This window comes from Rhipicephalus microplus, chromosome 3, assembly GCF_043290135.1.
Source record: "Rhipicephalus microplus isolate Deutch F79 chromosome 3, USDA_Rmic, whole genome shotgun sequence".
Lineage (NCBI taxonomy): Eukaryota > Metazoa > Arthropoda > Arachnida > Ixodida > Ixodidae > Rhipicephalus > Rhipicephalus microplus.
The window spans coordinates 164,705,407-164,849,585 of record NC_134702.1 but is presented as its reverse complement, the minus strand read 5'-3'; the positions used below and the strand labels follow the sequence as shown (position 1 = coordinate 164,849,585).

Below are 144,179 nucleotides of genomic sequence, written 5' to 3'. Positions count from 1 at the left end.
CGAGCAGCGTTACTTTTTTTTTGGATGCGAAGCAGCTTTTCGCATCACGTGTGTAACGTCGTGCGTATGTGCGTCCGTACGAACGTGCCGAAACGCGTTCCTTTCGCCGCAGTTGTTGAAGGGGTGCCAAGTAGGTCAAGCCGCAGATGGACTACGACGTCACGCTCTGCTCACATGCTCCCTCACTCACAGCACGCTTTCCGCAATATCAGGAACTGCCAGCTCTTCCACCTGTTTTTAGGCTCTGCGCCGTGCTCCCTATCAGGCTGCGGAAATTAGACGCCTTCTTCTTCTTGTAACCTCTACCACCACTGCCCGCTTGCAAAACACTTCTCTCTCGCTTCACCCTCTCCACCACCCGCAATGCTTGACCACACTTCAAGTGAAAACACTCTTTTGGCTCAATTAGCTGCGATGAAACACGAAACCCAAGCCGCCTCCCGTGACAATAAATGCCCAGTGAAATGAAGACATTGGTATACGCATTATATAGTGCACCATCATATTCTGTCTAGCCTGCCTCATGAAAGGTTTCAATTCGCTCAGTCTTGAGAAGCATGTATTCTTCATGAATCAAACCACAGAGCCAAAAATTATTTCTGCCTGGGCTGAAGAGACAGCGGCTGCATCTCGCGGCGTCTTCTTAAACGAGCTAGCATTCAATCTTAATCATGGCTGCAAACCACCAGCTTATCAGAATTTGGCAGTGGAACTGTAGTGGATTCTAGCTCAAGAAGAATGTCCTGCAGAAGTTGATCCGTGTCCGTGAAGAAAAACGGCATGTCATTTTTCTACGAGAAACACTCACAGACTCAGCCTTACTACCGACGTAGAAGTTTTACACCGTTCATAATAAAAAACAAAGTGGCATCAGCACATTTGTACCCAGAAAAAACTCTTGTATATTTAACAGCATTTACAATCAATTAACGAAAGTAGAGTACTCCATAATAGAAATCATGCCCGGTAATCTCATCAAAGAAAGCAGTTTCTTACTCGTTATCTATAGCCCGCCTTCATATCTCAGGCAGATATTTGCAGCGATTATCGCCAAGGTGGCTAGTAAAGCAAGAAATCGCGCTATATCTATAGACGGGGACTTTAATGCCCTGCGTTGGGCGTGGGGATACCCGAGGAATACCCAAAAAGCCAGCGACCTATGGCCTATTACAGCCAACCATAACTTCTCTTTAATCCCTGAACCAGTTTCCCAGATCGAATCAGCAATTGCTTTAGAGACTCTATTTTGAATCTTACATTTGCCGAAAAACATCGATTCAATGACTTTGTCAAACTTATTGACGGATCTTGGCCACGATCAACACGTCTTATTACTAGCATGTTTATGGAAACGAAAAGACTAGGAAGTTTTACTGTTATGGACTGCGACCAGTTTTAAACACTCCGAAAAAAGCGTGGGCAGTCTCGGCACCCACCTTCTGAATTGGGGCGATGATCTGAACAACTGAAAAAGGATGTCATGGCAGTCACGCAGTCAGTGCAAACCGACCTTCGAGTCGGCAGGATGGACGACTGGTTGGTGCATCTTCACAAATAAAGAAGGTTTATATGTCACTTCAAAATCAGCAAAACGTTACGAGGCGGAAGAAAATTATGCCGCATATGACTTCTATGTGATGATTATCACGTTTGGCCATGTCATTTACCTTCGTAAATTCACGTCACCTGACACCAAACTTGGTATATGTGGAGCTAGCGAAACGGCCGCAAGCGAGCTATGAGCGTAGCATGTAGTCATGTTTTACATGACGCGCATGTCATGATTATTAAGTTTGGATGTGTCATTAGCATTCACCATCCATTCATGTCACGTGACACCAAACTCGGTATATGGGTAACTAGCGAAACGGCTGCAAGCATGCTATGAACGTAGGATGTAGTCATGTTTTAAAAGCCACGCATACCATGACCATTATTTTTGGACGTGTCCTTCACCTTCATCGTCTGTTCACGTCACGCAATACAAAACTTGGTATATGTGGAGCTAGCGAAAGGATGGTGAGCGCACGTAGCGTTGATGCGTGCGCTCACCGCCGGGCGCAGCGACGCTACGGTAGCAAACTTTGAGCTGATGCTAGGTGCGACCAGCGTCAGTTGGCGAGGCCCGGCGGCATCCGGCGTGAAATGCATTCCGCTGCATTTAACGCCGAAGACCTTACCCAGACAGCACCAAGTCTGCCTGCCAGTCACATACCTTTGCCATCTATTCACATCCCGCAATACCAAATTTTGTGCATGTGAAGCTAGCGAAATGGCCGCGAGCGCAATATGAGTGTGGCATGTAAGCATGTAACACAACACGCATCTAATGATTATCACGTTTGCACCAGTCACATACCTTCGCCATGCATTCATGTCCCGTAACACCAAATTTGATATATATGGAGTAAGCGAAATTACTGCGAGTGTACCATGTGCGTAGCGCGTAGCCATTTTTATGACTTACATGACATGCGTATCATAAATTTGACGTAAGGGTGCGTCACTAGTGTTCGCCGTGCAGTGATGTCATACCATGGCAATATCGCAACATGTCATGTGAACGAAACCACCGCAAGGGCAGCAAAACCATAAAATGTAAATCATGACATTCATCAAATACATGTCATAGTAGTCATGTTATTACTAGTAATTACGCTCGCCATATAGTCATGTTATGCCATACCAAATTCGGTATTGATACCAATAATGAAGTGACCAGGAGAGCTTAAAGTCGTAGGCGGCTAGATAGATAGATAGGTAGATAGACAGACAGATAGATAGATAGATAGATAGATAGATAGATAGATAGATAGATAGATAGATAGATAGATAGATAGATAGATAGATAGATAGATAGATAGATAGATACCTTCAAAGTCGCAAAAGTTCGCTAAGAAATGCTTTGCATTTAAAAGTCACTCCTTGACCGCTGGAAATAGCCGATGTTCAATTTCAAGCTCCGAAAAAAGACTGCGTAACTGAATAGGGCCATCAAAGAACATTGTCAATTAAGCGCTATCTAAGCAGCAATAGTATGAAGTATGTAACTCTGTGGATGGTCAAGTGAGAGACGGAGGAAAATGAAATTTGCTCAACACCTCCTAAATGATACTTCTTACAAGTCTAATCAAAAGAACGCGATAGAAAAAAGTCCTTCATGAAGCGAAGCGGTAGGAACCCATGGGCCTCATCGCAGACAGTTTGGAAAACAGATATCTACAGGTTGTTATCATACGTCTGACAGGCAATCCTAAACACAAGGGCGAGCTCAACCTAACACTAGCGAAAAATTCAGCACCAGTGAAGACAGGGCCGTATTGCACAACCTAAATGGTCGGTCTACCTCTGGTTTGGACGGAACTTTTGACAGGTCTTTTAGGAACCTCGATGACGAGTCCGTAGAGCACATCACTGAAGAAATAAATCGAGTCTTGAAGCAGGGTCAGGCTACAGAGACCTGGAAATCTGCATTAGTCGTACTCATTCCAAACCCAGGAAAACCCTCGGGACTCACAAACCTTCAGCCCATCCCTACGACGCCATGCGTGGGATGGGTTGCAGGGCACGTTATTCACAAAAATATTTCAGACCATTGGGAGAGGGGGAGTTTATTTTTTTAAAACATGGTTGGCTTCCCTCCGGCTTTGTCGACATAGGATGCGATGGAGCTCATTAGGCGTGAAATAATCGACGATCCAACCAGAGACGTCCAGGCTATTCTGGGTTCGGATTTACCTTCGACAACATATCTCACGCACACATTCTGATTGCCATATCGGAGCTCAACTTGGGCACAGGTTTTCAGGGTTAAATAAGCTATCTTTTTTCAAGGGGCGGAAAGCGGTACATCGGAGACCTAACAACAGAGGCTTTGGATCTTGATCCTAGAGGCACACCGCAGAGAGCAGTTGTTCCACCGCTGATATATAACATGGCACTTAGAAGTCCCTTAAAAAATCAAAAAGCTTTTCCGAGAAATCTTTCATCATATCTGGAAAATACGGGACTAAAATGCTCCCATGGAAAGTTCGAGTTACTCCTTTAGAGACCGATCAGATGAGGACGCGAGCCCGGGGGAGAGAAGCCACTCGCAGAAGTCGACATATGGCTAACCACACGTGATGGAAACCTCATTTGCAAAGTCGAGTCCATACGCATGTTGGGCATGCTTATTGAATTCAATGAATTTAATGGGCTTACGCTAGATAGGAGTATCAAGAAAATGGAAACAGTCATCAGACTTATTAGTGGGCTGTTTAATAGACGTGGAGGCATGAAAGAACAACACTTGGTTCCTATTTTCTATGTCTTCCTCATAAGCCAAATCTGGTATGTACCAGCCATACGAACTGGCTCAACTTCTAATAAAAAAGGCCTAAGAGCCCCGTTCTAAAAAATTCAGCATATCTCAGAAAATTGACGTTATGCGAAGCATGCGATGGAAAAGTGACCAAGTTGCAATTTTTTTGAGCCACGCGTCATGAAATGGTGCTAATTACATCTACAAATGTTGCACGCACAGATATTTGACGAAGCATTGCAGATGTTTAAATAACCAGTTGTTTGCACTTGCACAACGATGTCCACTGGAACATGCGTATTAGCAACACCAGAAGCTGATATGAAGCGCTGATTCTCGCGAAGATGCTGGCTCTGGAATTTGCTACAGAAATTAACTTCAATGCTTGACATCCAACTACAATTGACAATAACCCGACATGATGGCAGTATTAAAGGAGTATATATGTGATGTTTATAAAAATTTGAAGGCAGCACAGCAACCACTACTAACGTTTCGCGAAGATTAGCGTCTATTTGAAAATAAGTTCCAAAAATTAGCGTTGCTCTATGGTAGAATACATGCTGAATGATTAGGTTCAATTCCTGCTGGGACCCTGAAACTTATGATTTCATTCGTCGGGGAAGGCCCGGCCGTCTAAACCTGCTGGTTTCTTTTAACAAAGTTTATTCCTCCTCTTTCTCGGGGGAGGGGGGGTCAACACTGCCTAAATATGGTTTTTCTTAACACTGACATTTATTCTATGCTTTCGTTGGATCTACGCTTACCTATATCAGATATTGCCTACTAAAGCTCTCACATAGAAATTGCCCATGTGTGTTCTCGTCGTTCCTGGGTAGATACTGTCGATCATCTGTGGGACAAACCCGCATACCAGTGGCACATACCCGCCCGTTCGTATGTGCCACTGTCTGGCGGGAATTGTTCGACGACGTACGCGACGGGATTTTGAGAGTATTCATGTCCTGACCATCGCGTCATATTCGTCAAATCATCTTACCCTCCCATGCTGATTTTGGTTCCCAAGTTAAAAGGGTTACTACGAGAGCACCCGAATGTAAGCGGCTACATAGATAGATAGATAGATAGATAGATAGATAGATAGATAGATAGATAGATAGATAGATAGATAGATAGATAGATAGATAGATAGATAGATGCGCTCAAGGTCACCGAAGTTCACCAAAAAATGCTTCGCATTAAAAAAAAGCATCAAAAGTGTTCTCAGTATTTCCATAAATGCTAGCACAGATCGCCTCTGTCAATTAGGTGCACACAATACGCTGTACGAAATCGTTGAAGCACAGGAACTCACGCAGCTGGCTCGACTATCCTGCTCTTTGGCAGGGAGAGGAATCTGAGACATTCTGGGCATCACTTTAGTGTTCACACTGGACAGAAGGCATCGAATCCCCAAGGAGCAGAGAGAAAATGTTTTCGTTGCACCAATCGCTCGCAATACGTACTCGCTGAACAATGAGAGAAGGCGTAGAGTGAGAGCGAATGCGATCCTGACGAAGATTAAGGATAATACACAATCTGTCTTCTTCGTAGATACGGCACAATGTGCACGTCGATGACAATATGCCGTGCTCGCAATAGATAACTGTCACAAACAACTGCAATATTCGTCTCGCCCGCGCGCTGCATCGTCCAAAGAAAAGCGCCTTTGTATTGGGAAGATGTCATCCGGCGACTAACGAACCAGCATGGTGCCGCCACATCTTCCCTACATCTGTGCCGAAAGGGGCGCACATGTGTTTCAGGAAAAAGGAATGACCTCCAGGGGGTACGGGTGCACGCGCACGCCCCGAAAAAATTTTGACTGTTTTGGAATCGGCAATTGACGTGCAACCAGCGAGAAGCGCGGTCGTCGGTGTCGCGAGGCTCGCGTAGGGGACGAGCATGGAGTGGCCCGCGTAACGGATTGAGACGGCTGCATTAGCGGGCACCCGCGTCGTCTACTAAATTGTCGAGATCTTCGGCGGCACCCGTCAACTCCCCTACGTGTAACAAGAGCTGGCCTGGTCCATATAAAGCTTTTATTGTGGTTTTTTTAAATGTTATTTATTATAGCCAGCTTTTAAATACTTGTGTTGTGCTCGCTGCGTCACATTTAGAAATTCAGAAACGCGAGCATGATATATCTTATGTAAATTTTCTTTGTATTTCCTTTAAGTTCATCCAGTTGTTATTTTATCAACATTCCGCGTAGTTGTGTTTTGTTTGCACCTGCTGTACTGTTTTATAGCATAGTTTTTTCTGTAAATGTTCTTTTTTATCGCCTGTTTGTGTTTTTCATCTGTTATTTTTGTAACCTTGCTATTGCCTCTGTTTTATTCAAATGCTTGTTTTTATTTAATCAAATGTCCGTGTCTGTTCTATAATTACGTCAGTCAGGCCCATAAATCACCACATTTGCAACCCCACATGGGTCGACCGATCTGCAAATTAATTTGAGATGTACCACTTCGAGGCCTTTCAGGGTTTGCAGGCTGAAGTGTAAAGTCGAAGCTTGCGAGTCTGCCGCCCGTCGATGCAAGATGAGTGGGGCCTCACCCGAAATGTGTGACAATAACCGAGGTCAAATTTTCTCATCGGCTTTCTTGTCTGGGACCACCACTTTTAAAGCGGGGCAACTTGCTATTGTGTTGGAACTCTTAGATGACAAGAAGACAAAAGTCTACTCAGATTCTACATCGGCAGTAACAACATTTGCCTCGGGCTTTTTAGTGAAAGAGGCACATGACATTCTTAAGAATAAAACCATCACTACGCACACGATCACTTGGTTCCCGACACACCTAGGTTAGAGTTTGGACTTGCTCACCAACCTGAACGACATCGCCCACTCCCAAGCGGGCGTACTAACTCTCCCCCGTGGGAGGAGAAACCTTGTTGCAGTGCAGGGTTCAAGGCTTCCGAGACATTTCTATCACAATAAAAAATTGGGAAAGCACTTCTATGTGGAAAGAAGAGTATTTCCTTCCCCCACGAAAATGCTCACGATACCACAGGCAATGCCCCTTAGGATGCTACAAACTAATTCTTACCCCAATCTCACTTTCACGCACTGTTTATTCCCAAGTGACTTCAACTAGCAGGGCTCTCGCTTCGAGGAAACATGCGATTTAGAGCCCATGCTTTGGCTGTGCCCCTCGTTAGGTCAGGGTAAGGACCTTACAGAGCAGGAAAAGAAATAGACTCTCAAGAGCTTGGAATATCAGCATCAACGTTGCGCTATCAAGAGAGCCTGCGATGTGGTAGCTAGGCTAGGTCTAATTGTCTCCACGTGAGAGCGACGCACGGTGTCGCCCTTAGAGGTGGCACTTCTCCGGATATTTAAATAAAATTCTTCATATTGTACCGTATCTGCAACCTTTCTATTCTAAATTTATTCTTGTACTGAAACTTCATACTGTTTTATAAAGCTACTCAATTCTTGGTGAATACGCCACAATTGGTGTGCGCCACAGCTAATAAAAGAACAAAATTAATAACTTGTTGGTTGCGAACTGATGTATTTCTTGGAGAGGAAGCTGTGTTCCGAAGCGGCACCGTATAATGCGGACTCAGAAGACGAGCGGGAGCACTATTTATGTCGTTCAGTAGTACAGGCTGATCGCAGCGATGGTTGATAAGTTTGATAAAACAGCCAATTGAGACTGCTCGTGACACCACTGCACGACGGTTTTTCGTTTCTTTGAGCCATGTACAGTTTTCGCAGTAAAAACCTACATAATAAACTTTCAATACGTTCAGAATAAGCCAAAAAAATGGCAGCATATCCATGGAGTGAATGATGGAGAGTGGGGCGAATCATCCATCCGTCCATTCGTTCTTGCTTCCGTCCATCCATGCGTGCGTCTGTGTGGCCGCCCGTGCGTCAATCCACCCGTCCTTGCGTGCGTCTGTTCGTGCGTACGCATGTCCATCTGTGCGTCCGTCCCTGCGTTCGTCCATACATCCGCCCCTGTGTCCGTCCATGCGGCCACCCGTCCATGTAGCCATCCGTGCCTGCGTCCATGCATCTGTCTGTGTGTCCGTTCGTCCATCTAGTCAACACTCCAAGTACCACCATCTGGCATCTTCTCATCATATAGTCCGCATATAGAAGCACCGCCATTCAGCGGACATTCCAAAGACTAAACGAGAGGTGGCACACGCACACTTTCTTACGGCTTGCGCTTCGTGTCTACTTCCCACCTTTAACCACCTGGAGTTCGTGGTATATAATAGTTCAGTATATTCATGGCACTGCGGCCCAACGCTCGCTAAACCTTTCTAAAACCAAGGAGATTAGCCCAGCGGGTATAACGTAGCAACCCTTTCTTGTCAGATAGTGCTAAAGGTATACATGCCAATAGCTGCTAAGGGGGAATGAGAGACAGGAGAATTCGGCTTTTAGTTAACGCGCACGTACGAATTTTTTATTGTTCAACAACGTACAGAAGAAATCTCCCACTGACACCACCTTGGAGGTCAAAATGTAAGACTGGTTACACAATAATACTATGACTAAGAGGGACGAACGGGTGCCTCTATAAGGAGCTTCACCCCCTAAAAGGTGACAACTGTATGAGGACCTCACATGCAGGTGAATGCAGCTTCTATGGAAGTTTTGGTTGACTGCACAAATAAAATGAAAAAAAAAACAAAGAATACTTGCAAGAACATACGTAGAGGTAATAGGAAACTTATTTCTAAACCAATTACGATTCAACAGCAGTTGAATTCAAAAAGCGACCTATAAGATTGTTGAAATAACATCATTAGAACGCTCTGAAAACTAAACAGCAGAGTACTTTATAAGGCAAAGAAGGAATGTTTTCAAATGCTTTTTAAAAAAGTTTATTGTAATATCTTAAGGTAAATGCTGACCAAGCTTCAAATAGAAATTCTTCAAAAATTGCAATATGCTTGCTTTTATTTCGACGTTCTGAGCTTTATTCATTGTTTTTTTATTATGATCGCAATCAATATTATATATATGCAAAGTATATCAGTTATTTATTTTATACTTTGTGTATATGCGAACGCACCACGCCAAAAGAATGCGATAGCGGCTTGCAATAAAATAGAACATAAGCGCGTTCTCTGCACATGTACTCGCCCTACATCGCTAGGTTTATCTTTTATTCCCATACTTCCTTTCATATACGACTTGTTAAAGCCAGCTGAGGTTCAGCAGGAAACCGAGGCTAACAGATTTTTTGCTGTCGCCGGAAATCGCGAGCCCTTTAAAAGAGCACTCACTAGAACAGTCACTGTCGGGTCGGCTTTGTTTGTTCTAGGTTCGTCGTTGCAAAGCAACTCTTTACCGCTCCATTCGCCATGCCCATCACCCTGTACAGCATCGTCGGCAGCCCACCTTGTGCCTTCGTCCGTACCCTGGCCAAGAAGCTCGGCGTAGAGCTCCAGCTCAAGAACCTCGATTTCTTAAAAAAGGAGCACCTCACAGCAGAATACCTTAAGGTTGGCAAGATGGTACCATCCTGTGGTAATTCAGAACAAACTACGTTGGTTATAGCCCCACATGTGCCTCTGGGGCTGAATTAACAAAACGTTTCTTTCTAAAGTGTGCTTATTGATTGACGCTTTGCTAGTGATATCACCGCGCGACGATTGGTTGGAACGTTTTGTCGTGAAGTTCTTTAGAGTGAAGTATTTGATGTAGACGGAACCTGCTCTTTAGTACGCTTGAATGAAGTGCAGTGCATAAGCACGTTATAAGCATCAGTATTTTGTTTTGAAAGATCATCTTACAGCGTAATGTGCTATGTCAGCATTTGCGTGTTATCGCAGTGCCGGACGTTCGGTATTCTAGGGCAAGCCTTTTAATTATAGCCATAAAACTTTGAAATATCTTTCTACACACAGAATACTAACGCTATTCAATTTCTCTCTAGAAAACTGCTGTGTTAATACTTTATTTCCAAAAAAGTTGATTATTGTCAAGCTGTATTTAAATCTCGTCCGCCTGGCGAGTACTGTGCTTACGGTGAAAGGCCGCCTTTCCGAATGTTGTATGATAGATGGCGGCCATGGAGATCTCGTTTTGGTGCACGCACAATACTATGCCTGTGTACTATGCAATTGTGACGCATGTGTGTTATTCAATATAAAACAGTCAATAGTGGCAATTTTCAGATCCTCCTAAATAGCTTGCGGAATAATTTTAACGTGGTTTGGGCGCGTAAAACAGGATATATTTAAAACCATACATTCTCGTTTTTTTTTTCAAACATCTAAGAGGTTTATCTCGCAATCGATTTTATTTTTTTCCTTTGAGGACACAATACACAAAAATTTCAGACGCACTATCAATGCCAGACACTGCGTACAAATGCTTGCTATGCGTATTCACGCTTAATTTGTATTAAAAAAAGTGGAGCTAGCCAACTTCCACGTTTAATTTCTAACGAGATAAAAGAGCGTTCACTGAGAATTATAGCGTTATGTTAATAAATAACAGGTCATATCCCTATTAAACCGTACGCTCACGCCTTGCATTGTAATGAGATTCTGGGTATTTTCTTCTTGACGATGATTGAATAATTGATGCGTTGGGTTTACCGTCCCGAAACCACCATGTGATTATGAGAGATGCCATAGTGGAGGACTCCGGGAAGGGTACTTTCTTTCAATTTGAAACTTACCCTGTACTTATCTTCTATAATACACTATTACCTGTTGTCCTAAAGAAAGAGGGAAAAATAACTTTCTTGGATGCAGTTATTTTGGGAACAGGTCCCCACCTAAATGGCAGGCAGAAGCTATTGTGTTTAAAAACCTATTGATAAAGATTGACCTGTAAAAATGACTGAATTAACCAGTACCAGTTGCAGTTTTGCTCGACATATTTCGGCTGAAATCTAACGCTAGAATAAAAAGTCCGACCGCAGAATGCGCTTCAGCTTACAACTCTATACATTTGAAAGTGTTGGCGCCCTTCATACAATTAGACCAACGATGCTTGTTTTAACAGATAAACCCGTTTCACAAGGTGCCTACGCTGGATGATTCAGGCTTTGTTGTTTACGAAAGGTAAGTATTCGTTCGAATACTTTTTCATTAGGACGGAAAACGTGCACAAATTGTAACTACCTAAGAGTTTTGAATTGCAGTGCATCAGAAGTATATTAAGAAAAATTTGAATAGTAGAGGCGGGTTTGAAAGGTATCCTAAACATCTGAAGTTCTTGTGCAGTTTAGTGGTCAGTGTTTCGGTTAGTGTTTGTTTTAATGCTGCAGCATCATGATGCGCCCTTTGGAAAGGCTCTTGGCTAAAGATAACGTACAGTGTGGCTAATGGAAATACGCTTGTATATTTTATTTCACGTGATTGTACCTTAAGTCAGGGAACGAGTCGCTTTTACCATTATGCGCATTTTTAAATCACTTTCATGATTTTCTATTCGGTATATTGAATAGTATCTTGATATCTGCACATGCGACGAGAGAAAAACAGATAAGATTGTTCGCCGAAAATAAAGCGCATTTATATTTATCAAGACGCCAATAAGGAAGCAGTGCAATAACTAACGTTAGAGAGAGAGCATGCACAGCACTTTCTAACCAGAAAGTTTTAAAACTCCGTCTGGTTAGTCTGTCAGGTATGACGACAGCACAAGTTGATATTGCAAGCTATGAGATTTATTCTAGTCAGATGTTAGAGAAAGGTCACGTACCTGACACGTGGGGAGCAGATGTACTTCACCGTGTTTATCTACCGGTTTACCTAAATGCAACGTTATTTTTGTATCTCAAGCATTAGTGGTTTTGTGGGCGATGAATCAGAAATTATACTGGTGTATATGCGCGATGTTTTATCGAAAGCTGACGGCTTATTCTCCCCCCTCCCCTCCCCTATTTACAATGTCACTGCTTAGACTGCAAATTTTGAGAGAGGAGAAACAGGAGGGAAGGGAAAGGCAGGCATGTTAACCAGTCTGGAACGACCGGTATGCTTCTCTACACTGGAGATAGGTATGAGGGAGTTTCAAAGATGCAAAGAAAGAGAGAGAGAGAGAGAGAGAGAGAGAGAGAGAGAGAGAGAGAGAGAGAGAGAGGAGGGCACGCCCACGCGTTGGGCTCACAACTTCCGATGACTTCAAGCATGCTGTTGCACACTAACTGATCAAAGTCCAAAAACACGCGGTTTTAGTCTACTGGCCTTCCACTGAATGATGGATGCTTCCTTGACTTCTCAGAAATGATGGCGATCTTTAGCCATAATTATACTTGAGCGATTCAAGTACTGCGCTTAAGGCGTCCAGTACTTTGAGAGCAATTCGAGCAGACGTTGTCCCCATGTCCAACAAAATCTCTCGGACGGCATCCATGAAAGAACGAAGCATAGATTTATGACTTTGCCATCTCTCTTATGTGTGTCATCAGTGGTTGGTGAAGACCTCTGAGAGGGCATTGTCTTCTGATGTTTTATGGTTGGCGAACGACTTCAAAGAACAGGCCATTCCTCTGTGGAGATATTTCTCTCCACAGTCTTCTTTGATTTTGTCGGTTCAGTTGCGGCTCGACCTGATGGTGCAGCAGTAGAGGTGGCGCTGTTGTTTGAAGATTACGCAGTGTTTGAGATTGAATGAGGTGGTACTTATTTATCTCTTTTTCTCTCTGATCCACTAGCACTGCCATAGCTTACTACTTGCTGCGTAAGTACGCCCCCAAGTCTGAACTGTATCCAGAATGTGTGAAGCACCGCACTCGCATCGACCAGGTTCTCGCCGCTGTTACGGCAACAATCCAACCACACAAGATGGCCTTTTTTGTGAGTACCCGTTTTGCTGCGCCCTTCTTGATCTTTGTCCATAGTTGGTCCTTTCTTTATTAACATTTTTATTCAAAAAGTTTTCGCGCTGTAGTTTTCGCGCTTAACAATTGGTGCCTTCGTTATTTTCTCGTTTCTGACACCTTGCTATCACAGTGAATGTTTTGTAACAGAGGAAATGCAGGACCACTTTTACTATGTACAAATAATGGACACTTCTTCATTGAGAAAAAATGCGAATGCTTTTCGATAGAAAATATAAAAATGTGCCAATGATAATGTGGTAGGTTCATTAAAAATAAATAAATCAGGGCGGCATACATTGTTAATTTGATCGAAAGAAATTCTGTTCAGTTGGGCGCGCGAAAACAGCGATCTTTTAAATGCTGTGATTTTAGCTAAGTGTAAAGCAGTTGGGTATGACATGAAACATGGCGAGGAATTAATAATGTAACGTCCTTGACTTCGTTTTGTGTAGCAGGGAAGAGATACAGTATCTAGAAGAAGCAGCTAAAAGAAGACTACAACAAAGAGATGAGACAGCGTGTGACAGTGCTTAACACCCTTGAAACCAGGCAGTTGTTTTGGTCAAATAACTAAAAATATTGCGCCCTTCTATCTATAATCAACAGCTATGCTCCCACTGATTTCTATTTCTTTTCTTGCTCGCGCTTAGAACGCCACTTCATGTCGTTTGGTAACCTGTCTTAAGCTGATTTTATTGTAAACATCTCTACTGTAGTGTTCATTGATAATTTCGTTGTGTGCCTATGCTCATTTTGAAGTGTATAAGCTCGCCTCCTGCGTTCATGCAAACATTTGGCTAATAGATGTGTGAGGCTGCACTCATAACGATGATTTAGGGACATCTGTCCGTAGCACCACCTCTCGATGGCCAAAGCGGTGGCCTGCCGTAACGTATTGGAAAACAGGCAAAGTGTATTATCTGATGAAAAAAAAAGGTGTTATCACAAACGACTTCCAGTTCTATACAGCAATGACTTATTGGAACAGCTTGACAAAGTTAGTGTCACACTTGGGAAGCCACGTACTCTACAGTGCAATACTGTAGTTTCATCCAAATGTACCATTGGGTTTAGCTACTTATAATCCGAAGCCATGTATGGTAACTAGCTTTTGTTGAGACAGACACACAGACAGACAAGGGACTTGTTTAGGTCCTGATAAGGCAAGCCAGTATAGAGGGCCTCTGGCTTGCTCTCGGCTAATCTCATGCCGGAGCCGGGAGGTCATGCCTCTTTGCTCTCTCACGATCCCTCTGAACGACCTTAAATTGGTCTTTCAGTTTGCAACCCGCGATGGCCTTCTACCAGTACCGTGATATAATTTTTGTCACGTACTTCCTATTCAGTTATGGCACGCAGTTATGGCAGTTATTCCTCCTGAGAGATGACACCATGTTCAAATGTCTCCAATTTCTGGGAATGTGGGAAGGTTTTCACTTCAACACTTTCCAATTTGTTGTAAGATGGGCAGAGTAAAGTGAAATTGAAATTATTTGCAGCGACCCCTTATGAATGAGAAGAGAAAGCCAACCAGCGAGGAAGTGGCTTCGTTTGAAGAAAATGTGCTCAAGGGATTCGAGAACCTCATTGGCGACGGGAAGTTCACTGTGGGCGACCAGTTCACACTGGCTGACATCTGCCTGTTTTCAAGCATGGTTGGAATATTCGAGGTAATCAAGATTTGACGCTTGCTTGTGTGCTCAATGAATGGCCCGGAGTAGGTGCCTAATTACTATGGCGTTACTTAAGTGAGCTTAATATTAGGTAATGTACACTCTATTTCGGCGGTAATTAAAAAATTGAGTGGTGAAACCAACTTACCTACTTTAAAGGGGCCTTGAAACACTTTTTCAAGTAATCATGTAATGAATACATTGAAAGAGCCTATTGCGTCACGAATTCAACTCCACAAAATTTTAAGAATCCGTCCAGTGCGAGTGGAGTTACAAAGGTATGTCGCATGCGGAAATTGTATTCTCTCTTCTCTTATCCCAATGAAAGCGCTAGAAGCTAAGCAGGAAGGGATGGCAGGGCCACAGAAAAATGTCAGGCACGCATCGTGATCTTGAGCAGTTTTTTTTTTCTGATTGGGATCGCGCACGCGCGCGTGGAGAAGTAGCGGCCTCTCGTGGTGATCTCTGTAACGAGCGAGCACGCCATGTTCAAGTCAGCCAATGGCAGAGAGATGGTCTTGCTACGCGTAATTTTTGGGTATGTAGCTTGATTTGTCGAAAGAAGAGAAATCAAGTTTTAGCGGACTATGATAATTTATTGTGAATATCAGGCCACGTGCTGTGCTATAATATATGGCTCGCGTGTTGTCGGGAGCCTCTACTACCAATTGGCAGCGTTTCCTGACCATGCGCAAGAAGTGTTCAAGGGCCCTTTTAATTTGGTTTTGCATCAGGGATTGAAACATGCTCCAAATTATTCCGTTACCCTGAAAAACGTCGAACATTATCATAATGCCGTTATCTTGGCACAGGAACTCACATCATTTTTAGGGGCGGAGCTTCTTAACGCGTGGGTCAGTTTCCATCTGTATGTATGCATGTATGTAGTAACCACCTCACAGCATATTCACGGAGTGAATAATGGTGAGTGGGGTGGAGCTTCGGAAGGTTTTATCGGCAAAGCGTGAATCATCTGCTGGCCGCGTCAGTCTGTCGTCTGTCTGTCAGACGCACAGACGACCGGACGGACGGAAGCTCAGATGTACGCAAGGGCGTATGTACAGACGGACGAACAAACAGATGGACGGACGTATTGATGCACGTAAGGACGAGCTTTGTGTAGATACAGGTTTGGGGGGGGGGGGAGACACGACATCAGAATTTAGTAATTAACACTTCGAGCTTTTTTCACTGGCTTCAGTGGGGTCACCATCGAAACTTGCAGTGATGTCTGAGTTCTTTTACTTCGTCGTTGTCTTGTGTGCGCTGTTCAATCAAGATGAACGCATAGCAACTCTTTCAAGCTTCCATTATTATGCACGAACATACACTGACATCAATGCAGTTCGTTTGTTTAAAAGAAGTCGCATTTCTGGTCTAGGGAATGGAAGTCTGGGGATATCAATCAGCACAATCTACGTACTTACAAACATGGAAGAAAAAATAGTGATCATAGATCTCAGCATGGTATTGCTACTTAAAATAACCATCACTTATAATTAACAATACCATAAAAATCATCCCTAAAAATTTTAGCTCTCACCTAATATTATTCATGAATCTAGTACGTATGATCCGCCCGACTCTCGACCGATCCCCCTGGGTGGGTAGGTGGCAATATTCTAATAAGCATCACCATCATCATTATCATCATCTATTCTCTTCTCTCCTCTAATGCGCTGCCATCATAACATTTGTGGCTTTCTTTACACAGCTGCATTACCGTAGTAGTGCCCATGTGTTATTGTGCAGGTAAAATATTTTGGCACACTGCATTTTAGGTGGTAAAAACTATATACCATGGGTCCCGAGATGCCCGCCAACAGCGGTAAGTGGTAGACATAAATAGCTTGCCGTTTCAATGTTGGAGGTATTCTTCGGCGGCTCAGTGGTTAACGCGTCACGTTCACGACGCGGAGGTCACACATTTTATTCCGCGCGCCAGGGTCTGTTTTTCTGGTATTTTTTTTCTAGCGTTTTCATATATATAAATACGTATGCATATACGGTGCATGACATCGACGCCCACGTCAACGTCGGCGGCGAAATCCAGCCGAGAGTGCCCATATAATTGAGATTGCAATAAAATTATGTTGGACTCAAAAAGCTCTCCTCCGTGTGATTACATGATCAGGCGTCCTGCATCTATTTGCAGTAGAATCGTATAGATCACTCTTCGGGCTCTAGGTGTTATAAAAATGATATACGTAGACTTGCACAGTTACATCAGCGGTCACATGGTCTTGAGCGGAATCTCTGCTCATGCTTCTTTTGATCAGAAAATGATAGCGACACAGTGCCTTCAAGAATAACGATATTCTGCTAGCCTGCTTAGGTAATGGTGGACGCGTTAAGCCTTCCTGTTGTTTCACCGTTCGATATGAATAGTTTTGTACCACAAACAAACGTTTCGTGCATTCTTCGATAAAACTGTTCCAAGATGTCCCTGATATAACCATTGGCACTTGCCCTAACTATGTATTTCCGTAAAAACTATTCTCCGTAGAATTCGCTAAGACTCGCCGATGTTCAGAAGAAATGCATGCGTAAAGTGTTTCTTTAAAGCTAGTTGAAGCCTTATCATCAGCAGATCTACTCTTTGATGTAACAAATCCGTGGACATGAGGCCATAGCGGCCCGGCAAACGTTTCATAGGGGCATGGCCTGCATATGAGTGCCTTCGTTCAAAAATATTTGATAGTTTGTTAATACATCGTCTGCACAGACATCACTGCTATCTAAAATCTAATTCGCGAGGCATCGCTTGAGGATATCATGCGTTGAAACAAATACGTGAAATAAGAGTTCGTATTTCGGTATCAGATTTCAGTCGTTCTGGGGATAAATATTGATGTGTTTCTCAAACCCTGAGCCAAAACCTCCTTTCTAGATGACGCATGTATGAGGTATGCGTAAGACCTTTTTACATAAAACGACGTAAGCCGGCATATTGCTTCACCTCACACTTTTTTCCCGTTACATTTTGCGCACGCTGTGTGCACAAATCACTCATGCACTAATTCACCGCTATCATTGAGCACTGCCACAGAGCGAAGGCTCTAAAAAATTAAACTGGCTCTTGTAATAATGAAAGAGCATGCGTGACAAAGACTTCACAAACTTCATTAGCATGGCAGTAAAATTGAGGGGCGTGTAGGCGGATTATTTTCGCGGCGGGGGAGAACTAGGAGAGTGCCTTGGGGTGCTCGTCTATTTCGCCCTGCGCCAGCAGAAGTGGGCAAATGCCACAGCGCATTGCCAAAGAAATTCTGAGGAGGGAGGGGGTATGGCTGGTATGCCACCCTCTGCTACCTACACATGGATAATGCAAACTTTAAGTATACAAGTGTGGAGTATCGGGTGATGTAACTAGTATACATCACAGCACGTGGAGAATTTCGCCATCGATAACTGCCCTGCTAGCTGGCTGTCTGGAAGCCAGGCAAGTAGGCAAATGATTTGTGAATAAACTACATTCGCTGACTTATTCTGTATAATTTAAAACATTTGTTTTAAGCTGCATGAAGGATAAACGTAGTTCAAATGGAGATGCATTGCCGGACAAATAGGCCGCTACTTTAGCGACACTGCATATTTAGCAAACATCTATCGAAAGCCCAATTTGTTTAATGAAAGCGTCGAAGTTACACATGTTTAGAAGGTACAGGGGAGGGGGGGGGGGCTTGCTTGGCATTCAACTTATTATCTACCAGATTTAGTACCAAATATTTGGTAAGATATTTAATGACTAGGCACATTTTAAGATTCAATTTCTGCAAAATAGGCATCACTTGACTGCTTACCGTGTTCAATCACAAAACTAAGAAATAATGAAATAAGAGACATAGGAACTCACAGGGTCTCTTATTGATTCGCTTCAGACGACACATAGGCAAAAGCCTTCTTTAATTTTTCACTTCTTGTAAATGTTGTGTGTTTGGCCTCACGGTACAGTGGCAGTTTTCATGAAAAGTAACAAGCGAGCGCACCACCTGCGCGATCCTACACCTCATTGCAGCGCGTTAAAGCGACAACTAGATCAACTGTAGCCTCCTTTCGTGCCTTATTGTGGCGAGCAAAACAAAAATTCTTTCTCGATGTGGAACTAGTGGCAGGATTGCAACGCCCTCTCTCTTAGAGGCCATTGCGCAAGAGACCTCCCAGGCTTCTTGCATATAATTAATTTTGACTGCACCAAACAAGAAAGTGTAACTTCGTTCCTAAAACTGTCATCTTATTTCAGATGGGGTTCATCGACAAGGCCAAGTATTCGAAGTTGTGCAGTTACTACGAGCGTGTTTTGCCCGAAATTACTGGTTACGATGACATCTATAAGCCAGTCCTCGCTGCCATGCAAGAGCACTGGCTTAAGGCGAAGTGAGCCACTATGCTTGAAAACCATGAGATTGCATTTTTTAGAAAGCCCACTTCAATAAAATTGATTGATGATTTGATTATTATGTTGGTTTTAACGTCCCCAAACCACAATATGATTATGAGAGATGCCGTAGTGGAGGAGTCCGGAAATTTCGACCACCAGGGGTTCCTTAACGCGCACCTAAATCTGAGCACACGGGCCGACAACATTTCCGCCTCCATTGGAAGTGCAGCCGCCGCAGCCGAGATTTGATCCCGCGACCTACGGGTCAGCAGCCGAGTACCTTAGCCACTACACCACCATGGTGGGGCACTGCAATAAAATATGAAACATGTTGTGCTTAGAAAGCAAATGGAAGTAGGATTAAGAATGATTATTTCTCGGCAAAAGTGCAGTTGAGTTGTATGTAAGGTGCTGTAAAGCTGTTGCTTGAGCTGGTTGATACATTCCTGATCACAAATTGCAGGAGGGTGCAAATAATTAAATGAAAATATGCACAAAGGGAAGTACGCAAGATGGGCGTGAACTTCAAGTGTAATCCTGAAGACCAAAGCAGTTCAATATGAATAATGGCCAGTCTGACATGCGTCTAATAAAAAATTATGCCCTGCCAAATGGCTACGGTGCAATCGACAAACAATAAATATTGATGATAGTGATATGCAGAATAGCAGTGCTGGTTGTCATTGTAAATCTTCTTACCGCTATTGTCCATTTTTGGTTGCGTAGTGTAAGTGCTGTACTCTTTTGATACGGTATGTTTTTACGGGCGCTACCGAAATAACGCTAAGTAGGTTCTACTATGGGTTAGGGAGGCTATCAGTCTATGATATGTAACTCGCAAATTCATCTCAATTCTCTCAAAGGCCGTGATTTTTTACGAAGTTGGAGCACGCGTCGTCGAGATCAATGTTGAACAACGTTGGTGGTGGTTTCAAAACTACCGCTTGGCGGACTATTAAAAAAAGTGAACAAAGCGGTAGCTGTAGTGCTTGGTTTACCTCCTTGATGGCGCCAGTTGTTCGAGCTTATACCAAGAGTTGGAGATTTGAATTTGAAATTGTCGACGGTTGCCGGGCTATCGATGACTATAGCAGTAAAATGTCGGAGCTTGATTAAGCTGTGCAAGAAACGTCAGCATGCCTATTAACATAGAAGCCAGTAACTATCTTTTTAAAAGGCAGAAAACATGATAGGACACTGTAGGAGATGGTGAATTTGACGGGAAAATGAATTCTTGCTCACGCGCGAAAAATGAACTCAGAAAAAAGAGGAAGAGAGAAGATACGAAGAATATTGCTTCATGCTATTGTGTCGATTGCTGGGTGTGCATGACTTAAGCATTTACATTAGCAGTCGCATCGCTTTCTAGCAGCAAGGCACAACTGCTCCTTACTAAACTGAATTTCTCTGCACAAGTGATCTTGAATCTGCGTTATTTCACATGATGCATATTAGAAGATGCTGGTCGTCATAATGACTCCCCTAAAATCTCGCCATTTTAAGTTGGATATCTTAAATGTAAACGTATGCGTGCACTTGTGAAGCGTGTACACCAAACCTATCCAGAAGAGAACAAAAAGGGAATAAACAAATAAAAAATATTCAGTTCATTACAATTCTATAAGTTTCAGTCGAAAGTACATGCCACGTCCATCCGTATGTGTCGTCGACTGTTCGGCACTGCCGCACAGGGCAGCCTATGTGAATACGCGTGCGCTTATCGCACTTCACCAAGATTTGTCGCTGAGTTGCACGGCTCGGATCGAGCATTTCACGTCTACTGCTTGAAGCAGCTCAAAAAAAAAGGATTCGATATGGGAGGAATTTTTTTGAATACGAAATATGTGGATAAGCCTTGTTGTTGACCTTTATAAAAGAACAAGCCCACTGCACCCAAAAGAAGTACCTGAGTCGCTTTCAACTAGTGCACACCGACGTAGGATGAACAGAACCATTCGTGTCTGTCAAAAATTTGGTTCTTGGGCTAGACCATGATAGTAGAGCGGAGTTCCCCAACACGAACATCTCGAAATTACCGAATTGCAAACTTTTCTTCGGGCGTTCGAAGTCTGCGTTCAGGGTGCAACGTCATTGTCAGCCGTGCCACATTAGGCGCAAGGCAGAAATTGTGAGTGCCGACTGAAGAACGCCTCCTACGTGGAGGCGTTCTTAAGACAGTCTTCCTTCAATGCCTCTCTCACGTACTGCGTACACTAAGGCTAAAGAAACTGTCATATGCGAAAATCTGGCTCGAGTGCGCAGACAGACGAACATTTTCTGAGAATACCTCTTTCCAGGAACAATACTACCTCGATCAAAAGCATGGATGAGTACAAATTTAAGCTTTAAATCAACTCTCTGTCTATTTATCTATTTCTTTTTTTGGGAACACGCGAGAACATACTTAAGACCTACAAACCATGACATTGGCAAGTTTGTCTCCATACGTGCTCACTCATATATATGATTGTGAGCTAACGTCAGCTTGACCACTTTGGTAGGTTTGTAACTTCAATTTCACAAAAACAATGCAACTAGTTTTACAGATTAAGTTCGGACATGCACTGGGCTTTAATTTGCGTTACGGCAGTGCAAAGGGAAACGAATCCTCTCTCCGGCAGCGTTAACACTACTAAACGGATACAAGAAATATACCGGAAACAAATTCATAGAAAAAGTATGAAAAAAGTATGAGGCGCTAACAACATAAAGTTACCTAAGAAACGCACAAGATAAAAAAAACAGAATTGAAACTGATATATCAATGAATCCTTGTCTTTTTAAGCAAAAATTTGTCTTACACGTTCTACAAGAAGCAATCAGTGGCTGTCGCGAACCACGCGCGGAACAGGGAAACTATCAGTAACAGTTATCATACACGTCATTGTCGTGGTAGTTAGCCTCAGTACGCCCAGTGTTGCGCAAATACCTCTCCCGTGTACGCTTGTCAACCCTTTCCCGGGTTTGCTACCGCCACGTTATACCCTAAAGCTTGTTAATCTCATCGGCCCGGCTAACTTTACAACTCTCCTTTTCAAGCATTGTGCTTCGCTTGGAATGCTGCCTGTTACCCATAATGATTAGTCGTTCTCTTGCCCACGTGATACGACGTGCCGGCCCCATGTCCACTTGTTCTACTTGATCTCACCTTTTACGTACTTAACATTTATTTATAACCTGACCCACTGTGTTTTTCGTGCTCCTAAGGTTTTGATTGATATGTGGGGTTTAACGTCCCAAAACCACTATATGATTATGAGAGACGCCGTAGTGGAGGGCTCCGGAAATTTAGACCACCTGGGGTTCTTTAACGTGCACCCAAATCTGAGCACACGGGCCTACAACATTTCCGCCTCCATCGGAAATGCAGCCGCCGCAGCCGGGATTCGAACCCGCGCCCTGCGGGTCAGCAGCCGAGTACCTTAGCCACTAGACCACCGCGGCGGGGCTCGTGCTCCTAAGGTAACACTTATCAATTCCCTTCAATTTGGTCGCTGCGCCTTTGTATATTTAATTTGAACCTTGTTCGCAAGCCTCCCTGTCCACTAAGATGCAGATTTTATATGTTCTTTTCGTTTGTAAGATAGCGATAAACTACCAATAATGGTACGACACCGCCAATCGGCAATGAACAAACTACATCCCAAGAACGCAGCTTTTTGTTTAGCAACCGATAAATGATGACGAAAATTTGTAGGTGCAAATTCTGCACTATTAGATGAGGCCGGATATCCTGAGGCGCGAGTGAAAACGATGTAAAGGGAAAAAAACTTTGTCGAATTATAGAATTTCACAAATACATCTGATTCTTTTGGCGCGGATGCCAGGGCACAGAGGTACGATGCGCCATGAGCATGCGGATACACTCACAGTAGTATCACATGATGGTCTCATTATTTCTATATTGCCAACGTTGGCGTTTTTTTTCTGCGGCTTGATATGAAAATTTTGTTAGGTCAGGAAGAGGAGGAGGAATAAAAGAAACATTATAGTGAGAATCCGGCCGCCTGAGTAGTGTGGATCCAATGTCAAAGTGTCAGCAAGGAGCACTGGGCTTTTTGGCAGCGTCTGTGACTCGTCAGATTGCCCAGAATAGTTCCTCTGGGTCAGAGCTGAACATCACGGTCTTCTACTTACCACTATTATTTGCGCGATCCCGTTTTACCAACATTTGACAAACCCACAGGATCTGAGACAAGTCTGTCTTTTTCCTACATAATTTGCACCTATTGGTATACCGACCTGGCTAATAGTGGCTATAGGCCACTGGGTTCGGGTACGTGTTTGCGTGAAGGAGGCGCCAGGTCAGCACTTGTTGCTTGCTAAGGGTGTGCTGCACAGGAGGATACTGGGCCCTTTCCAATTGATAATGGTTTGTGATTTCCTTGAGTGCTACCAGCTATCTTTTGCCCTACCTAGTGGAGGCGTCTCACTGGCTTGGTGTGTAGCCACTGACAGCCTAGTGGAGGTGTCTCAAGCTACGGTGTGAGCAACGCCGTTTTTAAGAAGAAAGTACAGGTAGTGGTGGTGGTGGTGGTGGTGGTGGTGGTGTTACAAAGGCCTTGACCTAAAAGACCAGCAATTGCTCCACCTGAGCATCTCTTAAATGAGGGGGCAGTCACCAAATGTCACTCAGTCCAGTGTCTCGCAGCAAAGTAATCAAGATACGTTGCAAGCTCTTCCTCGTCACCGTGGGTCCTTCAGGAAAAATTACATCTTCCAATAAGCCGTGCTTGTGACAATCTTTTTGCAAGCTGCTATCAACCCTGTTCTTTCTGTCAAACTGCGGGCACAGCCAAATAAAATGTTCGATGGCACCAATGTCTCCGCAAACAGCACAAAACGGGAAGCACCTCGCCCAGTCTTGAATGACCAAGCCAGCGTGTATGCGGAGTTGGTTCTTATCCGATAAAGCAGCGTTGCTTGTTCTCTCGAAAGTCCATTGATTACGTACGCATGATTGATGCGGAAACTTGGGGATCTCACTGAAGTGAATGCATATAACATTCTTTTTGTTGTGGTAATCTTTAGGACCTCTTACTTTTGTAACGCAAGTACGCGCTTCGCGTGCAAGGGCATCAGCTTTATCATTGTCTTCAATTTCAATGTGGGATAGTATCCATTGAAATTGTACACTGAAGTTCTTGCCGATCAGGTGTTTAGTGAGCGCCAGAGATGGCGTTGTAAATTGTTCTCGAGTTATCCCTCAATGCCGTCTCTGTAACGCCGACTGTGAATCAGTCAGCACTACCACATCTTGTGCAGAACGCGTTTGCAATTTTCGCAAAGCCACATTGATTGCTCCCAAACAATCACCACTTTTTGTGGTCTCCGAATTTCACCAATATTCTGTCAGTTTCCGGCGAGATTCGCGCTCTTGTGAAACTTCCCTCTGCGGCCTTGGAGTCACGGATTACACTTTTAGCTTGCGTATAAGCTAAGGCCTATGCAACAACCAATTCTTCCGCAGCTTCCAAGTTTTCGGTTCGAATCGAGCTGTTAGTCTTAAGGCCACCGGCGTTTCTCAGGGCCGCAGTAGCTATGCCACACAAGTGCGCGTACTTTACATCGTCTATGTACACAAAGTCTGTTGAATTTGGTAATATATTTTAATTGTTCTCAGGCGTTCTAACATTCTTTGTTAGAAAAAATGCCAAGCGATTATCTGGGCCAGTACAAAATGCGGCCTTATCTGTACGGCCGCCCTTTCGATGTTGATACCGACAACCACGCTCTCTGCTGGTTATAATGCTTCAAAGATCCCTCAGGACGCTTGGCACGAAGGGCTTTGCGGCTCCAAGAGTACGACATCCGCGTCATTTATCGCTCAGGCCAGAAGCACGCCGATGCCGACGCTCTTTGGCGTTCGCCTGTTTCTACTGATATTGCGATTGTCTTCATCCAGGACAACTTCCTTCCACTATCAGAACCCATCAACATGGCTGGCGGACTTCCTTCCACTATCAGAACCCATCAACATGGCTGGCGGAGCAGCCATGTTGATGGGTTCTGATAGTGGAAGGAAGTTGTCCTGGATGAAGACAATCGCAATATCAGTAGAAACAGGCGAACGCCAAAGAGCGTCAGCGTCGGCGTGCTTCTGGCCTGAGCGATAAACAGCGCAAAGATTTGTGGATTGCGTCTCTGATGGATTACCTATCTGAAACACTCGCCCACCCGCCATCTCGAGCGCTACACCGAAAAGCCTCTCACTTCGCCAACCGTGATGGAATACTTTATCGCCGCAACTACCCTCCTGACGGTCGCAAATGGCTACTCGTCATACACAGGCATCTCCGCGCCAGCATGTGTGCTGCTTTCCATGCCGATCCGCAGTGTGCGCACACCAGTTTGTTTAACACCTACGCCAGGCTACGTTTTTGGTTTTATTGGCGCGGCATGTACACATTCGTTCAAAAGTACATTCGATCTTGCCCAGAGTGCCAACGCTGCAAGCACGATCCTAGCCGTCCTACTGCACCAATGCAGCCGTTACCGTGCCCAGTGCGACCATTCGACCGGGTTGGAATAGCCCTTTGTGGTTCTCTACCATATACATCAGCTGGGAATCGCTGGTTTATTTTAGCGATCGACCATCTCACGAGATATGCAGAAATGGCCGCTCTACCAGCCGCGACGGCACGTGACGTTGCGTCTTTCCTGCTGCAACGTTTTGTTCTGCATCACGGAGCTCCACGTGAACCTTTGAGCGACCGAGGCCGCGTCTTTCTCGCGGATGTTGTTCGAGAACTTCTTCCAGAATGCCATGTGATTCACCGCTGTACTACCGCATATCGCCCACAAACAAATGGCTTGACCGAGCGTTTCAACCGTACTCTTGGCGACATGCTTTCTATGTATGTCGCCTCCGACCACACCAACTGGGATCTTATCCTTCCTTACGTAACGTACGCTTACAACACGGCACCTCAAGCGACGACAGGCTTTTCTCCATTCTTTTTACTTTATGGTCGAGAACCATCATCTCCAATTGACATCATTTTCCTCTACCGATCCGACTTATCCGAAGGCACACCAGTTTCCGAAACCGCGCGGTATGCGGAAGAATGTCGGCAATTAGCTCGCACCCTTACAACACAAAAACAAGGCTTACAAAAATTTTGTCACGACGATGGACGGTCCAACTACCAATTTTTGCCCAACTCTCTTGTTTGGCTGTGGGTGCACCCAGTGGTGCTCCTGGTACCTCTACAAAGTTTGTCAGCAGGTACCATGGATCTTATCGCGTCATAGAACAAACTTTCGCTGTTAACTACCTCATCGAACCCCTCACGGCCACTGTGGACCTGCGTCGCCGAGGCCACGAAATCATACATGTGGATCGCCTCAAACCATATCACGAACCACTTGTCCTCACGACATCTTAGAACACTTACTTGGCCCCATCTTCAGCGAGGGGGAAATATGTAATGATGAATGTAGTGGGTCATGCAAATCTCGGCAAACACATTGTCAGTGCTAAGCACGAGACGCTCGGCCCAGACTGTCGCTGATTTCGCTAGCTAGGCCTACGCTTCTACCTGGCCTCGGATAACAGTTTCGACTGTCTCCGTTCTTTATTATTTTTGCTATATTCGGGGGCGCATGTTTTTCCGCCGTGGCGGTACAAAAAGATTTACTTATTTCACCTTGTATATTTGTCTTAACGCCGTGTTGTGCTGCGTAATTTATGCCGAGTTTACCAAGTATCCCAGGCAGCACAGAACGTTGGCCTAATGTTGGGAATAGAATGGCAGTTCCTGACCAAAGAATGACCCAGTTGTAACAACATGCCGCCAATAATGGCTGTGCCAGCCGAATAGAACACTGATGTTGGGCCAGAATTGACAACGTTCTACGAATAATGGCTTTGCCAGTCTCATAGAATGGTGATGTTGGATCAGGTTCAGAACCTCCCACCAATATCGTCTGTGCCAGTGTATTAGCATGGTCACATTGGAGAGAGTTGTACAAGCAGTAGCCAATATGGGCGGAGCCATGCAATTGCAATTAGGCCAATATTATCGGCCCGTCAATCGAATGGTATTGCCAGCGTCGGCTAAAGGGTCAACCTTGTCATTGGTCCGGTAGGAGCCAATTTCTGTGTCTGATGCTTTTTGGCACTGTTCTCGTCCCCATTCGCTTCGCCCTTGAGACTCACCACAAGCCTTTGGTCAAACTGCTTGTAACCGCGGACTTCGACCTCATGCTGCCCAGGATGCACCATTTTTGCGTGTGCCGTCTTCAGTACCAGTTCTACGTCAAAAACGTGCCTGTGAAACAGTTGACTACAGCTGATGCGCTTTTGCTGGACCTGGTTTCTCACCTCCTTGAGACTCCACTCGTTGATAAGGTCGAGCTGTTTGTCCACGAAGCGCTCCGCGATGTACCTTCTAGATTTGCAATCCTACTAAACGACTTTCCTGCTCACCAGGTGGCAGATTGGGAGTGCGCTCAGCTCAGGACTTACAGCGAGCAAGAATGCTTTCGGAGGCACATAATACCTGTCAACATAGGCCAGTTTTGGGCTCGTCGTGCAGCGGTCGCAATCAACGAAGGCCTCCTTCTCTGAGGCTGAAGCTTACTGGTGCTCACTTCTCTACGCAAGCACGTCCTGTCCCTCATTCAGAATTTTTATCTCGGAGTTGACCACGGCCACGCCATCAGGCAGGGCGCTGTTTGCTGGCCAACCACGGGAACCAAGATCGAAACCATGGTGTAAAGCTTTTGTGTCTCCTTAATTTGCACCCGTTGGCGTATGTGCACTATTCTCTTCTAATAATTGTCTACAGGTGTAACACCCATCTAGGGCGAGTATCCACGGTAAGTGCTCAACAGGGGCAATGCGTTTCACTTGGCGCGTGCCAAACAACATAAAATCAGTTTATTATTGTATTAGCAGTGAATACAAGATTCGTCAAAAGATTAATGAATACTTACTCGAAGGTTTTATGGGTGAAATGGCAAAAACAGCCACGCAGCAAAACATTTTCACGCAAATTCACGGTTTTACAAGTCAATGAACCAGTATACCTTAAGTAATAAAATTTAACAAGTAGTCAACGTTAGCCAGCTCAGCAAAAACAATCGCACGTATTGGCAGTTTGTCACGGAAGCAGACACAAGATAACAGCCCGACACCTTCCTGCCGGCCACGCAGTAGCAGATGTACGGCGAGTGATTGAATGAAAGCGGTGACACGCGATCCCATCCGCTATCTGGGCAGGTCAAGAGTAGAGTAGGTCGTGGTCCAGAGCACACACAAAACACAATCTTAGCAGTGTACAGAGCCAATATTTCATGGTCAAGTGAAATCATAGTCTAACAATCGAGGATCTCACAGTCAACATCACAAGCAATCAGCTATGAACTCCAAATTCAATCTACTAAAACAGTAATTTTTGCGATTAGGCTACTTAATTATATCACATTTTGAAGTACTTCAGGTTTCGCTGAGCATGACCACTGAAAACTGAAAAAAATTGCAAAATAGGTCCTCTAAGCACGGTGCCTTAATTCTTACGAAGCTCGTGTTAAGGTGAATGCATACGATAGAAGGAGTGCCAACTGCTGCTACAATCTCGTTTACATCACTAGTAGAGTAGATTTCTATTTCATTTTCACCAAGTAGGCATTTCAGTGAACTGTACTATTTACAGTTGTTCAAGGTCATCTCTATCCCTCATGCGAACTGCAACAGAACTCTCGGATTTTCGAACCACAATCTTGCCTTTGATGTACCAAACGAACCTATAGCTATTTCGCTTTGCTATTGGGTCATTTCATGCGAAACGTCCCAGCCATTTGGGTCATCATCTCAAATGTATTTTAAAAATTGTTCGAATTTACTACATCGAAAACAGTGAAACATCAGAATATTTCTAAGAGAAAAAAATTTTTGGTCACGTTGCTGCCTTTCGAACGCCCCGTGAAGTCGTTTGGGTGTTCTTTGTGCAAAAATTCAAATAAAAAATACCGCTTTTTTTGCTATGCTGAATTTGGTAAAGTGTTTTTTTGTAAAACATTTGAAGCTCAGTAATATTAATGCAAATTTTCCGGTACATAGTCCTCGAATAATTTAGCCAAAACGTGGTATGTTTGCTTTTTTTTATTACAGTACTGCACCTTGTATGAATATTTGAGGTGTAAAGGTGTGAACTTGCTAAACCTCACGAGAAAAAATAAATGAATTTCGCAAAATTGTCATTTTTGTCAATGTTGAGAAGCAATTCGCACCATGTGGTGGTCCAACTAAATATCACCCTAATACTCAAATCAAAAGCACATAAGCAGTTTTTTTAATATCGCAAATCTTAATACATTCTCGTTGTAAGCAAGAACATAATTTTCGAACATTCCGACTGATGCTAATGGGAAAGTTCAAGGAGGCTGCTGTCGTGTGACCGATTGTGAAGTTAGGCGCTAATGGGGAAGTTAAAATTTCTTTTCGTCTGTAACACAAAAAAACTGTAACGATAATATATACAATATGAAAACAACTGCTTATGTGCCTTTGTTTTAGGTATAAAGGTGATATTTATTTGTAACACCACATTGTGAAAATTGTGTCTCAATATGCACAAAAGGATGATTTTGCAAAGTTTGTGATTTTTTCTAATAATGTTTAGCAACTTGAGAGCTTTAAAAATATTTTTTTCCTAAATAGACCTTCTGTGAAATAAGTAATTATAACTCAGATACTCATACAAAGTACAGTAATGAAATGAAAAAATGCAAACATGACACATTTTGGCTGAATTCGTGGGAGCATATGCGCCAGAAAATTGCACTAATGTTACTGAGCTTCAACTACCTTAAACGAAAACGTTTACTTAATACGTAGATCAAATTTGGTATAGAAAGAAGAAGCGGTACTTTCAAGATAATTTTTCAACCAACAACACCCAAACCACATTATCGAAAGTTCAGAAGGCGGCTACGTGGCCAAAAAAGTTTTTATCTCGGAAACAATCTAGCAGTTCTCCGTTTTCAATGTAGCATATGTGTACATTTTTTTATTACACTTGAGATGGTCCCCGAAATGGCGGGGACGTTTGTCCTGGTTGACCCTGGGTTACCTCCGCAGTGCTTACAAGCTTCCTGCTCTGTCATGTCAAGTTTTCCTAATGGAAAATTTGAGTTTTGCATTGTGCGAGTTATTTAAATAATTCCGCCAACAACTCTGGTCTTTTCAGGGTGGTATGACTAGCCCTTGTACTTATTATTGCTAAGGTGGGACATTCAACCATCTTCCAGTCAACTCAAGGCTGCAGTCCGCGAACACTTGTGCCCGATAGTTTTTGCCATGGTAGGGGTCGACTGCAGAGCCTCGAGCACGTTGACAGGCTCAATCATCTCGAAGTCTGGCTCGTAGGCCAATGCACTCAGTAACTCATCCAGTCGTTCATAAAGCTTCCACTGCTTCAGCGGGACTTCTCTTCCATGCATGATATCCCATACTGTGACCCCGTGGAAATGAGCGTAGTCTACGACAGCTTTGGTGTAGGTGGCAATGATATTTTGGAAGCTCTCAATTATGAATGCTCGCAGGAAAGAACAGAAAATGCAGTCAGTGTGGACGCAATCTTTGACGACGTCATACACGCATAACCTTACCATTTCATGTGAGATGAGGGCGTTTTACCATGGCCTAATTGGAACGATGAAGTTTCCAAAGTTTTTTTTTCTTTTTATTAATGCTAGGAGCTTCTCAACTACCGACGTCACAGAGTGATTTGCCAGGTTCCATAAAGCACCTTCATTTGTTTCGTCATCTGGCTATTCACCTGTGATTCACAAGCGCACGCGATCATTGAAAGTGACTCGCAGATGAATTCACATTAGATATTCACTGGTGTTCAAACACATCTAGTTCATCTAGAGGCTATGACGTTGATACCTTCATTTGGAAGTAAAAAATACCTCCATGATATAGAGTCTCTTTGGTCCCTGCATCACCATGTTTATCTTAGTCATATTGCTACCTTCTGCTTCGAACTTGGGGCCCATCTGGTTTCCACTTGTGAAGATTTTAAATGTCGTATATAGTCCTGCTTATTGTTCTTGGGGCAGCGAAACCCATGGAAGGCTTGTAGCGCATCCAACCACGCTCTACGTTGAACACCCGCATGATGAGTTGGAGGAAAGGTTGGTCTCCGGATTCTGTCAACCTACGAAAAATTACCACACTTATGATTAGACGGTGGACTTTTAGCAACTAAAAAATCTCATTTAAGGCGCCGAAAATTGGCAGGCAAAACGTCGTTTTGGGCCTCCAAACCAATAAATGTAGGCACAAGGAAATTTTCGTGCTTCATATTTCTGAAGAAACACGTGCGTGGTTTATGTCTACTACAGCAACGCAAAAAAATGGTCTATGATGCCACAAATACACGAATGGTTTGACATACACATGCAATTGTTTATAGTCAAAGACGGCACACACTGTACACTGCTTTTAAACACAGTCTCCCTATTGCACTCTATATGCTGGGACGTGAGCCCGCAAAGAGTTGCACAAATATTGTCTTTTCGTATCCTGCCATTCTCCTTTTATCCTCTCGCGTCATGTCTGTGCTGTAGCGCAAAGTGGCAGGTGCGTCTCATTTCACTGCTACTAGCTGTTGCTTTTCAGAAGTTTGTTGAACCAGGGGACTAGTTCGTACTCTATAGACTTCTAAAAGGTCAATTTTGTGCATTGTTGCGACTGCGGGAATTCGCTCAAGAATAGAGCCATTCAAGTGTCAAGTTCAAAACAAGAAGACGAGTGAGAGGTTACATTAGGAGCGTTTATTTACAGTTATTTACGTTATCAAGAGAGCGTGATACTGCATTTAATATGGTATTTTGTTTTGGAGCGTCTACTTATGGCGTTTTATAGCCTGCGTATTCGCAAGATTCTCTGCAGGAAAATAATAATATCAAATGCAGTACAATAAAGTAGTAACCTACGTCTCCAGCCCCAAAACGGGAAACCAAAACGCACCCTTTTTTCCAACCCCGGCAAAAATAAATAGGCACGCCCAGTTCCTCCCATGGGGAGGGTGAATGGCAACTCGAGACAAAATGCTGTTTTACGCCACGACTTGGCACAGAGAAATAATGTGGTGCCCATGTGGAGTGTTGTCGCAAAATGCGGCTGCGGTGCCTCGCAGTCCACGAAGTCTAGCAAACGTCCCTGAATACGGATTTCATATGCTCGGCTCTTTTTCCGGTGTACCTTAATCAACAAAGCACCGCAGAGCTCACCAGCTTTGTCTAAGGAGCACAGACTGCAAATAGACCTTTCAAAGCCGTCAGACGGTCGTGTGTGTTTAAAGATGTTTTCACGAGAACAGCCGGCAGTGGCATACCAACCTTTTCGTGAATGGGGGGGGGGGGGCAAACCTACCTCACTCATCCAGAGGTATAATATATATATATATATATATATATATATATATATATATATATATATATATATATATATATATATAAGAAGTTTATACTCAAGTGCTCGTTTTTTCGTGTTTGTCACAATACAATGGGATCTAAGAGACGATGTCAAGAAAAGTATAGACGAAGTTATCAGACCCAATTGCAATGCAACTGTCAAGAAAGAAAAGTGGCTGAAAAGATAACTTCTGTGAGCAGGAAGCAAACCTGCGACATTCGAATAAAGTGTTCGATGCTCTAGACATGAGGTACAGTATACCATGGCAGCTATCCCCCATCCCACTTTATTAGGTATATACGTGAATAGAAACGAGGGAGTGTCAGTCAGCACAACCAGTAGCCGTAGGGGCGAGTGTGGTACACTCTTTATGGGCATTTTTGACGCCACATAGCACGTGAACTTATTAACAGCTGGCAGCTGACCAATAGCCCTTCGTATACATCCTAAAGGCACAAAGTCTGCCAGTACGAGACCCTCGGTAATGAATAAGGAAAGAAGTGAATACTTAAGAGCTCGTTTTTCCGCGTCTGACACGATATTATTGAGATATCACAGACAATAATGCCAAATAAAGTATAGGAAAAGGTATTAGACCGAATTTTAAGGTAAATGTCAAGAAATAAATGTGTGTGAAAAAAAAACTTCCCATGGGCAGAAACCGAACCTGCGACCTTTGAATAACGTGTTCGATTCTCTACCACTGAGCTACCACGGCTGCTATCCCCACCCACTTTATTAGGTATATATGTGAAATTAAACGTGGGTGTGTGAGTCAGTGCCACCAGTTTTCATGGCGACGGGTGTGGCACACTCTTTATGGGCCACTTTGGCGTATGTTTATATATCAGGAGAACTGCATTAACGCGCTCGAACTTTGATATGAATTTGCATACGCAGAGGTGACACGACTCGCTTTATTAGATATCACGAAGTTCAAGCACACTTTAAATGAAGAAAGGCGTTTTCAGCCCCATTTCAACGTCCCAAACAATTTGACACATGCACTCATCGGCTCGCTACAGTTCCGACAGAGCAGTGGTGACGATATATTGTTTTTTAGAAGGAATTATGTTTTGAGAAGCAGCGAATGCTTTGATCGGTCTTTAAAAAGTTTGCTTGTTCCCATTCGTAACTTCATCAACAAGTCACACCAGAATAAAAGCAGGGGTAAGTCATGTAATACTATAGGGCCCTTGTTCACCACTTGCCTGCTCTGCAATACTACAGCGCAAGACGCAAAAACATCGCATAGGTGACCCGCACTGCATAGAGCCAATAAGAAAAATCATCACATGCAGAGGAAATATTGGCGAAATTTTACTTTGTTGCAACATTCCCTCGTAAAATTTTCATTTTCTCGTAATTACATAAGTGAGTGATTACTGCTGTGATGGGAAACTTCACCGTACTTGTTGAGTTCCCCAGCGTAAAGCAAGGGTGACCACTATCAAAAGGGGAGGTGGGGACAGCCCCCTTCCCAACTTTACTCAATGGGGGGCTAGCGCTCCCTCTGCCCCCCTCCCCCCCCCGGCTGATACGCCTATGAGAGCCACCTACCCTCAAGAATACGCAGTACGACTGTTGTTTTGTCACAGCATCTGCACACCTAGAGGAGCGTTGCAAAGCTGAAACAAATCAAGGTGTACATCTAACACTTCCAAGTGGCGCTTAGACACGGACGCCGGTATCAACACGTAATATAACGAACGATGGACACAAACTGCGCTTGAAAGTGCAATATGAGGTTCGAAATTTTTCATATATGCACCGATTTAAGAAAATGTATAGCAGTTTATACGCACATATAAAAATTTAAGTGCGAACGCCTTAAAATAGGCATTTATTGGCACTAATAAGCACTATAAAAGTCTACGCTAACCTTCAATTCCTGCTCTATTTAAAAGTGGTACAATAGGAACGCAAGGAAGAAAATACGCATTTCTGTAAATTCGGTCTCTACTTGTCAACTAGTTTTCTTTACTGAAAGAACGAACAAACTCCAATGTTTTGGCAAGAAGAAGTGGTAGTTCAACTTTAGCACACTGAAATCAAAGCGAAATTTTTGCGCACCCTAGGCAAATACATCCATCTATCCATCCGTCTGTCCGTTTGTCCGTCCAACCATTCACCTGGCGAGCTATCTAGCTAGATGCTGAAGCCAGTGGCTCTTATTGGCGTGTTGTTAGCTTGATAGCACCACGCGTGTTAATTTTTAAATGCTTCGTTTGAAGGCAGAGTACTGTGAGAAATATTCGGCACACATCACGTCTCAGCGTTCAAGAAGCTCTTTGCTTTTTGGAGATCATTTCGCTAATACTGCGTGCATGACGCGAACAATTATCATCATTCCAGAGCTGCTTGACCACCAGTGATAAAGCTGGTGGCCAAGCTAGTGGTGATAAAGAGGAGGAAATGGACACGGGCCGAACATGTAGCTCGTATACAGGATAACCGCTGGTCATTAAGAGTAACTAACTGGATTCCCAGAGAAGGGAAGCGGGTTAGGGGGAGACAGAAGGTTAGGTGGGCAGATGAAATTATGAAGTTTGCGGGTATAAATTGGCAGCAGTGAGCGCAGGACCGGTTTGACTGGCGGAACATGGGAGAGGCCTTTGTCCTGCAGTGGACGTAGTCAGACTGATGATGATGATAATGATGATAAAGCTGGAAAGTGGGACCACAGTTCTATAATAGACGGTGCGTCTAAACGGTAATCAGCTGATCGGCGGCCAATGCTCTGTTCGCCTTTATCAGTGCCAGTGTGTATTGTTCTAATCTGTATTTATGTGGGCCCGTGTGCTCAGATTTGGGTGCGCGTTAAGAACCCCAGGTGGTCGAAATTTCCGAAGCCCTCCCCTATGGCGTCTTTCATAATCATATAGTGGTCTTGGGAGGTTCGACTCCACATGTCAATCACTCAATCAATCAATCTGACTTGCCGATCACCAGCCAAACGTTCGGCCAAACAAACAGTTTCATTTCAGACAAGCCGGCTCTTCCTTGGTATGTGTTAGGGTGCCTCGATGTACCCCTCCAGAACAGGCTTCAGGTACTGCTTTTGTGAAAGCCATATTGGTTCCAACGGGCGCATCGACTCGCATAGCCTGGCATGCCTAAATGGATCGCTTTCAGACATGCACCGTAATTAGGCTCAATATGTATCTTCTCTCGGTAGGGCTTGCAGATATAATGTTGGTAACAAATTGATCAAACACTAACTACTACGCACGAAGCATTTCATGGCGAAATGAAGGCGTTTGAGCGCGTCTACCGTTCTATCCATTTCGCAGGCTGCGTAGGCTTGCGTGTTATCGCGGCCTGGTGATTAAGTTGAAGACTACGAAAATTGACATGGCATGACATAAGTATATGAATATAACTGACTGCTCAATAATAGAAAAACGTGACATATGTACATTGTATGCCGCGACATACGTGATAAGGTCAAGTAGGTACAACAACCGTTTGATGAACTTCATGTATACTGACATTTACAAGGTAACATAGGAAAATGAGGAATATATATATGCATATATACCAAGAAAAATTTGTCATCCATGTCATATAGGCCATGACATACATGTCCCCATCATAGAGCTCCTATAGGCAATGTATAACATTAGGTTTACTAAAACTTACATTGCAAAGAAGGAGCGTATAGCCAACATGAGTGACTAGTCTTGACACAAAATTGATGCCATGCATGTCATGGGCTCTATGACACACATGGCATAGTTATGATATCTACCTGCCGTTTTAATATTTTATGTATCCCAAATTTTCAGGACATGAAAACAGCCTAAGTTAAAATACTGGTCATAACACCAAAAAATGCTATGTGTGTCTTGTGGGCCATGACATTTATGACCTGGTCATGTAGCTCAAATGGCGGTTTTACTAACTCGTTCAATACAAATATTTAAACAGCGTGATAAGGCGTTATGACAAACATGATTGGCTGATCATAACATGTACTTTTTGTCATGCCTGTCGTGTATGCCTTGGCAGACATCACAGTTCACGGAGCTCTAATAGCCGCTGTAATATTTTGGTGTCTACTAAAATTGACAAGGCTCTATGAGAGAACTAACTACTATAACTGACTGGTACTAACACGAAAATTATATCATGTATGTCATTTTCACCATGACACACAAGACCTAGTCATCTGCTTCAAAGGTGGATTTTTTATCTTGTTGGCTAACGATATTGACATCGCAAGGTATGAGAGTGTGGCCAACGTGAACGACCAGTAATAACCTACAGATTGGACTAGCTTAATCCAATTTGGATTTGGATATTCTACTATAATCAGGGCAGTATAAACGTGGCCAGGCTCAGGCATCATACAGGCAAGACATTGTCACTGCAGGTTCACTTGCTTGTGACTAGTTTCATGCAAGCCAGCTAAACCTGGCTTATTCTACACCATTTTGTGACCAAGATTCACTGATAAGAGACTTGCTCAACATTAGCCTAATTCTGAATAGCATATTCTGGCTTAGTAAGGATATGCTGAACGTGACCAAGCTACGGCTCCAAAGGGCTAGAAAATCTAAACTCACTTCAAATTCACTTGCTTCTGATTAGCCTATTGTGAATTACGGTAATCCGATTGATTGATTGATTGATTGATTGATATGTGGGGTTTAACGTCCCAAAACCACCATATAATTATGAGAGACGCTGTAGTGGAGGGCTCCGGAAATTTTGACCACCAGGGAACGTGCACCCAAATCTGAGCACATGGGCCTACAACATTTCCGCCTCCATCGGAAATGCAGCCGCCGCAGCCGGGATTTGATCCCGCAACCTGCGGATCAGCAGCCGAGTACCTTAGCCACTAGACCACCACGGCGGGGTAAAAAATTACGGTAATCCGAACTAATCGAAAAAGCCCTATGGTCTTGATCAGTCATCTTACTGGCTACGCAATCTGAACTTTCTCGAATTAGACTTCTTGAGAAGTAGCTTACTTCGGTATAAGTTATTCCACTTTAATCCGGGATGACTTAACGTGACCATGCTCACAGGCATCCCACAGGCCAAACAATCTCACTCTAACATCGCTTGCTTGAGATTAGTTTAAGGGGGATTAGCCTGTCTCGATTTAATTCACACTACCCTATTGTGGGCATACACTGTCACTCAATTGACAAGGCAATCTACACTTAATCAAAACTGAATAGGTCAAGATTTTGATTAGCACTGCCGCGATTGCCTAGTAGCCAAGGTACTCGGCTGCTGACCTGCAGGTCGCGGGATTGAATTCCAGCTGTGGCGGCTGCATGTGCTCAGATTTGGGTGTATGTTAAAAAAGCCCTGCAACACTTTTTGAGCATGGTCAGAAAACGCTGCCGATCGGTAGTAGAGGCTCCCGACGACAAGCGAGCCAAATAATATAGCGCAGAACGCGGACTATACTTCACAGTGAACAATGAAAGTCAGCTGAAGTTTGCTTTCTTTACTCTCGACAAATCACGAAATATTCCCCAAAATCACGCGCAGCAATCCCGCCTATCTGCCATTGGCTGATTTGAACTTGGCGTACTCATTCAATATAGAGATTACCGTGAGAGGCCGCTACTTGTACACGCGTGCACGCACGATCACACTTAAAAAGCCGTGAATTTGAAGAAATAAAACTGCTGAAAATCACAAGGTGCACGCGAAGTTTTTTTGGGCCCCGCCATTTCTCCATGCTTAGCTTCCATGCTCAGCTTTCGTTGCAAAGAGAGAAGAGAGAATGCAATTGCTGCACGCGACAAACCTTTGCAACTCCTCTCGCACTGAACGGATTCATTTGCGGCGTTGAATTTGTAAAAAACAATGAGCTATTACACTTAGTTTATTCCGTGGTTACTTGAAAAAGTATTTCAGGGCCCCTCTAAAAAACCGCAGGGGGTCGAAATTTTCGGAGCTTTCCACTACAGCGTCCGTCATAATTCTATGGTTGTTTCGAGACGTTAAACCCCACGTATCAATCACAATCAATCAAGATTCTGATTATCCTAAACCACGGTGCAAGAGTGAGCGAACTTAAGGACTATCTGCTGCCCGATAATGTTCCGCTTCGCCAGGAGCCCGAGAGATAGCGCTAAAAACCTTGCCACGGCTCCCTGCCACGGTCCCTGCCTAAAAACCTTGCCACGGCTCTCGGTGTAGGAACACCCCGTGACCTACGAAAACGGAGCCCAGAAAACACTCGACAACCGGAGGTCGTCCTCAAATGGTACGATCGTCCTCGCATATTTCTCGACAAACCTCGTACACACTGAGGATGATACAACCCGGAAACGTTGTTTCGAGTGCCTTCTGAGGATAACTGTTTGTCCTGAAAAGGTTCTTACATAGACTTTTTAAGGAGGACAAAAAATGCACTAGGCGTATTTTTCTCGCACCGTTTTACATGAATTAGGTGCATATTGTAAACTTATTTGCACATTTGTTTCACCTGGTTAATTATGGCATAGGTAATTCTCCCTGATTATGTTGAAACTTCACACATTACGCTTTTTGTAAAACACGTGTCAATATTTATATGAGGTATTGAAAAAGTTACGGCAAATTGTCAATATAAAATCGTCTGTCAATTCCTCAAAGCAGCAGCCCTATCACGTATTGCGCATTAACAAACTCGAACCATGCTGGCCACCATTGACCTTGCGGTGCCGCTTTGGATAGTCAAGTAGCCAAGCCACTCCGAGTCAAGCAATTGATTGTCACAATGGGATCACACAGCCAAGGTTAGTCCACGAAGCGTATTTCCTTTGTTAGTTGTGTCTATATGTATATATGTAATAGTTAAACAAATTTAGACATGTCTGATGTTGTAAGTCGTAAGCGTAGAAGGGAAGTCAGTCGCCGGTTCTAAGGTTCTATAAGAGTGCTCGACGTTCTGAGTGACCGTCCTCTGAATGGATCTGCACCATTCGAACGCATGGCAGTGAACTTTACTGCGTCAAAGCAGCCTGGTCCCGACATGATTAACGAAGAATCGACATCTTTGTCTGACGCATGGCCAGACGCGGGAAAAGTTGGCTCGGTGCCCGTGTGGAGCCCACAGAAAGGAGCCTGTAACACTGATGACTGCATTGTGTACGACACATGTGGCAATGAGGAGACTGTTTCGGACTTTCGCGAAAGATTGCAAACATGGGCGATTGAATCGCAGTCATCTCATGCTACAGTGACGTCACTTCTAAACGTGCTGCGTTCACATGAATACTTTGCTTCACTTACTTCATCCGCGCGAGCCCTGCTGCAGACACCGAGGAAAGTGATGAACATTGTGGACATTGCGGGCGGCAAATACCATCGTTTCTGCTTTAAGAAAGACTACAGAAAACTCTGTGGGACTATGAACAGATTCCTATTGAACTTAGGCTCAGTTGTTATATTGATGGACTACCACTGACAAAAAGCTCGAAAGGGCAGTTTTGGATTATTCTAGGGTGTGTTATCAACCTGCAGGACAAGGCTCCTTTTGTCGTTGGCTGTTTTTACGGTGAAAGCAAGCCGAATGATGCAAAAGAGTTTATGCAGAGCTTTGTTGACGAGTTGAAACATCTGATGACATCGGGCCTTGCAATAGGCACACTTGAGATCCCCATTAACATGCATGCCCTAATATGTGATGCGCCTGCCAAAGCCTTCCCTCTTCCACTCGTAGGTCACACAGGCTACTATAGCTGCGCGAGATGTAAAGTGCGTGGCAATAGTGCCAAGGCAGAGTGCGTTTTTTGGATTTAACTGCGAGCCGAAAAAGTGATTCTACTTTTCGTTCTCAGGTGCAACAACGACACCTTACAGGACATAGCATATTGGAGGAACTACCAATAGACATTGTGAAAGATGTGCCTCTTGACTACATGCACCTTGTCTGTTCGGGTGTGGTGCACAAGTTCCTGGTGTTGAGGTTCCGGGGCCCCAAAGAAATAAAACTTGGTAGTAAAGTGTGAAGTGAGCTATCAAAGCGAAACTTGAAGATTTCCAAGTATGTACCATGCAACTTCAATAGAAGACCACGAAGCTTGTCAGAGCTGGACCGATGAAAGGCGATCGAGTTTTGGTTTTTCTTTTTGTACGGAGGTCCAGTAGTGCTTTCTTCACTGATACTTCAGCACATGTATCAGAATTTTCTCGCACTGCATGTAGCAGTTACAGTGCTTGCAACACCCCCTGCTAATGTGAGTAAATTTGAGTATGCTATAAAGTTTCTTGAATCATTTGTTCATTCATTCATTAGACCATATGGGAAAGAGTATGTGTCCCATACTGTGCATGGCCTCTGTTATCTTGCATGTGACGTTAAACATCTTGAACTTCTAGATGCATGGAGTGCATTTCTTTTTGAAAATTTTATGTCAAACTTGAAAAAAACTGGTGAGAAAGCCAGGAAACCCTCTTGAGTAGCTTCGTAACAGGCTCTCCGAGCAGGAACACAACGTAGAGGTCCAAGAGAGTTTTGAAAGCAACCACTTCTTCAAGGCAGAGCATGATACTGGACCACTCATTGCCACGTGCAGAAGCCCGCAGTGCAAGAAATTCCTACTGCCTGAAGACATTGTCCTTGCTTCAGATCGCAGAAACAGCTGCTGCAAACTCAGTGATGGCTCTATTGTTATTGTAGAGAACTTTGCTCATTATACATCCGGTGAACCATGTATCATCGTGAGAAAGTACCTGAACCTGAGTGAGTTGTATTCAGCACCATGTTCATCAGCAATGCTGGGAATTTTTGTCGCATCACAGCTATTTACTAGCCTACAGTCGTGGCCACTTCACAGTGTAACCCAGAAATGTATAAGAACTGTCTTGAAGAAACGGACTGTTGTTTTCCCTCTATTACATGCATTAGTACAGACTTAGATTACTAGGCCTTTTTTGTATTTTAGGCAGTTGTAAATATGTCATAATAAATTAATCCCTTTTTACTATAAGGTGGAGCATCCATCATTGTTGAATTCCCTAATGAAGATAGAGGTACGGACATCATTCATAGGAACTGGCTGCTTTGCGACAGCCAGTGCATGTGGCCACCCTAAATGAGGCATTTATGCTGCTTGCTTAGAGCTCAAGCTAGTCTAGGTCCTGACTGGTACCGGGTGCCCTGTATTGTGCTGCAGAAATATGGTAACGGTCTTTTCTCTTTTGTGATTTTTTCCACATAGTCTTTGTAGTCCAGTAAATTTGCTTTGCCTAAGTTTAATACTTGATGCCATCATTCTGTGCACCTCAAGTGGTTGGGTAAAATGCTGGTCATTTTGAACACTTGTTCAGATTATATCGTTATTTTTATTTACGAATGTTTTAGAAAAATGGATCGTGCTTTAAAGGGTTAGCCACACACACAGGAAGGATCGTGGTACTTGAACGGGTCGTGAAAAGAAAAGGAAGCTGCCGATTTGTTGTCTTCATTGTTTCAATAAAATAAGCATGAGACATGCTGATTCTTAAATATTTCACTGCAATGTTCTGTCTCAATTTAGTTAGGCCCGTCGGAAATCCTCACCTATTTCTGCTCCTAAAATGGCATTGTGGCACCACTCGTGTTTAAATCAGGCAACTTCATCTAACAATGAAAATCCTAAGTATATCTTTACGCTCATTTACTATATACAGCCATAGGCTATAGCTGCAGACCACTCACCTGGCTCGCAACCCTGTAAGTCATGTTTAGAAATCATGAATGACCTTGTGTTTATTTGTAAATTATTCAAACAAGCTTGTTTTAATCAACTTTCATTGAATCCTATACCTAAATATTGTGGTCTGTGGCAGATTTTTCGCACAATGACTGTTGAAGTGTTTGTTCATTACTTTTTAAATTGGCAACGCGGCATTTGATCTGAATAGTACAACATAATGTCTGCTGTCATTATTTTCATTGTTTTAGCTTGCATATATGTTATACTGCAGGGCTGAGAACCTATATTGAAGTGTTTATTTCTATTCACGTATGCAGGTCTTTAAAAATCTCAGCGTTCTATCAAGACGTGGCTGTTGAAGTTTGTTGGCCTCGATGAGGGTAAGGAAAGGCACTTCACAGATGTGTTCATAGATTTCCAGCCCAATCGCTGCTGCCCCTCAGAGCAGGGATCTGCAACAGCCTGTGATGGTTAGTTTCCTGCCCAATCACTGCTTTCAGGACTCTGGGCAGCCCACCGTCATTGCCTCATCTCCTGCTGCAGCCTCTAAATAATCGCTTCACGTCTGCCGCCCTGGCCAGCCCTATGCTCATAGAGCCTTGCTGAACTCGCCTCCGAGTTTGGACTGCATTACTGAACAGCATTAACTTCAAAAGCTGAACTGAAAAATAAATGGTTTGACTTGGTATATTTAGAAATAAAGTTACAAAAATTATGTTCTGCTATTTTTATTTTTAAATTACTTGTGTGTGGAATATTTGCACCGAGAAGTTATTCTAGGTAATGTTTTTTAGCAAATAATTGATGTAACAGCCGATGTTACAATTGCTCTTAAAACTGAAAAGTAATGTGTGGAGAAAACTAGAAAGTAACTAGACTTGTGCAGTCTTTTGCTCTACATGTGGAAAGGGTAATAGGCAATGCAAGAAAAAAAGACAAAAATGGACGATTTAGTGGAATCGTGTAGTGTTTCTAAACTAAGTGATCTAATGGTTAGGCTCCATGAAATATACTACACCACGAAGCTCGTATGGGGCTGTTGCAAGCTGCAATGGGAAGTATTGGGGGCGTATAATATTGTGAAGTCTACCGGCTAAAGAGTGCCAGTAGTAAAAAGCCCATATTAGTGGCAGTGGAATAATGGCGAGCCAATGGTAGCCAATATTTGCCGTAACGCGAATGTTGCCGTAATTGGCATGTCATTGGCAACAAAGTAGCCGGAGAATGGTCCTATGCTGGATGTATGTTGGCAACTATGTCGGTGAAAGGATGGGCCTTCATTGGCATGGGTCGAGAGGGCCGGCGTCGGCTGCATAATGTCCAATGCACCGGCAGAACGTCAGACCCAGGTTAGCTTGAACATCGGCCCTACATCAGTTTAAGTTGCACTAGGTCAGATGTCAACCTTGGCCGAAATCGCGGCTGATGTAGCCTAATGGGTCCAAGATTGGCCCAACGCCGGTGTGCTGCCTGGGTATGATAATGAGAGACGCCGTAGTGGAGGGCTCCGGAAATTTCGACCACCTGTGGTTCTCAAAAGTGCACCGAAATCTGAGCACACGGGCCTAAATTTCCGCCTCCATCGAAAATGCAGCCGCTGCAGCCGGAATTCGATCCCGCGACCTGCGGGTCAGCAGCCGAGTACCTTAATCAATAGACCACCGCGCCAGGGCGAGACTAACTTTTCTATTGAACCTTCGGATGTTCTGCTGACAACTAAAAACTCTTACACACAAACGCGCGCGCGCGATAGCTATTTGGGTTATCCAGCGAAGTTTGCTATGCGAGTAGGAATTACAAAGATACATATTATTTTTACTATGCCCTAACTGCTGAAGGCTCCCCGAAGTGTTGTCTTGTGAGAAGGCGCAGCAGAGACGAACGTGCACACCAATCGCCAGATTAGAAAGGCTTGCTAAAATACTCATCATGTCATTTAAGCTGATAAATAGGAAGATAAAGATACAACTTAAGCAGCATAATTAGAAATGTAGTGTGGGCAGTTGTAGTCAGCAGAAGTTTAATTGTTAAGGAAACAGTGCAAGAATAAGAAACACAAAGCTGAAAAAATCTAAGATGAACTAAAAAATATTTATAGTGCTTCGTATCATCTGTTCGTCAATTTACATTGGGATCACTAGAAGAGCACACCAAGCGATTTCTGAAACTGTCGACATAACGCACAACAAGAAATCCACAGATTGAAGAAACATGAGCGGACATGTTATCACATAAAATAGGATAATATACACAGTTACCTATATTGTAAAACAAATGAAATAAGCTGTGCAACCTATGCTTCGCACAGCAAACAGACAGATGGCAAAGCGGAATACTGTTGACTATTGTTTTAAATTGGCACGAAGACCAAAGTGCACTATATATGTCACACTACAAGCGACATGTGTTTATTTACAAAAAGGGTTACATGCAAACTTGCGTTGTTGGTTTGACGTTCACACCTTTTGTAACCGCTAGCCCCGTCTGTACCGAAAACCAAGGAGTAGGTAACAGAAAGAGATTTTCAGCAATATATCTCAATAAATTGAGCTTGCGGCTTTACCGTTGGACGAAAAGTAGAGGACAGTGACTGCACCCAAACAATCTTTTTCACAACCCGCCACGCACGGCAGTCCAATGGTTATGGTGCTCCATGCTGACCCGCAGGTCACACAATCGAACCCCTGTCATATTTTTGATTAAGGTGAAAATTTTCGAGGCTTGTGCACTTCGAGGTGCGCATTATAGAGACCAAAAGTCGCGGAATTTCCATAGCCCCTCACTACGGCGTCTCTCCCAATAATATTTTTGTGGTTCTCATAATCGTCTCTCATATTTACCTTGTCGCCCAAAGAATATAAGCTTGTCTAATATGAAGATTAGTTTTTTCTGTTTATTTCATTTTGTAAAAGCGCTGATGACTCCATCTGTTGAACGATTGACTAGGATTGGAGTGCTTCTAGAAAATTTGTCTCGTATAGAGCAGCAGTCTTGTGATAAACACACACGTTGTACCTTCTGAAATTTTAGAGCGCGTTCTTGCGGTGTGCGCAAAGAAAGAGGACAAGCTTGCACCAGGAACTTGGTGAGTCTCCTTGACTGACCTTTCTTTTCCAAAAAGCATAGATGGTTTCCTTTCTTCTGATACTAGGAATACACCAGCAACCAGAAAAAGATCTCTTCCCAGTAAGTTAGAACTTCAATTTGCGCTTACTATTTGAGGGAAAGCTGCAGTTAGCGCCCGGTTCGCATGTCGTCATTCGCAAATGTTGTTTATCATCATCGTGCTGCAACGCCTGATGTCTTGACCTATCAAGAAGAGAAAGACTAATGTGGTTGCAAGGAATCGAGGTTTTTGTGCATGAATCACGCTTCGATAGGTTTACAGTAGTTCTTTCGGCACAAGAGTCGCATTCAGGCAGTGCAGGACTGCAGCTGGAACCATTTCTTCGGCTGCTGTAGCTAAGTTTTCGCCTGTCGTCAAGTATGCATTGAGAGCAGCGTTACCTTTCGAGAACTAATAATCGAGCGTTAGCTTATGGTGTTTCGACGCGCCCATCGAGTTTCATGAAAGGGCGCTGATCCACACAGAACAAGAATTACCCAGCATTGCTTATAGCCAGCATAATTCAAGGCGGTGACTTCACATTAGTAGAAGGCTACGTGCTCAGCGAACTTCGGGCAGTGACCCTGAATGGGAGAAACGAGAACTTTAGTGATGATAAATGTGTGCTGGTAAAGTTCCACCTTACAATCTATTGCTCGTTTCTCCTCTGGTGGAAAGATTCGTGAGCAGTGGCGTACCAACTCTCTTGAGAGTGCGGGAGGTGAGGCGAGAAACCCTACCTTCCACGTCAGCTGATATATACGCGCAATACATACTAGCGCCAGGTATGAATAGTGCACAGCACAGCGCAAATAAACTCATGTTGCATGCGCTGGCAGTTCTCGTTGGAGTTTAAGTGTTTTGAGAAATAGATTTTGGTGCGCTGGGCTTTGAAAGAGACCGCAGTTCAGTTATTCATCACTAGTGATCCGATCCCTCTAGATTTTGTGTGGTACGAAGCTGCTCCTGTTCGCGCTGGCATAAGTGCTGCAAACATGAGTGCGCGTATTAGTTTGTATACCGAGCATGTCGATGCTTCGAAGTGAAATAATCTGTACAGTTATGAATCTGTGGACGTTAAGAGAAATGACATCTGCGAACTTGCAAACAAAAAAAAACACCTTGCTGAAACACTATTGTTTCAAGAAACAATGCGACGAAGCTGCAAAAAATACAAGAAAAAAACAAGAAAATTACGCGTTCTTGTGTGTACTTAAGCATTCTAGCACCTATAAGCAGCGAACAAGCTATTTCTATGTGAGTAGGTACAGTCTTCTCCCAGATGCACTCTAGATTGAGACCTAGTGAACAATATGTAATTAATGAGAACATTTCCAGTTAAGCTTGGCAATGTAATCCCGATGTTCCAGATGGCTACGACCATACGTTGAAGGACTTGGCAAGCTCGGCTGCACATTTCTTGGGAAACTTCAGTTTGTCCACACACTAACACCTATTAACAAACAATGGCCGAGGCGGCCACTGAACTGACCGCAGAGTACGCAATAAGTTGTACTAAAGTAGGCGTTACTTTACGAGCCCCTCGTATACTCCACACATCGGTGCCAACTTCCCGATGTACTATCAACCTGAGATCATAGTTGGCGCTAAGCACTTCCCCCCTCGTTCTCGAGCACCACTCTCCCATACTCTTCATTCCTCTTCATTAAATACCTCTTGTGCCGTCTAAGACCACCTCGTGGGACGAACTCTTCTTGATTCTCCACCGACGCAGCAAACATCTCTCCTCAGAGACGTGTCTGCGCCTCTACGTTCCCACACTTCGCCGTCCTCATTCTCCAAGAAATCGGCTAAAAAGAACTACATCATTTCATCAACGTACAGCTTAAAATACTTTCGTGCAAAAAGCCTGTCTAGACAGCCGGTCGGCTGTCTGGAGTTAGTAAACGATGCTGCTGTCTGCCCTCACTAACTGTGACAGCAGGCCGCCTCATTATACTGCCGCAAGCGGTGTCGCGACAGCGAACACTTATTTCTTTGTCTGGCTCACCGTGAGAATACATCCGCCGTGCGAGTGACTCACCAGCACAGGTAAGGTGAGCGAAAGACCATGGGGGTTTGCAACAAAGGCACGTGAAGAGGGGAACGGTTTAGTACTTCGTGTGCGCAACCACTGCTCATTATCTTCCTTTTTTGGCAGGCGCCCTCTAACGACATGCCATCCTTCGATTGCCCCAAACATAACTTCTTGCAGCCAACAATTTTGTATGTCTGATTGTTGTACATACAACTTCAAGAACAGTATGGGTGGAGGAGAAGGTCACACTTCTCCTCCACCCGTCACCTCCTCGTACCTCCTCCTCGTACCCGTCGCACCTCCTCGTACCCGTCGTTCACGGGCCCGAATCGCGGCTACGGTGGCTGCATTTCCGATAGAGGCGGAAATGTTTTAGGCCCGTGTGCTCAGATTTGGGTGCACGTAAAGAACCCCAGGTGGTCGAAATTTCCGGAGCCCTCCACTATGGCCTCTCCCATAACTATAGGGTGGTTTTAGGACGTTAAACCCCGCATTACAATCGAATCATCAATCACCTCCTCATAAGAAAGGACTCGCTCCTCAGCTCTGCTTGCTACCAATGTCCGGGTTTTCTCATTTAAAAATGGCGTAATAATAGGAACCGGATGATCTTCGGGAATACTGCCACTTTTAAGCATACTTTTTTCAGTGCTGCGGAACCACAAAGGCATCAGCTCATTTGACGCCCCGCCGCGGTAGTCTAGTCGCTAAGGTACACGGCTGCTGATCCGCAAGGCGCAGGTTCGAATCCCGGCTGCGGCTGCTGCATTTCCGATGGAGGCGGAAATGTCGTAGGCCCGTGTGCTCAGATTTGGGTGCATGTTAAAGAACCCCAGGTGGTCTAAATTTCCGGAGCCCTCCACTACGGCGTCTCTCATAATCATATAGTGGTTTTGGGACGTTAAACCGCACCTATCAATCAATCAAATCATCAGCTCGTTTGACACCGGCATTGGCGAGAGAACTGCCCGCAACTGATCCGCATATTGTGCCAAACCAGACCTGTCCCTCCTTTCCACCTCGACGTTTGTTTAAGACTCAAGCTTCAGTTTTTAGAGCTGTATTTTGAGCTTCAAACCCTCTATTTCTAGTTCCTTCAATTGAACTTGAACAACGGGATTCGCACTTTTAATAGCAACCACATTTGTGCCAATTGTACCCGCAGACTCTCCATTAAGATCTGGCTGCTAGTCCTTAGTAGTCCCAACTGCGCTCTGACTTCTCGTCACGCTAGTCACCATGGTACTCCCAGAGAAAACAGTACAGGGAGCCACTTGTGGTTCACTGTGCGTAGATGAGTCACCAACCCACCTCTGAGTAAAGGTTCCAGTCAGCAGGTAGTCGACCCAATTCATCACTGTAGTTGGATGTATGTGCACAGCTCAGTCTCTGCCTTGGTAGGTGTGCTGGTCGCCGGTCACGCGTTGGTTCTTACTATCTCCGTAACTCCAGCAGTCGCCAGCCACTCACACATTGAGTTTATTTCCAACACAAAAAAGTTGGGGGTTCCCCAGGCAAAAAAGCTGTTGAAAAACAGCTTGAAGGGACCTGTGGGACCGTACAGGCAGCAGCGAATAAAAAGTAAAACTAACACGACACGATACAACTTATACAACTTGACAAGATATAATAGCATCGGTACATAGCAAAGTAAATATAAAGGGGTACAACAAAAATGCACAGATACAGCGAAATGAATGTGACAGGGAAATGCATCAGAAATTAAAATGCACCCATATAACTAGGATAACTGCACATACCGAAATTGCAAACGGTTGAACGTTTAAAAAAATGCAATGCAAGAACAGCGGTGCAGTGAAAGTTTATGAGGTTATGCTGTAACGGCTGCACAGTCATTTAATAGGAAAAGTCCTATTTGTTTTTTAAATCTATGAAATGGGATATCAAAATTTATTTTTGACAATATACGATTTATTAGTGCAGGTATCTGATAAGTGAGGGCTGACCTTCCGTAGTTCGTACCTGTTCTTGGTACTGGTGTCTGTATATTACGTAGTGGATAACGTCTTGATGTTGCATGTGCCATGTTTATTAGATCATGTTTCTGTATGTGCAGGAGGAGTTTATAATCGTATAATTTGGTTGCTTTAAGCAAATTATACTTAACAAATAAAGGATTTGTGGGTAAGTCTTTTGGCTCACTAAAATAGTTCTTGAAAAGTCTGAGCACTTTCTTTTGCATTGTTTGCAGTTTGTAGTAATTAGAGTTGTTGTGGTACCACAAACAAGCGTGCAATAAGATAAGCGGGAGTAGAAATGCGCGTAATATATCGCCTTTTTTAGATGTAAAGGAATAAATGGGATAGTTTAAATATTATACCGACGGCTCTGCTACTCTAGGAGATGAGTGCTCGCTCTGGGAGATGAGCCGATGTCCGAGCGTAAGAAGCCGTCACTTTCAATTCCAACTCCACTGATCGTCATAGTTAGTTACTTAGCTGTAGTATTTGATCTTTCAAGATTAGATACCTGTTGACGGCAAAGTTTATGTTCAACGCTAGGTTGATATGTTTATAAAGAAACCTGAAACAAGTATATTCTTACCTACCAGGAGAGAACAATTAAGGTAGCAAGTAAGACATAACATTAAGAATTTCGCTACCTATATTATGACAATTTGTAGTGGTAGTTCTAGCCTCAGTTGCTAGCCAGAACTTCTTTTCTCAACACATCGGCATATGCTTCTTTTTATGTATACCTGCTAAACTGAAGCTCCTCAAAAAAAATTGGCAGCATATCCTTGGAGTGACTGTTGGAGAGTGGGGCGAAGCATTCGTCCGTCCATTCGTTCTTGCTTCCATCCGTCCATGCGTCCGTCTGTGTGCCTTTCATGCATCCATCTGCCCGTCCGTGCGTGCGTCTGTTCCTGCGTCTGTTCGTGTGATCGTCCATGCATCCGCCCCGGCATCCGTTCCTGCGTACATCCATGCATCTGGCTGTGTGTCCATTCGTCCATATATTCAACACTCCAAGTACCACCATCTAGCATCTTTTCATCATATATTCCCCATATAGAAGCACCGTCATCCAGCGGACATTCGAAGGACTAAACGAGAGGTGGCACACGCACACTTTCTTACGGCTTGAGCTTCGGGTCTACTTCCCACTTTTAACCACCTCGAGTTCATGGTATATACTGGTTCACTGTATTCATGGCACTGCGGCTCGACACCCGCTAAACCTTTTTAAAACCGAAGAGCTTACGCCCAGCGAGTATAACGTAGCAACCCTGTCTTGTCAGATAGTGCTCAATGTACATGCCTATGAATGCTAATGGGATCGCAGCGTGTGCGTTAACTAAAAGCCGAATGCTACTGTCTCTCATTCTCCATTAACAGCTATTGGCATGTACATTGAGCATTATTTTTTATTGTTCAACAAAGCATAGAAGAAATTTCTCACCAGCACCACCTTGGAGGCCAAAATGTTATACTTGTTACATACTACAACGGCTACGAGGGATGAATTACTGCCGTCATATGGAGCTTCGCCCATAAAGACAAACTGACGTCACTATTATTTAGACAATGGTTCGAGCTACGTGGTACTCCACACTCAATTATATAAGATGCAAGAACTTTTATCTTAAATATGGCGCCAATACGAGCGAGCATTACATGGCGTTCCAGCAACGAGCGCAGAACAGAATAAAATAAGAACAGGATCATGGACAGGCATCGAATTCTGAGGATTTATTTAAAAACCTTAATGTATGTATGTCGGCATAATTTATCGTGTGAACACGTGAGTAACGTAACAAATCAAGCAGAAAAAAACTCACCGGCACGAGAGAATACATGATAAACAAATGCTCAACAGAAAGAACGGCAACATGACAAGTTTTTCGGCTGAACTCGCTTTAAATGACATCTGTTTTGTCACAATTTGCACAGGTTTGCATTATAAAACATGCCAATATAGCTGCCTTTCTTGGAAGTAAGCGCTTGACTTTGTGCTTTCGCTAGTTTTGTTTTTGCGCTCTGTGCTGGATGTTCAACATGCACAACCAACCAGCCGAATCAAAAGCCTCGCTTCAATACATTGAGGTCAGTCCGCAACTGTTGCTGCCCCTCTGCTGAATGTTCTTGCATTTAATTGCAATGGCGAGTCATTTTATTCCGTACAAAATGTTTACTTCTACATTGAAGATGAGTGTTAGTGCTGTTTTAATCACATAGAGCTTGATTGATCTTCTATGCCTACAATCGTTTTATCACTACAGATAAATCAACAATGCGAAAATTAGATGACAACAGCTGTCACAACAGCTGTCACTTTGTGGACAGCAGTATTGTGTTTTCCAGATATACGAACTTATGACGGCCATCGCAGCTCTAAAGTCACAGAAGCAACAAAACTTTTACCAAAATAAAAACAACAGATTAGTAAAACTCACTGTGCATAAGTGTAAACACAACCATGAAGCGTTTATGCCAAACTAACCTTGGAAGTCATTTGGCAATGAATACATTCTCTTTTTATGATGTGTAGTTTTCAGTTACCGGACAATCAAGATTTACCGACACTCGATTTATGTAGCTATCTTCCACTACTCATCGTCACTTGGGATGAGTTAATTTTGCGGGAAAGTTAAGTCTGGCGTTCGTTGCATAAGTCTGTGGCCAGAGTTAGGGGTAAGTATAGCCAGATTGCCGCCAGACTTGGCGGATGAAATTCTTTACAAGATTCTGAGCAACGGCGGTGCACTCGAATCTACTGCCGCAGGGCCGGTGCATTCAATGGGAACCCGCAGGAGCCTCCAATCCGCCTGAATACTCCGCAGTTGACGACGATTCTTCTTTTTTATTGCACGACGTGGATGACGACGATGGCGAAGCATCTTGGTTCCGTTAACCAGTGAGCTCGCCATGGACGGGAATCTAGACCACTTTCGAAAAACACGGATATTCATCCACAAGTTTTGTGACCCATTGTAGGTGTTAAATATTGTGTAAATGATGAAGAACGTCGCTCACACAATATTAAACAGTAAGTGTCCATATCAGTCTTACGAACAACGGCGCGCATTGAGCTGACATTTTCGGGTGTGTGAGCCTGAGTAATGGCGTTTTTGAAAACATCATTGCGGGAGTCGCCTGATGACTTTTCGATTCCGGTGTGTCCCGTTTTTCGATAGTCCTCTATTGCCCAAGTTTTTCGCATAATCTGCTTTGTCTTCGTTTGTGAAACGGAACGCGGGAGCACCTGGCCGGCGCTCTGCGGCGGCTGCCTACAGTGCCATCAACCTACAGAGAAAAAAAAAACACGCACGATTTCAGTGTAAGCTATCTGTGAACAAACTAACCAGTCACGGCTGGTAGACAAGCGCTGATGGACTACGGTGTCGCTACGATAGCGCTGCCGGCGATGCCTCCAGTGCGTCGTCTTCAGCGAATAAATTGACTGTGGTGCGCAGACGACACCCGACAAAAAAAAGTAAGCCATGGCCGGTCACGGCCAGTCTCCAGGCGCGCACTTGCAAGCACGCGCCTTGAGACTGGTTGTGACCGGCCGTGACTGGCTATTTTGTTCGCCGATAGATGACACCGAACGTGAAAGTGTTTTCTATCGCTCTCGGTTGATGCCGCTGTAGACGGCTGCCACAGAGCGCCGGCCACGGGCTCCCGTGCTTCCTTCCACAAACGATAACAGAGTACATGGTACAGCTTTGGAGCTTTGTGGTGTAGCGATGGTACATTCAGCACATGTCGCTCGCATTCGGCTCCATCTTGTGGTATTCAGTGGTGTCGTGGGAAGACGTAGTGTGCATATACCCGGTTGAGTGCAGCTCGTATCAGCACTGCTGCTCGCCGTACCGATGATCGACTTGCTTGCAGATACCGCAAGGATCTGGCTTGAGAAGCATGTAGGGCGAGTGTAGCGTCCCGCGCATTATTGCTCACTAGGTCAGTTTTGGAAATACATTGGACCGTGTGATGGGTCGTACGTGCGTTTTCCCTCTTCGTCTGGGACAAGAGACGGTCTCGGCAAGCTGCAGCTCACACCGCGGGAAAGCAAGTCCTTGTAATCGATACACATGGTGAGCTCGGGACTTTCCTTGGCTATCGAACTCTCCACGGCGTGCCTTGTGGACGTGTCGTCGTACGGAAGCACCGTGAGTCTAATGAAAAATGACAGGTCTTTCGGCGTGCATCCGAAGCTCGTTGCACTTGTAGTTGGCGTCAGTGTCGGTAGGCCTGTCGATATCAGAGGAGTCATCAGGCTGTTCGAAGGTGAAGCTGCGGCTCACTACAAACTTACGGCGAGAAGGGTCAAGAAGATGGTCAAAGGGATGTTGCGGCCTGCTACGACATCGAAGCGAGGGGAGTCGAAAGGTCTACTCGACGACTTTCGAGCTTATTAGGCTGCAGATAGGGAGTACTCTCTTCTACATGTTTACTGCGAGAAGGATGACCTTGGAAGAACAATCTGTCTGACAACATGGGTCAGTTTTGAGCTCATCGTCCTGCGATCACAATAAAGACGTCCTTCTGCTCTAAGTGGAAGCCTACTCGTGCACATGTCTCTGGGCAAGCATTTCCTGATCTGGTTCACGATGGGCACCTAGGAGTGAACCGCTGCTGCGTCATCGTGAAGGGCGCTATTTAGTTGCAGTCCACGGGGAACCATATCAAGACAATGGTAGAAAACTGTCTCAACAGCGCCACTACATGCGTGCAGTGAGCAAAGCCACTGCTTGCTATGGTGACTCCTAGCCACCCTTTAATACAGGTCGAAATGGACATGTTTCATCACAAGGGGGCATATTACCTTCTCCTCATAGACTACTATTCGAAGTACCCCGACGCTCGACGATGTCCTCAGCTGTGATCTTCATTGTAAAAAGTGTTTTTGCAAGACTTGAGATTCCGAAGACACTCGTCAGTGACAACTGACCACTAATTTTGTCAGCAGAGCTTCACGATTTATTCAGGAGTTGCGACTTCTCTCAAGTCAAAAGCAGCCCCTGGTACCCTCAGGTAAATGGTAAAGGGGAACACATGGTGTGGACGGTCAAGGAACTTTTGAAGAAGCCACCGGACTGCCCCTGGCTTCTCCTGCAATACCGCAACCCACATGGTCACCCGGCTACAGCCCTGCTCGGCTGCTGATGGAACGCTGCCTCCGGACTTGCCTTCCAGTGTCAACAGCCAAACTGCTTCTAAACTTCAACAGGTGCGACACGGCCCAACGTTGCATCTCGGTCAACATTTCCAGCACCGACATACGGTGAAGGACTTACGTGATATGGAGCAGGGTGGGGAGAGTGTGCAATCGAGAAGCAGTGTGTGTGGGCACACTGTTTAGTTTAGCGCAGCACCCACGCTCCCGTGTAGTATAGATGGACTCGCGGGATGTCGTTGGCAACCGAATACATCTGGTACATAACCAGCCTCAGGCATCGGGCTATGGTGAACGTCTGGCTCCACCGCAACGTCAGCTGTCGGTTGGTGGTGAGGGAGATTGTTACAGCTGCCAATAGAGTTGTTACAGCTACAGCACAGATCTCCATGACACTTTCAAATCATTTACTTACACTAACCCGATCGGTAGTAACGATATCTTTGTTGTTCGTTTAAAAACACTGAAACACTTTTTGAAAGAAAATGAGATTATGGTGTCAAAACTCAAAAGTCAAGTCGGAATTAGCATAAGCTGGCGCATATAAATTTATTTTGCCAAAAACAAGCAATACACAACGCCTTCTCTAATTATACCAACGCTTTTTTCTAAATTCTCCCGAGTACTACAGTGCTGATGTGTTATAATGCAAACGGTATATTAGGTGTGCTAGAAACATGCCAGTGTCCTGTAGGAAAGCTGATTTCAAGCACACGTGCTTATATCTTTGTACACTTCTTTTCGCCATACGTGCTTATGCAAGAACTACGTTCGAATTGGGAAACAGTGGGAGTGCGGCTGCAGCCTCAAAAGTCGGCAGATTCGTAAATGCCACAGGACGCTTAATCTCGTACGTTCGAACTTTTTTCTTTTAACTCGCGACCCCAATTGGCAGCCATCTCCTGATCCCGAGGTAACTTTTGAAAAGTGACCTCATCGAAACCGTAACTGCTGTGACAGCCATATGTCGCGCAGTAACTCGGCATCACGAGCCCCCTTCAACCTTGCACAAACACAACTAGTCAATGTCGGATGGCAGAAAAATCTAATCAGAAGAAAATGGTGCAATGGCGAGAAATTTCTACAAACTAGGCCAACTGATGCTTTGCCAGGCAGCAGATCACAGCAGAAACAAGGCTCAACTGTGAAGTAAACAAGGTGAGCTGACTGAGCGACGCAGGCGTAACTGCGCAAAGTTGCCCACCGAGCAGCTCTTCGATCCTGACGGTAACATCCACTCCCCACGTGTATATCTCTCCCGTACTCCGCCCCTACGCGCACGCTTGCCAGAAGAAAAGGGGGGGTGTTCTCGTGGTCAAAGTTTGCTCGCCTATAGCGCCATTGTTTAATCGAACCTCGCCAAAAAAACCTCCGTAGATATGTTGTAAGAGAGTACAGACACAATATTCACAACTAATTCACGAATTAAAAAATGGCAGCATATCAACGGAGTGAATGATGGAGAGTGGGGCGAAGCATTTGTCCGTCCATGCGTCCGTCTGTGTGACCGTCCATGCGTCTGTTCGTGCGCCCGTCCCTGCGTTCGTTAATGCATCCGCCCCTGCATCCGTTCATGCGTCCATCCATGCATCTGTCGGTGTGTCCGTTCGTCCATCTATTCAACACTCCAAGTCCCACCATCTCGCATCTTTTTATCATATATTCCCCATATAGAAGCACCGCCATTCAGTGGACATTCCAAGGATTAAACGAGAGGTGGCACACGCACACTTTCTTACGGCTTGCGCTTCGGGTCTACTTCCCACCTTCAACCACCTTGAGTTCATGGTATATACTAGTTCAATGTGTTCATGGCACTGCGGCCCAATGCTCGCTAAACCTTTCTAAAACCAAGGAGGTTACGCCCAGCGAGTATAACGTAGCAACCTTTTCCTGTCAAATAGTGCTCAATGTACATGCCAGTGGCTGCTAATGTGAAATGAGAGAGAGGAGGATTCAGCTTTTAATTTCTTACGGCTTGCGCTTCGTATCTGCTTCCCCCCTTTAACCACCTCGAATTCATCCATGGTATATACTAGTTCATTGTATTCATGGCCCTACGGCTCAACGCTCGCTAAACCTTTCTAAAACTAAGGAGGTTACACCCAGCGAGTATAATGTAGCAACCCTTTCTTGTCCGATAGTGCTCAATGTACATGCCAATGGCTGCTAATGGGTATCGCAGCGTGCGCTTTGACTAAAAGCCGAATGGTCCTGTTTCTCATTCTCAAGTAGCAGCCATTGGCATGTACATTGAGCACTATTTTTTATTGTTAAACAACGCACAGAAGAAATCTCTCACCGCCACCACCTTGGAAGTCGAATGTTATACCTATTTCGGGTATGTGGCACTGCTTGTTATGTACTACGAGGGACGCACAAGCCACGCCATTAGGAGCTTCGCCCCTAAAAACCACTTCAGTGTCCCTTTATTATAGTTTAACTTTTGCCCAGTTCAAGTTCTATAATTTTTTTGAGACTTCGTGTGAGGCTTAGAGAATGTTCAATTTCCACTCTGTTGTGTCTTTTTATACAGAAGACTTTAGGCTAAATTATTAGGTTTAGAAGGTATGCTGGTTCTTTTATCTCTACTATGTTTGAAACTTTTACGCTTTGTCATTTCTGGATGAGCTTCTTATTCTCACAGAAAGCTTCACAGTGGCATGGCTAATGACTGTAACAACAAATTACACTGAACACTCTCCAATGATGGTCGTCAGATTATCATTCATTGCGTCAACGCTAAGGTCGGTTTCCTTGGCTATAGTCGAGTAAGAATTCTGGATCAGAGAACGTAGTATATAGCAATAAGTGTGCTGAGAAAATATAAACTCAACAAATGCAAGATGAAGTAAAAATTCGGGTTCAATGCTAAAGGTTTGCATTTTTATTCTGCATGATCGTAGTAATTAGCGTGGAATTGAAGACAGTGTAAAAATCGCACGTGCATAACAAGTGCGGTCGTTTCATTGTCTTCATTTTCGGCCCCGATGATTGCTTGATTCTAAAGACACCCTTGCTAAGTGAAGCTGTTATGTAGGAATTTAGCCTGTCGTGTACATTTATATACTGAGCACTGTTTACACTCACTTTAATTGCACTGAAGAACGCCATGTTACATAGTAACAATTTGTATGCATTCTACCACTTCAACAAAAGAACGTAGAAACCGGTGTCAGCATAGTACTACAAAAGGCCACCTCTTGCAGAGCGATAATACCGCAACAAAACGATAGAGTTATGTAAGACACTTATCAATTTAAAACAATATTCTGTGTGGTTATACTTGTCGAAACCGCCATATCATTTTGCGGAAATACGCAGTTCGGAATTTCAAAAGATTTCAAAAAATTTCTACACTGCGAGGCTTGGCAGAGTGATGAAGCCGACGAGTCGATGAAGATTCAAATTCCCTTTTGCACAACAAAAATGGAAGAACCTATTTTTTACGTTAATTTATTTCGAATACCCGGGCGTTTGAGATACTGGCGCGACAAAGAGCAAACCGGTGTACTTCAGGTTTAGCAGGCAAGTGCCGTAAGCACTGTACCACCACTGCCGCCGATATCCCTTAGTAACTGGCAACTGCAGCGTCGTTAAAAATCAACTTCACATGTTCTCGACAGTCCTTACTAAGCACCAGAGTAGTGACGGCATCATGTTCATGTCCGTCTGTGATGGGAGGTGGTGGTTTTAGCCCACTGCCAACAGCCTTGCGGCCCAGGTTGACCCATACCGCGGATGCTATTTGTTGTGTAGTGAACTGAAAGTGGGGCTGCACTCTTTCTGCAAGAGAAGCTCAGACTGATACACAGTGGCTCGCTCTTGAGAGAAACGTGACTTGACTGATGCGTTCGCGGAGTTTAAAGATTGAGAGCGCGGATCAGGGAAGCCCGTCCTGTGTTGCGATTTCTATCGCAGTTTACGCAGTGCTTATCTAAACACGTGGCTATTTTTTTTCGTGAAGCGACCCACAATTGAAATGTTGAACTCAAATAGGAGCTTAACGATTTGATAGCCGTACGATGGAGGCTATTATGAGCAATAACCCTCTCCGCAAATATCAATGGGTGACCACAAAAAAGGAAATATATGCACAATGTGAGCGATGATGGAGGTTACTCCGGAGATTAAATGCAGTAAACCGTGAATACTCTGTACATTCACTCCATCATATTTCGCAAAGCCCGCGGGCTATAGGTGGTGCGCCATGCATTCCAATATGGCTGCGGGAGGAAGATGAACACGTAACTCGCATAGCAAAAAAAAAAAAAACAATAGGACGCACAACCGTACGCTCCGTGGCGCTTTATTCGTATGAACTCTTGGTCTTCAAATGAACGCATATCGGACAAAAGTATTTTCCTAAATGATACAAACAGCGCAATGTTCGCTACCTCACTTCTTTCCGCAGTGCAAACGGAGGTGCTCTCAGCTGATCGACCGTGTATCGACGATGCTTTAGCGTAATCCTGTGCGTGCTTTAGAAAACTGCACGAACCAGAATTCACGTATGAACTGAACGGCACTGCAAGATCATCTGTGCCGAGCCTTTTTGGTGGATTTGCTGCAGTATTAGGTCACTTACGAATAGCGTGCCGTTGCGGCTGCACAGGAACGCATGTTTCACGCAGCGATGGTTTGCAATCATATTTTCCATCGTCATTACGTGCGCTCTAAACATTATGCAGCTGCTTTGTCAACGAACCACAAGCATTTACCTTCCCAATAAGTAGTGCTTAATTGAGTCACAGCCAATATCACACTCCAACAGTGCCCAATTCCCAGCACTTGGATGTTGGCCATTTTATCAGCGCGATCGTAACAAGGATAGCGATACTAATACACGCGAACGCTTTTTGCAACGTCAAAATTGCGAAAATTTGTCGCACAACAACGTCGCTCGGACGGCACTATTAAAGTGCAGGAGAAGTTAGCGTGGACTGTAGTCGTAATTGCATATTTCATTGCTCTAATCATTTCGCTTCACTAGTTGAGATCGAGTGTGTTGGTGACATGTGGCGCGAAAGTATCCACTGTAATTGGGATACTTTCAATGCACAAGAAAAAGTATACTTTTATTTCAAGCTCGCTGAAGGATAATATACAATTGTAGAGAGGAAGAAGATTACGTGCCGCCGTGGGTCACGTCTTTAGCGAGAAGAGCCGAGCGCGATCTGTTGCCCCAAGCGCTGTGATTCCTAGGTCGGTTGTTTCCGCCCGCTTTCCGCATCAATAGACTTGCTGTTCAAGTACTACTTACGCCGATAAACCCCGTTTTAGAGTGGTGGAGGTGGTGGGTAGCGCAACCTGGAACTCTGCAACAGAAAACTACCTGCCATTCCAGAAATTACTGAAGAAAACACCCAGCAAGGTACAACTCTGCCTCCGATGGTCATCGTGCCCACTGCGCTACGTGTGCGTGATCCACCTTTTTTCGACGTTATCGGTGATAAAGACGTAGATGATTGGCTGTCGAGAATTGAAAAAGTAGGCGCAAGTAATAAGTGGGAAACCCTTCGAAGCTGCAATATGTACCCTTCTACCTGAAAGAGGTAGCGAGTCTCTGGTTTAACAACCACTCGGGGTGCTTTGAAGCTACGCATTACCTATGTGTTCGGTCGCCCGGAGGTACGCAAGCTTCGTGCCGGACAGCGTCCACAGTGACGCGCACAGCTTCAGGGGGAAGGCTTCACAAGCTACATTGACGATGTGCTGGACTTGTGGAAGCGCCTTGACTTTTCAATGATTGAAGCAGACAAGATCACACACATGTTGAAGGGGATGGATGACGACCTCTTCCGGATGCTGCTGGCCAAGAGCCATAAAAATGGTGACTTGCCCGTTGAACTCGCGTGCGTCGATGTCGTAGTGCTGCAGTAGTCCTGTCAGCAGCGTAAGACGCTGGCCCTGACAGTCCCACTCTCCTGTCGGAGACGCTCGGCTGATATATCTTAGTCCCGGAACAGTGACTTCCGAATTTCGGCAGCAAATTTTAAGAACGAAGACCCGCGGTCGAAGCACTGCAAGCCGTGTTCACTTCATAAGAGCTGTCAGCATATACAAATTTTGTTGTCCCCCTTCTTTCGTCTCTCGCTCCTGCCCCAAAACCCATGCCCAACTTCTTTATTTTCAACACTCGTAACGAGGACATGTGCAAGTATCATCAACGAGAACTTGAAAAAACAGCTCCTGTCGGAAGTTAACAATGTGCAACAACTTATTACAGAAGCTTCCATCCTTCCCTCTACCACGCGAACTACAGCACTTGGTTGTAAGTCAAGTATATTTATGTCATGTTATGAACATAAAGTGTTGAGAAAAAGTGACGCAAAAGTCACCGTCTGAATTTTCGAATTGCTCAGTTACTTCTCCGGGGCTGTAATTGACAACATTATTGAGTTATCATTAAAGGAAGTAATTGTAATTGCAATCGATGACTTATTTCCTGCAACGTGTGGTGAAAAATGGTTCAGAGATAACAAGTATGTGAAGGCATAGGAATCATCCCTTTGTGTGCCTTCAAGAGCACGAATCGTTGATGGTTCGTGGGGTGCTTGCTGTTAACGCTAATTTTATTCGTACGATGCTTCGGCTATTAGAAAATAAGAAAATGAAACATTTCGTAGCTAGTGGTACACGTTAAGTACACCAACGTCGCGTAAAAAGTGCTCATTGGGAAGTCTCACGAGCACCAAGGCACTAATGCACCAAGAACAGGTGCCAATTCCCACAAGAAAGACCGATAGCGAGGTCTCTCCGAGTTACCCGTTTTATTACCCTCCTCAGCGGGAACGCGACTTGCGTCATTGCCCGTGAACGTGCACTTAGCTGAAAACTGCTTTTAGTCGCCAAGCACGTCATGCAAAACGCTCATAACCAGACGGAAGAACATTAGGAGTGGGTGCACATAAGATGTCTGGTCTAGACAAGGTGCGATACACTTACGTGCGAAATCATGTTGGACGCCATTTGGTGACGTGAATGGCATTTCTAAAGGTCACGCCAGACAGGCTCTTTTTCTTTAATCCTTTGAGGGGTGATGCAAGAAATGAGTCGCCCTTCCTTTTATTTGTCGTTTTTTATCGTTTTTTAAAGTTTTTGTTATCGTTTCACCTCTTCATTAACATATATTGCTGCTACAGTGCATCAAAAACATTTAGAAGACAAGTAAAACTTATTCGCACATTCGCAGTCCATGATAGCGATGATACGTTGAGCTTAAGTTCCTTTCGTTCCATAAATTTTTTATTAAAGTGGTATCAGATTGCGTAAACAATAGCTGAAACTCTAAGTTTGTGGTATTTGTCTGCTTAACTTTATGTTGAAAGCAGTAACTTCAGCATGAAACAATAGACATTCTTTCAGAGTAGAAACAGTATATCGGCCAAAAATCCTTCTGGGATTGCAATTTCATAAAAATGAATTCATTTCTTGCTTAGCCGACTACAAACCATACAGGAATAAATGTTTTTTGTCTAATTTGGTCGTCTTCATTGCGTCACTCAACAGCACTAAATTACAAAACTGGCCCTCAAGTTATTGTGATTTTATCATTATGAGAGCTGTCCAAGAGAGGCCAAAATCTGTGGTTAAGGCGCTGTTTTTATATTTAAAGTCAAATGAAAAATTAACAAAGACGTTAGACAGCAAGTAAGTAACTTAAAACACAAAAATGCATGAGCTAAAAGAAAATCTAGCACCTCATGCCTGAAGAAGGTTCGCGAATTCAATGTAGCCGTTCTAAATGCAGTACAGGATTCAATGCAATCACTGACATCACGTCGATGTGCCTTACCGTCATTATTAACCATATTTTTGTATCTGGATAAAATTCAAACATAACTTAGGTGTTGGTCCTTGTCTGCTCTAACCGAAGAGGCAGAAAGAAGCTAAAGCGGTTGTTGTATGTGAAGACCTCCGACAGAACCACTGGGCTCAATACATGAGGGAGATGCTGAGATTAGGCACAGCATTGAAGAATAAGATAGAACAAAATTTTTTATTTTGTTTTTCAAATTTCCCTGTATGTGCTTTGTATGGGGGCTTTCCGTGCAAAAAATTTGGCAAAACGACTACAGCTCAGTGCCTTCATGAGGCATTGGGACAGGTGGTGTCCCACATTTACAGAGAAAGCTGCATATGGCTAAGAGAAACAAAAAGAAAACATTGGGCATCTTCGTCACGAGTGGTCTCCATTGGCTGTGCTATCAGTGACATCGTGCTCAGCATCGTGTCAAGCACGCGCCGTTGGCATCTCTGTGAGTGACGTAATTCATCCCATTGCAATCTTGGCACGGAGTACGTGTGCATTAATTTCTACCGAGATCTTCCACTTGCGCTAGTCACGGAAAAAGTTAGAAGACCGCTGACAGTGAAAACGAAAGACAGCTCGCATATACCGGGCCGACAGTGCAGTCCGACCACAAAAACTGGCCCGGGAGGACGTGTGACAACAACGACTGTGAATGAATGATCCCGCAGCCTTCTAACCCATGCTGAATGGCGAACGAGATTGGGAGTGCCGGTGGCGGGAGCACGCTACAAACCCCACTGCTGAGTTAGTTGGCGATATCAAAGACTTGCACCAACGCTTCGAAGAACAAACGGCATTGCAGGCACAACCAAAGTGGCAGTTATTCCCTGGCACAACAGTTTCAGCATGATACTTGCCGGAGTGGGTTCGCCAGATAAACTCGAGATTTAGGCGCTACCTTCCCCAGTACCCCTTTGGCTTCGGCTGCGACGTCTCTGACCACCTGTGGTTCCAGAACACCCACTCTGATAATAACACAGTGCGAAACACATTTAACCGCTTATACACTCCGTCATTACAGCGATCATTTGAGGCACAATGCGCAGCAAGTGCAATAAACACTGTAGTGAACCCAAGACAAACGTGCGTCTAACCTATTCAGAAGCATGAACATGTAACCAATAACTGTGAAAGGTTGCGGTGCAGCGTGGGGTTGAACCCACTGCTAAGCACCGAAGCCGCACGTTTGAGTTTTCGCTGGTTAACCATTTGTATAGAGTGCTTCGGTGGTCTAATTCAAAGACGTTTTTGGGTCGGTGAGACACATACGTCTCCCTTTATTCTCGAACACTAAAGGTTGTACTTGGTGGAAATTCCTTCATGCTACTTGAAAGCACGCTATTTTGAAGGATAATGTTTGTTATCATGTGAAAATATTGATAAAACCGCACAGGGTTAAATTACAAGCACTGCAATTTCTAACATGGTAAAGAACATCAAGGTGCTGCTGCAGGGAACAAAACAAAAATGATGGAGTGAATTTTTTCTTGAGAAATCACAAATAAAACAAATACGTTGTTTATGCATTAACTATTGTACATGCAGTGCAATAGAATGACTAAAAAACTGGCACACACCCACATTGTGGAAATACATGTAATGCGAAGCAGTCAGAGAGGAATCAAATCGTACTGCACATAACATGAATGTCATACACACGTGTTGAGACCTGCCAATAATGGTGTTCATATAGTGACGTCGCGCAACACAAATATGGTGTAGATCAAGCTAATAAAAGGGCTGAGAGCGAACCAGGAGCATTCCATGTAAATATTTTTGTACATGACATGCATGTGATAATTTTTGTGCTACCACCTAAAATTATGTTCATCATGGAGTCGGGCCGGCAATACCACTTGTGTGTATCGAACTAGCGAACTGGACGCAAGCGCACGATGAGCATGTCATGCAATTCTAGCCATACATGACTTTCATGTACTGATGCTACCACCTGCCATTTATGTACGTCATACAGTGACGTAACGCAATAAGCATTTTGGTGTACATAAAGATAGTGAACTGGACACAAGCGCACCACGAGCATTGTACGTAAATGGCATTGTACATACCATGGTTGTAATGATTTGAACTTTACCTTCTGCCACTTATGTTTGCCATACAGCCATGTCAAACATTGCCTAATGTGATCCATAGTAGCTTAGAGTAATAGCCGCGAGCGTGCCAACAGCATGGCATTCAAGTCATGCTGTACATGACTTGTGGAGATATTAAATGAAGCAAACTATTGACTACTTCAAGCATTCTCCGTATCTATCTATCTATCTATCTATCTATCTATCTATCTATCTATCTATCTATCTATCTATCTATCTATCTATCTATCTATCTATCTATCTGCCTATCCACCAACATCTCGGTGCTCTTGTGATCGCTCGCTTACCTTGGGCTAAATAAAATTTAGTATGTTAGGGTAGGATGATTGGACGAGCACTACTCGCTGTCCATGACTTGAAATATATCAAAAGATCATCGCGTACATCCTAAAACACTTCGCGCCAGACTGTGGCACATGCTTGATGGCGGGTGTGTGGCAGAGGTGTTTTACAGTTCCTATCTACCTAAGAATGGCGAGAACGGAAAAAAGTAATTTTACCACGTGAGCGTTAAAGAAAAGCTAACATGTGCTTTGTTGGCCCGACGAACGCATAGGATAAATAGCAAGGTGCCAGCAAAAATCTAACCCCACATTTTGCGTGGCAATCAAGCATTTTGGCTCAGTGCCACGCTAGGACTGAAACTGGTTTTATAGTGGCCTGTAATGTTCACGAAATGTCAATTGGTCTTGCAGAGCTGGCTATCTGATCTTATAAACAGCATATACGTACTTCTATCACACAGTTGTCACGTCGACATAACGCCAATGGTAGCTAAGCGCCATCCACTAAAGCTCAATTGTCTAGCAGTTTCCAGGGCTGCTATCTTCGTTGGCACAAGCACTACATATCCGCTTACCGCTTATCATCATTGCTAGTGACCTTATATTGGATGTTTCAAAACACAACCAGACTTTGTGCACACAATACATGAAAAACGTTTTTTATTTCGACAGAGCCGCTCAATACCGCATGCTCACAACCATAAATGAAGGCGTCATTGATTACTTCTTCAGAACAGACATGAACAATTTGAAGCAGCTAAACTATACTTCATACGTCAATGTCGAAAGGCCCCTCATTGCCGCATTGACAAACGACTATAGGAACCGCAATACTTCAGCTAATTGTGCTGACACTTCACAGTGAGTCGGCCACAGTTCAGGAGGTGTCAACAGCCCACTGGACGCGTATTCATGACTCTTCTACACATGGACGTCACAGATACGTCACAGGTGTACGCGTATTCGTTATGTGTGCTCACGTATGCATCATCCAAAGCCAAAGAAACGTTTCAGCCTACCACAGTTCATGCTGGTAGTGCGTGTAGCTAACGTCCTTTCACAAGCATGCTTCACACAACGTGTACTGCCAAGGTACGAGGGATTAGTTAATTTCTTGTACTAACACTTCTCATTTATGTCTGTCATAGAGTAACGTCCTGCAATACCGAACTTGTTATACATTAGGCTAGCGACACGGTCGTGATACTTCCACAAGCATGGCTTGTAAGTCATGTTGTACATGAAGTGGATTTCAGCCCTTTTATATTACAATCGATCCTTTATGGATGTCTTACAGACACGCTACGCAATATCGAAATTTGTGTATAATAAACCATCACACTGAGCGTGAGCGTACCATTAGCGTGGCATCCAAGTCATGTTACGCATGACATGTCATGATTCGCATATGCCCACTTGTCATTTATGTTCACCATACAGTCACGTCACGCAATAATATGAAAGCCAAAGGGCTGCGAGTGTGCCATGAGCGCGCCATCAAAGCCATGTTGCACATGACATGTCATGATTTTCATATTGCCACCTGTCATTTAGGTTAGTCTTACGTAATGCGAAATATCGTGCATATCAAGCTACGAAAGCAGTATTCAGCGCACCACATGCGCTGCATATATATGATGTTGTACATGACATGCTACTCATGATTTTGATATTACCACCTGTCTCTTACGTTGGCCATGCAGAATTTCTGATACCAATGTTTGGATATATCATATTAAGTAAACGACTACAGGAGCACCATGGCCTTGGGTTGTAAAGCATGCCATTCATGCTAATAATGAATTTCATGGTATGACAAGTCATTCATTTATTCATACAGTTATGTTGTGCCACTACAATTGGAGAGCGCAAAGTCACAGACAGACAGACAGACAGACAGACAGACAGACAGACAGACAGACAGACAGACAGACAGACAGACAGACAGACAGACAGACAGACAGACAGACAGACAGACAGACAGACAGACAGACAGACAGACAGACAGACAGACAGACAGACAGACAGACAGACAGACAGACAGACAGACAGACAGACAGACAGACAGACAGACAGATAGATAGATAGATAGATAGATAGATAGATAGATAGATAGATAGATAGATAGATAGATAGATAGATAGATAGATAGATAGATAGATAGATAGATAGATAGATAGATAGATAGATAGATAGATAGATAGATAGATAGATAGATAGATAGACAGACAGACAGACAGACAGACAGACAGACAGACAGACAGACAGACAGATAGATAGATAGATAGATAGATAGATAGATAGATAGATAGATAGATAGATAGATAGATAGATAGATAGATAGATAGATAGATAGATAGATAGATCTTGTTAATACCACCGCTCGAGGTGTCGACAACAAAACAGAAAAGAAGGCAGAAAACGACATTGTCTCACAGTTAGGTTTTAGAGCCTCCTGACTGATGGCCTCAGATAATAACTGCTGGCGTTTTGCGTTCGACAACAAAGAAACTTCGACTGACGACCATGAATAGTGGTGCTCTGCCGCACATGCAAAACGTTACGCTGTAGCGCGCAGCAATACAGAGTGTGGAACACATGTTTCATTGGTGATTTTCAATAACCTCTTAAAATAGGACTCCCATAGGACACCCATAGGACACCCATAGCAATTCTACTTCCCACGAAGGTTTAGCTTCGAAACCTCTGAAAATTTACCAATATTTGTCAAAAGGGCACCACAATTTCATCTCTATTTCTGCACGCCCTAATTTGAAGTTATCGTTGATGCAGAGCTACGTTCGCAAAATATCACCTGTCCGAAAGCCACCCAAACGAGGCCGAACAGTTTGAAGACGACGTGTGGCGGGCAAGGTTGACACGTAAGCAGTGCATCAGGCCCAAATTCATTAAACCAGGCAGTTTATTTTTCGCAGCGCATGTCTCGGTGAACAAGCGTAAACACGTAGCAGGGGCATTTCGACGGGAATGACAAGCTCTAAAAAGAATGTGGCTGTTCTTTTCCAATAATTATGGAAACAGCTACTCTACTTTAACAACAATTTAAACATACAATTCATACAGCAACGTGAAATACTGACCATAACCTTATGGAATAAGGCGTACTGGCAGTTTGCCGTAATTGTTGAATGGTTTGTGTACACTACCCAAATACGGTTCATTTGCGAAACGCAAGTGGCATATCCTTGGCAGCAAATTTTGACGAAAAGCTTCAAGTGATGAGGCAAAGAGACAATTTTTCAATAGCAATAATCAGTAGACACTTTCAGTGTGCAATATAAAGCAAGTCTGTGTAGGCGCATGTGGGCGCTATAAAGCAAGTGATATTTTATATTAAGTATTCATAATTGAAGAGTTCCCTAAAAATTCACCTTGCGCGAATATTCCTAACGCATTTTGCGCTAAATAAGTAATTTTTGTTTCTTGTAAGAAATTATAAAGTGCTTCGGCGTATGCCAAGAACAAAAAGAAATGAGATGGGATGATTAGCAAAAAACGTAGTAATGAAATCGCTAGAAAAGTATGCAGCAACACTAAGGGCACTGTCGTATACAAAGCAGCCATATTAAATTTTCTGGCACGATTTTACTCGTTCAAGCTTATTGGACGCCTAATATTGTGATAAGAAAATGTGCTAAGTTTTGATGAAAAATTTTTATTAGCAAAAAAGCTTCAATTATTTATGTAATGAAGAATGTCAGAAATATGGTTCTTGAGAAAATTGACAACGTAGATTGGAAGCAGGAGCAGTACTTACAAGAGATACTCGGGAGGGCTAAAATTTTCAACATTTGTAGCCTGTTTTATCATAGACCTTACTATTGTGCGCCTCTCCGGTTGCGGCAACTCAAATTTTTTAGCTTGTTTTGCCGCGACAGTTACATGATGAGGTGGTCTCATGCTACGGTGCTGATCGTTTTTGAGGCACGCTTTTCCAGTGTAGAGGGACATACTCGATCCCAATTTGCTTAAAAACATTATATGTGCTTCTGTTCCAAATAATAAAGCCATGTGCATCGTTAGACAAAGCAAATTGGATAGTTAACAAAAACGCAAAAAAACATATTTATTACGTTACACGTTGAGTTGTGGAGGATTCAGCCTTTTCTGTCTAAAAATGATGGAATCTAAGAATTTTTAAAACGTTTTCAGGTGTTCACTCTTAGTATCAGTGCTGTGTAACCAACAAAATACTACATAGGAAGCCTATTCTAAGATTAACACAGAACTAGCACTTGTTTCGGTTTCATAGGTGAGGCCTGGTCGAACGTTTTTGCTTTCATGTTTGTAAAGAGTGAGTTTGAGTATATTCAACCACGTGACAAGTACACGAAAATACACTGTTTACGTGATTCGGTGCGAAGGGAAAAAAAGCTGCATTTCACAGCTTGACTGACCACTTCACCCAGAAAAAATCTAAACTACAAATTCACAAATTTTACAAAAATTACAGGCAGCGGAAAGTGGCAATACAAATAGAAACAAGCATGTGGCCCATGACAGCAAATAATAGAATGACAACTCTGAAATACATACAAAAATATTCATAACAAAGCAGTGTATGGAAGAATAAAAACTGAATAACCATTACAGAAATACCCCAACATTCATTTACAACACAATCAGCACATCCGAATTATATTTCAGTTTTAGACAATATACGCAGATTATCACTTGTTAGTTTTCATTTGTTCATCACACTTGGAAGGCGGTGACGTAGAGTTTCAAATCCATAGCTTGTGCGAGGACAAGGTACGTGCCAAGTCTCCGTAAACCGAGTAACGCGACTGGCGGGATTTGGTTGCAAGGTGGCCAAGATGCGTAAAAAGATACTTCCTCTACATATTTCTGATTTAAAAGCTGACAGAAGCTAGTATTCGTAATAACAGGTAATTCTTAAAATTCTATATTTTGCAAATATTGAAGCAGTGTGTGCGTGATAGGATACACCTTCAATGCACCGCAAGGCATTTTTTTGTAACACGACCAGGTTCTCTAGAGATGCTTTAGAGCCTGTAGACCAGACCAGATGACAATGGTCTAAATGTGAAGAAGAAAGAGCATTGTACCCTAATATTTTTTGTTTCACAGGTAGTATGTTCTGGCATGAACGCAACACACCTAAAACTTACAAAGTTTGTGACTAATGTGTTCGGCATGGTAATTCCATGCCATGTGTTCGTGAAAACAGACACCGAGAGTTTTAACTGTTCGACAAAGTTTAATTTCAACGTTATTGAGTATTAGTTTGTGAGACGTTTCAAACGACCTGGCTTTCGCACGGAACAGTACAGCCTTGCTTTTGGAGCAAATAACGTGTAGAGAATTTGCCACAGTCCAGGCATATATATTATTTAGTATTTCATTAGCAGAAACAATGAGGTCATCAGCCGCTTCCCCAGAAAAAATTATACCGGTATCGTCCACGTAGATTACATATTCTACAATGCTGTCAATACGTACAATATCGTTGATGAAAATATTAAATAATAGGGGTAACAAAATGCTACCTTGACGTACACCATTCTTAACGTTCATATATGAAGACAGCTCTCGATTGATTGATACACATTGTTTCCTAATAGATAAGTAGCTTCTTATAAAGCTAAAACTGTACCGCAAACTCCATAACATTGAAGTTTTTCTAGCGCAATATCATGGTTTATTCTATCGAAAACTTTCGAGAAATCTAGAAATATTTCTAGGGTAAGTTTTTTTTGCTTCTAAATTTCTTAGAATCAATTCTTTTTGGTATAGTAAGGCACTTTTGGTTGAGAGGCTCGACTGAAAACCGAATTGTGACGGCGTAATAATGTGGATGATTGACATGTGGGGTTTAACGTCCCGAAACCACCATTTGATTATGAGAGACGCCATAGTGGAGGGCTGCGGAAATTTCGACCACCTGGTGTTCTTTAACGTGCACCTAAATCTGAGCACACGGGCCTACAACATTTCCGCCTCCCTCGGAAATGCAGCCACCGCAGCCGGGATTTGAACCCGTGACCTGCGGGTCAGCAGCCGTGTACCTTAGCCACTAGACCACCGCGGCGGGGCCCGCGTAATAATGTTGTGTTTATTAAATAAATTAGATAACCGAACGAAAATGAGTTTTTCACACCCCTTAGAGAAAGCTGCTAAAATCAAAATTGGCCTGTAGTTTCCTAAATTGCTTTTGTTTCCACACATATATATAACCGTTAAATTAGCGTTTTTCATTTTCCAAGAAAACAGCGCAGTGGTGAACATGAGATTATAAATGTGTACTAAGCAGCCGCATATGAGATCCAAAATGTATATTATAGGTTCTAATTTTAAGTCATCTATGTCCTCGCTTTTACTCAATTTGAAATGCTGAAAAATCCTGATGACCTCTTGCGCGTCTGTAAGATTACCAAACACAGAATTGTGTAAAGCAGGAGGCAAACAACCTGATGAATCAGAATTATGAGTACTGTCAAACAGTGAGGTAAAGTACTCGTTAAATTTGTTTGCTAGTACTGTGCCCTTGTATATTTTATTTTCGATCGCCAGCTCACTAATATCATTAGTCACTTGTTTGGTAGATATAATAGCATTAAGTTTGTTCCATAATTGCTTAAAATCGGTGACACCGTCAAACATCTTGAAATGATAATCGCGTTTAGCTTGTTTTCGTGGTTTAGTGAGTTTATTTCTGTATACCTTAAAAGCTTTAATTTTATCCGGGTCTCGCTTTATCAGAAACACTTGATACAGTCTATTTTTTTCTTTTATCGTATTGAGTGATGTGGGAGAAATCCAAGGTTTGCGCGCCCGTTTTGGTCTCTTCAAAGCTTTGAAAGTAAAATGTTTTTTTATACACAGAACATAGAGTATCAATAAAACAATCATAAGCAAGATCAGCAGAAGAACTAGATAGAACGTTGTTCGAATTTAGAGTTCTAATTTCCTCTCTGAAAGAAGATAGCGTTCGCGGATTAATCTGTTGAAAGTGAACGGCTGGAAGGATTTGACTCCTTACGTTGGTTATGTTTTCTATGACTAGATATATGGGCAAATGATCACTTATCGGGGCACGCAGGACACCTGCCTGTAACGTACTGTTTGTACTACTTCTGATAAACAAGTCTAATAGAGTAGAAGTGGTATCAGTAATACGTGTTGGAATGGTAATTACGTTTGTTAAGAAAGAAAGCAAGAAGGTCTGAAAGTCTCATCTTTTTATTTGTGTCGCTCAACGAAAGTCTCATCTGTTTATTTGTGTCGCTCTATTTTGGTACACAACATTATACCCGTCAATACAAAACACGTCTGTTTCACTACGGTACCAAGTTTCAGTCATCCTAATAACGGAAAAAATTGAACTCATCCAGAAACAAAAGAAAGTTTTCTTCTTTAGAAATAGCTGACTGCATATTAGTGTGAAGGAATGTCCTACGCTGCCTATGACGACCACTTACATACGAGTTCAATTCAGAAACGCTGGAATACATTGCCATTGTTCACAGCAGAAATATAAGTCTACTATTAAGCTAGACTACTTTAGCCAGATCCACCTCAGAAGTTACATTTAAAACAGGTGTCCTGTCTGTTTTACGCATGAAGATCCTGCCCTGCGATACCCATACATATTTCCATTCTCTTTCACGCCTTGCTTGCCGCGCCTTACTGAGCAAAATCTTCATCCTATTCATATATACAGGGTTACTGTTGTCAAAACCAAGACGAGTGCTATCTAGTTTAATTGTTTTTGCAGTGAACAACATCTTGTCTCGCACCGTTCTGGTGAAGAATCTGACGACCACATTTGATTTCTTTTTATCTTTCGATAGTACACGGTGCGCGACGTCAATGTCGTTATCTGTGACATCAGTTTCTAAGCACTTGGCGATGTTTCCGACAGTTTTCTCCAAGTTTTCTTTTTCGATTAGCGGAAGACCTTGGATTTCAATATTCATATTTCGGCTGTATTGCTTCAGCTCGACAATTTACCGTCTTTCTTCTTACAGGTCCCTCTGCAGTTCTTTAGTTTTCCTTACGACACTGCACACTCTCAGCCTTTACCATGTCAATCTCCTTGCGAAAAGCCTTCACGTCAGTCCTGAAGAGCTCAAAGCTCTCATTCATGATGCCAATAGCATCTCGAACACTTCAAGTTCAGTGACTGTTTCAGTGTTCGAGGAAGCGACCTTAAGTCTTTCACATTTAACCTCAGTCGAGAGCACGTCAAGTCTTCCCACCAGATCACCTAGAAATTTAACGACCTCTTCAATGCTATTAGGCTGCCTCTCAGCAAGGGTCGCCGCAACATTGCCCATATCGCCTGAATTCTTTCATCCCCCATGGTTTCAAGCACTTCAAGTAAAAATTGCACGAAAATGTTCTTGTGCACACAAAGCAAGAGGCAAAGTTTGAACATTAGAAAGAAAACGTTGTTGTGACTACAGTGCCCAATAAAACTTCACTAGCAGCAGAAGCGACGAACCTAGGTGCATATAATGTTTAATATGGGAGTTAGCCAACCTGCAAAAAGTGCAGACAGTAGGTTAGCGAGCGTCCTTTTGCCGTCGCCGCTGCTGCCTGAGTGAAGCCAGTTGCTGATAGACAACGCCTCCAGCACAAACTTGATAACAGCTTGAAACTGCAGCAGGCTGAGGTAGATGGCGGTTTCGGTAGCGCTGTCCAGGTCCTGGTGATGGTAAAGCCACAGCAACACAATCGTATAAACGGTGTGGCACTCAAATCTGGTGGCAGGAGACGACTCCGGATGGGATGGCTTACACTTTTCTTGATGATATGCCGGTATCTGCAAAAAGTGCAGACAGTAGGTTAGCGTGCGTCCTTTCGCCGTCGCCACTGCTGTCTGAGTGAAGCCAGTTCCAAAGAGACAACGCCCCCAGCACAAACTTGATAACAGCTTGAAACTGCAGCAGGCTGAGGTAGATGGCGGTTTCGGCAGCGCTGTCCAGGTCACTTTTCTTTATGATATGCCGGTATCTGCAAAAAGTGCAGACAGTAGGTTAGCGTGCGTCCTTTCGCCGTCGCCGCTGCTGCCCGAGTCTTAGTCGGAAGATTATGCAGTAACTTAGACGGAAGCTTTATGCAGTAAAATTACGGGCAATTAATTGCTCATTCAGCATACCCAAAACCGTAAAACGACAACTCGAGAAAAAATAACGTTTCTCACTTGTGCGTTGTCAAGGTAAAATTATATAAATATAGCATGGCTGCCATCTGAATCCCCTAAAGAATTTGGTAACGATAATAAAGGACACCACATGAGCGATCAGTGAATTCCATTGTTCTGTAAAGCTGTAGCAACAATCACTTGCTAAAAAAACTTTCAACAGATTTGGGCACACGAGCACCTGGTGGCAAAGTAAGCCAGCCTTATTAGGTTTCTCGCATTTACAAGCATGAAGTATTTTCCCTAGATCTGCTAATAAAAAACTGAGTTCGAAGATTTCGCCCCGCCGCGGTGGTCTAGTGGCTAAGGTACTCGGCTGCTGACCCGCAGGGCGCGGGTTCTAATCCCGGCTGCGGCGGCTGCATTTCCGATGGAGGCGGAAATGTTGTAGGCCCGTGTGCTCAGATTTGGGTGCACGTTAAAGAACCCCAGGTGGTCTAAATTTCCGGAGCCCTCCACTACGGCGTCGCTCATAATCATATAGTGGTTTTGGGACGTTAAACCCCACATATCAATCAATCAATCAATCGAGTTCGAAGATTTCACAGTTGAGCTCCTTCCTGTAATAAAAAATATCAATAACGGCATTGGAGTTGAGATAATATAGTTACAAATGGAGTTCATTTATGCCTATGAATAAAAGAGAGCGCATTGTTTTAAAATAATATACCTTGTTCATGCATGCTTTCATCTCTGTGATTTATTTCTTGGTAAGTATGAAATCAAGAGTTTGATGGGAACCCGCCTGGTCGGGATGAAACGTTAAGAAAAGGGGGTACACCGAACCGATAACTATTAGAAGAAAACGCCTTTCTGCTTCAATACGGATGCCTTGTCATCAGTGTTGTCAGACAAATATAAATATCTATAGATCTGAAAACGTACCATACATAAGTCGAGGAAAGGCATCTGTCATTGCGATTCAGTGTCTGCCTTGTATATTGTATCTCGAGTGATTCGAGATTAAAGCCAGACTTTCAGTTTCAATCACTTCCGGTAATACTCCCATCTATGCTGTGAATGATGCGAACCGTCACAGGTGCATGCTCGGCCAGTGCTTCAGACGCTAGTTTCTTTTTTTCCACATCATGCCTGTTCCTTCTGTATAAACACTTTCACAATTCACACAAGGCATTTTATACCAGGAGAGGCTTCGCTTGGTGGCTGGTCCGTCTTATAAAATTGCTTGCCTTAACTTGGGTACCGGCGCGTGGGCATTTTCAACGTCGTAGCTACTCAATACGCCTGATAAGGTTGCGATTATGCCGGGAACGTGAGGAAAGAAAGCGCGATTCTTCCGTGTGACAGAGGCAAGTTGGGGTGGAGCTGATTTATTGATGATTAATATGTGGGGTTTATTGTCACAAAGCCACGTTATGATTATGAGAGACGCAGTACTGGAAGGCTCCGGAAATTTCGACCACCTGCAGTTCTTTCTCTCACGTGCACTCAAATCGGAGCAAACGGCCTTACAGCATTTTCGTCTCCATCAAAAATGCAGCTGCCGCAGCCGGCATTCAATCCCGCAACCTGAGGGTCAGCAGCGAGTACCTTAGCCACTAGACCACCGCGGCGGGCCCGGGATGGAGCCGACAAGCGATTTTCCACTGTCTTAATGAACACTTGCGGTTAACGACGGTCCATAGAAATGTAGTTTCTCTTATTATTGTTTTTCATTTGTGTACTTCTTTTCATTTCTGTATATGTATGTATTGGTATGTATATGTCCATGTACATATTCAGCAAAATTTGTGTGCATATGGGCTCTAATGGTTATTTATTCAAGAAAGCTTGGCTTGGCTTGGAGAGCAGCCTTGCTTTCCCTACTGAAGCGTTCCGTAAGATGCGGAGACCTCAAGTACGGAATTATTGGAATATGGAAGACGTATGATGCGGACTCCGCATAAGACGTATGATGCGGACTCCGTATAAGACATATGATGCGGACTCCGCATCTGATGGAAAGACGTATCATGCGGAAATTACTGAAATGTGTGCATGTTACGTCTAAATCTAGTGCAAAGCAATATAATGTGTAAATTGAATAGACGTCCACATCTTGAGTACATGCAATACTGTGTACAAATCACAATATTTCTTAAATGTGCATGACGAGGGATTGAATCATCGGCATCTTTCTAATTGTCGTGATGCGGAAGCAAAATTACCTTTTAAATAAAATACATTACAAAACTACTAAATTAACATGCTAGCGATCATAAATGGTGGTTACACTGCAACACATTAATGCAGTGTTCTATGCAAGACTTAAAGAACTTATAAAGTTATTATTATCAATAGAGAAGCATTTATATACACATCAGCCCTGCTACAATCAATATATTTTTTATTTGTCTGTATGCTCCAGCTGTGAGTAGCGACATTGCAGTGTTGATCGTACACAAATGAGGTGACTGCTCCGTAATTTCACAAGCTCCACCTAAGCCATAGGATGGTGGCACAAAACACAATGTAACAGCAATTGTAGAACGAAATGTTTAAACATAAATAATAATCATAGCACTGTGAAAGTGTGGCGCTGTGTTTATCTCATGAATGCCTTGTGGAGATCGGCGAAATGCTGCTTGAGGCTCCGGCACCACTGTAAATTTCGAAGGTCACTGTTATAGAACCTATGTGTCCTTCATAGGCACCTGGAAATGAAAATAATTGGCACAAATAATGTCAGAGACACATGTTAGCACAATAGTTCACATGCACAAGAAATGTAACACACAGAATGAAACTGAAAATGTAAGGCACACAATCCTTCATGTTATGCATATGTGAATAATAGAAGGAATGAGTGTATAAATTAGTTCTGCCACATAAAAAAACAGCATGCTTATCACAGTGAAAATAACTAGGTTGTCACGATTTTCAATGCTAGAGATAATCGATTAATATGTCCTTATGAAATTATGATTTAAATGCTTCCTGCACAGTAAAACTTTAGGAACTGCAAGTGAAAGCTCTCAATGTACATTTAATAGTGTGTGCATGTACATCTGCTGCCTTTATACTATACAGTTTGTGCACAAATTTGGGAACTTAAACAATTTTGAGAGTTAAACCTATGCAACTTATGAAGGTTAAAATCACCATGAAAGCAAGCAGGACCAGGCAGATGCCATTAAAAATCTGTGCAAGCCAGATAACTATAACCGAACTGCACACATATAGGGGAGCAAGAGTAACAGAAATTCGGCTGCTGACCCGCATGTCGCGGTATAAAACCCCGGCTCCATTTTTGATGGAGGCAGAAATGCTGTAGGCACGTGTGCTCAGATTTGGGTGTACGTTAAAGAACCCCAAGTGGTCGAAGTTTCCAGTGCCCTCCACTACGGCGTCTCTCATAATCATATAGTGGTTTTCGGACGTGAAACCCCACATATAAATCAAGAATAACAGAAATAAACTGCCAACAGAAAAGTTGGGTGCATGTATCTGTAAGTTCTTACACCTTACTACATACAGCATGCTCATTCCATTTTAAATATCGATATTGAAAATAACTGCTCTATTAGGAATGTAAAAGGTAATGTAGAACTGAACGACTCTACAAAAAGTGACCCTATTATGACATCACGTTTTCTTATAACAAAATTGACTAAGACTCTCAAATATCATTATGCAAAGAAAAAATCTTCAAAAGAACAATCAAGTTTGAAGTCATAATTTTTAATATGGCTACTATGACTATAACCAAGAAATCGACCTCAACATGGCTAACGTTAGTTTTTAAGGCCTATGTTCACTAGACAATGAATTATACCACAAAAAGCACAGCATTCAGGCAAAGCACCACACAAAAAAAGAAAGCTGTCCTTTTTGTTATTACCTACAATGCCTTTAAAATGGTATTTTTACCTCTACTTTCCGCTTTTTATCTAAGTAACTGGTGTGAAACAAGTTAGATGAAAATGCACTGTGCCTCCAAAACCTCTTGGTTGAATCTGAATTTTTAAAAAATGGTGAATCTTGCACTGAATTAGGCTCCACAAGCCTTGGAACAGCGAGACTACATGACTCTTAGGACTACTTTGGGGACTTGTGTTTTGTTTCTGGGCCTAAGCATAAAGACAAGGGCTTAACTGAATTGCTGCTAACAAACAAATGCTTTCGAAATTGCCCGAGCGTCAAAGGATGCTCAGCCATTTGTTGTTTTTCGCACTGGGCTATTCTACACCAAACATACAAACCATACTGCCTGGCGAACATCACAGATGTATAGTTTAAAAAATGAGGTAATTTACTCTTCTGAAAATAGTTATTTGCAGAAATGTTTTGAAGAGAAAAAAGTAGTGGTCACGTGGGTACCTTCAGAATTTCGCAGAATGTCGTGCGGGTGTTATTTGTGAGAAAAATTTCAAAGTACTGCTTTTTCTTGCCATATCAAATTTGATCTACATCTTAAGTAAAGGTGCTTCTTAAAGTATTTGAAGCCGAGTAACGTTAGTGCAAATTTTCCGCTACATAGGCTTTCAAGAATTCAGCCCAACTGTTTATCGTTTGCATTTCTTGTATGGCAATACTGCATTTTGTATGAATATTTGAGCCACAAATACTCACTGCACAGAAGTTATATTTCACGAAAAAAAATAATGTTAGGTCCAGATTACAAATATCAATATCTAATTGTTTTTGTCCACATTGAGATGCAATTTGAGCTGTGTGTTTGTCTAATTGAAAATTACTTTTATGTGTAAGTTGAAAGCAAATAAACAGTTCTTGTTACATGGCAAGTGTTATCATTACAATTTTTGTTTAAATGAGGAAAATGATTTTTGAAGTCTCCGATTGAGGGCCATGGGGAACTTCGGAACGGAAGCTGTCGTATATCAAATGCAGAAAACAGCCATCATAAGAAAACTTCAAAAATTCCTTTCTACTTTAAGACAAAGTGTAATCATATAACTTGCCATATAAAGAGAACTGCTTTTGATGTGGCGAAAAAATTGCACTAATATTACTGAGCTTCATGCACTACACACAATCACCTTTACCTAATTCCTAGACCAAATTTGGTGTAGAAGAGGCATTATTTTTGAAACACTTTTTACTTTTTACAAACAGCACCCAGACGACATCCTGGGAAGTCCAGAAGGCACCAACGTGGCCTAATATTTTGTTCTCTGCGATATACTTTAGCAATTTGCAGTTTTCAGAAAAATACAGTAAATGAGCACAATATTTTTTTTTTCAAAACACATTTAGGACGGTTGGCGAAATGGCTGGGATGTTTGATGCGTAATTGCCTCACTGCCAGCATTTATTCTTCCGAAGCTCAAGCTATCACCTTTCTGTTACTGTCTCCCTCACATACAATGCCTGCATAGGAAAGAAAAAGAAAGGCAGGTCCGACAAAGTTCAGAAGGCAAGATATTTTCATGTTGGATAAATTCATTACCATAAACAGCAGCAAAATAACACTCATTTTGAGCAGTACAAGACACAAGCAATATACCAGCATACTAAGAGCCAAGCACAAACTTTTCATTTGAACATGTGTGGTGATAGACAGGAAGCACTTATTGAAAGACTGATCAGTCTGTAATTAACTGAATGAAGTACAATGCACTCTTCAATCCAACACCACATAGGCATCTTTGCTATAGCAAAGCCATGTCATTGATTCATGCACTAGATGGGACAATGCAAATGTAACAAAAAAAGTGAAAAAGAAAACAAGGGAAAAAAAGAAAAGGGGGGATGCAAAGTAGGAGCAGTGTAGCACTACTTTAACTTTGCATTCCCCTTTTCTTTCTTCTTTTTTCTTCTTTTCTATCATTCATCTTTTTTTTTTGCTTCCCTTACACCCAACCTCCGACAGAACACTTTGTATCAGCGCAACCTAACTTGAAAAGAAGCAAGGGCTCCACTCTTCTGCGTTATAGGTTTTTTTTTTTCAGACAAACAGTTCCAACAGGCACACACGCCTACACCAAAAGATGATGTCATTACTGACCCCATTTAAACTAACACGCCAAGGATGACAAGGTGACTTCTAAAAAATAGGTCCTCCTATCGCAACATCGGCCAGCCTGTCTGAAGCACTTCTACTGTTCACCATGATTACCCCACTAGATTTTTCTATCTGTCGACTCACATCTTCATTTTGGATAACACTAAGACGAGCTTACATTGATGAATACGCACGAAAGTTTAGTGATGTATCATGTATCAGATTAAGCAACTCTGTTAAAAAATTATTGATAGCTTGCTTCCAGGCTTTTTATACTGTAGCCTGAAACTTCGTAATGTCTTCTATGCACATGAACCATATTGAAAACCTAATGCACAACATGCTTAAGAATACTGCGAGGAACAAGATAACGACAAAACGACCAGCCACCCAAATTTTTCGCTGTACATGTTTATAAAATGTTCATGTACCCCAAACGAGGTGCTTATGATACAAGTCGAAAAAACCTGCAAGTAGGGCCTTGGAGTCTTCTGGAAGTAGACGTGTTGCATTTTTTCTGTAGAGGGCTTTACACCCATAAGTGAGGAACAAAACTCCTGTATAACGAAGAATGTTGGCAGCTATCAGTTATAGAAAAACCTAATGCAGCTAATCTTCCCCGACACATCTGTACATTTAGAGAGGTGACGTAGCTTCTGTGAATGTGGCAGTAACTCCAACAGGACCAGTGCGAGAATTGGCACTACTTGGCTAGACAAATGTCCAAACATGCCTGCCCGACTCCCTCTAGCCATCCTGGCTGAATCTGACACATGATTTCTTAACTGCTGGTTGGACAAAAACAAAACCATTGAAGCACTCACAATACACAGCGTGAAGTTCCTCTGGAGTGGTCAACTTCGTCTTCTGCGATGAAAGAGCAGCACAGTGTACTGATAAGGCACTCCTTGCAATGGTTTTCAATGCCCCACAGTGACCTTGCTGTTCCTGTCGAAGAGAGCTTCGGGGGCTTGGAGGGTGCTTGCTCCTATCTGGGGGCTGCTGCCGCTACTCGTTTTCCTCTCAAGGTCAACCTGCACAAAGTTGTAGACGAGGCTTTAAGAGTTGTATATAATGATATACAAATTTTCGCTGAACACACATTTCCTCGTGGCACACTGAGCAATTTCTTATAAAACCTAAGGCCTCGCATATGCAAACATTTACAATCGATCCGAAGATGCACTCGACTCTAAAGGAGCAAGTTTGTTATGTAGTGCATATAAAGAAAGGTCATTCAGCACAACCACAACTACAGTTGACCACAAAAACGACATTTTACACGATTCTGTTTATTTACATGGTCCATTTTATTTTATTTACACAGCCCATTTTACACGGTCCTGTTTTACACGATCTGGTCTGCATGAACTCTTGAACCGGGCACCATATAGGTTGAAAAACACACACAAAGTTTGAGACAAACCTAGTTTCCCATGGAGCATCCTCTTGCACTATAACAACACATCTCAATCTAGTTAGTTGGTCAGATTGAGGTGAAAACAGCTCGCACTTGAAAAGCACGGGCAAAAGGAATGACGCCTGCACCCTGTGCTCCCTGTACATTCTCGTTGAGGGTGCAGTTTTCACCTTATCCTTATGCAATTTCGCATTTATAACATTGTTCGCTGCATAATCTTTGTGGCGTTAAAGTGTGTGATACCGTCATGTGTATCCCATGTAATTTATAAAAATAGAATACAAGATAGCTTGATTCAAAAATAACAAAGTGCATCTAGCACCATGTCCTGTAGCCATTCTTTAGGCAAGTGGCAGAATGATTTATTCTTCAAAACATATCTTACTTGTAACCACTACAAGAGCTAACTCGTACACTGGCACATTCTGTTTGCCTCTTCAGATTATAAGGTACCTTTTTTACACCAGAAAATCTTCAAGAAGAATAGAAGTGTTGTGATTGTGAAGAAAGAAAAGTAGAAGAAAAAAAAGATAACCTGCCCTGTACAGGGACCGAGCCTGCGAATTTCGAATAACATGTCCGATGCTCTATCAACTGAGCTACCATGGCGGCTACCCCTCTTCCATTTTGTACGGTATATATGTGCATTTATACATGGAAGAGTCAGTAAGCGCTGCCTGTTACCATTATGGCGAGTGTGGGACACCTTTTTTTGCCTACTGGCAATTACATTACGATTGCATTTACGTTACGATTACTTCCAATATCCCTATACTTCTTTGGCAGCATTATGCATCTGTCAGTTCTCAGAAAATCTGCTAGTCACAGGAGGAGGCAATAGTTCGCTCTCCCACCTAAATGCATGTACTTGAACATATGCACAAGTGATCAAAAAAAAAAAACAAGTCACACACCGCTAAAATTACTGAGATTCACTGTTTCAGACTCATGAGTAAAGGAAAGAACTATGAATTGAAGAGTTTGTTGTCTGTTGAACACTTATAATGAGAACTAGCAGAAAATGATGCCAAACAAACTATAGGGAATGTTATCTATAGTAACTTTAACAAAATTGTGAAAAGAAAAGTGAACAAAAACGTAACTTGGCAACGTTTTTTGACAATTGAATTGGCTTTACGTTTTATAACATCCCTATATTTTACTGGGTAATGTTGTCGGGTAGTTCTCATTATTAGAGTGGTGAGTAGGCTGACAAAGAAAGTATATGGCATTGATACTTCTTTTGAACACCTAATAGTTTGAGGACCTTAAAAGAGCGGAAGCTACTTTGAGTAGACCAAAATACTTAGTTAGAGTGAAAAAAAACGTACACACATTTTTACCAGGCTTTTTAACACATTTTGAGACATAAAAGTGTATGCTGCCAGTAATGTTAAATACCATTACTTTTGTCACACTCTGCATTGTAGCAGGTGTAGTTAGAGTGGTGATAGTGAAGGATTAATCAAGCACGCCACCAACTGCGTTCACATCAATGGTCGCGTATTTTAAAAATAAACCTGCTGTATAATAAAAAATATTTTAGAGCATTTATGATTTTATCCAAATCAAGTTGAACGGACTGGGTAAGCAAACCATTTGCATAAAATCAAAAGGCATAAAGTGATTCATGTATTATAACTTTGTGAACAATTTCAGCAACGCAGGGCAAAGTGACAACAGTTCTATTAAAAACCCCTCTCATCATAACATGCATGAAAAGCACCACACCAGAATATTTTATAGTGCATGTAATATCGAGACTACTAGACTGTCTATTGACCTTTTAGAAGAAGGGTATCTCCTTCACGTTCAAGGGGCAACCACTTAGCCTTTTCCTGAGCTTTTCCGTGAATATTTTCTGAATTTCAGATATCATTAACATTGATTTAGAGTGAACACATTTTGCTTATGCATTGAAACCTAGTTCTGTATGTAACTGCAATTATGGGTGCCAAACCACCTCCAATTAATTTTTAACATTTAACTTATTTTTTAACTGCAGCAGCACAACTAGCTATGGGTGCCCAAAAAGTAGCTAGAAACAATACCTTTACCTCTTTGAGCCTTTTGGAAGTGTTCATCTTTTCAGTGCTCACCTTACAACATTTTTTTTAAATACGTGTTTGTGTGCCCACTGCTCTTGCTCCTTGTACAGTGAGGAGGAGCACATGGCAAGAAGAGACAAGAAAGAAGCATAGCGAAAAAAAGCGAAATAAGCAAGGACTTCTTTTGTATCGTACAATGTGTGTAACATTACTTTTGCGACAACATATAGACAAATTATCACGGCTATGCATCCATTGTAGAATCATACACAGCTGCAACACCATGACTAAATTTCAACCTTGTGTTGGTTTAGGATACCTTTATAGTAGCAAGGTAATGATATCTGCATTTGTTTGGCACATATTAAGATGCAGTGAAATGTGATATGGTAATCTCATTTAGAATGCACATCATGTGGCTTCATTGTATATGTGGCCACAAGTAACTCTGGTTGCAAAGCAATATGGCAGAGCCTAAACAGACGTCACCGACCACTCGAATCTGAACTTGTCTTTGCTACTTGCCCATTATCATCCCAGCAAAAAATGAATAATTGAATCTGCTACAGATATGTGCTAGCTTATGCTAAGGACCAAGTATGAAGGGTGTTTTGTCATTATTGAGATCAGTGTTTTGTTCAAGAACATTTGCTGTCAAACACAAATACACTGCTGTCGAAGCATCAAGACATAAATATAAAGCAAAAAGAAGTGTCTCTTTAAAACTTACAGGCCACAAGGTGCAAGATAAATATTTATATACTTGGGATGTAAGGCACGCACAAGAGGTGCTTCCATATTATACTTTTCCTTGTGTTGAAACCTGCTTGCTTTACTCACCCAACACACCTGTAAAGATGCCGTGAAAACACCAAGGAGCTGATGCAGCAAAGTTGAACACATGTCCAGGGATTCCACCATTCCTAAGCAGCCCTACAGCCTCCACAGTCCTGCAACCATTTGTAAGACAAATATAGTTCTACCCAAAGTTCTTGGTTTACAGACACACATGCAAGACGCATAACCACTCTATAGGAAGTTTGCATGATAATGCGCTGGGTAGCAAAACGGATGCCAATATCAAGTATCCCGGCCTGCCGCTTCTTTCTTTCCGTTCTTAATTAATCAATCCATGGTTAATAAATGTTCCCCCAGTGTGAAGTGTACTGGAAGTCCGGTGAAGAATTGCAATGTATTTCAAACACAGTCCAATTCATGGCAAGTAAGCATGCAATAGCGTTTTGTCAGCTGTTCGAGAAAAGAGCATGAAGTTTACCTAAAACCCATGTTTTTTATAAACACCATTCAATTTGATATATAAGTTGTGAGCATTATGTGAAGGAACACGGATTCATGTTTAATCAATGATTTCTTATATTGTACTGATATGAATGCAATTAACTGAATATGAAACGATAATTTTTGCTTGAGAATTTAGAGTTATGAACACTATCGCACTTGCCAGCTGCATCTTGTCAACAACAGCGGCAAGATAGGCTAGTTTCTGTAGGTGAGCAGTAATGAGCAGTGCAAAGTAACAACAAGAAACACCAGTAACAACAGTATGGGGCAAGCACAGACTGCCAACTGTATAATTTATTGCACAAAAGTTCGCCTGAATATCAGTCAGACAACTCGTGCAAATGAAGGTCTAGTTGGGAATGAACAAGTTACGAAATCAACAATGCCTGCTTTCCCTAACAGGACCCTCATTCACATAAAGTATGCAGCGATAGGCCCCTACCGAGGTACGTCACAGCATGATGTCACTGGCACATGTAAAAGGTGTGGCTGGAAAAACACTCCCGCTGGTGGCTCAGCCCGGTACAGTCGTGCGGAGTTTGGGGCAAGTTTTAATTTTCCAAAGCTTACACTTCACGTTACAATGTCGACATTAGCTGTAGTATGTATCAGCAAACATCTAGCTGTGTGGTAAACTGTGTGGTAAAATATTTGCCCCTCTGTCTGTTTATCTTGAAGAAGTGAACACACGTGGTGGCCTGTGCGAGGAACAGCGGCATAGTCTTCAAAAATGTGCACTGCTGATTGCGGCATGTAGTGTGCATTGAAAGGTATTGAGAATATTGGTTCAACTGAGAACATTGTGTGTGGTGTGTGCTGTGTCAATAACAATGTGTCTTGTTTGCGAAGACGTTAGCACTCATGACAGTGACCGGTCGATGAAAAAACTTGATTCGACATTTTAGTCAAGGTAAATATGCACTTGACGCGACCATATGCGAGGGGGTACATCTCGGTGTTTGCGCTGTGTGCAGAAAAAAATTGCATGGTCACCGGGCTAGAAGATACCATTTGCTGAAGCTGCATGTATGAATCGCCCCGACGAGTACGCAAGCCCAATAAAGGTATAACTCGTTTTATCGAAGGCCTCATATGTCTTCATGTAATAAGCAGAGATTCTTGTTTCACATATACTCAGTACCTTTACCGCTCGATATTCATGAAGTGACAATGCAAACAACAAGTTTGTGTGTTAGGTCCTAAGGGAGCAATGCAAATATGCAAATAAGTTGTAGGTGTCAGATGCAGCGATGTAACTGCACAAAAGATTACGTATATATTAGGCTACAGGTTTAGAATCGCATACATCTCAGTGGTCTATCAGGAACGTCAAAAACAACTTCCTTGCCAACCAGCCCTTGCACAGAGGGAGGGAATGGCTGGCACGGTGCTTGAAGTGACGTCACACTATTTGCAAACATAGAGGGGTTTCTTAATTAGGCAACATTTTGCACAATATATTTTTTAGATGCAAGACTGTACTCGTCCACATTGATCATACTGATGTCTTTTGTTGTTACTTTGTGCTGTGAATCACTAGGCATTTAGTCACCATGATCTTTAAAAGCTAATTTCAGTGTTCTCTCTCATATTGCTGACAACTGTGTTGTTGCATAAATTAGGCAAAAAAGCAACACAGAAAGGCTGTCACAATAAATACACCAACATGGGTATTCTCCTGCAAACAAAAGTCGGCATTCGTCCTGTCATTACCCGTCTTCCTTCTCTCTTTGCCTTGTTTGTGCTGAAACAGCCAAACACCTGATGAGTTAGACGAGAAATATTAACGCATCAAAACTATAAGTGCTTGCATCAGCAACTACACAACAGCGTGATAACCGCACCCCTGCCACACAGCAGCGAAACATATTTTGAACATGCTGGCAGTGTATTATTTTATAAAAAGCAACTCTGGCAGATTACAAAATCTCACATTGTGCATGCAAGTTTTCTTCAAAGTCAGGCGTACAATGTAGGTGCAGCCGGTACATTATTAGTTACAAGCAAAGGCGTCTTGCAGGTACGCATGCAGATTGCTCTCTCTCTACACTAGGCACACACATTATATCTTTTAACAAGCACACGCCACTGTTTAGGGGCATAATAACGCTCTACCGTGAACATATGCTAATCAACCCACTTAGGCGGGTGGCTAGGTGAATCGAGCCAAGTTACAAATTGTATCGCCCGCGAACGTAAACAAAATGCTGCTTTGCATCAAATGGTACTGCAGGCTCCGTTTAATCAACAACATAGCAAGCGCCATGTGCGTCTTCCTCACTACATTGCACATATGAAAAAAAAAATCGATCACCATACACATGCATGTTGCCGCAGTTGTCTCGAATTAGCTCCAGTAAGGCCGCGCCGATGCGCCATGGCTCTGCTGGCGTTAGCATTGTCAAAGCGAATCGGCAACCGCACTCTCAAAGGCGCGTAAGGTTGCCGTTTCACGACGCCTCGTTCGAGTGCAGCAACACACACTTGCACTGAGTGGCATACATGGTCTACATAAAAAAGTGTCCTCCTTACCTTCAGTTTCTTTCACACTGTCCTGAGGGAAGCAACCACAGGCGTCAGCCGTCACCTCGGAGTCTTTCGAGCGCCCGCCCAACCCGCCGATTCCTTGAACGACTCGCACTTGATCCGCACTCGAACAACCGCGGGAATAGGGCGCAATCTTAGCACATCACACGAACGAGGAACGGCGCTTCCTTGCGTAAATTTAACATTTCGTGCTCTCGTGTGTAGCAGCGCGAACACATGACAGACGCACCGACATGGCATGCCCACGAAAACAAAGAAGACAAACAACATGTGGCTTTAGCTGTGAATGGATTTGACTTGGATATCTGTGTGAGGAAAATAAAAAAAACATCTGTCGCTGCTATAAACTGAAACAAAAAATGTATGTTATCTGGCAAAATAACTTTAAAAGTGATAAACGGTTATTCAAAAAACAAGTTACAACTTATGAATATTTTCCAGGTCTTTGTTTTGTTTTTTGTTTTAGCAGACGACAGCCTCCTACTGCTTCTACGACAGACGTAGTGCGGTTTCACGTTCGGTGCGTGTCGCCGACGCAAAGCTCTGCAGTAGTGATATCAGAGTTATCAATTCTCAATGAATCATAGAATGGCTACAAAGCAGTAACATTTTGACATAGTGCAGTACGCAATCTTTCAAGGTATGACATTTCTTTGCTCTGAAGCAAATCTAAGCAAGCCGGCCGGCGCAATCAGCTGATGTCGCCACTACGCTTCTACATTGTGGTGCGATGGTCAGCCGGTGCGCGTCCTCTTTGTTGTCATCACCCGCAAGCACCTAAGCACTTGCGACCGGTTAAGAAGCTATTTGGGGCGAAGTACCCAAAGCCGTGGGTCTGTCTCTCCTAGCTTGTGGAACGTGACTACCCAGTTAATGACTGACTCATCAGGTGTGGGTGGACGGACAGACAGACAGACAATTCACAGTTCAAACCGATAAACCCTCCGAAGCTTCGCCCCACTCATCATCTTTCACTGCCTGAACATACGCTGTGTTTTTTTTGGATGGCCGGTACACTTGGATAGTTAGTCAAGGACATCCTATGGCCAAACTAATTACGCCAACTCATAGTAAGGTCAAGGTAATTAATCCACACCCTGAGAAGATCGTGCTAATGAAGCCACGTAAAGCTAGAACTAGGCTAATTAAAGCATGCCAGTTGATCTAACTGAACAGTGCTAATTATTTCTTACTGATATGATGACAATTAGTATTCTGCTAATCAGAGTTGCATTCGATAGCTCGATATTTACCATGGCCTCGGTATATGGGCACGAGATAATTACCTTTGAGAAAAGCTTTATCAGTAAATACAAGACAGCTCAGTGTAATAGTCTTTGAGCCTCAGCTAATCAGTACAATCAAAATTACGACACAACTGATGTGGTTTTCATTCGGCACCGACCGTGCACATAGGTAGACAACCAACTTAAAAAGCTGCAAAAAGCTAGGTTACCACAAACTCCTCTATGACTTCAGCCTCGCACAAGAAGTGTAAGCTCAACAAAGTATTTTAAATGCAAAGCTGCCGCTCAGTGTTCACCGCTTCAAACGCTTGACAGTCACACCAGCACCACCCCATTCCAGAGTGGAACTCGGGCCTTCTCAGAACCAACGAGTTTGTATCCGAGTTGACGTGTCCATTAGTCTGTTTGACAGACGCCCGCGGCGAATATTGAGTACGCCCACTGCATTAGCTCTTGCCGAGGAGTAGTACTCACGTCGGGCGGTACGAGTTATCTCTCAGCTTAATGGTGCCCGACTATGCACACACGCAAGCAGAAATGAAAGTTATACCACTAAGTGGCTACGATGTCTCGTATTTAATTTCAGCGCACTCATGACATATCATAGCCGCGTTGCCGCCAGGACGAGAGTGCCCCCGGTGACCACTTGACCATATATTTATCTGCAATACTTGATAGAAGCGAAACGAGCAGCGCGAGAGTGCTGCGTGTGCACCCTTGCTGCATTAGAGATTAAAAGATTTTATGCTGCAGGTGCAACGAAAGAACATGTGCGAACGAGGACGTGCGCCCACGAACACGCCTGTGAGAGGCGCGTGTTCAGTTGGCAAAAATACAGCACGACAATCACGCTGCCGTGGCTGCGCTGCTAAAATGTTGAATGAGGCTGACATCACCGCACGCGATGTTTCTTTGATAACCGCCGCAAATGTTCACACATGCGTTTCCAACACGACGCGAGTTCGCGTAGCCATTTTTATCAACGCTACTATCACGTGCTCCGCACTGTTTTTGTGCGGAGTTTTCGTGCGCACTGTTTTCGTGCAAGCGAGCGCGGAGCGAATTCGGCTGCCCGAGAAGCTCGGGCGATCCATCCTGCATTGCACCCCAGGACAGGTCGCTAATAATATAACGCTGGTGACGTATGCGTAGCAGAGAGTCGGAACAATTAATAACGGCTTACAACTAATTGATTGATATGTAGGGTTCAACGTCTCAAAACCACCATATGATTATATGAGAGTGGAGAGTGGAAGGCTTCGTAAATTTGGACCACCTGGGGTTTTTTAACGTGCGCCCAAATCTGAGCACACGGGACTTCAATATTTCCGCCTCCATCGGAAATGCAGCCGCCGCCACCGGGATTAAATCCCACGAGCTGCGGATCAGCAGCCGAGTAACTTAGCCACTAGGCCACCACGGCGGGGCAACGGCTTACAACAATCACAGCGCTGAGCCTAAGTGGTTGTTTTTATGACTTCAAACATAGCGGTTAACATTATAAGTGCAAAACGACGCGAAAAGCCGACACCGGAAGAAAGGGCCGGACGGGGCCCTGGTCAACTGCTTTACTTATGCCATACGTATAAGCGCATTTAGATCATTGTAAGAGCAGCATCGAGAGTACGCAACAAAACTACATCTTTTAGTGGGTGGTTTTCAAGTGGGGGCTCGCAAAGCCCAGCCTCCTACACTTGAGGTCTTTTCATGAAGGCACATTAAGACAAGTGACAGAGGCTGCTTCTTATTTGAAATGACCATTGAGGCCGCTTCTTATTTGCAAATGACCATTTTCTTGTTTACATTTTATCTGGACTCAAATATTATCCTGATGTTTTTTCATCCAAATATACCACTGGATTCGGTAAGAGGGACTTCCTCGTAGTAGGCGCATGACACGAATAAAAATGCCAGGATCTGATGTGAGTTTCTGCTCATCATAAGATAAATCTGGTATCTTTTTCCTCGTTGTGCTCAACCACAAATCTCTACAGGTGTCGCACTGCGTGTTTGGATGTTTAAGGAAAACCTGTGATGATGATGAACATTGAAAATTTAGACGGAGCACAAAACTTTGTATGGAACCAAAAAAAGCCGCCAGGCCGGTGCGGAACGCGCAACTCTGTCACTGCAAAAACAGGAAGAGCCCTTTTAAGAACCTTTTTCCAACCCTTTTTTGGCAGCTTCTGCAAGCACGTTTGCAGAGCACCCAATCCGTCATCATTCATTGTGTAGTAGGCAGGAATTTGTTTGTTTGTTTCCCTAGCTAATTGGCACGTACCCACTTAGGGTGATTGGCCAAGAATGCAACGTCGAAACAGTGAAGTGTTTTAGGTAAATTATGAAATGTAAAAGCACAAATAGAAAAACTAAAGGGCAATATTATGTCAAATCTTCAATTTACCTACAAGTAATATGCATTTAGGCTTGTATTCCAGACTGCCCTGTTGACCTAATATCAATAATTTTTAAAGCCTAGATGTTAACCTAAAGAAAGCACGAATAGTTTTAAGTACCAGATTAAAAAGGTACTCGTTGAGTAGTTTTATTGAAATTACACATGACATCAAAAGCATCCCTGTGGCAATATTCCAGCCTGAAGCACCGCAGCCTGAAATATTTTCCTCCGATAAGGTCAAGCTCAATTTTGTAAAAGGAGTAATTAGAACTCGAGTTCTAAAACGAGAGCGTCTTCAACATGGCAAAAAGCACCGCCGTGGTAGTCTATAGTGGCTAAGGTATTCGGCTGCTGAACCGCAGGTCGCGGGATCAAATCCCGGCTGCGGCGGCTGCATTTCCGGTGGAAATGTTGTAGGCCTGTGTGCTCAGATTTGGGTGCACGTTAAAGAGCCCCAGGTGTTCGAAACTTCTTGAGCCCTCCACTACGGCGTCTCTCATAATCATATGGTGGTTTTGGGACGTTAAACCCCACATATCAATCAACATGGCAAAAAGTAATTTGAAATATTTTCGAGTTCTGCAGCTAATAGGCAGAGGGGTGATATCGTCAGACCAGCCCTGTGTCAGTAATAGTTTAATGGTGGGACACGACATCGAAATCTGCTGATCCTCACTTCTGATTGTCGAGAATGGCTCCATCGCGATTTCAATGGAATTTTTGGGTGATTATATTCCTTCCACGTGGTTATTGCTTCCATGCTATCTGTGTGAAAAGTTATTCTTCTAAACCTGATTGCGGTGAAGTGTTCTGCCACCGAGAGAACCTGGACTATTGGGAGATCTAGTGATAAGTGGGATAAGGCGTGGGTCATTTCATTTACTGTTAACCCACAGTGACCTGGGAACCATACTAATTTCAGGTACTTCAGCTGAGACAGAACTGAAGTTCGTAACGTCATGAGACGTATAAAAATTTTTGAAAGGAGTTTATACTGAAAGTGAATCTGTAATTATTACTGCCTTGTTCTCATTCGTCGTAAGTTTTCGCAGTGTCATGATGACTGCCATTACCTCCGCCTCAAAAACAGGAGTGAAATCGGGTAGCTTCACGGCAAATGGTCAGCCAAGCGAATGGGCGACTATTTCTACGCCTGACCTTTCGTCATTGACGGAAGCATCTGTAGCTATTAGGTTCTGTCTCTGTGAATGCTCCAGGGTATCGGCTAACCTGTTCTCTAAGAATTTGCGAGATTGAAACTTAAAGTGTGGAGGAAAGATCTCATCACATTCAATACTAAGAATCTGGTTTAAACTTTCAGATGCAATCACCTCACTGAAGGTCAGATTTATACTTGCCAGTTTCTTTCGTACGCAGATTGTCTGCGGTAGATGAAAACGAGGCCGATTGGCGAGAAAGAACGAATATGGGTCACTGATGAAAACGTATTCAGCTCTTCCCACTGGTAAGCTGTAAAATTTTAGAAATGTCTATTGTTAACAATAGGAATCTACAGAGCAATGTAAGTAGACGCTCTTCCTGATAAATAACATTAATTGCTGCAAACCTAGAGAGCCCTCGACACAAGCGCAGCCTTTCCTGCTCTAAGAGAACCGATTGCTTTTTTTTATACGCAGGTGTTTCTGAAAACAAGACACATCCAAATTCTAATATTGAGCACATGTTCATTTTGTATAACATTACCATGGTGTCTCTACGTACGCGAAATTTGCGATTACTCATTATTCGCAGGAAGCCTAAAGCCCAATCAGCCTTAGCCGCGCTGTATTTTATATGTGGACTCCAGTTAAGTTTTTCATTGTACAATACACCCAAATATTTGAGAAAGTCTACTTGCAGATCGGGTTCCTGATTATATGCGATGGCGATTGAAATGGAACCGACTATGGGAAACGCCAAGAGAGCACTCTTATTTACATTTGGAGCCATTGAAATAGACCACAGCCATCTTTCTAGCATGTTCAAGTATGTTTGTAATTTTTGCTGTAGTGCATAAATATCATTGTCAGCAGAAAAGAAGGCTATATCGTCAGCATACACATAGACAACGATATTCTGGCTGGTATGTATAGAATTTCTTAACATATTTAATAAAAGAGGTGATAGAACTGCTTTTTGGGGAACTCCGCGACTCTGTTTTTATCTAGATGACAAGCATCCATCTTTGACATGAGGAAATTCTCGTGAGATCAAAAATTCTGCTAACCACAGCATCATGTACTGCGGGAAGTTTAAAGTCATCAGTGTGTTCAGCAAAAGCGAATGTTCAACGCTATCATAGTCTTCCGCAACGTCAAGAGTCACTAGCACCGCGTATTGCCCTTTTTTTAGCAAGTTGTATTCGGCTCTCTAAGTCTGCATTGATACACCAGATTGAACAATGTGATCAAAAGCCAATTTGTTGAGGCTTTAGTACTGACTTGCCTTCTATTCAACTAGCGATCCTGCCATGCAGAACCCTCTATATGAGTTTGACCAGTTTATAAGTCAAAGATAAAGGTCTTATATTTTCTATATTAAACCCTGATCCCTGTTTTGTAGATATTGGTATTACCTTCGGTATGTTCCAATTATAAGGGATCTATGCATGTTTTAGAGAATAATTTATACCATTAGGAATTTCGCAGGGATATATCCTAAATATTATTTGGATCATAGGCACTGTAATTCTATCTGGGCCCGGATCTGAAAGGGGTAACTGCCTTATCACGCAGAAAAAATGCAACATTGTAAGTTCCTCAAAATCAGCCTGTTTTGTACGATTCCGCCCCATGATAGGTACAGATGATGCGAATCTATACTCTAAGCCTTTAGCGATTAAATCTAGAGGTTTAGTCATTTGCGCTGACGATAGAAGTTCATACTCCGAAGTTACTGGTGGTAGTAGCGTCTTCCTTCTTCTCATGAATCGAAACAGTGCTTTCTTATTTTTCGGCTTTGACAGGAAGTCGTAATGTCCGGGATAATATTCCTCTTTTGCTTTAGAGACTGTGCGTTCGAAATTAGCTGCTATAAATTTATAACCAGACCAGTTTTTAGAGGATTGATCTAGAGAATTGATTGTGAATGAGCTGCTTTCAAGCTGCTTGGCGACGGCGGTGATTTCGTGTGCAATCTTCACTTCACCAAGGACTAGAGGGCGCCCTTTTGGCCGAGTCAACAGTAAATTCAGCTCATTTATAGGCTTTTTTAACAAATTAGTTTACTTTCATCGCTTTGCAATTGTTACTATTGTAGGAGAAAGTTGATAAAGCTGATATTAGGTTATCTCTAAATTTTTTAATTCTCAAAGACTCTGACTTGAAAGCAAGAAGAAGTTCTCGGGCAAGAAATTTCGAAGCTTATCGAAAAATGATAACTATTTGTGGTGCAGTCCAGCACTGGCCAGAATGAGCTATAAATACTCGAGCTTACAAAACTTAAAGCTAAAGATGATCGACATTGATTCTGAATAAATTCAATTCAATTCAATTTTTTAATTGTAAACTATGAAACATACAGAAACATCACGACTGGTTGGACACACAGCCTTCGGCTATGGGTCCAACCAGTTGTGATGTTTCGTGACTTACGGACAACCGAACGTTGTTCGTAAGTATTCTTAGGTGGAGGAAGATTCAAATTTTCATATATTCGATTTCTGGTTACTCGAGAGGATGTGCAAAGTAAAGAAACATGAAAAGGCAGGTTGTTTTTGACAACAATGAAAACACACGTGGCAATTTTGAATTCGTGTACCTTATCATAAGGCAAAATGTGGGTGTTCTTGTGTTTAAGCACGATAGAATATTATCTGTTGCCCTCTCCCACAAACGTTCACCACACTCATCAGTTTTAAAATCGCAACGCGTATTATGGGTGGTAAAATCACCGACTACAATTTTCTACTTACACCGTGATCTGATTGCCATATCCGATCGTCTGGTGTATTGTACACTGTCCAGAAAGTACACATTGACTATGGAGAAACGTTCGCAACCGAATAATGTGATGTTTATTGTGAAAATTTCACATTCTGGAGATATATAGTTGTACGAGATTTTCGTCTTTAAACTGATTCTGTTAGAGATAAAAAATGCTAGTCATCCACGTATAGACGGGTGGTATAGCCTAAACAAGTGGTAACTGAAACGGTGAAATGAAACGGTTTATCTAAGGAGGGCCAGGTAACCAGCAATGTAATTACATCTGGGGTGAATTTGGAAGACAAATGTACTAACTCAGTTATTGAAGAGTAACTTGATCTACAGTTCCAGTGTAGAATCTTGTGTGACCGTATTTTTACGAAATAATTGCCTCCGCGACTGACTTATCCAGAATTGTTTATTTTAAGGAATTCATGTCTGAGAAGCTTGTCTTGTCCTTCAGGTATTTTTCGCATGCTTCGGTGAGGTTCTTTTGATCGATAGGGGAGACCTAGCGTGTTTTAGTGATCTAGGGTGCAATTCTATGTTATCAGACTCCTTAGTTTCGTAATTTACATCATTCCTTTGGCTCTGTTTGTCATCTAGAGAGGGTCCTGCGTGACAAGGTAAGATGGCGTAGTTGTAGCTTCTCCTTCATTATTCGGTCGTTGAAATTATGTGGTCTATGAAATTGTAGTATTCGCCAGCGTTCCCATTATATGTGCTATATGGTTGACCAGAATTTGAGATAGAGTCTCTCAAATATTTGCAGCAAGGTGCTCCACAGCTTTTTCCATTGTTCTTTCGACGACTTCCGCCATGAATTGCGACAGAGTTGCATCCGCAGATGTGGTACGACGGGCTGCTACCCCTGCATAACCATGACTTCTAGCCTGAATTGCAGCTAAGACCTCTTTTCGGGAGCAGGTATGCGATCTACAATTTGGAGAAATCGTATTTCTAGAGCCTTAGCTGAGCAATTTGAAATGTCTACACTGTGCGCTTCATTGCATAGACAACATTTTCTTTCCTTGCTCTGGTACTCATTTGAGTTGTGAGGCTCCCCGCACATCCAGCATCTATGAGCGGACCTACAGCCTTGCATCTTGCGGCCATAACGCCAGAATTACGCACTGTGGCGGTCACGGCGAGAGCGGTTTGACTGAATAGATAAGAGGCCACGCCTTGATTTCCGTTGGTGGACTCGATCTGGCAAATGTTACAATCACCGACTCCGTCGCGACTTTGGTCTTATCAATCACACGGCTACATTTACGAACGAAGATTGCACACGAGCTGCTGAAACACCTCCAACACCTCTGACGAAGTCAATATAATGTCTACGCCTCGCACAAACCCTTTCACGCATGCTAAGTGAAAAAGGCTTAATGCGCTTACCGAGTAGGAGGCAGACATGGAACCTTGAGGAGGTCTTGAACACAAAGCTGCTGTGATGACAAACAGAAGATGCCACCATTGCCGAACTGTCGGACCTCTGAGATACTCTGGAAATGAGTTGTGGCTGCTCGCAGCTGAGCTAGAATTACTTTCAGATTATTCATCCGTATGGTACATTCATTGGTTGCGACCAGTGCCACAGGAACTGCGAAGATACCGTTACGCAAGAACAGGTCCATGGAGGTCTCCTGCGGTGAAAAAAAAGCGAACCAGAGGAAAGCCCTGGATTCAGGTGACGCAAACGGCACGCCTGACCTTACAAAAGCAAAAAGCTCTCGGTGATCAACAATAGCGGTATAAAAACACCACGCAAGAATGTAGTTGGGCTACAATCACTCAAACTTTAGCCACAGCCCGCCAAAACGAGAACGTCTTGAGTAATTAAGCACGCGCTTTCTGCTTCGTCATTGTTCGAAGAAGCGTGTTATTCGCTACACTCTCTCCTTCGTCATTGTTCGAAGAAGCACGGTATCCGCTAGCTACACACTTGCGAATAGTTTTGTGCAATTTGTATATGATGTGTCTGACAACGATGAAGAAGTATACCAGAAGCTTTTGCCAGTGAATAATCAAAAGGCAGGCGTAGGAATTACCTCTTATTTGCTTGGCTGGTCCTTCTCAGTGAGAATACTAACATTTACCGCAGTGCTTGAAGCTGAGCCCTTGGCAGTCATTTTAGCCTTTTGAAAACTTCCTTAAAAGTAAACATCGCAGTCATAATGACAGATTTCAGTGTGTGCAACTGTGAGAGTTTCTGGAGACTCTCGACTTGTAAGGATATTCCGAACATTTGTACCACCACCGTTGAAACAGCTGAGGTTACTCTGGGTTCCTGGTCACTGCGGCTTAAGATTGAAAAAAGTGGCCGATTCTTCAACACGAGCAGTGCTTGAGGGCCAAATATTATAAGTACTGCAACAAGTAGAATGGGTAACCACGTTAAGATATAGCAGGTAAGTAATTTCCACTGATATTATGGAAACAATATCTTCGAGGACAGAATGCAAACACCTCAAGTTTCATTGGTGACCTTTGTGAAGTCAGTCCAGAGAACTCGAAGTTACTAGATTTCGATTCCGCGTCCCCTTTCCTAATCTATATATACCCAAAGCTGGTTAGCTGATAAAACCTCTTGTTGCATTCTGCACATAAATCGAGACAATTGAAAATTATTTTTTATACTTTACCGATACTCTTCATATATAGAAAAAGGCTTCTATTTATTTTCTTTTTGAAGATATGTGCTTGGTTGTCGGTGGAAACACTGCTGAACTTTGGTGTCTCAGTCTTGGGACATTGCCACAGGGACCCATCCAGTGTGGTTTGCGATTCCGTTCAGGCTTCCAAACGAATCCAACTCAATGTCCATTCTATATGTACTCTGGCGTCACATCAAAAAGTGTTTTAACACATCAATTCTTAATGGTTTGTTAAACGCAGCTGAGCGGTCCTCTCAAATCTTGAATCACAAGATCTATTAAATCAATTTTTTTTTCGTTTCCCTTCTTTCTCTCTTCAAGTACGGTTTTTCTTCCAATATTTATATTTTAATATAAAGTCATTCATAAACACAGTTGTATTTTTTGCGATAACCTGATTTTGTCACGTTTTTCTACAGTTTAACTTTGTTGCACCTGTTGCAATTGTTTGCTTCTTTTGTTTATTTTTTTTTGTTTATTCTTCCTTCTTCTTTTCTTGCTTTTTTGTCTGTAGTTTTTGCAATGTATAAGCTTATACCCTCCCTAGGCAATGCCCTTTAAAGGGCCTGTATGATATCTATTAAATAATAAATAAATGAATGTATATTGATCATAGAAAAAGCACGCTACACTTTATTAGCCAATCCTGCAGAGTGGGCAAGAGCCACATTTTTTAGGAAACAAACAAACAAACAAACATTTTGTAATCTGGGGCTTACTTTCCAGCAGTAGGTATGCGCCACAGTTAATAGATAAACAAGATCAACTTTTTGTAATGACTTGCAGCATTCGACGATTCACTCGTTGCGGAATTCGCGTTGTGGGATACCTGGTTGTTCCTTTGTTGTTCTAAGACACTTTATTCGTCATATTCACGCGATTCCTTCCCCGACATCAAGCCTTCCAAAGGCCAGTTCGCAAAGTTGTCGCAAGGACCAGCGTGGTTCAGTTGAACGCAGGACCAGGGCCAAAATCTCACGGTGATTTTAGTGGTTTTAGGGGCGAAGCTCCTTAAAGCGGCACTTGCTCATCCCTCGTAGTCGTAGTCGTAGTGTATAACTACTGTTACATTTTGACCTGCAAGGTGGTGCTGGTGGGAGATTTCTGCTGTGCTTTGTGAACAATAAAAAGTTCGCGGCGTGCGCGAACTAAAAGCCGAATGGTCCTGTTTCTCATTCTCCATTAGCAGCCATTGGCATGTTCCAGTAGGAAACGTTAGTAGAAGTAGAAGTGTTAAAAGCCGACTTCTGCTGCCTCTCATTCTCAGTAGCAGCCATTGTTTACCTCCAAGGTAGTGCCTGGTGAGATTTCTCCTGTGCGTGATTAAACAATAAACATTTTTGTTCAAAACGCCGAGGATTGAATAAATAAACAAACGAAAGACGCCACATGTTTTTAAAAGCAAAAGAAAAAGACGCCAGATGGTTCTAAAGCAAAACAAAAAGAAGACGCCAGCTGCTTAGCGAAAGACGCCAGGTGTTTTCTAAAGCAATGGTTTCATCTGGTGAACTAACGGAAGACAATTTCACCGTATTACTTCCAGGAGCTTCGCCCAATCTCATCATCATTCACCTCGTGGATCTGCCGTCAATTTTTTGTTTTAAATTTTCCTTTATTTCATGCGATAGTGATTGCGAAAATGGCGGTGGTGGCGGCGCACAGCTACGGCACCGAACGCGAACCTTGTTGTTATCTAATAACAGCTTTCGCTGTAAAGCTTTCTGCCCACACCCTTGCTTGTACCCCCCATCCTTTGAAGACAAAAAAAAACACATTTCGGCCTACGCTGCCACTGCAGTTCGGCCATTCTTTACCACGGAGAAACAAAGGGCATCTGTTCACGTTACTTTACGACTTACAGTTTCTTTTTTTCTTCTGCAGGTAGTCGATAATAATTTTGCCAGTCCGCCAGGGTCTCGGAAACATCCAGGGATAAAAAACACTGCTGTAAACGTTATAACAGAAAGAAGCAGTGAACTGGCCGAAAGCCTTGTACCTTGTAAGTACAATGATCGCATGGAAACAAAATTACAAGGGGCACCCATGATGTGGTCATCTAGAAGCTATGTAAATTTGGAACACTATTATAAACCAGCCAGCCAACCAACCCCCCCCCCCCCCCTAACAGAATGTAATACACGTGCTCTCCTGATAGCAGTAAATGGCGTCAAAATCTCTCTTGGAGTCACCACATCATACAACGTCAAAAACAGTAAAAAAGCAGCCCGGAAGTTTGGAGAAAAATACCTTAACGCGTTAGCGTAAATAGCTTGTTCGCAGAAATTTCAGTGTCGGTGTCGGCGTCTTTGATGGTGAGCAAAAATGGGCGCATTTTTGGTGAGTAAAACTTTGAGGTTTATGCAAAATAAAATATGAGCCGGAGGGTGCCCGCACATTGGTTCTTCTTCCAGAGTGGTTTAGGACTGCATTGAGGAGCGAAGGCGGGCTAGCTGTATGAAAGGCGGTACAAACAAGGTCTGATTAAGCTGATGGACCTGCAATATGGTCGCACCATCTCTTGGATGCGTTGCGATGGTGCGCCACGTTGCTACCATGATTTTCAAGATTTAATGTCACCAGGCGTGCGGCTGTTCCCGTGCAAACATCTATAGTAGGTGACAACGTAAGAATATAGGCTCCAACCACGAGGACTCATTGCCCTTATTTTTCATGGCTCAACGCTACAAATAAAGTAGTTCCCTAACAGAGGCCGGGATTTTCACGTATACAATCATTTTCTTACAATACTTCATTGGTGTCTAAATAGAGAATCCGAAGCTCGATAGATAAACTTGAGAAGCCGCGGACTTCCACGTCAGCTTAGCAATATATCTGTTGTTGATATATGAAAGAGGGGCAAAACTCACATTTCGTTAGGTTCTTTACAATTTTTTACAGAACTTTCGCTTCCAAGTTTCTTCGCTGTCTTCTGTAACGGTGGCAACTATGACTCAAATCAAAGATCTGAGAAGTGACCTGAAATTGACTTCACGAATGTTGATTCTTGTGCTGTTTTAAATACCGAATGTGCGTTTTGCGTCACCATGCTTGTCATCGTGTTTGAGGTAAACGCCAATGTTTCATTCGGGCTCTAGTTTTATTGAAATAAAGGCGCGTAGCGTACATTCTGCTAAACAGTGGGGTCATTGCATACGTTGTCGTTAATGGCCAAGGCAATGTACGCAGCTAAAGTGGCGGTGACTAAAAGCTGTAGTTGAAGTTCGTTTTTTTTCTTGCTTCGACAACTTGCACTCCATGGTGCTGCCATCACCCCGTAAGCCCTTCAATATTCAACTTTTACAAAGCGGGACCCAGTTTTGCTGCGACAGGACCACTACCTTCATTAAATGTGTCTGTGCAGGCAAGGGGGTTTTCTCTGTCCAGAGAATTGCGTGTCAGACTTTGATTTCGCAAGAAAGTGCAATACATCCATCTTTTCTTTCATGAGACTCTAATTTATTATAAACATTTTATCTTTATACGTAATACATTAACGCAATACAGGCAAATTGACAAAATATGTATATATACATGAAGTAAGGCTTCCTAATAAGATATTGTGAAAGATGATACAATGTCTTAGAAAACAAAAATGTTTCAGTTTTTTTTTCGCTCAACAATAGCTTTAGTGGCGTCGCTTCAGAGACAATCACGATTGATGTAACTGATCGTGATTGATCGTGATTACTGCGTCGATAACAATCAATGCAGTGATATAACAGAGTTCGCATCATTTCATGGTTTAAAAGAACCTCACACGGCGTTTTTCACGCAAGGCATTTGTACTTCAAGCGTGATAAAACCACTTACGCAACGAACACTTCAATCCGTCACGTAATTATGAGCCGGTGGCGATATTTTGTCAAAATGATGCAGCTGTGCTAATCGGCACACGTGAAAATACTTGCACACACACACGATGACCACAACTCACTTTTTATTGCATACATCAATGCATCTTCATCCCACCTGGTTGGTCAATTTCATACTGTGTGACGCTGGCAGGTCCTCTCGGTTGCTTTTTCTCACATCTAGCTCGCACTTGCAACACTCATATGGGTGCACAACAGAGCGCATATCACAGCGATCACCAAGATTCTCAGGTTGCGACACCCAAGTAACACACTCACACACGCGCATGCGGCATCGCTGATGTCACACCTTTTGCGGGTGGTAAATCACAGATGCACACAATGCACAGAACACACACGCGCCCTTTCAGACTTCACCTTCACCTTACTGCATACAAATGACCACGACGACAACCGTCGAGAGTGGTCATCCTAGCGACCCAGAGAATAGACACTGTGTTGCTGCTTCACGACACCGAACCAATGAAACGTGGTGAAGCTCTGCAACTTCAGTCTACTTGAAGCGCTGCAAAATCACAAACGCCAGCTCGAATGATGGCCGCGATGCTGAGGGCAAGTAGATGAAATAGGAGCACCTTTTTCATCTCTTGAAGAAAGTTTTTAACATTAAGAAAGATATCACTAGAAATACCATTACGAGTCCTTGGCTTAGCTTTGGCAACGTCAAATTTACTATCCCTAGGTGCACATACCCAAGGGCACAGCAGCGGGAAAGTGTGCGTGGCCGTGCAAGATTTTATTCTACTGTCTAGGAGATTTACCTAATAACCGCAATAGCAAAAGTTTCAGTTAATCCATGTAGACTACAGAAAAAAAATTCATTGATATCAATCTTATATTGCTCAGTCAGTAGAAACTAATTCAACAAAATTTTTCCTCAGAAGAAAATTTGCAAAAAATAATATTTGTGTTAAGTTTCTTTTCGCCAGTGTTTAATTATATACATTCATTTTTTTTTTGTAAGCTTCCCGATTCTTGGCCGATCCCCTAGCGGGGGTGTGAGCCACGGGTTTAGGATCTACCATAACATCTACAGCTTCTTGGCAAAGAAAACACCACGGAAAGCCAAATGGACGCCTGACGGTCTCGGTGCAGCGGCACATCGCATCTCGTCGTGAACGGCGCCTTGCAGAATTTGTTATTGGTTCATCGTGACTCTTCATAGCAATGAGCAGTCATAGTTGGATGCATATTATACAAGTGGGCAGTGGTACACTTTACGTTTTAAATACTAAGCATTTCTTAGCGAACTTCGGCGACTTCGAGTGTAATCATCTATCTGTCTCGCTATCTAGCCGCTTAACCTTTAGGTGCTCTCGTGGTCACCCTATTAACTTGGCGTGAACCGACATTCGCATGAGAGGGTAAGATGGTTTGACAATATTGACACGCTGGTCAAGACATGAATAATGCCACAACCCCGTCAGGAACATCATCAAAAAATTCCTACCAGACAATGGCACATACCTACGGGTGGGTATGTGCAACTGGTATGCAAGTATGCGCCACGGGTGATTGACACTTAGTATCTACTCGGGAACGAAAAGAACACAGATGGGCAATTTTAACGCGCTAGCGTTAAGAAATACCCGACATCGGTAGCGTCTACCCTACGGATGCCAAGAATACATGACAGGGTCCCAGCTGGAATCAAACTGAAGCATTCTGCGTGACAATGAAGCATTTTTACACAGAGCTACGCCCGGATTCGGAACTACTTTTCTAATAGACGCTGATCTTTGAGAGACGTCAATAGTGGTTTCAGTGCTGCCTATCCAATTTTATAAACATTACATATGTACTCTTTTCATACAGCTGTCACATCTGATTAACGTCAATTGCGGTTAGTTGTCATGCGCCGAAGTTGATTTATGTAGCAGTGTCCAGGGCCAGCATCTTCCCGAGAATGAGCGCTTCATACCAATTCTGATGTTGCTAATACGCATGTTCACCCTGGCATTGTTCAAGCCGCAACATCGATAATATACTAGGCATATCTTCACTGTAGAATAATATAACTTTACACTGCTGCCACAGCGTAGCGTGCCGAGCGTAATTATTTTTGTCTTTGGATCTTTTACAATTCCATCGCCGTCCAACCACTCTAAATGGAGATGGTGATAGCGGTGCTACAGTGCACGTGCTCGAAACTGGTCGCAACTGCCGGTAGAACGTCATTGCGGCCCGTTCTTTCCTCGAAGGTCATCTGGTAACCTTCTCGTCACTTTTATTTGATCAAGAGATAACAAATAAGCTATTGATTACTCATTCAAGCTGCTCCATGCTTCCCCGTTTGCTTCTTTTTTCGTCCCTTGTTTCATCATCTCCTTTGGTGGCTGTATATATATGGCTTCAGTTCACCACGATTGCACATCAGACAGACTTCCGTTCGTCGCCTGAGATCATCATGCCTGTCTTGCTGTACAACCTTGTGGGAAGCCCACACTGCGGCTTCATTCGGTGCTTGGCGAAAGAAATTGGCGTTCAACTGAACCTCAAGGACATCGATTTTGGCAAAGGAGAACACCACTCTGGAGACTTCCTCAAGGTATGCACATGGAATGCGCTAGCACCTTTCCATTGACAGACGAACACGTTCTTCATTTGGTATTCTTGAACCTTGACGAAACAACGACTACAAAATTTTGAGCTATCATAGCCCATACCAAAACAACTTTAACGCTTCATGTTAGCACGAAGCTCAACCGTACCTAGTTTGCGACAAACATATTAAGAAATATATGTAGCCTTTGCTTTGCAGCTCAACTCTCGTGCTCAGTACAAAGAAAGACGCGTATCCACATGCCAAGTTAGCAAACATCATAACAAAAAACCTACATTGCATTGCGTCCTTAATAGTGAATTTGTTAACCACAAACAGCAGTGAGGAGGATACCATGCGCCTTCACCTTGTCGACGCGTGGGGTGCACAGTCATTCCTCACGAGTTGAGATAAGAAGTAACCATACATACCTGATTTATTAGGCAAAACAGGGTACTTTGAAGCCAATAAAGCCAGTAATGTGTGCATAAATGTGGTTATCTCAATTCGTGTTCAAAGCGGCTAAGTGTGCAGTTAAAATCGGGTCTCGAAAGGAACACTTGGAGCTCATGAGTCAAGCTTAATCCTCAACACAATTAGGCTTATTCTAGCAATTACGAGTTCAAAAAGCATTCTGGCTTGAACACTGCACTACCTTTCAGAATGTTCCGGTCACTGCAGGAAGCAGCCCTAAAAAAATATCCCCCTAACTCCGCAATTTCAGATTACGCATTGCCACATTTCTTTTCTTGCAGAAAAATCCTTTCCACAAGGTTCCTGTGATTGAAGACAGCGGCTTGATTGTCTACGAGAGGTGCGATTCATCTATCAATACGCTCTATAGCTGCGCCATGAACTTTTTATTTCCGCAGCTTCGCGCCTCTTTGCTAATATATTCAAGATTCTGCTTCTAACTGGCGTGTCAACCGTTGTGTCTGTGCAGCACCGCCATTGCCTACTATCTTCTACGGAAGTATGCTCCCGATTCGCAGCTCTATCCAAACGACATTAAGACACGCACTCGCATCGACCAGGTGCTTGCTGCCGCCAATGGCAACATTAGTCCCATCCTAGGGACTTATCTCGTGAGTACAGGTTTTCCACTGCTTAGGCTTTGTTAAAGTGATATGTTAATCCGTTCTTACCTGTTAATATATTTGTCGGTATTTCACTTCCCGAAACCAAGATACATTCTGAGAGCCACCGTGGTGAAGGGCTCCGGCCGTTCAGATCACCCGAGGATTTATTTTACGTCCATTAAATTTATTTACACGTTCATGAAGTATTTCCGACTCTATCAAAAAATGGGAACCGCAACCTCCACGTCACTCTTCCATGTTCCACAAAACAGTGAACCGTAGTGTAAAACGCCTTTGTTTTGCCATCAATAAACTTAAAGCTTGAAATATGGAGCACAATCTACGAAAATGTTGGTTTAGTGATGTCAACTCTTGGAGATTTAGTACAAAAAAGAACGGCAGCCTTCCTTTTGCTCTTATTTTGCCTAACACACATGTTTGCGCTTAAAATTGGCTTTGGTTTTGTTAATTCATGCGTACCAAGACGGTTGCCACCATCGATGAAAGAAGAACAAAACTTCTCACACATTGTGGCACGCACGTGGCATAACATTATTAGAGCACTAATAAAAATATGACTCCTTGTCTCGACCAGTAAATCTAGAAACCATGCTTGTGAAAAAGTTTGCCAATTTGTGTTGTCAGCACAATTCATTGACCATTGCTACAGTATGGGGCTGTGCAATACATTGCCTCGGTGATACGTGAAGTGAAGTGAAATTTATTGCGAAATAGATTAAAACATGTTTAAACAGCAAGGATGGTGGGATAAAATCTGCATGTAGGCAGCTTCACTAGTTCTACCTCCCAGAACTATAACAGCAGCAGCAGCAAATATTAACGAGAATTCTTACTTTTTTCAGTCGTAAAATAGAAATACACAGAGCAAAGCGGTAAAATAAAAAGAATAAAGTATATATGTTGCGCCTGCACCCGTATTTTTGAGGCCACAAATAGGGCTCGCTTTCCTAAAGATGGGTTTTGTTATGTGCTTAACAGAAGCGTTTTTCTCGAGAGGCAGCGTGTTTGTGCAAATTGGCTAGTTCATAGACTCATGAAAACAGCATCAGCAGGTTGAAGGAGGCATGCATTGCAATGATATTTGAAAGCAGAAATTATTTTACTTGGATCTTACTAGCGTTAACCTTCCTGTAAACGGTGATGATAGATCGTAAGCATGACACAAATTCATATTTCAGCATTTGTTGAATGAATTTTCAGCGTCCACACTAACCGGTATGCTCTCATTGTAATGTGAGTAAAATGTAGCTTACCTCGTTCGATTGCGCACTACCTGCAAGTACTACCTTCTAAGGGAACTAAACTAAGGTAACGCCAACCAGGCGGATGGAAAAGCCACTGTGAAGTTCAAATCTTTAAATGCTAAGAACTGCCTGAAATGAGCTCCGATGCTTTTTTTTTATTTGTATTCATTGACATCTCTCTTAGCATAATGTTTCTTTGGCGTATATAAAGCAAGTACAATAGTCGTATATAGAAAGCTTCTTCGAATGATTGGTTAGCGTGATTGAAAATTCGCAGTAGAGTATATACAATGCGTCACTTGTTTCTTTGTCTCTGCCTTCCTCTCAGATTGCGGATCTGTGTTGGCATGCCTTTTAGCACGAACGTGTCAGCTAACTTAAGCCGAGCCTTACAAAACACCATTCACTCTACCATTCGTAGACAGACGAACGTAACCTTTTTTAAATCACCTAACAAAAACATGTCGATAAATAAACGAATGCTTTGTGACGTGCTGGCAATTATGCAATATTATCTAATGGCACTGCATTTATGCTTTGTACTAAGTATAGTGCAGGATAATACTAGATGTTTTTCTGAAAGTCAGGGCAGTACTTGAAGTTTTTTTTTTTACCTTACAGTGCCTAGGCAGGCAATTTCGCACTAAAATAACAAGCTTATACGAAGAACTGTTTAGCAGTGATACGGCTGTAGGCGCAGCTAGCAGTGAGTTTTCTTATATTCTTCTGCATTTGTTTCGTTCATTCCAATAATGTGTCAGGTTCTGTAGTCACTTATAATAAATATTTCACCTGTGAGAAGGTGCCACAGTAAAGTTTTTTTCATATTCTGCGCAGCGTGATCGATGCTTGAAAGGTACCAAACCAAGCGCAGATGAGGTAAAGGAGTGCGAAGAAAAAGTGCTCAAGTGTCTTGAGCGCCTACTTGGAGAAAGCAAGTTTGCCGCCGGTGACAAGATGACCCTTGCTGACCTATGTCTGATTGGTTACGTCACCATCTGCCTAGAGGTAAGTGTAACCTACTTACGCCACCCATAGTTTTACGATGACATCAGCTCAGTGCACTTTACAGTCTGCCGCTCAGAACGCAATGCTCTACATTAATCACAAAATAAAAAAAATCGAACTTGGCTTTTGTGGATCTTGTCAAAGCCAGGCTGACTGGAATTTAAACAAGAAGACATAATTCCAAAAAAAAACTGCATATATTCTACTCAAAGCTGCATGCATCATTTGTCTCTTAAAATTATAGGGAATTTCGGTGAGCTAGTCATATCCATCTCACTGGTTCGCATTGTCACGTAACAAGGACAGTGTTCATCGATCGTTATTTCCTGCGGAAGTTCCATCAAAAACTCTGACGAAAACTGCTAGTGCATATCCCCATCGTCAAGGCATCGTATTTAGTAGGTATATCAATGTGCATGTATATCAATGTGCACAATAGCTGTTTATTGTCAATCATATTCCTTCGTCGTATTTTTTTTATGTGACTATGAGGAACCGCCAAGTCTTGCGCTTGCTGCTGCAGGCACGTTCATGATGTAGGAACTGCGCAATAGGGACACTTTTCTAATACTCTGCTAATTTGAAGCTGTAGATACTCTGAAAATATTGTCATGCGCAACTATCTTCACGAGACAACTACAGGCAATTACTGAGTTCTGCATGGACCATGAAGGGCGCATTTTCTCTGAGTCAGGAAAGCTACGCCGCAAGCTGCTACATTTACCTGAAATGACGTCACGGGCTGTCAGGCAAAATGAAATCCATGTCCAGAAAAAAGAGAAGTTTTTAACCGTCTTCAGTAATCTGGGGTGATACTTGAGTTGAAAATACAACGAACAGAGCTAAGTTCCATCTATTTGTTAGTATAAATGCAAACTTGCGGTTCACTATCTGCTGCTCTCGAAACAATTTGTGGCTATATAGGGATCAGCTGCATTCAGATACATGCCATTTAGGTAATATTTAAACAATAATAAAGGAGCTTCGGATAAAAAGAGGTCTTAAGAGGAATTCTCATACACCTTGTGGTTGTCGTTGCAATTTTTCCCCTTCTTGCAGGTGCCAAGCGTCCACAGAGCAAAATACTCCAAACTTGCAGCGTACTACGACCGTGTGAAGAGTGCATTGCCCTACTTTGACGAAATCTTTGCGCCAGTTCATCTTAAGATCAAGAAGCTGTGGGACAGGCACCATTAGACAAGTCTCAGTGCTGCCTTTGAAACAAGCCTGAATGTTTTTGTTTCTTAGCTTGAATAAAGATATGAAGCGGCACTTGCGTTCTATCTCGTATTTCGTTCAGGAGTTGCTTCTAAATATTTCTACGTTCACACGTACGAAGAAGAACAGTATATCCTCCGTCCGTATTAATATATATTATATTCACGTTCTTTCCACCCTAAAATAGCCGACCGTGTGCTGCAGCACCACCGCGGAGGTGTAGTGGCTAACGTACTCGGCTGATGACCCGCTGGTCGCGGAACCAAATCCCGACTGTGCTGGTTGCATTTTCAATGAAGGTGAAAATGCTGTAGGCCACTTTGCTCTTATTTGGGTGCACTTTTAAGAACTACAGATGATAGAAATTTTCGATGCTCTCCACTACGGCATCTCTCATATTCATATGGTGGTATTGGGACGTCAAACCCCACATATACGTCCATGTAAATTGTGCTACAGCTGACTTACCTTGAACTAAGTACCTCGGGCATTAGGAGAAAGAAAGGCACAAACCTTACTACCTCTCCACGCACAGTTGAAAAGAGCGCAAGTCATTGTATTTCTATCATAATGACACCAGCAAAGGTAAAAGGTGGATAATCTATCTAGCGCTTTATTATTAAACTCCAAACTCGTGCCTAAATAAAAGAAGTTATGAAACATCGAGAGTTTGAGGCACACGAACCACTTTCTAGAAACAGTCCTTGTAATCTTCCAAAGGGCACTCGGAATATGTGGTTTTACTACCGAAACCACGATATGTTGATGAAAAACGCCATAATTGAGGGCCCCCAAAAGTCTGAAAATTTGTTTTTTTTTTACCATGCACAGACATCCCGCTGTATTCGGAAGGTGTAACTATGCTCGCACACAAAGAAAACAAAGATAGGAGAAACACGGACGAACACTCGTTCGTGTAGAGTTGGAGGTCTTGCTGTCAGGTACTCTCATTCAATTTGAGATCTAGCTATAATTAGGCGACTATAAATGTATGATTGAAAACGTTTAATTTTGTAGACGGTGATTGCAACCTCGAACGTGGTTAGTAGGCGGAAGTTTTGACAGGACACTGAGAAGCACATGTACGCCTTCTGTAAAAATTGAAGCGTTGTGATAAACACTAGCCTTTGCTGCCTTATGCAAAAAGCTTGTTATGCAGTAATCAGAGTTGAAAACAAACATACTGCAAGAATTCACGAAGAGTGGTGAGAGCCAGAACCCTTGGTAACGATTGATATAGTCCTACGCGTGCTTTTTTTATGTTTAGATACCCGGCTGGTTACAAGAGTTACAACTACCTTGCGCAAACCACGGCCGAGTGTGTTAGAACTTTCATAATATATTAGGTATGCTAAAAAGGTATCGCTATGAACGAGCCCAATTGTTTATCTTGGCACCAATGCAGACAAGGCCGATAATGCTTGAGCCTTCAATATTGCATGTCCGAATGCTAACGCGCTTTACTGCTGATCAGACTACTGACAACCGACGTTCGTACTGACCCCATTTCATAAACTCAGAGTGTTTCTTTTTTACTGGGCACATGTTTCGTCAATGAAGCGCTCAATTTTTATCCGCTGCGTTTTAATTTCACAAGGACACGCCCGATAAGCCATGAGCTTAGTCCAAGTGGTGAAGAGAACATCAACCCCATAAAAAATTTTCGGCTATATATTTCAGCTATATATAGCTATATATTTCAAACAGTCTTGATGGGAATAAGCTTCATCGGTTCCATCTTCTTCGACCTCCCTAAAGCCTTTTACAACATCAATCACGCCATTTTGTATCGTAAATTAGAAGCCTAAGGGATCACAGGCCCTGCTCTAACGTTTTTAAAGCATTATCTAACGGACCGAAAGTTTGTGATATACGTACGTTAAACATTTTCTTTTCCTAAAATTACTAACCAAAGAGTGCCTCAAGGTTCAATTTCGGGGCCTTTGATTTTTACTCTTTATATTATTGACTTGCCAGACGTCAATAATTTATGCCACTATGTATTGTACGCAGACAATACAACTTTATCAGTACGTGACTAATATATGATTTCATTACTAAATAAGCTAAATATGGCACTTGACCACCTACTTAAATAGTGTAACAATAATGAACTACTTATTGATTCATGTAAAACTAAATATTTGTTTTTAGACCCGCACCAAAAGCCTTTAAACTTTCCTTCCTTATCATTAGAAAATTCTATTCCTATGATTTACTCTGCGGTATTTCTAGGTGTGACATTGAACAGCCATTTGAAGTTTCATATTCACATCAATTATGTTAAAAAGAAGCCGGCCTTTGGTATCCGCTCACTTATCGAGGCATGCCAATAATTTTGCCTCCTGCATTGCTTTGACTGTACTTTGCGTTTATTCATTCGCATATGAACTATGGCTTAATCGCTTGGGGTAACACCTATAAATGTTATTTTCATTTTATTGAACATATACAAAATCAAGCCATACGCATCAAAACTTACAGTTTTTCGCGTTCGGGTGCTTTTAACCTGCTTAATGAGCAGAAAATTGTATCTGTTAACAAGTTATTGCAGTATACCATGAGTATAATGTTTTATAAGTTACTCAATTCTCAGCTTTCATTTTAATATATTGAATGTAGCTCGCTCAAGAATACTTGCGCCACCAGGTTCACTTCTAATCACAATTACTTGCTATAACTCATTGTCATTTACTACAGTAAAAAAAACATCGAAATTCTCTACCATTCATCTTTGGAATAGTTTGGCGTTTGAATTTATTTCTTGGCCTTCATTTGCGCCTTTCAAAACATCAATAAAATCTTTCATTTCAAATCCCGATTGCTTACCTTAGTTATGGTATATAGTTTTTTTTTCACTTACCTTCATTTATTTTATGTACTTATTTCTGTTTTCCGTGTGAACTTTTCATTTTTTCTGTCCATTTTTGGTGCACATTTTCTATTCTGTATTGCTTCTGTGTGTCATATCTAACTTACCTTAGCATTTCTTTTTATATCATTTTCCACAAAGTGCCTTTCACTTTATTGTTTCATTTCATTTTTTACCTGTTCCAGCATGTTGCTTCTTGCTTTGCCATGTATGAGTTTCTATTATTACCTGCTAATCGCTACCAACTTTTTTCAAAGCACTTTTGTTTTACTTTTCAACTGAGAGTCCGGTTTTCAGTATTTATACTCTGGGACCCGCATCTGTACACAAGTTTTATGTAATCGATGCTTTGTAACAAAAAAAAAACTGAAACTGAAACAGGCTACAAGGACTACAGCCAGAGTACGGACTGCTCTAAATGATGCATCAACCACGATGACAAAGTCAGCAGTAACTAATATGGCCATGTGTCACCCACAACACACGTTTTACATCAGACCATGGAACCGCGAACGTTTGCAGCGACCAGTTTTCAATATCCAGAAAGCAAGCTCTAAACGCAGCACATATTTGCCTATAATAACGGGGACTCGTACGAGAATCTACGCAATCTGCTTTTGTTTCAACAAATCTGTTAGGACATAGTAACGAGGGAGCCCAATGTATTATCGTTCTGTAATTTTCGAACTGGTTTTAAAAGTGTTATCCGAAGTGTAGCCCCCATTTAAAGGACGTGGCTAAATCTTTTCGTCACAAGGGTGGAAATTCAAAATTAAGACGTTAAAATTTTCGCGGGATGTATTAGCCAGATATTCCGCCACCCCAACCCCCCATTCCCGAGGAAAAGGCAGACCATTTCATTATGCGCGAAGTGAAGCAAGAAAGTTTGGCTGGGCTGATGAGTAACCTACTCCAGGCGGTCTAAGAACTTATATTTGAAGCGACAACAATCAAAACGATGGTACAAAAGTAATAACAAATGTTACTCAACTACATTTAGCGCAGCGTTTTGAGCCCTCGACTCCGACGAACTGCGGAAAGCCATTCGGGCTATTGTTTGCAAAGCCGTTTCCTCATCCCCACCCTGAAGTTCTGTAAATCGCTGAATCTTCTCGTGAAGAATGTAGATATAGAGAAAAGACCAAAATCCGCGTTGTCTTGTTTAGATACTTTTTTATTTCGTGCTCACAAGCAGCCCCACCTTCCACCTACTGCTTTGATCGTCTTGCGCGCAGCGCGAGGACTTAGCCACCTTGGCGGTCTAGTGGCAAATGTTCTTGGCTGCTCATCAACAGGTCGGGTGGTGGAATTCCGACCGCGGGGCCAAATATTCGAGGGACGTGAAAATGCTTAGAATTAGGTGGACGCTAAAGAACCCCAAGTGGCCTAAATTTCAGGAGTTTCCAGTACGGCGTCTCTCAGAATCACGCAGTGGTTTTGCGATGCTAAACTCCAAGAACCATTATAATCATGGCGACTTCCGATACCGTTTTTTCTCTGTAGTTTCAAAATCATCCCTGAATCATTCTGTGGCCCTTTTATTGCAAGATGTGCTGCTTATGAGAGGTACGCCTTATTTGTATACCATTTCGTAAGGTTAGCATTGGTGTTAACGTATCTGCTTCATCAATTTTTTCGCATATTGGGGTTCTTAGCGTTTTAATACGACAGCATTAAACAGCTCCTTTCCCAGAAGTTCCATTGTCGGCAGCTCTGTCGGCGCCATTTGTTGCGAGCGAAAAGTCATCATCTTGTACGTTATCAAAAATCGAAGAATATGCATCTAAGACAGACAGACAAATGCAAAGAGACAGACAGACAGACAGACAGGTGGACGGGCGTACGGACGGACAGACAGACAGACAGACAGACAGACAGACAGACAGACAGACAGACAGACAGACAGACAGACAGACAGATGGACGGATGGAAGAACGCGGCCAGCGGATGATTCGCGGTTTGCCTCTAATCCATTTCGAAGCTTCGCTCTACTCATAATCATTCACCCTTTAGATATGCTGTGATTTTTTCGTCAGACACAACTGCGTGCTTTATGTAATGAAATGGAAAGTTAGGCGAGTTGATTAGGCGACATTCTTGGTAACATTTCAGTGCGCACACAGTGGACGGCAGAACGGAAAGCTAGGAGACAAACAAGCGCGAACTCACAACTCAGTTTGTGAAATAAATACACACAATATGTATCCCAGGTTAGCTCAAGAGCGCATCCACGAACTAAAAGCAAAATAAAGAGCAACAACACACAAGAAATTCACCTTTTTCAACCATATTTTACGTCTACATTGTGCTGCGCGTTGTAGGTGCCACTTATGTAAAAACCTTTGTGTCATGATATTGTCTTTTCTTCTGCTTTTCATTCGTACATGCGCTCTTGAGCTACCTCGCAGTATATATATTTCGTGTATTTTTTTCGAATAAACTGAGTTGTGAGTGCGCGCTTGTTTGTCTCCTTGCGTTCCATTCTCCCGTCCAGTGTGTGCGGGCCAAAACGTTATCAAGAATGCCTGCTTAAAGTTCCGAAATCACCTTCGATTCATTTAGGTAGCAGGGATACACCACTGGACTGGGTTATCTCTCCGTTTCTATTTATTGTGGCGATGCGGGGCCTCGCTTATGCTTTGAGAAACATAGACAGACCGAAATGCAGTATGTATGCGGATCACATCACCTTCTGGGCTGACTAGGGGAGCGATGCAACTATTGAGGAGTACCTGCAGGTGGCGGTGGACACTATGGTGAACTATGCTGCCAGTAGGTGTCTTTCATTCTCTCCGCCAAAATCGGAACTCTTCGTCTATAACCCAAGTCACTCCGTTGCTAGCATGGCTTCAAGTTAGATATCAAAGTAAGGGGAAAATCTTGGGACTATTCATTCAAGAAAATGGACATAATGATGAATAAATAAAGAAGCTTGAGAGATATACCACGCAAGTCTTTGAAGTATTAAAAGGGTTGCGCTGAAAGGATGCGGCCTCAAAGAAAGAATCTCGCTCAAACTAACCCAAGCATGCGTAATAAGCCATGTGTTTTATGCCACGCCTTCGAATGTGCATAAAAAGGGCCTTAGGTTTAGCAATCAGCAGCTCCACAGAGAAGCTTCTTTCTTTGGAACTGCACAATAATGCGATGAAATGGCGGAGGCTATCAGAATTTCACAGCTCGATGAACTAAGCCGTATGGCCACAGGCAGAGCTATCCTCGATATGGTAGGTTTGAAAAAAAGTAGGGGAACACAAGGCAAATCAAACATTCAGAAAGAGTGCAAAGAAAAGCTAGTTATTTTCTCTCTCTCTCTCAAAATATGCATTCTATATTCCACGCAGAGAGGAGAAAAGACAGCACAAACTATAATCAAGCGCTTTCGATGAATGAACGCCAGGTCAGTTGCGTACGTGGAGGTGGCAAGTGGCAAATCGTGCGGGGCGGTCCCCTTGGTAGTTGATGGCCAATGAGCCCCCGTATCGGCTGCACCATTAGAAGCCGCAACACGGAAACGGCTGAAGAACTTGCGACAGCACATGCTTGGCGGTGCTTACAAGTTGGTGATTTTGTAAACCAGGTCCGGGCATGATATGCTTAGAAAGGTTATAGACAAAACGATAGGTTTAAGCCCTTCGGGGTGAGAGGGGCCCTCGATCACATCATATGAAAGTGTGATAGCTTCTCAGGCACTAAATCAAATATAAATTCCATAGAGGCCTGCGAAGCCCCATTGCGGACACCGTGCTTCGGAGCAACAAGCCATCTGCGTCAGAACGTCTTCGCCTGCTTCTATTCGCGGAGGTTCCGGCCCCAGTCACTAATAATGGGAGACGGAGACTAGAAGGGCGCTTCTTATCTGGTGGAACAATAAAGTTTTCATCCATCCATTAATGCAATCGACATGACGAAAATTAGTTAACACGACATGTTCGGTTATGTAATTTGTTGCTTGAAAAAATGAATAAAACTTCATATAACTAATGAAACGCAATAAGAGAATGTACGCGTCTTTACATTTTCATCATTAAATTCCGACGAGATGCATGACTAATGTGCCGGCGTTGCCCATGTGTTCATGTCCTCGCGACTTGCGGATCAAGCCGGACAACTTTTTGTGGCAGCACAGCCAAAGCTACTTGGGCGGAGCTTCTGCACCTGTGTTACTGCACCAAGTTGTCCATTTTCGTGTGATTTCTGTTTCACAAGCGCATCCAACATGTCTTAAATGCGAAGCATTTCTTAGCGAACTTCGGCGAGTTTGAGCGTATCTATCTATCTATATAGCCGCCTACGACTTTTAACTCTCCTGGCCGTTTTCATATTGGTATCGATACCGAACTTGGTATGGCATAACATGACTGCATGAAGAACATATTTGACTAGTCATAACGTGACTATCATGATATGTACGTCATAAATGTCATGATTCACATTTCATAATCCTGCACCTCTTGCGGTGGTTTCGTTCACATGGCATGGTGTAAAATTGGTATGGTATGGCATGATTACATTAATAACACATGCGACAGACCCTAACATAAAAATCTTGACATCTGTGTCATCTAAAAAAGAGATTACATGCCACGCTCATGATGCGCTCGCGGCAGTTTTGCTTGCGTCACACATACCAAATTTGGTATTACGGTACGTGATTGGATGACAAAGGCATGTGACTGGTGCAAATATGATAACCATGAGATGCGTGTCACGTAACAACATGACTACATGCCACGCTCATGATGCGCTGGCGGCCGTTTTGCTAGCTTCACTTATACCAAATTTGGTATTACGTGACGCAAACAGACGACATAGGTAAATGGCACATCCAACTATGATAATCATGACATTCCTGTCATGAAAGAACACGACTACATGCCATACTCATGATGCGCTCGCGGCCATTTCGCTAGCTTCGAATATGCCAAATTTTGTATTACGTGACGTCAATTGCTGACGAAGGTATCTGACTGGTGCGAGCATGATAATCATGAGATGTGTGTCATGTGAGAGCATTACTGCATACCGCAGTCAAGCCACCAGTACATTTCGACGCGACGCCATGCGCGTGCTCGCCGGCGTTCATTCAGTCGCGTCACGCCGGCGTTGCCACGCCAGGCGCCGGTCTTAAGTGCCAACCACTGGCACGCGTTCGCTCGCGCCTACGCGTCAAAAGCGTCAAATGCGCCTCTCGGCGTCGGCTTCGGAGGGGAATACGCGAGCAGGCGCGAGGGATCAAGCCGGGCTTGATATTTCGCCTCGCGTACGCTACGTCACCACGCGTACAGCGGCGCCAACCAACCAGAGGCCGCGCGCCAACCAACCAGAGGCCGCGATGACTCCGAATGCTGTGCCTAATGGCCGCCGCCTCAAAGGCACAGCCGAGTGCTGAAAGCAAGCATGAAAACTACTCCTAACGTTCCTGAATGACCGCTTCGTAATCTAGAACGACAACGAAACGACGAACGACTGCGAGTGCTACCAGCGTGACGCGGTTTCGTGCCGAGTTTGAGCGACGCCGACAAATCCAGCGAATGCCGGCCGGCTATGCTAGCGCCGGACCCCTGTGCGATCGTCGGCCGAGCGAAAGGAGCATGTCGGTGTTCTTGTGCTTTCATCTGTGACTTTCTGTGCTAAAAACGAGTGCGAACATACTTCGGAGGTTCGAAGGTTTGAGCGTGAGCCCTCGCCTACCGCGGAGGCAATTCAGATCGGTGTCATCTGCATCCAGCGCAGGCCTCTACCATCTAGTTCGTATGAACCAGCACATGCGAGGCACATCGGCTGAAAAAAACTCTACGGTAGTTTCCGTCGCAACATAGACACCATATATGACGACCGAAATATCGCGTAGGTCATACGGAGGAGTTTTTATCTGCACTGTGTTTGTGTTTGTTTTCAACATCAATATTCATCATCGCTGAAAGCGAACCTCGCACTAGCCAACACATTTCCGTGATGTGAAAACGTACGTACTTATATAAGTGTATTCGCGAATTGTATGACGCGGAAACATTCGTTGGCTTCGGTGCTAATCGTTTTTGTGTGTTGCCAAGCTAATCATAAGCGTGCGCTGGTTGGTAGCAGTGAGATGCAACTTCGTGTCGGGTACCAGCGACGCTGACACACTGGGCTGTCAGCGGTCTCATTTCCATTCACGTACAAGACAGAAACTCGAGCGTGCGTCGCCGTGGTGATCGAAAAAGAAAGTTGCATGATTAAGTGCTGCTGGTATTGCCTGCTATTTCACTTCTCGCTTCTTCTGCTTCTGTGCTACGCTCAGTAGCACATACGTTGTTTGGAGGCATTCTAACACACACATTCTTAATTTGTAGTTCATTCTGATACTCATAGCTATAGGCATACAATGGCGCTTCTCCGTCATTTTACAGTTTACTATAACATAACGCGCGATCTGTTTACAGCTGGACAGATAACTGAAAACCTTGTGAGAAGCACCTGATTTGAAATCAGCTGTTCGATGACACGATTGTGGGAAGAGAAGATCACCACATGTATGCACAGAATGAATGAAGGTACACTAGTATGGTACTGCACTTTGTGTAGAAGAAATGCAAAAAGTACCTCATGTGACTTGTGAGTCCTTTCAGAGTTGCCTCCAGACTGTAATGAGCTCAATATATTCGATGGTTCTGAACATTGAATATTTGTATGTGTTTCCAAGGAGTCCTTCATTTCTGTTCGGTTTTTTAGTATATGCATTAACTTGGATTATATATACGCATTCACTTAAGCATATTCTGTGTAGTTCTGTTGGAAAACTTGCCAAAACTTCTGTACGGTGCTCTGGTGCAATCCTTTGATCAGTATCTGTCCCATCAAAAATTTTTGGCATGCTTTATTGCATTATAGTGTATTTTGACAATTAATGACATGCTAAAGCCACAGTGCTTGGCTGTAATCTCAAAACCAATGTCTGTCTCATCAAGAAGTGTCAGATGCATTTTGTAGATGTTAAAGGATATTTAAACTACCAGCAAAGTGCTGAAGTCTTCAACACAGCACTGATCCGCAATCACCACCCAGCTTAGAAGTCATTTGTAGAGTTCTCTAACACGTTCAAATAAAGTTATCAAACACTGGATTGATCTACTTGGTTTGATTCCTAATCCCAGTGTGTCTGACTTTTTGGAGGCACTTGTATTATAATAATGTCCTATTTCTCTCATTTATTACAGGGGTGCACTCAAGGGTAGTGATATTTGTTTACCTTGGCACACTTAATGTGATATTACTGTTTATATTCTTTCATTTTGTATATATGTATGCCACTTTTGCAGTAGCCTCACAGTGAGCAGCTGTATTTGAAAATAAATAAATATACCATCCGAAAGTGTTCAACGCTGTGCTCGGTTCCAATCTAGTCGCTAATATCTGTTGCATCGTGATGTGTCGGGTATATTTATTGCATTGGAGAACATTTTGGCTGCTTTCCATGCAGGGTTCAGTTCCAGTATTATGACTGATATCTGTGACTTCATGAAGAGTTAGACGCGGTTTGTCGTTTTAGAGAATACTTTAACTACAGACAACATCCAGAAGTCTTTCCTACAAGGTTCAGTTGCAGCCCTATGGCCAATATCTGTCTTATTATGAAAACTTCAAGTACAGTTAGTTGCATTAGAGCATATTTTGACTACAAAAAATGCCCAGAGGCATTCTACGTAGTGCTTGGTTCCATTCTTATGACAGTATCTGTTGTATCATTAAGAGCCAGATGCGGTTTCTTGCATGACAAGATATTTCCAATACGCTTATCATTCAAAGCCCTCTGAACAGGGCACAATTACAGCCTCATGACCTAAATCCGTCACATCATGAAGAGTAGGGTGTGCGTTGTTTCGGCTGCAGACAACGTTCATTTTGGCTGCAGGCCATTTCGGCTGCAGACAACGTTCAAAAGCCTTCTATACAGGGTTCACTTCCAATATTATGACTGATAACATTGACTTTATGAACAGTTGGGTGCGGTTTGTCATTTTAGAGAATAATTTGACTAAAGAGAACGTCCAGAAGTCTTCCATACAGGGTTCCGTTCCAATATTATGACTGATATCTGTGACTTCATGAACAGTTCGGTGTCGTTTGTCGTTTTAGAGAATACTTTGACTAAAGATAACATTCAGAAGTCTTCCTTACAGGTTTCAGTTCTATAATTATGACCGAAATCTGTGACTTCATGAACAATTGGGTGTCGTCTGTCGTTCAAGAGAATACTTTGACTAAAGACAACGTCCAGAAGTCTTGTATTAAGGTTTCAGTTATAATATTATGACCGATATCTGTCATTTCATGAACAGTTGGGTGTCGTCTGTCGTTCTAGAGAATACTTTGACTAAAGACAACGTCCAGAAGTCTTGTATTGAGGTTTCAGTTATAATATTATGACCAATATCGGTCACTTCATGAACAGTTGGGTGTCATCTGTCGTTCTAGAGAATACTTTGACTAAAGACAACGTCCAGAAGTCTTGTATTGAGGTTTCAGTTCTAATATTATGACCGATATCTGTCGCTTCATGAACAGTTGGGTGTCGTCTGTCGTTTTAGAGAATACTTTGACTAAAGACAACGTCCAGAAGTCTTCCAGTGCAAGGTTCAGTTGAAATATTCTGACCAATATCTGTCACATCATGAAGTGTCAGGCACAGTTGGTTGCATTAGAGCACATTTCAGCTATGGAAAATGCCCGAAGGCATTCTACGCAGTATTTGGTTCCTATCTTATGACCAATATCTCTTGTGTCAATAATGGGTGTGCTTTGTTGCATTAGAGGATATTTCGAACACACACATCAACCGAAAGCCTGCTACTCTGGCCTCAATTGTAGTCTTATGACTGACTTAAATTTCTCAGATCATGAAGTTGCAGGCGTGATTATTAAGTTGACAGATATAAAATATGTTGTGTAAATATACTGAAGGTACCAGCATATACAAGATATTGTTAGTAACTTTGGTAGTGCAGGTCTAGAAACCCGGTGGTTTGTAAACCTGATCAGGAAGGCAGCCACGCCTCATCCACCGCAGAGAGGAGGGGGGGGGGAGCTCAATGTCAATTCCATATATTAACATAATAGGGAGGGAGTGCTAAGTCAGCCCTGGGGAGGGGCAATGGGACAAACTTTTGCCCCCCCCCCCCCCTTAAGGAGAGCCCTGCACACGCCTATGATAGCCGTACAGTATGCTAGACGCGAATGTTCATTCGCGGGAGCGGCACACGCACCGATGTTGATTTCTGGTGCTACTGCTGTAGTTACTTTGGGCACTGAAATGTCAATTACCTCTAAAATAGTCTAAACTGTGGTGGTTGAAGCACTATCAACTTGTTAACGTGTTCTCATATCCTCTGAAACATACATTGCCGCTCCAGTTGAGAACGTGCCGTTCTGTGCTGAACTTGGACAGTTCCAAGCCAAAAGATCAAGCAACATTGCGCATCGGCCTTGGACGCGTGGGCGTCAACGTGGTCGACGCGTGCCAGTAGTTGCACGCCCTTTTCCTCCACAGGCGCGACTAGACGCTTTTGACGCGTAGGCGCAAGCATACGCGTGCCAGTGGTTGGCACTTTAACCTATACTCGCAGGCGCGCGCCATGCTGCGTTGCTTTGACGCATGCGCGCTTCGCCACGTCCGGCGTTCCTTTGTCACGAAAAGAGGGACACACAGTGCTGCCTGGGTAACGCATCGGCGCGAACTGCAGCATGTCGCATTTTGTGCCGGTTGCCGTCAGGCCGCGCTGACGGACCCTGCAGCGCCAGTCGCACCTGGCATCAGACTATAGAGCGCCCGTGTTTTGCTAACGTACCATCGCTGTGCCTAGCGTGCGCGCACGTCAACGCTACATTGGAGTATATTGGCCCTTCATGATGCCCTCGCGGCTGTTTTGCTAGGTCCATATATACCAAATTTGGTGTTACATGACGTCGATGCATGACGAAAGTATATGACTGGTGCAAACATAATAATGCTCACAAGCGTGTCATTTTAAAAAATGACAACATATCACGCTCATAGCGTGCTCGCGGCCGTTTCGCTAGCTGCACATACACTAAATTCAATATCACGGGACATGATTAGGCGACGAAGGTAAACGACACATACAAAAATGATAATCATGACACGTACTTCATGTTCGGCATCATTTACCTCCACCTCGTAACAATGTGCTGAATTTAGAGTGACATATCAACCTTCCAAACTCGTGCTTCGCATATCGTCAATTCCCAGTGTACGTGGGATCTGCCATTTCTTTCTTACGACCACCATGCAATAAATCTTACATATATATGAGAAGAATTACATAAAATGTTCATTTTGGAGGGAAAGAACATGAAGCTATTCAGAAGTGTTGAGATTTATTTCAGAAAAATGATATATTACGGCCTCGGTGCTGGGCGATAGGAACAAAGTAAAGCCAAGAAATAATTTCCTAAATTCCAGTGCATTTTTGGTCGGCATCATTGTTTTCTTTCTTTCAGAGACGCAAGAGCTCTCTAGAGAAGCTCACGTTATCTTTAGGGGACGGGCAGGCAACGACGGGAAGCAGAAATATTGACACCGATCGGTCATGAGCAGGCGTGTGACGTTCGTAAATTGAAGTTGGTGTAACGCAATCATTACTCGGCCAAGAACGCTGTTTTTGCACAATCAACAGGGTAATATACACGAATGCGTCTGTTACCCAGGCAAAGCGCGAGGAAGGACTCCCTCCGTAGACGCCGTCGGGAGCGGTGTTACGGTGCGCTATCTTCAACGTTATCGTATACACAATATTAGGCAGCCTAAACACAGACTACGTGTGCGATGCACTTTAGAAAAAAAAGTTCATTGGTTTACGTACAGTTCCAATGGCACTCTTTCATCCAAGCAGCTGGTGTTGCTGAAGACTGGCAGGTCTCCGGTGTCACTTTCAAGGCGGCTATAGCAATTAGAGTCCCACTTCCGCTGATCATATCACTTGCACACAAATACTCCGTGATTGCATGTGCGGGAAACAAAATATTTCACGATGCATCACTGTCCTCGTTTCTACCTGCTTCATGAAAGCAAATCACCTGACGAACACTCACTCGTACTTGCTCACAAGCTTCGATGTGAACTTGCTGGAACCGAGTGACGCCATCGTTGTTTACCTAACAGGAAAAAGGTCGAATTGCACCAGAAAACCTGAAAGCTAGAAACAGCAAAGAACAGAAAACCTTTACGGATGATGCTCCTGAATAATAACCCAAACAATCTTGAACATAATATTTACATATTTTCCTTTGATATCTCTCACTATGCTAAGCAATCTACAAAACTTGACATTCGTGAACTACATGCAGAAGCATAGTAAAAAAGGACGCGCTTGGGCATCGTAGACTTGGCTGTGCTGCCACAGAAAGTTGTCACCGAGTATAGTCCTCAAAAAGAAATTTATGGTCCAGCACGTTCGAGCACTCATTATGGTCGTCTATTCTAGCACGTCTAAGCCAGCGTTTTCAAACCACCCAGCAGAAACAGGCAGTAGACCACAAAATAACGCTGGTCAACACAACAACGCCACTCGCGTGCTCGGGGATGGGGCTTGTTCGGGCATGTCAGACGCACATGACCTCTTGGCCGGATGCCGGAGAGGGTAGAGAAGAGATTTGGCTTGTGAATGACACGCGTGTAGAGCGGCAGGGGTTTCGAGCACGCCTCCTCGCATCTTCCTTTCGTGCCGCTCCAAGAAAAAAATTCTGTTTTTCTCAGCTCGTAATGAACCGGTTGAAAAAAACAACATGTGTGCCATGAGACTCTTGATTAGACACACAACTCCCTCGGTCCAACTAAGATTCGTTATGGGGCCTGGTGAGGGACCCTTTAAAGTGTTTTGAAAACAAGCTTTTTGGCATTGCTAGTTCAGTGGCAAAGCCTACAGTAATTCTGAAGGAACGATGGGGGATGTTGAGATCGTGGACGAGGCTTTGATAGTTTAAATTACTATTTTTTGCTTTTTCGGGGGAATTTTGTGTTCCATAATCTTTCAAACAGCGAAACAGGCCCAATTCATTGTTATGAGCGATAATGTCGCACGTGGGCATTGCTGTAAACGGTTATTTCGCTATACAAACGCAAAAAGATTGTAAATTAGCTTCTATTTGCCACAACTAATATACTCTTGCAACTATTATCATTAAAAATTCATTAGACTGTATATAAAATAACGTGCATATTTAGTAATATCATAGGTTTATGGCCTCCAATGTAACCGCTTCCGGAACGGTAAAAAATGCTTGGAATTTGAGCAGTGTCTACTTAAGAGATTGTATAAACTTTCGCTTACGAAAGATGGTCCTCAACTGCTAAGTTGATACCATACTGGAAAGGCATATTTTAACTAGCGTGACACGAAAGAGAAACAACTAGTTGCAGGTGGAATACTCTGAGAAGGAATCAATTTTGCGGTAATATTCAACTCGATAAAACAGGTATCTACAGACCGCGTACGCTGTCCCAAGTCAGTCGGCAAGTTTCTCTTTGATGACCGTGTTTGAGCCTACATTTCGTCTTCAAATAACTACGAAACTGGAATTACACATTTCAGTATAGCACCGAAAAAAAAAACGTCCATATGAAAGCTTGGTGACGGGCTTTCGAGAATAAAGCGCCGCTGAGCAATAGATTCTTGATACATTATTGACCTCGACATGCAAAAAGTAGCCAGTCACAGTAATTCTCAAACATTGACTGAGATCTACCCGGTTAATTTTATTACTACGAAACCACACAAAAGCCGATATTCCGCAATAACGGGCTACATGAAAGGCTGACTATTTTTCGTAATCCTATGCTAAGGAAGGGTGATCATAGTCATCATCATCGGTTTGGCTACGCCCACGTGCAGGACATAGGCATCTCCCGTGTTCCGCTATTCAACTCGGTCCTGTGCTTACTGCTTCATCTTTATACCCTGAAACTTTATAACCTCAACTGCCTACCTAACTTTCTGTTTCCTCCTTACCCGCTTGCCTTCTTTTGGAGTCCAGTCTATGATCTTTAATGACCAGCGGTTACCTTGCCTTCGCACTGCATGCACAGCCCATGACCATTTCTTCTTGATTTCGTCTTGGATGTCCTTAACACGCGTTTGTTTCCTAATACACTCTGTTCTCTTCTTCTCCCCCAAGGTTGCACTTATTATTTTTCTTTTCCTTGGTCGCTGTGTCGTTCTCAACTTAAGTTGAAACTTCTTTGTAATCCTTCAGGTTTTTTCTCCGTAGGTAAGTACGGGTAAGATGCAGCTGTTGCGTGCCTTCTTTTTGAGGCATAGTGGCAATCTACCAGTGTTGATATGAGAATGCTTTCAAAATGTGCTCCACCAGATTTTTATTCTTGTAGTTACTTCAATCTGAATGTACGGCTTCGCGGTTGCTAGACGTCCTAAGTAGACGTACTTTTTTATAACTTTAAGTGCACCGCTACCTATCTGGAAGCGCTGTTCTCTTCCGAGGTCACCGTACATCGCTTTCGTTTTCTGCAGACTAAGTTAAAACCTACCTTTCTGCTCTCCTTTAGCAACTCAGTAAGCATGAATTGCTATTCCTCCTCTGGTTTACTGAGCAACGCTATGCGGACGGGTTGGATGATTCAATTATAAAATGGCAGAGAAAGCTGTGCAACAAATATAACTCTCCATTTTGAACACAAAGAGAAAAGTAGTGAAATGCCAGAGACCAGCTTACCACGTGACAATTGTGTACATTAGAAAACACAGCACAGATGAATACACATGGCATTTGAAGACGCGATTTTTGACAACCTAACTATGGGGCATAAAACGTCATAAGTCAACCGGCAAACCAACCGCGCAAGAACAGAATAGATATGCACACACGCGGTCTTAAATGCGACAAACGAATGCCAGAAACAGCCCAATACAAGTTCTGACTTGTCGGGGATTAAGCTTGTTACGTTTTATACAGCGCTAAGCCACGAGCAATGATTTTTTTTTCGGCTTGAATGGGTTGCACTGTATAACGCAATAGACATCTTTTCACTGTTCCCTAGGTAAATTCACTACTCGATCGGCTGAGTGTTTTTATATCTGTCTTTCCAACTTTTACAATTCCATCGCCGTCCAACCACCATTATTGAAAGCTGCGGTAGCAGAGTCATTGCTGTACGTGACCGCAATTATTAATAGAGCCTCACAGCGGGGCTTATACGCAATCACGCTTTTCCGGCAACCTTCTGGCCGCTTATATTGCGTCTCGCCAGATAAGAAACAAACTGTCGCTTACTCAAACAAGCCGCTCCGTGCTCCCCCACAGGCTTCTTCCTTCTTCTCCTTTCTTACGCAGCAGTCGCTGTAGTATATATATATGTTCTTGGTCCGCCGCAGCCGCACATTAGAGATTTTTCCGCTCGTCGCCAGAGATCAACATGCCGGTCCTGCTGTACAACCTTGAGGGCAGCCCACATTGCAGCTTCATTCGGTGCTTGGCGAAAGAGATTGGCGTTCAGCTGAGCATCAAAGAAATCAATTGCGCCAAAGGAGAACACCGCTCTGCGGAGTTCATCAAGGTAATATCACTATTTGTGGAATGAACATGGGCCTTATTTCGTATTTTTGCGTGTTGTTGACAAAGTGACTGTGCATGTTTTAGTCCCTACAGCCCTTACCAAAACAAGTTTTATTATTTTTTCTCTCTGCACAAAGCTCAATTGCGCCTACCATTTAGAAAAGAAATTGTAAAATAAATTGTATAGGCAAGTCTCAGTGGTATATGGCTAGTATTGTTGAATTCTGCAAAAAAAAAAAAATAACGCCACTGACTGTCTGTTTATTTGTGACTGTATAAACAGAGCGAAGCTGTACGGTTGAACCTACTTATAATTGTTTGATTGATATGTGGGGTTGAACGTCCCAAAACCACCATACGATTATGAGAGATGCCGTAGTAGAGGGCTTCGGAAATTTTGACCACCTGGGGTTCTTCAACGTGCACCCAAATCTGAGCACACGGGCCTACAACATTTACGCCTCCATCGGAAATGCAGCCGCTGCAGCCGGCATTTGATCCCGCGATTTGCGGGTCAGCAGCCGAGTACCTCAGCCACTAGACTGCCGTGGCGGGGCCTACTTATAACAATAACAATACTGGTTTTAACAATATATCGATGATAACAATGAGAAGATGCTGCAACATGAAACTTTGTATGATTTCTATGGTGAAATAGGCCACTTACATCAATTCCCACCCGCCACATTATCGGTTATAGCAATGAATTCAGGTTGATGGCTTTCCGCACTGAAAAGTAATAGAACATTATATCCTTGAAATTCAAGCCGCTGAACCACCGCCCAAAACTGCACTTTGCCCCGGTGCTCTTCGAACACACAACTATTTCGTTGCACAGCGTTGTGGAACCGTACAGTTAAATTCTACAATGGTGCTGGAAGCGTGGTGGTTTCGGTTCATGCAGTCAAGCGAGCAATTTGAGAAAAAAGTTGGGACTTTGAATAGTTTCTGCATCCACGACGAAAGACAGTATCCTACATTGGCTGGTGGCTTGTGAAAGTCCCGTGAAAACGTAATAATTTTCTAGCATGTCCGAAAAAGAGGAAGCTTGCCATCCTTATCTCAAATGTGTTGCCATTTCACATCTCATAATATATATTCGTCGCAACAGCCTCTCATCCCCATAATTTTCTTTTTTCTGTAGCGGAGCCTTCTTTTAGCAATTATTGGTTACAATGAAATTTTCATGCCATTTGAGCATTGCTATAAATTGGTTCCACTGTATTACGTCAAACGAAAATGTACGCAGTTTGTTCCTACCTCGAAGCGGCTAGATGTGTGCCGAGGTAATTGGCTTGCTTATCGGTGACGCTTAATTTACGATCCCGCAGCGTGCTGGGTGTTGATGACGAGGAAAAAATAGCATCATTTGTGGTGAAGTGGCACCTTCTCCCCTGCTACTCCTCTCTCCGTCATCTGAAAACCCTTTTCCACCTATTTCCTGTACTTAACAATACGAAACTGTGGTATCCGTTACATTCTACTCCTCATTTCTCCACCTTTCTGTCTGCTATTCAAGCTGACAACCCTATTGCGCACCCTCGCTTTCGTTTCTCACCCGTTCCTACACCAGACCGCACACACACCTATGCTTCGCTTCACTTTCTTCCCCCTCCATTTATTCTTCTTCACCAGTTTCCTTTCTCGCCCCTTTGGTGTACTATACAAGGCTACGCTGCACATGGCTGTGGTTTACATGATTTTTGCCTTGTGATGCCCCAGAATGCTGTGCAATGCTTTAGCTTCTATGCGTGTATTGGTGTCTTCTGAAATAAACTTAAGCTGATAGTTTGCTGTCATCTGTTGTAAATGTTCCTTCTAGTCTCTGTCTTTTTCGCGCAGCGTTTTACCTTCCAGTATCCACCCCCTTCCTTTTTCATTTCCTCTATGTCACATCATTCTTCCCTACCCCCCCCCCCCCCCCCTCGCCTCAATGCTGCTGCGCAACGTTACACTGCTCTTAGCTATGGTAATTTGCCTGCGTTACGCCGAGGGATGACGTGAGATGACAGGATAAGACAGGTATATGACGTGGGACATGAGACGACATCCCGGACCCGTATTGTCTACAGCACCTAACTTCACTGCCAACCGATTTACTAGGTGCAGTCTTTTATTGCACACTGAAAAGTTCCATGTCAGCAGTGATTAAAGCTGGAGCTGTTTGTTCCAAATGCGAGTAGATATTTAGGGGCGAAACTCCTTAAGGCGTGGGTTGGTCGTCGCCTGTGTGTATGCTTGCATGTAGTAACAATCTCACATCATATCCATGGAGTGGATGATCATGAGTGGGGTGAAGCTTCGGAAGGTTTTATCAGCAAACCATGAATCATTCACTGGGCACGTCCATTCATCGTCTGTCTGTTTGTCTGTTTGACGTACAGATGTATAGACAGGCGGACGCACGCACGGACGCGCGAATAGACAGACGCACAGACGAACGCACAGATGAACGCACAGATGGACGCGCGGACGCACGAACGGACGAATGCACAGACAAACGGAAGCAAGAACGAACGGATGGATGGAAGCATGGACGGACTCATGGACACTTCGCCCCACTCATCATTATTCACTCTGTGGATATGCTGTGACTTTTTTCTAAGCAAAACGATTCGATATGCGAAGCTACCGCGATGTTCTAGTCTCTTCAACAAAAACGCTGAGCAGTGATGACGATGCTGAAAGCCCTCTACGCAAACTCTTCATCGCTCGCGCTGAACGTTCTGCTTTTGTGGTGGTGAATAAGCTATGGTTAGCCGCCGTCATCTTGACTTTTACGGCAATTTTTTTGTTTTTTCACACTGCCTAAACATACACCGTCATGCTAGTCAGACAGGCCTAATGTTTTTACAGCTCATCGGCATGTGCCGCTAAGCCCTCAGCAAGAAACTATCGTGCTGACCCATGAGCATTGATTCGCAGGTGTAGTAAAGGCAAGGCCAATGTTCTTTCCAGCACAAACTAAGGCCTGTCTGCATATTTGAAGTTAATAAAGACTTTAATAAACAAAGTGTAGAGCACTAAATTTCTTCGTCTTTTTTTTATTGAAATAGAAAATAAACGAAGGAGTTCTTGAAACCGTTACTTCGCGACGGCTACCGCTTTCGACTTAATTGGTACAAAAAATATAAAAAAAACAATAGCATGTATACATATATACCGTTACATGGGTGAGAGCAAAAGTTCTCCTATATGGGCTGAACAAACACGTAGACGGCACGCTCACTTTTAACTTTTGTCCGCTCAGTATTCGTCACAAATATTATTTTTTTCGAAAAACTGTTGCAGCACCGTCACTGCTTTGCCGTTTGTTTTGGATGGCCATGGATTTAGTATTTCATTCAACCCGAATGGTCGCTCAGGATCTAACCTATGCAGTTCTTGTTCTAGTCGCCTTCGGTGTGTGTCGTGTTTCGGACAGTCGAGCAAGAGGTGACAGATATCCTCGTCGTCGTGACCGCATGAACATGCGGTCGATGTTGCGCGATGAATACAAAGAAGGAAGTACTTTGTATAAGCAATTCCGAGTCGTAGGCGATGAATGAGTGTGTTGAAACATTTCAGGAGGTCACGTTCTAATTGGTATTCAAGATGAGGATCAACAAAATATAGGATCGATTCCTTTGTTTTGTCTGTGAACCAGGTAGACAGGCATAATTCATGTTTTATTGTTCTTGAAATTCTATTTACTTCATATTGAGATACCAGAATGAGGCACGTTTGCGTAGAAGTATGAGCGGTTTTTCTTTTTCACTGCTCTGTGTTTCGCACTGTTTTACCCTGTGTTGAACATTTACAGCCTTTACCACTGTGCAGGTAGTTAATGGTAGACTTTTGACTTTCTGTATCATTGAATGGTCATACGGTGGCGATTGTTCACGTCTTCCTTTTTTTTTTTTTTGCAGCGTGGGGCACCAAAGTCATTAATAGTGAGTTTAGTGAAGGAATGAAAGCTATAAATTTTCTTTTATATAGAAAATTTGGATTCCCTTTTCTCGACACAACAGATAGTCTTGAAATTTGTAGTGCTCTCTCAATTCGTCGTCTGAGTGGTTGACTGTACACTTGAATTTAGGTCCGAAAAGAATACTTGTAGTTATTGTGTCAAGCGTACTATACCAGTACCTCATGATGTTCGTCTCATTCTAGCCTATGAGAGTTTACGAATGATTCACACCAGACCACAACACAGACGTTTGAGACTTTAAACTGACTGCAGAATGCATCCATAGCACATTTTGTGTCAGTTAAATAGCAAACCGATTCCGCTGTTTTGAGATTGCGAACTATTATGTTTAATTTCTTGCAGAAAAACCCTTTCCACAAGGTGCCTACGATTGACGACGGTGGCCTCATCGTGTACGAGAGGTGCGATACATTCCTAATTCTGCTCTGTGTTACACATGTGGTACCTGCATGTGGTAACTGCTTTGTATGATATCATTTAGTTTTCGATGCCTTTCTATGTACCATGTACTGGGCCCACAAAGTGCTTTCACGAAAAAAAAAATTTGAAAAAAAATAATCGAAGTAAGCGCCACTTTGGCAGCTTTTACATGACTCTGCTCCTTGCTAACGCGTCAATCGTTCTGCTTGTGCAGCAATGCCATTGCCTACTATCTCCTTCGGAAGTATGCTCCCGAGTCACAGCTCTACCCTAACTGCATCAAGACACGCGCTCGCATCGACCAGGTGCTTGCAGCAGCCAATGGCAACATTAGCCCTATCCTAGGGACCTATCTCGTGAGTACGAGATTTTCTCAAGTCGTGATATTTCAATTCATGCTTACATGTTGTTATAACTGTAGCAGTTTATTGTATTAAAACTAGAATATCGTTAATATGTACGCCGTTGCGGAGGGCACGAGTGATTTCATTGCACTATCAAGCTCCTTCAAAGTTTTTTTTAGGTTATGCATCTTCATGTATAGTTCAAATCAGTTTTCGTAAACACCTTTTTTTTCTTTTATTGAATTTATATTTGTTAGGCATAGATTTTAATGGTCAGGCAAAACAAATATTTCCACAGTGATAAAGAAGCACGGAAATACCCTAAAGTTAAGTAAGAGCCGCCATAAGTATAAAGAGATCTCTTTCTTCCCAACAAGAAGCTCATGTATTTTAATTTATTATTTTTTATTCTTTTCACAGGCGGCTCGATGCTTGAAACGTACCAAACCTAGTGCAGATGAGGTGAAGGAGTGCGAAGAAAAAGTACTCAAGTGTCTTGAGCACCTACTTGGAGAAAGCAAGTTCGCCGCCGGTGACAAGATCACGCTTGCTGACCTCTGCCTGATCGGTCACGTTGCTGTCTATCTCGAGGTAAGTGGGGCATGGTGGCTTTCTTAGCCTATCGTGACAGTGAGATCAGCTTAACACAGGTTCAGGTTGACCACTCACAACGCAACAATCCTGTCTTACACAAGAAAGAAAAGAAAACCCGCTTCTCTGCTTCTGTCTATAGTCAGGATGCATGGAAGGAAAACCTCCTACGACAAAAATGCAGCTTTAGCGTGCAAAGCTGTATACGTGATCAATCTCTACTATGATCCATATGTTCATCTAAGTTACATTTTGGGTCTTGCTAGTTCTCATTGTCATTTTCGTCAAATAGCCTTGATCGATCTTTATCATCTTCTAACGTTTCATGGCAGACCTTGAAGAATGATACCAGCGTGGATTGCACTCCCACGTGCTAAAATCACCCCCGTGAAAGCAGCATGTTTTGACATGTGGATCGATGTGTACAGCGGCCCTTCAATGTCCGTCTGTCAGTTTACGTCCTCGTTGCTGTCTTTGTAGCCGTGGTGCAGTGCCAAATATAGCGTTTGTATCCAGGCAGGTTTAGTTCATTGCTACTGCTCAATGTGGACACTTTCAATCTTCCTATATATTGAGCATAGATAATGTGGTGACACTGACAAGTGTAACCATCTTGACGATGCACCAGTATGTAATAATAATTAATGGAAACGACCCGGAACAGCGTATTTTCTACGCGTCATACTAAATATGCGTTGCCAAAGGCTTCATGCATTCATCCAAAGGGACTTCACTGAGCGTTAGGCGAAATGATGTCACTATGGCAAGGAACAATTTTGTTTTCATATATGTTGTTTTTCAAGCTGGCAAAAAACTAGGAATTGTGGTGAAAAAAGTTTTCAGAAGGGGCAAGCTGATGTCGACGGTAAAAGTTGATCTGTAAAGAGCTCTAATCGTTTCACTGACTGTGCGAGCGGAGTGGTGTACTTAATCCCTTTGTCTGGCGGTGGTACGTACTACATTGGTCGGACGGGACGTTGCCTCAACGTGTATCTAAGGGAGCACGCCAGCTGTCTGAAAGGTACACCATCTACGCATCTTTCCCTTCATTTCTGGCAGTGCAGTTGCGCAGCTGAGCTAAACAAAACTGCTGTCATGATGAGGCTGATGAACCAGCGCACACGTTAAATCGCTGCAGTGTTTGAAATCGTAAAAGCCAATTAGAAGTGCGTGAGCTAGACCTCAACCACTATCACTGATGCTGAAGTTTATTATCGACACCATACGGGATTACATGCTTGATTGTGGTTGATAAAGTTATTAGTGCATTCGTTTATTATTACAGTTACCATGTTTATTTCATTCAACCTTTATGTTGTTAGACAGCATTTATTTCGTGTGCATCGTTGTGTTTTCGTGTTCTTTTCCTGCATTTATTGTCACAAAAATGTTCCAATTAGCTTAATTTGCTACTTTACTTCAGTACAGAACTTTATTCATCCAAACTAGTTGTGTAGATCAAGTCTGCAGAACTGTCGAACGTTATGTAAACAAAGATACTATTCACAATTAAACAGGAGAGCAATAACGGAGTGATGAAGACCACAAGCAGAAACCTTGTAATCTAAAAACTGTCACTCGACAAAAGTAAAATGCACTATCTCAGAGATCAGCCTCGCTTTATCTGTAACAGAAAAACACATAAAAGTATAGGCATAGTAGTAACGGCGGAGCTCCGATAAAATATGGTTTTTAGAAAAGAAATCAAAGGACGTTCGCACGAAACGAATCACGTTAAAGGATGTTCACATTGCATATACCGCTGAAGAACACCGTATTACATTTACTAAGAGAATGCAGCAAAGACCAGCGTCCATTGTCTTATACACTCACTTAGCGCTTGAGCTACAGCAGAAGACCGAAAAAGTTTCAGATATGAGTGTGGTCCTTATAAAACGGGGGACGCTAATATGTACAATACATAAATACACACTAGCTTTTGCTTTGAATGCTACCTTCATGTGTTCAGGTATTGGTACATAATTCAGCATGGCTAATAGAGTGATCAACCTACCTATTATTGTCGTTAACTTTTTTTTGCTTTTTGCAGCTTCCATGCGTCAACAGAGCCAAATACCCAAAGCTTGCCGCGTACTACGATCGTGTGAAGGGCGCATTGCCGTATTTTAATGAAGTTTTCGGCCCAGCCATTGCTCAAGCCAAGAAGCTGTGGGACATGGTGCACTAGACATGCCTCAATTCCGCTTTCGAAATAAGGACGCAAAGTGTTTGACGCGTTGCTTGAATAAAAATATATTTCTTCTTTGAAATATTTATATTGATCGGTTCTTTGTCCTCTATATCGCATTCCTTCGCACAATTGTCTCTATACTGAAATACACGAATGTTTTTTCAATCAGTGCTCTGGCCGTATAACTGAAAGTCAGTTTCAAGCCATGTCCCCTATGTATTGGCAGACACTGTGCTACTTTTCACCGAGACTCTTGTTCTGACTTCTCCCAATAGCGCAAAGGAGCCTATCGGCTTCATTAGCACATAACACACCACGGAACTAAGCTTGATTGACAAATTTTCTTCCATAACAAACCTACACAAAGTATATGGCACATGGTTTACGTACACTTTTTATATGTGACACTAAAGTACGTAAAAACAGTCTTTCCGATATACTGCTGTCATCATGTATGTATCACACAGTCGCCGACATTTTCATGGAAATGAATTTAGCGAGCACACTCTTCTTGCATTACAAGGTGAGAAAGCGCAATAGCCATCTGAAATTTATGAGCAAAACAGTCAAATCAGACCGTTTATCGGTTGTCTATACTTTATAGACAACTTTTGCACATTCGAGCTGAAATCACGGGACTTATTAAACCCTGTGTCGCACTGCCGTTTTAACAGCGAAGCTCTTCTTAATCGAGTCTTTGCTGACCGGTTTCCGTGGTGCTGTGGTGCTATTTTGGGCAGAGTAGACGTATTAGCGTTACACAAATCAGGTAACTCAGATTACTCAGTGCAGGTGCACAGAAAAGAAGGACAGTTAAGTTAGCCAAAGAAACAGGTTATGTGCCACCTAAATGTATGCGGCCTATGAGAAAACTCTCATCACCATAAACGCATACGAGCCACAGAAGTTCAGCAAATACCATTACAGACAACTTCCGCTATGAAAAAAGGGCAAAGCTACGCCAGCGAATGGCGCACTGGTACCATGGTCACACCTTTTCCACGTGACGCACTGATGTTATAAAAGATGGTGAATAAGCTAGCCATTCAGAGCTTAACAAAGCGTTTTTAAGAAGAAGATGTGATACAACATACCTGACAGGCTTGCGAAACATAAAATTGCTACAGCGTATTGTAGGGAAAGCCACCAATTCAGCTGTTTCATCACCGTACTCGAGGTGGAGCTGGCTGAATTTTGTAAATGATGTTACAGCCCACAACAGGCATGCATATTGAATGAGCTTGGGCCCGTTCATTGCTTTGTCTTTTTTTTTGTATTTATTGTCAAAGCCTCACAAATGGCATGAGTATTGTGTAATAGCACGAGTTCTGTGGTTCCTCACATTATTGTTCCTATTTCTCAACTACTTCTGTGTCTCTTATGCGGCTTGCGTACCAGTCAGAAATCGCCGATGGTGATGCTCAGGCATTTTAACCTCAAGCATCAAAACGTGAACAGCACGTCGTTTCAAGCATCGCATGCAGTGCGGAATGTACACGGTGTAAATTCTGGGGACAACCAGTAGTTCTACGAAATTCAAAAAAAAAAAAAACTCTAGGCCAGCACGAAACGCGCCGCAAAGTCACAGCGAAAGCTGGCAGAGCGTCCTTTCTAGAGCCTTTTTAAACACTCATGAGGCAGCTACTGCATGCACACTTGCAGCACACAACCAATAAATTGGGTAAGAAAAAACAATGAAAAAAAACAGCTAGACAGATCAGCCCTTCCATCAGGCTTAGAAGCCCCTACAGTGAAGTTGTTTTAAGGCGAAAGCATTAAAGAGCTCATTACAGGGCATCACGACGCTGGCATTCACATCATCGTCAGCGTCTTTGGTTGTCAACAAAAATTATCCTTCTCTGGGTGACCAAGACATCGAGAAAGATGCAAACAAAATGTATAATAAAACTGTTCAAGTTCAAGTAAGGATTGAAGCCATGCCACTTGCGTGGCAAGCACGTGTTCCGCCACACTGCCACGCGTCTCTAAAAACACAGCTCAAATAACTTCCTGTGCTTGCAGAATCAGCAAAAATAACCTTAATCATTTACAAACACACGCGTCTCCTAAACAGGCTTCACAATACAGCATGTAAAATAACACTAGTGTTGCGCGGGAAAACCATAAATTGTCATCGGGCGTGAGAGCCCATTATAAAGACTTTTTCGCCAACGTTTACAAAACACCATTTTTCGCCAACGTTTACAAAAACACCCACGTCACTTTGTGTAGTTTCTTTATATATTGGTAAAAGCTGTGGAACTCCCTCAGACTCACTCATGAAATATATTCTGCCCTTAGGACACACTCAGACTTCCTGCCAAAAGTTTAGTGAGCCGGATGCACATGGTCTCACGCTCACGAAAATTTTCTACAACCAGACTCGCTCAGGCTCAAACTCAGCATAATATTACTCACGTGGGCTCAATCAGACTTTCAACTCGATCCTAATTTTAGTCTGAGTGAGTCGACTCATGATTATATAGGCCTAGATATAGCATTTTTTTTTCTTGGTGTCAATGCTCTAAACACCATATCTCGCATGAGGGCTCTTCTTGGCCCCTTTGATATGGTACTTTCGAACACGAGTTGTGACTTAATGTGGAAGAACATTTTTGTCGAAGAGGATCGCAACATTAAATACATATTTATCAAAAACTTCCGCTCGATTATTTGGTGAGAGAGAGCTGAAACTAAAATTCACCTTGCTACATAATTAAGTCATTTGATAAATTAATACTGAAATGGTGTATGAGCGATACTACTTTGTAGTACTTGTGAGTATAGGCGATAGCATAAACATGATTCTATGTATGAGGCTGATAGTAATGTTGAATATGAGTAGATAGGATCATAGACAGGCAAGCATAAGTTAAACTCACTCAGAAAGTATATCTCGCGCTTGGGACTCACTCGCCCTCAGGCTCTCCAAATTTTGAATGCGAAGCATTTCTTAGCGAACTTCAGTGACATTGAGTGCATCTATCTATCTATCTATCTATCTATCTATCTATCTATCTATCTATCTATCTATCTATCTATCTATCTATCTATCTATCTATCTATCTATCTATCTATCTATCTATCTATCTATCTATCTATCTAACTATCTATCTATCTATCTATCTATCTATCTATCTATCTATGTATCTATCTATCTATCTATCTATCTATCTATCTATCTATCTATTGATTGATATGTGGGGTTTAACGTCCCAAAACCACCATACGATTATGAGAGACTCCGTAGTGGAGGGCTCCGGAAATTTTGACCACCTGGGGTTCTTTAACGTGCACCCAAATTTGAGCACATGGGCCTACAACATTTCGGCCTCCACTATCTATCTATCTATCTATCTATCTATCTATCTATCTATCTATCTATCTATCTATCTATCTATCTATCTATCTATCTAACTGTCTAGATTTTCAGCTCTCCTGGCCGTTTCGTTAATGGTATCAATACCAAATTCGGTATGGGTCAACGTGACTGTATGCCGAGCACAATTGACTAGTCTTAACATTACTATCATCATATGTATGTCATGAATGTCATGATTTACATTTCATGGTCTTCGTGTTCTTGCACTGGATTTGTTCACATGACATGTTGCAAAATTGGCATGGTATGACATTACTGCATGGCGAACACCAGTGACACGCCCTAACATGGAAATTATGACATGCATGTCGTATAAGTCATGAAAAATAACTACACGCCACGCACATGGTGCGCTCGCAGTCGTTTCGCTAGCTTCACATATAGCAAATTGTGTGTTACGTGACGTGAATGCATGACGAAGGCATGTGGCTGGTGCAAACGTGATAATCATTAGATCCGTGTCATGTAACATGACTATATTTCACACTCATGACGCACCAGAGGCCGTCTCGCTTGTTTCTAAAACAGTAAATTTGGTATTAAGGGACGGGAATAGATCGAAGGTATGTGACTGGTGCAAACATGCTATAATGAAATGCGTTGCTCCGCTCTTGATGCGCTCGTGGCCGTTTCGCTAGCTTCACATGTAGCTAACTCGGTTTTACGCGTCGCGAATGGATGACATAAGAAAATGACACATCCAAACATGATATTCATGACATGCATGTCATGTGTTACAACATGACTACATGCCACACTGATGATGCGCTCGCAGTCGTTTCTCTAGCTTCACATATGCCAAATTCGGTATTACATGACGCCAATGTATGACAAAAGTATGTGGCTGCTGCAAACATGGTAATCATGAGATGCTTGTCATGTGAGGACATGGCTACATGCAACAGTCGAGGTTCCGATACATTCAGACGTATTTTCTGCCATATACTCGCAGGCACGCACCGCGCGGCGTTGCTTTGACGCATGCGCGTTTCAGAGCGTCCGGTATCCCTGCGTCACGTAACGGCACTGCAGCATGTCGCATTTCGCGCTGGTTCAGTCGGGCTGCGCCGACGGATGCTGGTCACGCTTAGAGTGAGACAATGGAGTGCTCACGTTTTGCTAACGTAGCGCCGTTGTGCCCAGCGTGCGTGCGCGTCAACGCTACATTGGAGTAGATTGGGCCTTTCATGATGCACTCGCGGCCGTTTTGCTGGCTCCACATATACCAAATTTGGTGTTACGTGACGTCAATGGATGACGAACTATATCACTGGTGCAAACATCATCATACTGAATGAGTGTCATCTAAAAACATCACAACATACCATGCTCATAGCGTGCTCGTGGCCGTTTCGCTAGCTGCACGTATACTAAAATTGATACCACGTGAAGTGAATAGATGACGAAGGTAATCGACACATCCAAACTTGATAATCATGACACGGAAGTCATGTAAAGAATCATTTACTTCCACCTCGAAACATAGTGCTGATTTTAAAACGACATATCAACATTTCTCATTCGTGCTTCGCATATCATCGATTCCCACTGCCCATGAGATCTGCCTATTTTTCTGAGTGGCTCGAGACCATCGACTCAGTCGGCTCCCTCATTGCCTGGCCGAAATGTAAGAAATCGGCTGTTGCCGCGACAGCCTTCGTGGTGGTGCCAAGACATGGCTCGGCTGCGAAAGCGTTCAGCAACAGTCCTAGCCAGAATGATGTGCCCGAATATTTATTGCCTCTCGGCCGCTGTCACACGCCAGCAGTCTCGTTCTGACCAAACCACTATGTGCGACTCCTACAAGCTGCGAGACGCACAACCGAGATGGTGTAGCTCCGGCCCTTATGAATCTGCCCGTCCTCGGTGACCAAGGTCAAGAGAACAGTCGCGATGCCGTCACCGTGGCTTCCACCAACATTCCTATTCTTGGACTTTCAGCCTATGAGAAGCCACCACCTGAGGGTACAGCTGTATCCTGCACCTTTTTCACGGCAAGAAGCGTAAAACGCGTTACAACAGATACCAATTGCGACCGTGAGGCAGGTTTTGTGGCCGAGGACCAAAACTCATTACCCACTCTTCGAGTGGACATAACACCAAGCTATAACACCTTTGGGTGACCGCAGATGGTGAGCCTGCCTTGATGGGGCTGGTGAGAGAGTGCTTGGACGTGTAGTTCTACAGTGTGACGCAGTCAAATTCTCTGTGTGTGAATGGTCTCCACTGACCGGACGCCATACCACCGGAGGAGAATATCGTCCACGGCAAGGCCGCCAAAGACTTGACTGCGCATTCTATAGATCTAATATTTGACATTCTCGTCCAGTGCAATGACTTCACGTTGAGGGAGGCTGTACCTGCCAACATGACTGCAGGCATCAAAGACAAGCCACTAGAATTTAAAGCGCTTTTTTCTTCTGCACCCAATGTGCATGAAGTTTTGTGATAGACACATGCGTTCCACATGTGCGGCGCTAGAATAGTGGCCATTTATGAAACAGTGGGGCAGAAGCTTGACCACAAGACACAGAAAACATGCCACCCCCTCCATGAATGTTCGACAGCGATGCAAGACGAGCCATGGCGTACCCAACACAGACCATTTCGGGACACTCATTGCAGTCAGCCTAAGACCGTATGGCGGCCCACCTCTCAGTGCAGCGACGAGCACTGTCATTTGTCTCCTAGCACAGTGTAAAAATTGTGTATGCATCGAGGGTATTCGTCATCTGCCATTCTCTGTGAGTGCACCGAAGAACTCATTTCGCGTTGGCACTTCTTGTCTTCCGTGTTCTATTCTGCATCTTGTCGCCAGCGCTTCAGCTTCATACATCTTTGTGCAGCTAACGCTGCCTGAAAACGAATGTCGAATTTTCCCCGTTACCACCTCACATTACGTTCTGTGGCCACCTGAAAAAAGAAATCCTGCGCGTTAGTTCAGCAAGAATTTTAAATGGCGACGCACTCAGGTTACCTTACTGTCATATTCAATATTGTGGCATTCTGATTATTTCGGACCTCATTCGCTTCTCTGAGGGGTCTTCTTTCCTTGCTGCCCTAATCCAAACCCCCGAATTCTCACTGCTGCCGTGTGGATCAGCAATCACTTGCACCGTCGATTCTGATCTCGTTGCCATTGTTGCCCTTTGAAATTGTGAGCTACCAGAGTTCACCTCGCCGCCCCTCCAACCACCTTTGGTGTCAACGACAAGTCTTGATTTACTGGAAGCCCAGAGGCAATATTTGCTCGCCTTACTTAACGAACATTGTTCTTTGGTCGAAGTTAATTTGCCTGTCCTTGGTATGACCACTGCCGCTCGTTGCCGCATTTAGAATGACGGCTCCCATATTATCCAACGGAGACCATATCGGTTGTCCTTGAAAGAGGCTAAGGTCGTTGCAAAAACAAATTGGCCTGGTATCTGCATGTTACACCGCAAATAACGTTGAAATACGATAGTGTTGCGTCTGGAGAGAGTGAAAAAACTCCCAAGCATTTCCCCGAGGGTGAACATGGTCAAGTGCGAATACACGGGGTGATGCTATGAGGGGTATTTATTAATTCGCGCTATTATATTTATCATTCACACTATGGTGCCTGTATGGTGTAATGGTTCCTGGGAATCGCAATTTGATCACACAGGGAAGTTTACGTTAACTCACTGGCGAATGCCAACGGACTCTAACTTTACTCCCCCTCACGACCCGCTCTCGAGAGAGACTGAGAGAGAAGGCGGGCGCGCGCGAGAGAGAGGTGCGCGTGCAGCTGCAGCAAGCGAGGAGAGCGGAGGAGCGAGCGAAGGGGGAGGGAGATAAGGCGCGTTACTGACACCGATATCAGCGTCGCGTCTGTGGCTTATTCGATAGAGCGTCGCGCTGCGGCCCACCAAGTCCTCTTTCTTTTAAAGATAGAGAGAAGACTGCGGACGCCGCCGACAGCGGTGGATGGTTTGGGGTCGCTTATAGAGCGTATTCACACTTAAAAAACGTTTATTTGATGTTCTCCGCAAGAAAATTGATGTATGGTATTCTGGAGGGGCTGCGTTAGAGTGCCTCGAAAGCACAGCGGAGGTGAACGAGCGCATCAAGTGACGTCACACGTGAGACATAAGCGATATCTGGTAGTTATGCTTGAAAACGGGGCGCGCGCCGCGCGCGTTCATCTCTGAGGTGATAATGTGTAGAACGCAAGGCAACAGGTTGGTGCCACTACCGTGTCGTCTTAGCAAAGCGTTGGAAACACTTGCCGTTTTATGCAAGCGTTGCATGGCCTGTGCAGCGTTTTCAAGGCTACGATCCTTTGAATTACTTATGTACGCCTTTTCTAGTAAATAATAAACATACCTAATGTTGAAGTGTTGTTATAGTGGCTCAGATATGCGCAACAATTGCTCTTTAATTGACAGTCGGTCAAGTATGAACGCTGAACTTCGAGCAATATGGTGGGTGCTGCGGATGGGGTCGGCCGTGTGGAGTATCGTTTGGTCATTTTGGTGCCGTTTAGGGTACTGTTAAGGTGGACAAACAGACAAATAGACAGAAAGAAAGACAGACAGAAAGACAACAGACAGACAGACAGACAGACAGACAGAAACACAAAGTTTTGCGTCGAAGATTCCCAAGAAAGACTAACGTCTTTGAAGACGTCTTAGATAAGCTACGTCGGAAGATCATACGCTCATTAACATGCAGATACGGGGCCAATTTTTTTTCTAGCTTCCATCTATGATCGGGCTACTGGCAGATGTTGATGTTCGAATCTGACAAAAAGAAGACTACTTTTCCGACCCTGGGGGAGCTAACCAAATTTCTTGTAATGTTTTTGGGGCTCCGCAACGCGCAAGTTGCCTTGAAACGCATATTAGACGATGTATTGCATTGTCTCAAGTGGAAATCGTGCTTTTGCTATCTCAACTACAGTAGTGTTTTCGCCCACATTCTCACAAAATCTACAGCCTCTTGAAGAAGTCCTAGCCTGCCTTGCAAAAGCTGGCGTACAACTGAGTGAAAAAATTGTACTTTCGTCAGCAAGACACTCAAATTTGTGGGATACTAATTCAGCAAAGAAGGAATAAGACCACATCCTGAGAAGCCACCGTCCTCGTGTTCCCTTGTCAAATGCGTCAGAAAGGAATGTGCCGTTTTCTTTGCTTGGAACCTTATTGCCGGTGTTTGATACATGCATTCGCCACGCTTGCGTCTCCACTACATCAACTACTTGCCAATCACGCCTTCTTCGTTTGGGGTGAAGACTCTGACGGTGCTTTCGTGGCACTGAAGCAAGCGCTGACACCCGACCCGGTATCATGCCACTTCGATCCAAGCGCATCTACCTTTCTTCATACAGACTCTCGCAGCCGAGGACTTGGTACCGTTCTTCTGCAACGTCTGCTTCACGCGAACGAGTCGTATCCTACCCCAGTCGTGCACTGTCTCCTGCAAAGAAGCACTACACACTAAGAAAGCGCAAGTGCCTTGCGGTTGTTTCGGTTGTACAAAAATATCTCTCATATCTTCACGGCCACCACATTACAGTCATAAAAGATAACTTACCATAAGGCACTGTGCCGGCTTTCGTCGTTAAAATTTTGTCGGGCCACCTTGGTTGCTAGGTAATCGCTTGATGGAATATGATTTTGAAATCGTCTAGAGCCCTGAAAATTAGCATAACGATGCTGATGCCCTCACTTATTGGCTACTGATCAGCCATTTCAATCGAAAGTCGCCAATCTTGACTGAAACTGCTCTGCCCACCTCAGTGGTCAGCTGTCTAAAAACACTGCAACCCATTGGTTCTTGTGTCCCATCAATAGGCCGATCCTCACTAGCACTCAATAATAACACGCTTAGAAGGCATATCTGCTCCTCCAGACGCCCAACTTTGTCGACAACTTCACCATTTCAAGGCTCACAGTGGTGCCCTATATTCTTACGTCTATCACGTCGGTGGAAACGAATGTGTCTCAGTTATACCAAGATCACTGCAGCACGAGGTTCTTCAAGCATTTTGCGAGGATTGCAGTGCCGATCATCTCGGCTACCATAAAACGTACGAGAAAATAAAAGTCACTGCACCTGGCCTGGCCGCTCTTCAGCCGTTGCCAAATAGGTTGCCTCGTATATGTTCACTGTCAAAGCCGCAAGCGACCTCCACAACTCCGTCTGACCTCTTGCAAACTTTTAGTTGTTAAGCTTTGCCTTTCGAAGTCGTCGGGCTAGACCTGAACGGTCCTTTTCCCGTAACCTCCCACGGGAATCGCGGAATTGTGATGGCTGAGCCAGTGTGCAGAAATAGCCTCAATACAAGCTGGCACTCCCCTAGAAGCCGCAGATTTTATTTTCTGTGCAACATAATTTCACACCACAGAGTTCCACGAGTTCTGCTCAGCGACCACGGTGGTCTACCTTCATTCTGCTCTTGCTGAGGTTCTGCGCGCCACCAGCACCATTCACAAAACAACGTCTACTTATCATCCACAGACAAGAAGCTTGACAGAAGGCTTTCAGCGCATGCTTCCGACATGGTTTCAATGTACATGCTCGACCACACGAACTTCCACGCGAGTCTGCCATTCGTGACTTTGGCCTAGAATACAACTACGCAACACACAACCAGCTTCTCTCCCTTTTTACTAGTTTATGGCCGCTCACCAAACTTCACTCTAGATGTTTCATTTCTTCCGGCTCTGGCAACCTCAGCAGGTCTTTGTCCGAACAATTTCTGTATCGCCTCGCACACCAGCGTTGCCTTGCCCGAAGAAAATACAACATCTCCCAAGAAGCTCCGAAGTTGCGCTACGACTGGAATCATCATGCCGTCACCTTTTCTGTAAGAGACAAAGTACTTTTTTGGACTCAAGTGCGTGTTACTGGTTCATGAGCAGCTTCGTGGGTCGTTTTAATGAGTCGCTTTGTTGGACTCTGCACGTTCATGCAGCAAACATCTTCCATGAAATACTGTGTTTCACCCTGAGGCCTCATTCTTCTCACCGTCACCAATGCATAGAAATTCGGCATGCCTAGCGGGTAAAGCCGTAAAGACAACGCAATCTCTAATGAGCCTGTGAGCCTGCGTTCGATTCGAATTAAGCCATTCCTCTCTCTCTCTCTCTTTATCACTCTCTATGTCTGTCTGTCTGTGTGCGTGTGCGTGTGCGTGTGCGTGTGTGCGTGTGCGTGTGTGCGTGTGTGCGTGTGTGCGCGCGCGCGCGCGCGCGCGCGTGTGTGTGTGTGTGTGTGTGTGTGTGTGTGTGAAATCTGTTATGGCTAGGCATTTCTACATGACGAACACGAAATATGGCTGGGAACTTGAAAACGTTGTCATGCCTTACATGCCGCACACAAGTTGCGCTCGCTAGGTTCATGTACACCAAATTAGGATTGCGTGGCGTGAATGTG

The 144,179-nt window shown here is 43.2% G+C and overlaps 4 protein-coding genes across 13 annotated transcripts; 3 read left to right on the top strand and 1 right to left on the bottom strand.

Annotated features, from left to right (window-relative positions):
• Positions 1-9,523: 9,523 nt before the first annotated feature.
• LOC142804000 (glutathione S-transferase 4-like) lies at positions 9,524-19,246 on the top strand. Its single transcript, XM_075890453.1, has 5 exons — positions 9,524-9,778; positions 11,292-11,350; positions 12,949-13,090; positions 14,616-14,786; positions 19,033-19,246. The coding sequence occupies exons 1-5, from the start codon at positions 9,638-9,640 to the stop codon at positions 19,168-19,170; spliced, it is 651 nt and encodes a 216-aa protein (XP_075746568.1). The 5' UTR covers positions 9,524-9,637; the 3' UTR covers positions 19,171-19,246.
• An 8,768-nt stretch (positions 19,247-28,014) lies between these two features.
• Positions 28,015-124,155, bottom strand: LOC142803999 (uncharacterized). Of its 9 annotated transcripts, none has more exons than XR_012894415.1 (5): positions 122,175-124,155; positions 96,198-96,445; positions 73,283-92,343; positions 48,711-50,334; positions 28,015-31,340 (listed from the first exon to the last, which is right to left on the bottom strand). XR_012894415.1 is itself a non-coding variant. In XM_075890451.1 (4 exons), the coding sequence occupies exons 2-4, from the start codon at positions 96,434-96,436 to the stop codon at positions 31,202-31,204; spliced, it is 594 nt and encodes a 197-aa protein (XP_075746566.1). In that variant the 5' UTR covers positions 96,437-96,445; positions 122,175-123,718; the 3' UTR covers positions 28,015-31,201. The 9 variants fall into 9 exon arrangements, 2 of the variants coding, with proteins under 2 accessions (XP_075746566.1, XP_075746567.1); XR_012894416.1 differs by having other exon boundaries at positions 73,283-73,448; positions 73,541-96,445; positions 122,175-124,153; XR_012894411.1 differs by lacking the exon at positions 73,283-92,343 and having other exon boundaries at positions 48,711-48,947; positions 50,119-50,334; positions 122,175-123,715.
• Positions 95,589-108,494, top strand: LOC142761616 (glutathione S-transferase 4-like). Of its 2 annotated transcripts, XM_075890449.1 has the most exons (6): positions 95,589-95,726; positions 103,685-103,876; positions 104,626-104,684; positions 104,814-104,955; positions 107,052-107,222; positions 108,282-108,494. In XM_075890449.1, exons 2-6 carry the CDS (start codon positions 103,736-103,738, stop codon positions 108,417-108,419), a joined length of 651 nt encoding a protein of 216 aa, XP_075746564.1. In that variant the 5' UTR covers positions 95,589-95,726; positions 103,685-103,735; the 3' UTR covers positions 108,420-108,494. The 2 variants fall into 2 exon arrangements, with proteins under 2 accessions (XP_075746564.1, XP_075746563.1); XM_075890448.1 differs by lacking the exon at positions 95,589-95,726 and having other exon boundaries at positions 96,452-103,876.
• Positions 124,156-125,695: 1,540 nt separating the features above from the next.
• On the top strand, positions 125,696-133,481 carry LOC119170592 (glutathione S-transferase 4). Its single transcript, XM_037421808.2, has 5 exons — positions 125,696-125,881; positions 130,193-130,251; positions 130,485-130,626; positions 131,035-131,205; positions 133,256-133,481. The coding sequence occupies exons 1-5, from the start codon at positions 125,741-125,743 to the stop codon at positions 133,391-133,393; spliced, it is 651 nt and encodes a 216-aa protein (XP_037277705.2). The 5' UTR covers positions 125,696-125,740; the 3' UTR covers positions 133,394-133,481.
• The last annotated feature ends 10,698 nt before the right edge of the window (positions 133,482-144,179 follow it).

Bases quoted from the DNA above. Each gene is read 5' to 3' on its own strand.
- LOC142804000 (XM_075890453.1), top strand. From the start codon at position 9,638: ATGCCCATCACCCTGTACAGCATCGTCGGCAGCCCACCTTGTGCCTTC. The intron at 11,351-12,948 runs GTAAGTATTCGT...CTGATCCACTAG, and splicing joins GGCTTTGTTGTTTACGAAAG to CACTGCCATAGCTTACTACT. The intron at 14,787-19,032 runs GTAATCAAGATT...ATCTTATTTCAG, and splicing joins GCATGGTTGGAATATTCGAG to ATGGGGTTCATCGACAAGGC.
- LOC142761616 (XM_075890448.1), top strand. From the start codon at position 103,610: ATGCTTCCCCGTTTGCTTCTTTTTTCGTCCCTTGTTTCATCATCTCCT. The intron at 103,877-104,625 runs GTATGCACATGG...CTTTTCTTGCAG, and splicing joins ACTCTGGAGACTTCCTCAAG to AAAAATCCTTTCCACAAGGT. The intron at 107,223-108,281 runs GTAAGTGTAACC...CCCTTCTTGCAG, and splicing joins ACGTCACCATCTGCCTAGAG to GTGCCAAGCGTCCACAGAGC.
- LOC119170592 (XM_037421808.2), top strand. From the start codon at position 125,741: ATGCCGGTCCTGCTGTACAACCTTGAGGGCAGCCCACATTGCAGCTTC. The intron at 125,882-130,192 runs GTAATATCACTA...AATTTCTTGCAG, and splicing joins GCTCTGCGGAGTTCATCAAG to AAAAACCCTTTCCACAAGGT. The intron at 131,206-133,255 runs GTAAGTGGGGCA...TGCTTTTTGCAG, and splicing joins ACGTTGCTGTCTATCTCGAG to CTTCCATGCGTCAACAGAGC.
- LOC142803999 (XM_075890451.1), bottom strand. From the start codon at position 96,436: ATGGACCTGTTCTTGCGTAACGGTATCTTCGCAGTTCCTGTGGCACTG. The intron at 50,335-96,197 runs GTAAGCGCATTA...GGATGTACGCAG, and splicing joins CCATGTCTGCCTCCTACTCG to GAACGGATGCCGGGGCGGAT. The intron at 31,341-50,118 runs GTATACATAAAA...AATTTTTCGTAG, and splicing joins GAGGAGCTTCAGTTTAGCAG to GTTGACAGAATCCGGAGACC.